This window comes from Eulemur rufifrons, chromosome 15 (genome assembly GCF_041146395.1).
Source record: "Eulemur rufifrons isolate Redbay chromosome 15, OSU_ERuf_1, whole genome shotgun sequence".
Classification (NCBI taxonomy): domain Eukaryota; kingdom Metazoa; phylum Chordata; class Mammalia; order Primates; family Lemuridae; genus Eulemur; species Eulemur rufifrons.
The window spans coordinates 84,812,752-84,956,234 of NC_090997.1; the positions used below are offsets into that span (position 1 = coordinate 84,812,752).

The following is a 143,483-nucleotide window of genomic DNA, read 5'->3' on the forward strand; positions in this document are numbered from 1 at the left end:
AATACCAAAATGGTAAAATGCCTTGTCCCAAAATACAGGGACTTTTGACACTCAGTCCCCTGCTTTCTCCATTTAAAAACAGCCTTAGTAATCACTACCTTATAAATTTGTCACAAAAAGGAGATAGTTAGTATGATAACTACAAAAAAGGGGTAAAATAAGAAAAGCAATTATAATTCTTACAAACTATAATAGGTGAATGCTGTTTTCAAATTCCAAAGTGAAGTTTCAGAGATGGGTTAGAATTTCTGGAAGTAGTCAACCGTGACGGAGAATATGAAAGCAGACAGAGAGTTCACTTGTGGGAGAGGAAGGCGAAGACTTTTCCTGCGTAGGGGGCAGCATCAAAGAATACCCAGAAAGGCAGTGGGTGTAGCTAACAAAAGAATCTTCCAGAAGAAATTTGTAGGCAATTCCATGTTCATGAGATGGGGGAAGGGAGATTTAATTTTATTTTTTTAGTTTCATGAGAGTTTTCTCTTTGAAGGGTTGTAGAGAATAATAGCTAATCTTAATATACTGAATTTGGTCACAGCATATATTTGCAAATTCTAAAACTTTTAAATTTAATTAAGAATATCAGTTGCCATTAAGGCTTGTTTTTAATGCACCAGACTTTTTAAAAAATGCTTTTAATTTTAAATAATTACAGACTTACAAAAAAGTTGCAAAAATAGTTCAAGAAAGTCACATATACTGTTCATGCAGATTCCCAAATGTTAACATTTTATCACACTTTATAGCTCTATCTACATATCTGTTTATTTATTTTGTTATAATTTTTTTTAGAGAGAGGGTCTCACTCTATTGCCCAGGCTGGAGTGCAGGAATGCAGTGGTGTGATCATAGCTCACTGCAACCTTGAACTCCTGGGCTCAAGTGATCCCCGACCACCTCACCCTCCCTAATAGCTACAGGTACACACCAATCTATCTATAACTTTTAAATGCTTGAGAGTAAATTGCAAATGTGCTCTATATTTCCTAAAATCAAGCATGCTGCCTTACGTAAACATAATGCAATGATCAAAATCAGGAAATTAACATAGATACAAAACTATTAACTAATCTACAGATCTTTTTCAACTTTTGCCAATTGTCCTCTAGTATCCTTTACAGCAAAAGAAATACATCTTTCTGGTCCAGGATCTAACTCAGAATCACATGTTGCGTTAGTTATAATGTCTCTAGTGGACTTTAATCAGCAACACTTCTTCAGTCCTAATTTGCCTTTCATTACCATGATATTTTTGAAGGGTACAGATCAGTTATTTTGTAGAATGTCCCTCAATTTGGGTTTTTCTGCTATTTCTTCATGATCTACATTGCTCAGGGCTATGTGGTTTTAGTGGAAACATTACAGAAGTTGTGTTTTTCCCTGTGCATCACACTGGCAGGCATAGTATGTTGATTTGTCCCTTTATTGGTGATGTTTAAGATCCTGGTGAAGGTGGTGTTTCCCAGGTTTCTTCATCATAAAGTTAGTGTTTATCCCTTTGTAACTGATAAGAATCTTGTGGGGAGACACTTAGAGACTACGTAAATTATAAATAGCCAGTTTCTCTTTATACCTCTTCCCACTAGTTTTCTTCTTTCTTCTCCTTCTCCTCCTCCTCCTCTCCCCTCCCCCCTTCCTCCTTCTTTTTTTTTTCTTTTTTTTTAATTTCAGCATATTATGGGGGTACAAAAGTTTAGGTTATGTATATTGCCCATGCCCCCACACTCCCCCGAGTCTGTGCTTCAAGCGTGTACATTCCCCAGACAGTGCGCATCACACTCATTATGTAGGTATACACCCATCCCCTCCCCCCCGACATCTGCCCGACACCCAATTGGTGTTATTCCCAAATGTGTCACCCAGGCTTGAGTGCAGTGTCATGATCATAGCTCACTGCAGCCTCCAACTCTTAGGCTCAAGTGACCCTCCTGCCTCAGCCTCCTGAGTAGCTGGAACTACAGACATGCGCCACCACAACTAATTTTTTTGTTTTTTGTAGAGATGGGGTTCTGCTATATTGCCCAGGCTGCTCTTGAACTCCTGGGTCAAGTGATCCTCCTGCCTCAGCCTCCTAAAGTACTGGTATCAGAGGCGTGAGCCACCGTGCTGGGCCCTTCCCACTAGTTTTAACAATCACTGATGATTTTTGCCTAACACAATTATTCCTATGGTGATTGCCAAATGATCCTCTTGTAATTTCATCATTTCTTCTGCCTTTATTAACATGAATTCTACTATAAGGAAAACTTTGCCTTCTCTCTCATTATTTATTCATTTCAGTAGGGTCTCAGAGTCTTATTTTACCTAGTAGGTTATACTCTGTAACTACCAATGCTTGCATTTTCCCAGGGAGAGCCCCCTCCAACAGGTTCCTGTTTCCTTTTGACAGTCTGACATTTTGTTGTGCACTTCCTTACTTTCTGGCACAGTCAGATATTCCAGGCTCTGCCATTATGTGTCAACATCTTTAAATGAAATGAGAACTTTTCTTAAGCTTATAAAATATTTATTTAATTCCAACATTGAAGATTTCATGATGATTAAAACATTAAAAAAATGGTCACACCTTAGAGAGGTGCATCCTCCCCAAGGCTTTTCCTGTGTAGTGGCTACTCCTAGAAGGACAGTTGGGGATCAGTTTATTAGTTTCCTTTTCATTTGCAGGCGTAGGCGCTTGTGGTGGGCCAGCTATTGGCCTCTGTGGTCTTGCTCTGATACTGTGAGTTCAAACAATGTGGGTGCTCCTGATCTGCCTTGATTTAGTCAGGATAATGTAATTTAAATTGTAATTTAACTGGCCTGTGTCTGCAAAACTGAGTGACTGCAGCCTTCCTGCTGACACTGATTCAGAAGCTCATAAGCCATCTTGTGTCATCTTTGAAAACACAACACATGGAGGATGTAAGTGAAGTGACATCAAGTGCAAAGGACCTGAAGGAAAACAAAAAAGCAAACAAGCAAGCATACATACAAATTGTCCCCTTTGAATAAAAACTCCTAGGATGGTTGAAGTAAGTCTTACCTTCTTAATATTTACAGGCTAATAAAAAAGGAGTATATAACTGAAATCCAGTTCTCAGCCTTACTCTACAGAGTTGATGGTAAGAATTAAACGTGAGCCTGGTTGCAGAGCCTGTACTCATGATCACATTGCCACATAATTCAGTTCTGGTAATCTCCTCGGGGTTCAGGAGGAAGACGTCATACAGTTCGTAGATCTTCATAGAAGGTGTCAATACTGCACAAATGATACGCCCCTTTGAACATGTTGAGAATCCCAGCTTGCTTGGCCTGGAGCATATTCTCCCTTTAGCTACCAGTGTTTGTTTTTGGCTTCCATTGCCCAGGTCCCTGTCAATGCTGAGTACTTCTCCCGAAGTGTTTTTCTCTCTCCGTGCTTTAGCCAGCACGTGAGAATCATCCAGAGGAACTTGTTAAAATGCAGATTTCTAGGCCCACCCTCGGGAATTTTGAATATGTCTACAGTGTGCCCTAAGAATCTGTATTATTAAAAAAATCACCCAATGATATTCTGAGGCAGGGATTGGAAATAGGAATGCTGCCTGGGTGATGAGACACATCTGTCCCATCTCAGGTTCACAGGGGAGGGTAACAATTTGGGGCTTGTGTGGTTTGGGAGTGAGGGGAGGCATATATACCAGTCTGTCTGCTTCTACACATTGATGTTGTTACTGCCAATTGTTATTAATGTTATTAATGATTGATGCCATTTATTTTTGATCATTCATTTATTAAGGTATTAATTTGTGTTTTGCTGTAGTTTTTTTTCTTTCCTCCATTCCAGTAAGATAGCCAGACCCTTTGTGATTCCTGGCCCTAGTGCACTTAAAGGACAGCATAGAAGCGATTCATAATCTTTGATGAAAGCCTAAACTCACTGAACAGAGTTTTGATGTATCCTTCAGGAGAGAGAAGCAAGAGCTGACTATGTGGTGGCAGTGAGGGAGCAGAGGTTGAGAGGGGACATTCCAAAGTATGGAGAAATGATAGTGATGTGGCCCTGTTCCCTGGCAGGAACGGTTTCATGGGGCCATCAGGAAAGTGGTCGCCCATCTCCGCAACGAAGCTTGGGCCACACCTGCGTTCAAGCACGGCATGGAAATGCACATTCATACACCCATTCAGACTTTCACAGGGAGCCATCTAAAGATCAGAGACTCTTCACCATTTGCCAGCACTGTTTCAGGTGCTGCAGATACATAGGTGAATAAACAATGATCCTGCCCTTATGGACTTTACATTCTAGTGTCAGATTCTACTGTGGCCCTAGAGAGTTCTAGAAAGCCCCAAATATGATGGTATTAAATTTTCTAAGAGCATGGGGAGATGGAGATTTAAGTAAGCTGAAGAAAATAAATGTTCCCTTTCCAGCATATGTGAGTTTGTGCTAGCAAATTCTTGCCTGCTACCATAGTAATGGTTGCTTTCCCCCTTCATGTTTACTGTGTGCAAAGCACTGTAACAGATACTCTTAAAGAACTGTGTTGAGTCATTTTTCTCATAGAGGATCCACCCACTAACCTATCCACCTAAGTATGCATCAGAAGGTAGTGTGCAAATCCTCCCAACTTGAGTTATATTCTTAAACAGATTAATTAATGAATTAATAGAATCCACTTTGTGGGTCTCTCCCTAGCTCCTCTTCCTCTGCCAAGCCTTACATCCTGATATTTACCCCAAAATTCTATCTTAGGCCTTCTTCTCTTTTCATAGCACTATCTTTCTGAGTGAAGGCCATCATTCCCAGGGCTTCAATATTATCTACATGTAAATAAGAACACTTGCCTGAGTCCCAACTGGTGTGTACAACAGCACATAAGAAATTCATATGCAACATGTCAAAACTGTAGCTCATTTTCTTTCCAAATTGCCTCCTCCTTCCATAGTCCCTATTTCAGTGAATAATCCCCACATCCATACAGGCACCCAAGTCAGAAACTTGGAAGTCATTTTGACTCCTCCCGCTTCTTTATGTACCAGATATTATGAGTTATTGCCTTAAAATTTTATCTGACCCTTATTCTCCACTCCCATTACCATAGTCTTGGTTCAAATTTTTATCTATCGCTTGAACTATTGCTAAAGTCTTTTTAACTAGTCTCCCCATCTCCAATCTCAATCTTCCAGATTAGTGTTGCCAGATCTTTTAAAATGAAAACTTGGTCATTTAATTTTTCACATTAGAAAACTTCTACCCTTCTCTATTGTTTAAACTACAGTAGGATTCCAGTTCCCTTGGTATAGTATCCAAGACTCTTCATGATCCAACCCCAGTACAACACTCTAGTCCCTCCACCCAATATTCTCTTCACCATATGCCTTCCATGTGGCCAGGCTGGAAGCCACAATCCCCTATGGATCATGCTAGTTTAGGCCTCCTGGGTTGCTCATGTTATTCCTCCTCCTGCAATGACCTCCATCTCTTTGTCTGCTTAAAGAAAACCTACTCATCTGTGAAGACTACCTCCTTTCTGAAGCTTTTCTTGCCATCTCCTCACCTCCAGCACTGACAATCTCCTTTTAAAAATAACCCACATATATTTCTCACAGCCCTACAGTAGTTTGATTACACTTGATTTTACATGTCTTCTCTTTACTAGACTCTAATCTCTTGAGGCTGTGGAGCATATCTTACTGCTTGAAATCCAAAGTGCCTAGCACTGTGCTTGGTGTATAGTTAAGGTGATCATATGACTAGGTTTGTGCCTGTTGACCTGGCTTAATTATTAACTACATCCTCTTTTACTTTCAAAAGCATCTTGGTTTGGCAAATAAATTATATATGCTCATCCTCCACACAATAAATACTTGGCAAATGTTTGAAAGAATAAGCCTTAGTTTTCCTTAATTAGCCCTGGTGGAGCACTTATTACTATACAATATGGATAGTGATTTTTTTAAAAAAGCCAGGGCGTGGTGGCTCACGCCTGTAATCCCAGTACTTTGGGAGGTTGAGGTGGGAGCATCACCTGAGGCCAGGAGTTCAAAACTAGCCTGGGCATCATAAGGAGATCTCATTAAAAAAAAAGAAAAAAAAATTAGCCAGGAGTCCCAGCTACTCAGGAGGCTGAGGCAGGAGGATCGTTTGAGCCCAGGAGTTGCAGTAAGCTATGATGGCGTCACTTCACTCCAACCTGGGTGACAGAGCAAGACTTCAACCCTAAAAAAAACAAAACAAACAAAAAAAACCCACGTTGCTTTACTTGCTTATGATGATATCTTTTTCCCCTTAGCTTCACTAGGATTAGCCAGCTCCCCTTTCCTCGTTTGGCAAGCGTGGCGAGTTGGTCTGGAAATGATGTCCCACCTTTTCCAGTTATAGTGTGGAAGTAGACTAATAGCCCACGCCCGTGCTCCTTAAGACCGCACTGACTCCACTGACTTAGGTTAACATTTCTTCAGGTTAACCTCGTGAAACACAGCACTCAGTAGCCTTTTCGACTCGCTGCATGGTTTCACAGTTTGCCATAACTTGTCTAATGTTGCAATCATCAGAAAAATTTCCTGATGCCAATCTTTCAAAAGCGAATAAAAACCAGATGGTCTCGAAGAGGAGGCTGAGATGCAACAACAAAAGTCGTCAGAATTACCGCTTAATCTAGATCGCTTCCCCGTTAAGAATTTAGTTTTGTTTGCCCAAAACAAAAATGGCCTCCTTCGGAGTCACTGCCCTTTCCTTCCTGGACCAATCAGAATCTACAGTTCGGGACACAGGCGTCTCACTTCCGCCTGGACTTCCTGGGTATCTCTAACTTCTCTCTCGGAGTCGTGATCACACGCTTCTGACTTGGAACTGCTTCCGCGGCCAGGGCGGCGAGGCCCGGCGGCGGCGGGCGGGATGAGCACGGTGCGCAGTGGAGCGGTGCGGACGCTGCGGGTGCCAGGCCGTCACGGCTACGCCGCCGAGTTCTCCCCGTACCTGCCGGGCCGCCTGGCCTGCGCCGCCTCGCAGCACTACGGCATCGCGGGTGAGGCGGGGCCGCGCCGCCGGGGCGGGGACGGGGGCCAGCGGAGCCTCAGCTTGTCAAGCTCGTGGGAAAGCACTTCCGAGAGCAGACGGTGCCACGAGTCAACGCCAGGGGGAAGCAGAGGCACTGGCCGGCTGCGCTTTCCTCCTTTGCCAAGCGTGGGGAGTTGGTCTGGAGATGGTGTCAATCATCTTTCCCAGTTACAGTGTGGGAGTAGCATATGGATGTAGCCTAGTAGCCCATGTCCTAGTTCCTTAAGGCCGTCCGGTCTCCACCGCCGCCTCTCTCAGACACACCCAGGTACACGCCCCCGGGCGGATAGCAGGGGTGAGCCTGTGTGGCCGGTCCGACCGGCCGAACAGCACTTGGAGGACGGTCTGCAGGGTCACTCCGTGCCCTGCTAACTGGTCCACGTGTATCCCACAGTCTGCATTCCAGCCCTGAGCCAAAACATGTGGACTGTCCCTCGTAAGAAGGATGCTCCTGAGCAGACGCTTGGAGTTTCACCACTATGGCCGTCATGAAATGTGTCAAGTTCTGCCCTCACCTTTTCTTGTCTCTTGGAGAATACGTATATTTGCAAGCACTTCTTAGAGGTTCAAGTTAATTGTCTCTGGCGGTGGACTAGATAGAAAGGCAGGGGTCCATTCTATATTTTGCTTTCTTTTAATGCATATCCTAAGTATTTACACACTGCAGCAATGTGCAACAAGTCGTTGCATAATGTCAGCAGAAAAAAAAAATAATGTGATTTCTAAAACTTGGAGAGAAATACTTGCTTTCTGTATTTTCACCATTAGCACTTAGCGATTCCACATTTAGATTTACAGCAGTTGCCCACCAGTTAGGTTGAAGACTCATGAGTCTGTAATGATACTTTGGTATTTAAATAAGTCAGTCATGTTTAGATAGAATTTTCCCCTTGGTCTCTATAAAAATAAATATGACTTTTAAAAAACATTGATCTTTTAGTAAAATAATTCATCTTTGGTAGATAACTGATGCCAATACTGTTTTCAGCATTTCACCATCAGGTATGTGGTAAATTCTACCAGATATTTCCACATTCATATTATGTTTTAAGATTCTGGGCCGGGCATGGTGGCTCATGCCTGTAATCCCAGCACTCTGGGAGGCCAAGGCGAGAGGATCGCTTGAGGTCGGGAGTTCAAGACCAGCCTGAGCAAGAGCAAGACCCCGTCTCTACTAAAAAATATAAAGAAATTAACCGGACAACTAAAAATATACAGAAAAAGTGAGATGGGCATGATGGCGCATGCCTGTAGTCCCAGCTACTCGGGAGGCTGACGCAGTAAGATTGCCTGAGCCCAAGAGTTTGAGGTTGCTGTGAGCTAGGCAGACGCCAGGGCACTGTAGCCCCAGCAACAGAGTGAGACTCTGTCTCAAAAATAAAATAAAATAAAATAATAAAATTCTGTGTTAGATGTATTTTAGATTCAATGGGGAGGCATGGTGTTTTAGAAGGAGCACAGTTCCTGGTGTCTGTGAGCTTGCAGTTTCTCATCTGTCAATAGGGATAACACCAACTTGGAAGGTTTGTGTCCCTGGTGACTAGCCCTGGCCACAGAATAGGCCTTTAAGCATCTCTACCCTCTGTTAGGTCTGTATGTGGATTTCAGTCATAGGTGAGATGGTAAGTAGAATGTTTAATGATTGAAGCACAATATGGAAAAACAAAAAAAGAGAACACAACCCTGATCATTTTGTATTCATGGTCCCAATAACTTTTGTGGTAGTAAAATCGGGTATTCAGTTCTTGATACCACCTTGACCTTAGATGTTACCCTGGTAGGTTCAACTGCATGATCTTGATTTTTTTTCTCTTTAGGCTGTGGAACCTTGCTAATAGTGGATCAAGTTGAATCTGGGCTTAGGCTTTTTAGAAGGTAAAGTGTCTCTGATTATTAAACTTCCATATATTCTCTGTTCCTACTAAAGCCTTAATAGAAGTAGGTTTTGACTTTTTGATCAATAAGATATTTTAATTTGCAATATAAAAAGAACTTCAGCATTTGCATAGTATAGAACTTACTTTTGCCATTAAGTTATGATTATGCTACTTTTCTTTTAAAGCATACCTCTTAGTGTCTTCCCTTAGTGTCTTTTCTAAAACATACCTCTTACTGTCCATTTATAAATTATAAAACTTAAAAAATGCAAACTGGTATACTGTGTGATGTTATCTCTCTTTGCTTTCTTCTTAATATAGTTTAGCTTTACTCAGGCAGGAGCTTATTATCCATTTTGTGAATTATCGAACACCTGCTATCCTTTCCATCCATTCCTGTCTTGCCTGTGGGACTGTTGGACTCATTAACACTCCCATCAGTGTTAGTCAAAGGTAGAGAAAATTCTGTCAGAAAATAACTACCTGTTCATTGGCTCAGGTGAAAGATGTATAAGACAGGTTGAAATTATCGTTCTAAACTGGCATTTTGAAGTGCTTGCTGGCCCATCGTATAAACCACAAAAAACAGTGAGCAGCCAGGCATGGCGGCATGCCCTCAGGTAAATAGTTCCATTTTTGTCGTTGGGAGGCCTAATTTTAATCCAGGTGGGCAGTTTTCTACCTGTATGATATGAGCTGTTCTTTTAACCTTTCTGAATTTGTTTCTCTATCTGGTAAGTACCTACTCTACTTAGCTCCCATAATTGTGAAGATTACGCCAGATAATGTGTGTTAAAATATGTGACAAACTGTAAGGAAAAGGCTCCATAACTGTAAAATTGTAATGGTTATTCTTTTTTGTTTAGCTGCCTATGTAAGTGTTTTTGTTTTTTGTTTTCCTTGTTTAGCTTTGACTGGAATGATGGTTTATTTGATGTGACCTGGAGTGAGAACAATGAACATGTTCTTGTCACTGGTAGTGGTGATGGGTCGCTGCAGCTCTGGGATACTGCCAAAGCTGCAGGGCCACTGCAGGTCTACAGAGAACACACTCAGGAGGTAGGAGGGGAGTCTTTCTGGGCTGACCATTTTTCTTTTTTAGAGTTTGGTTGAAATCCATGTGGGGATGGATATATGGAGAAATGTCTTCAGGGGACAAGTTTAAACTTTAGTGTTCCTTATACATATTAGATGTCACTTATTATTTGATTATTCAAACATAAAGAACCTCTTGGCCTAAGGAGCTGGGAAAGAAAAGAAAAGAAAAGGTCAAGCTTCTCATTAGTCAGAAAAAAATGCCTCCAGTAGTGTGTTGTGGCATCATTTCCTCCAGAGAGTCCCATCACTTTATGCTGTAAGAATATGCCTGCCATACAGCGCCTTAAGATAGAAGTAGGTGGACTTTTCACAAAAACTTCACAAGATTGCCTGTAGGGCTTCAGTAAGATTCTTGGGGATTTGCAAAATATAATATATTGGAGCAAGAGCATCAAATACTGATTATGAGGCAGAGCTTACTGAAGGAAGTTTATATCTAAATCTGGTTTATGTGTCTAGATTTTGTGTGTACTTGTAGTATAGAAAATAGTTCGGCCTTTAGTCATACTAAAATATGTATGTATTTTTTAATGAACATGATGGTAAAGACAGTCTCTTTTGGTGTTTTACCGTAAATGTTTTAAAATTTTCCTCAAGGTAGCAGTAGATTCTTCAAATGAAAACTTGCAAATTTACTTTTAAATTTGTCTCTACTACAGTGCCTGGCTCATAGAAGGCCCTCAATAAATGCTTATTAGATGCAAGAATATTAGTCTTTTATGATAAAAGGTTAGTTATATGAGGAGTCCAGACTTTTTATAGCTATAGCTATTAACAATCAAGATTTCTAAGATTGTTAGTGAGATAATGAAAAATTTTAATTCTCATTTTATTGTGATCCCTCTTTGAATAAATGGAGTTGTAAATTACCATGTTTTCAGAGAATCCCTGAATAGTAAGATAACTTTAGTAAAGGAGGAACTTTAGTTTCAGGTTGTTCAATGCAAGAATGTTCAAAATTCAGATAGTTTTATGGTACCTTCATGATTTTTGATGTTTTCTTATAATAATAATAATTAATAATAACTAACTTAATGGTTTTCTTTTCTTTCTTTTTTTAAAAATATTTTTCTTAGAAGTTTTTTTTTCCCTTAAATCTTTGGTGCCTTTTATTGCTTATCTATATAAATTCTAGGGCAGTAACTAACATAAAATAATAATATCTAGTTAAGTTAAATGGGGTATATTGATTTAATGTTTTTCTTTAAATCAACTTTAAATTGTTACTTCATTTATCCCCAAACAGTAAGATACATGAAACCATGAGATTAATGGCTACTTTAGAACGTACATTTTGAATTATTTTTAATGCATGTTAAAATAAATACATAATAAATAAAACAAGTGTATGTGCCAGTTGAAACTATCTCTTGTACAACCAGTAGTGTGTGTACTACTCTCTGGGAAATACTGCTCTTCAGTGTCTCTGGCAGAAGGTCACTTAGTCTTCATTTCAGTGAAAGTGAATTTCACTATCTTACAAGATAACTTATTTGAGTTTTAGATTGCTCTAATGATTAGAAAATTGCTCTTCTTAAGCTCAGATCTACCTTCTATAGCAACCAGCTGTTGTCCTAATGCTTTTCTCTGCAGTGGTGAGACTAAGTCCAGTCCTTTTCCTGGAGAATCCTTGAAAATAGCCATCATATCCTATTCAGTCTTCCCTCTTCCACACTGTGCATCTGTCATTTCTTCAGCCTGTCTTCAGATTACATGGTGTCCACATCTTTCACCCTCCTGGAAACCCTCCTTTGATACTTTGCTGTTTTTCAATGTCCCTTTTAATGTAGTATACCTAATTTATTCCAGAAATGTGATGATCAGTGCTGAACTTTGTAAAATTTTGCCATCATAATCTTGAGCATCTAATTCTAGTGAGGCTAAACCTAAAGGCAAAACCTAAAACGGCTTTGTGTTGTCCTCAGCCATGTTGTAGTGTTAGGTTACTTTGTGTCCACTAGTAAAACACTTAGATCTTTGCTGTTTGAACTGCTGTTAAGCCAGGTTTACTTCATTCTATAATTCTGCAGCTAGTTTTTAAAACTGAAGACACATTATTTTTTTTTTTTATGTTTTGTATTTGTTTGCAGACTATCATTCTAGGTTGTCCTTTCTCATTCTCTTTTCAAGTGCAACTGTTGGTAAGCATTTATATCAGTTAGGATGCTTTGGATGTTAGTGTAATAGAAAACCCAACTAAAAGTGGCTTCAGTAATGAGTTTATTATGTCACATATTTCACTTGGTTACGTGAAATAACAAATGAAGATAACCTTTTTTAGGTATTTGTTACATCATCACCCTCACTTCTGGGCACCAATTTCTATCTTGGTCTGTTTAGGCTGCTATAACGAAGTATCATAGACTGGGTGGCTTATAAACAACAGAAATTTATTTCTGACATTTCTGAAGGCTGAAAGTCCAAGATCCGGGTGCCAGGATGGTTGGGTTCTGATGAGGGCCCTCTTTCAGGTCAAAGACTACTGTCCTCTCATTGTGTCCTCATGTGGTGGAAAGAAGGTAAAAGAGCTTTTGGAAGTCCCGATATAAAGATACTAATCCCATTTATGAAGACTCTGCCTTCATGATCTAATTACCTCCCAAGGTGCCCCCCCCCATACCGTCACATTGGGGGTTTAGGATTTCAACATATGAATTTGAGGAGTCACGTTCAGTCCAATGCATGTATACTCTGAGGAACACTTAAAAAGATTTAAGGTCAAATGAGAGTTTTGAGGAGCTAATAAATATTTGTTGAATAAATTAATAAGTGAATGAACATGGCCAATTTCTATTTTTTTTTCACCAGTATGTTCAGAGGAGCTGTATCATGACATAGAATAGCAAATAATGGGTCGTTTTCTCCCACGAAGGAGAGTATACAGTTAGGATAAACTGCATGGTCCCAGTCAACCTTGGGTTTGAATTCAGCTTTGTAACTTACACCTGCCATGAGACCTTGGATAAATTATTTATTTTTCCTAAACCTTAGTTTTTTCATTTGCAAACTGAGTGTATGTTATAGAGTTGTTATAAGTGCTTGGACCAGAGCCAGTACTGAATAAATGTAAGCTATTTTTATTATTTGCTCCTTTTATAATAAGGTTAGAAAAACATAGGTTAGAATTCCTCTAGTTACCCATTTACCATGTGATAACTATGTGAGAAATGTCCAACAATCAATTTGCAGATTGTCAGAAGAAGCAAAAAAGAGAAATCCAACATTTAGATATATTTTAGGCCTTGAGGAGTGAAAGTCTTGGTGAAATGAAAAGACATAAAAACATGATTATTATCTCTGTGCATGGCTGCTAAACTTAGCTTTAAAGCTATGTTGTTTAACTGGTGTCTGCAGAGGTCATTATGTCTTTTGAGCCCCATAAAATGCTGTTGGCCTAGCCTATAGCTGAATATATAATAGAAATGGGAGAATATAAACATTTTTAAAAATTCAGCGAGGAGAAAAAAGGAGAGGGTAAATTGAGATTTTTGTTTCTCTACTTTGTAACTTTCAACACTGTACTACTAACAGTGAATTATAGTGACTTTAAAGATGACATAGAATCAATTTAATATTTTAATTTCTAATTTTCAGTTTATTCACAATTTTTAAAAATAGTTCAAATTTTTAAATGAAAATGTTCTCATTTTCAAATAGCAAGGCTTATCAATGCTGAATTTTTTATAAGATATTTGATCTGTTAAAGTTTTTGAGCATTGCTTATAAAAACTTATTTTTGAATTAAGTAGACAACTATTCGTATCCTATTGTGGAGAAAATGTATTTAATTACATGTTTTACAGTAAAGATTTTATAGTAAAGATAAGGTTAAAATCTTGTTTACTTTACAAAATGAATCAATTGTGTACTTTTTTTTTTTTTTTTTTGAGACAGAGTCTCACTCTGTTGCCCAGGCTAGAGTGAGTGCCGTGGCATCAGCCTAGCTCACAGCAACCTCAAACTCCTGGGCTCAAGCGATCCTCCTGCCTCAGCCTCCCGAGTAGCTGGGACTACAGGCATGCGCCACCATGCCCGGCTAATTTTTTTGTATATATATATTTTAGTTGTCCATATAATTTCTTTCTATTTTTAGTAGAGACGGGGTCTCACTCTTGCTCAGGCTGGTCTCGAACTCCTGACCTCGAGCGATCCACCCGCCTCGGCCTCCCAGAGTGCTAGGATTACAGGCGTGAGCCACCGCGCCCGGCCAATTGTGTACATTTTGATGATAGAAGCTGAGAAGTCTATAATGATGGGTACCAATAAAAAATATTAATGCAGAATGACAACCAGTCATGCATGTAACACCAGTGTGAGCCCTTCAGAAATGCATTTATTTTTAAAACTCCATGACAGATTTGTCAACTAAAGAAATATTTTTTGTCTCTTTTTTTTTTTTTTAAATTGAGGAAACAATTAGACTTTATATATTTCCTTTTGCATATCTAGTCATGCTTATTCATTTTTATTACAATTTAAAATAGCCGTTTAAAGCTTTCCCTCCTAAAAATTGTGATTATGGAAAAAAATAGTTTATAGTTAGGTGTCAGTTGAACTAATTCTTCCTTTTTGGATTTTACTGCCAATAGGATGTAATATCTATCATCACTTTTCAATCCTTATGTTTTAAAAGCATTGACTTTTGGTTAGTTGTGGTGGTTCACACCCTTAATCCTAGCACTTTGGGAGGCTGAGGTGGGAGGATCCATTGAGCTCAGGAGTTCAAGACCAGCCTGAGCAAGAGTGATACCCCATCTCTACAAAAAATAGAAAAATTAGCCGGGCATAGTGGTGTGTTCCTGTAGTCCCAGCTACTTGGGAGGCTGAGGCGGGAGGATCACTTAAGGCCGAGAGTTTGAGGTTGCTGTGAGCTAGACTAATGCCATGGCACTCTAGCAAGATTCTGTATCCAAAAAAAAAAAAAAAATTTAAAGAGTGTGCAAATGCTTGTCTTAACTTAGTGGTTCTTAAACTTTACAACACATTAGCATCACCTAGGGAGCTTTTAAAAATCTTCTTGCTCAGGTCATGATGTCTGGGGGCTGTAGTCAGGCATCAATAGTATTTAAAGATTCCCAGATGATTCCAATGTGCAACAGTATTTGGAAGCCACTCTCTTTTCTTAATAAGCATTGGATTCTAATAACCTTGATATGTGTGCTGTGTAATATTTTGGGTATTGTAGTATTCAAAATGTAGATTTAAAAAATCTTTATTATTAAAGGAGTGATTTGATTTACCTTGCAAAGTTGTTATTCACAGTCCATTTATCTACCTCAAAGATTTCAAAAATTTTTTTAAAAAGGGAAAATGATAGTTTTAAGTAGATGGAAACTATAATTGACTGTGTTCAGGCAGAGAAGAATTTTGAAGCATAACTACTGCTATTATATCTGTAGTCTCTCTCATACAGTCAGTGTAGGTGTCAACACTATGCCTATCTGCAAAGTGAGTTAGTGAGTGAATTGTAGCTAGAAATTGGAACCTCTTATCTCCTATTTTAGAATCTATTAGGAAACATCTGTAAGAGAATTCTGCAATTTTATTTGATAATTTTAAATTATATGAAACTAGAAATTATTTTTAGTTTTGCTGCAAGCTAATATGAAATGGAATTAGTGACAGAGCTGTTTAAGTACATGTAAAACTTATATTTTTATGTAAAGAGATGAATAGAAGCATATATATTTAAATATATTTGCATTGTATATTATATACCATGTGTTTTACATATATATAAATTTCACAAAGAAACAATGGAAAGATAATTTAAAAACTAATAAAAATGGTTACCTTTAAAGGTGGTGGGGAAAAAAAGCAAGGGAGAGAAAAACAAGGATGCAAATAAGATTTCTCCAAACATAACTTATAGTTTTGACCTTGGAACCATTGAAATCTATAATTAAAAATCATAGTTTAATTCATGAAGAAAAAGTAATTGCTAAAAATTAAAACAACAGAAACAAATGAATCTATTGGCCTAGCAAATTGATACCATAATGAGATACTGAAAATAATTATTTCAAGTGACTTTAAAAACATAGTATTAGCCAGGCATTCAGTGGCTCTGCCTGTAATCCCAGCACTTTGGGAGGCCAAAGCAGGAGGAATGCTTGAGGCAGAGTTCGAGACCAGCGTGGGCAATGTAGTGAGACCTCATCTCTACAAAAGATTAAAAAAAAATTAGCTGGGCATGTAGTCCTAGCTACTGGGGAGTGGGGCGGGCGGTGGGGCGGGGTTTGAGGCAGGAGTTTGAGGTTGCAGTGAGCTGTGATTACACCACTGCACTCTATAGCTAGGGTGACAGAGCAGTGAGACTCTGTCTCAAAACAAAGAAACAAATGAGAATAATGAATTGAAACAACACACACACACACACACACACACACGCACACACACACGCACACACACATATATTTTCACTCTGTACATGGAATTGTGATGATTAGAAAAAAATGGTAAAGAATCAAGACATTTATCCTGCCTTTCCTGTATGTATTTTATTATGGAGTAATCAAACAGTTGATAAGGAAAATTATTTATAACAGAATTACAGCTAATAAATGCAGAAGGAGTAACAGAATTAGAAAATCACCATTCTGTAACCCCTAATGAAATAATGACTCTTGGCAAGGATCATCTGCGGATGCTAAAATCATTAATTTAAAATTGAAACTTTTTCTTAACAATCTTAGGACTGTTAAAAGTGGGTCAACCAAAAATTATATGCCTCCTAATACAATAGGAAGCTAAAAAAAATTGAATAGAATCTCATTAAGTCTCCAGATCTAACTTCCAATTTAAAGGAAATAGGAAGAGTAGAGGAAAAAGTTAAATACCACCATGAGAAAACAATTAGCCTAATCCAGAATGTAGGACATTCTACAGGACCAATAGCTTAGTTTCTTTAGTAAGTGAATATTATGGGAAGGGGGGCAGGAAAAACAAGATTGGGAGGAAGAAGATTGTCCTGTATTAGAAGAGACTTAAGAGCCATAACAGCTAAATGTAATATGTGGATCTTGTTTGAATGCCAGTTCAAATAAACCAACTGTAAAAAGACATTTTTGTGACAATCAGGGAAATACGAATATGCACTGAATATTAGATGTTATTAAGTAGCTGTTGTTTATCTTGTTAGGGGTAAAAATGGCCTTGTGCTTCTGTGAAAAAGACTAACCTTTTTTATCTGCTGGAGTATTTATGAGTGCAGTGGTCTGATGTTAAAGTACTCCAGCAGTCCATCATTCAGTCAATAATGGGACAGATGAAACAAGATAGGCAAAATGCTGATAATTATGGAAGGTGTGTAATGGATCCCTGGGGGTTTATTATACTATTCTCTCTACTTTTATGCATGTTTCAAAATTTCCATAATGCAAAAATTTTGAAAATTTTAAGATTCACCTTAAAAGAAATATGTAGCCCTTTCTAATCGCTCAGTAATTAAAAGTCACTGTCCTTTTCCTTTATATTAATACAGATAAATAGAATTCTGGACATAGTTTTTATTTGACAATTTTTAATTAAATAGACCAACTTAAAAAGGGCAATACTTTACAGTAGATTAAAAATGAGCTCTTTGGGAATTGGTTTCGGTAATAAGAACTGTCCTCTCAAACTGTGGTTTTGATGAGGTTCAGATTTCATAAAGCAGCACAAAACATTGTTCAGTGGGTTTTTTTTTCTTTTTCCATTTCCCCAATTAATTTTCTTCACCACTGCCAGAAATAATTTCATAAGATAGGTCTTTAGAGGACCCTGCTTTTAAAGCATAAAGTTGGGTACTGCATATCTTTCTTCCTTTTTTTATTTAACTTGACAATTTGTCATGTCTACTGTTTGAGTGGGAGTGGAGGAGGAAATTGGGAATAGGAAGGGATAGAAGGGTACACTAATATGAGATGTGCTTTCCATTCAGATTTGTTTCTCTGCCCCTTCGTGCATTCCAAAAACTTATTAACTCTACTGTGTGCAAGGTACTAAACTAGACCTAGCTGGAAAAATGAACACATCAGGCATGTCCTTGCCCTTCTGGTGTCCTTGTACTCTCTCGGGAGAGAGATTTAGGCTGCTGGTTATCTAATTTATAATGTGAATGTACAGAGTGCTCCGAGAGGGGAGGGTCTTGTTTGGGGAAGGGGCAGGGAGGCCATCCTTGAGTCTACAGGGAGAGTCAGAATGAACTATTAGGTGGAGAGGCCAAAGTAGTAGTGTCAGAGGCAGAGGGAAGAACATACTTGAGGGGAAGGATAGAGCCTGTGGGCCTGGAGCAGTCAGCGTTTGGCTGTTGTGCTAAGATCAGTGGAAAGACATTGCAGATTTTTTAAAAAATCTATGAAATATTTCATACATATAAAATAGATATAAAAATGATATATTGAACACTTACATATTTACCATCTAGCTTAAGAAATGAAACATTACCTGGTACCATTGGAGTCCTCTGGTTACTCCTTTTCAATCCTAGCCTTCCTTTCCTTCCTTTTTTTCCTTCCTCCCTTCTTGCCAGGAGTAACTGCTATCCTGAATTTTCTATTCATGTATTTTTTAATTTTATTTCTATTTTTACTACATATGTATACATCCCTAAATCATGCATAGTTTTGCAGAGTTTTGACCTTTGGGTAAGAAGAATCAACATGGGTGCATCTCACATAGCATTGAGTAAAGATGGTTAAGTTGCAGGAGCCACACGGTATGAAACCAATGAAAGGCTTTGTGCAGCGGAGTGACATTTAATGTGTATTTTATACAGATTAGTTTTTATGCAGCGTGGATAATGGATTGGAGGTGAATAAGAGTGGAAGGGGAGAGCAGTTAGAAGGATGTTATAATCGAAGTGGCAGCTTATAGTTGGTGGTTGTAACCTCTTGAGGGAAATTATATACAGACTCTTCGCCATGGCCCTTCAGGGTCTTATCCCTGCTAACTCTTTGACCTTGCTGTTCCTCAGATATGGCCAGCTTGTTTACTGTTTCAGAGTCTTTCCCTGTTCTCTCTGATGTGCACCCTTCCTCTCAGACCTGCAGAGTTCACTCTTACTGCCCTCAAGTCTCTGCTCAGAAAGGTCTTCCCTGGCCATTCTATTGAGAAGTGACCTTCCCCTTGTCATTGTTTTCTAGTCTCCTTTCTCTGCTTTACTTTTCTTTGTATTTTTTTTTTTTAATCACAACCTGGAATTACACATTTATTTATGGCCTGTCTTCCCTGCTAAAATATAAGATCCATGGGGGCTTGTCTTGTCAAACATCGTAACCTCCCTCCTCTCAATGCCTTCTATATAGTAAGTGCTTAGTATTTGTTGAATAGCTGGGTGAATTGACTTGAGGTTGGCATAATGAAATCTAGTCTTCTCTCTTCAGCTGTCTCTAAAAGATCTCTCTGGTTGTGTCCTTTTTTTTAGAGCTTGAGGTTGATTCCCAGACCCTGTTCATAGGAGACATTTGCTCTTGGCCGTCTTACTGTCACCTCAGACTTAGTACATGTAAAATTATACATTATCTTCCTTCACCCAGTCTTCCACTTTTGTTAATGCCGCCATCACTGACAATCCTCAAGCACAAAACTTTGTGTTATTTTGCAGTGGTCACTAGCCCTGATCCCTGGGGTGCTTGCTGTATGGCCCCGTTTATGTCTTTGGGGGAGTTCTTGGTCACTGTTTCACCTCTGCTTTCTGCCTGCTGACATTTTAGCCAGCCCTAAAGGTCCCGCTTGGATCCTTCTTTTCTGGACATCAGAGCAGACCAGGTTTGGTCCTAGCCCACAAGTTAGAATTTGCCAACCCCTGCTCTAGGTTGTCCTGAAGAGTCAAATATAACAACAGCAAACCTTTATTGATGCTCTGTGTGCCAGATATGGTCATAACCACTTATGTATTTTATCTTAATTTCTATGAAGGAAATACTATGCCAAGGCCCAGAGAGGTTTCTGATCTGGCTATAAATTAATAATTAGCTTAGCATTGATTATTTTGGCTCCTTAGATACCATCTTGCTTTATAGAAAAATAGATCTTAAAAATCCTTATTTTATGTATGTATGTATGTGTGTGTGTGTATGTGTATATATATATATATATATATATGTATAGCCTGCTATTTGATTTGTAAACAAAGTTTTATTGGAACACATTCATGCCCATTCATTAAGTATTGACTATGACTCCTTTTGTGTGCTACAAGGGCTGAGTTTAGTAGCTGTGACAGTGGCTACATGACCTATATAGCCCTTTATAGAAGAAACTTTATTGAAGAAATTTATCATTTACTATGGTCCTTTGTAGGAAGAATTTAGAGGATAAAGTCAGAACTCTTTAGCTTTCAAGATCTTCAGTGATTACTTCCAAACCTATCTTTTTCCATCCATAACTAACAGATGGCTGCAGCAGCTCTTTGGTGTTTGCTGCCCCTTCCCCTGTACTTCTTTGCTGCTCTCTGTTGCTGCCTTGTGGTTCCTTTAGTGTTCCAGCTGCTCTTCTCTCTTTGTATGAATATGAGCAGCCCCAGGGCCAGGACTGGGGAGTGTGTGTGTGTGTGTGTGTGTGTGGCGCTCAACTTAAGGGGTCCCCCCAAAACTTGGTAATCAAGATAAATGCCCTGTTAATGCATTATTTTTCAAAATAAAAATTAATGCAAAAAAAATCCATGATGAACAAAATATCAGTATTTATTTTGCTTTCTTCTTTCCTTTTTTGGAAGCTTAATATAATGTTATTAATAAATAGCCCTGATTGACAAATAAAAAATTATATATAGTGTAGAACATAGTGTTTTTTTAAGCCGATAGAACTGTAGTGTTTTGATACAAGTTTACCTTGAGTAATGATTCCCACAATCAAAGAAATTAACATATCCATCATCATTTTTTATGTGAGAAATGAGAACATTTAGTGTCTACTCTCTTAGCAAATTTCAAGTATATGTTAGGTTATTATTAATTATAGTTACCATGCTGTATATTGGATTGCTAGAACTTATTCATATTATAACTGAAAGTTTGTACCCTTTGACCAAAATCTCCCCCAGCCCCTGGCAACCATACTTCTACTCTGTTTCTCTAAGTTTAACTTTTTTTAGATTCCACATATAAGTGACAAAGCATCAAAATTTTAAATAAAGACAAGACCAGTATTACTGATTTTTTCCCCCTAAGGCTCCAGCGTAGCTCAGTATAGTCCTGAGCAGCAGAGAACAAGTAACCTGTGCTTAAGCTACAGCAAACCCCAGACACTCAGGCTTCCTACATAGAGCAGGAGTTAGCCTCGTGAGATGGAGGATACCTGCTGCCTGATCACATTTGCTGGCATACACTAAGGTCCATGTCAGGACTACTCTCACAAGGGATAATTACGCACATATTTTGTTGCACTTAGCTTATAGTAGTGATCTGTGTATAATCTGTTGTATAAAATGACAGAATGAAAAATATTTCCGTAAAGTTTTCAGATGGTTCATTTGAAACGGTTCACTGAGAGCAGTGAAGCATACATTAGATTAGCGGCATTGGATAACTAAAGCTGTTTACCAAGAGATCTGAAAGGATCACCTGGTTCCTGTAAGCTTTCTCTAAGAAAGGCCAGATAGGAATATTAATTGAATTTTAATGCTTTCTGATAAACATTGACCCAGCAAGTTTTTTTTTTTAGATGACTAACTTTCTAATCTGCTTTGACATTTCTTCATGGTGGTGCAAACAGTGATTTGTTGGTAGGTTTAGAAATATGTATAATTTGTTTTAGTGAAGAAGGTTTGGAAATATTCTGTAGAATTCTATTAAAGCAGAATGAAGTATCTTATCCACAAAGAATAAGTCTGGAGGAATGGACAAAATCACCTCTCCATTTCTTAGATACATTGTTGAGATGAGTAGAACTTTATTTGATGTATTTCACACAGTAAATTAGTTTTTCTGACTGGCTATCACTGTTATAAAGAGATAAAATGTAATATTGAGCTTGATACTCATTTGCTTTCTAAACATTTTAAAATATTTTTAGGTGTATAGTGTTGATTGGAGCCAAACCAGAGGTGAACAGCTTGTGGTGTCTGGTTCATGGGATCAAACTGTCAAATTGGTATGTCAGCATTACTGTATTTAAAAACAAGACAAATACTCCCTTCTCTAGAGCTTCCACTGAATTTTTTTTTCTTTTCTGAAACATACTTCTGTAGCTTTACAAGTGAGCAGTTAATTTTCTTTTTGAAAAATACATTAGAACACTTGTTAGGATTTAAAAATTTCTGTTCTGGCTATAAAATAATAATTAGCTTAGCATTGATTATTTTGGCTCATTAGATACCATCTTGCTTTATAGAAAAATAGATCTTAAAAATCCTTATATATGTATATATAAATATATAGTTTATTGGTATATATAGAGTATATATAAAAACATATATTTGAATTTACTTTTGTTAAGTAATTGATCTATTCATTTATTTGTAGTGGGATCCAACTGTTGGAAAATCTCTGTGCACCTTTAGAGGCCATGAAAGTGTCATTTATAGCACAATCTGGTCTCCCCACATCCCTGGTTGTTTTGCTTCAGCCTCAGGTAAATAATTCTATAATATTTACCAAAACCCTTACTTGTAGTGAATGGTGGCCTTGTTTTCCCCATTAGGTGGCACTGTGTACCCTACATTCCAAGAGAAAATGGGAGTATGTTACTATTCTTTTGTGCTCTTAAGACAGTTTCATTCTTTGCCAACCTCTTGGCCAGAATTAGCTGGGGCCCAGATTGTTTTTCAATGATTTGAACTCCAAAAAAATAACTCCTGGGTTCCTGGCAAGGACAAATTTATGGATAGTAATGTTATAACTAAGGTACAAATTATGTTTGAAAGAGAAGATCTTGAGTTTTGTTTTAGAATACTGTTGAACCTATGAGACATACTTGTGGGCTTGCCAATGGGCAGATTGAGTTTGGAGCTGAGAAGTCTGGCCTTGTGAATAAAAATTGAATCATTGGCTCATAATTGGAAGCCATTGCAGTAAATCAGAGAACCCAAGAAAGATGAAGTAGAAGAAACCTTGGAATAGAGCATTGGTTTGCAGACTAATGCCCTCATATCAAAATGACCCACTGACAGTTTTTGTAAATAAAGTTTTATTGGAACACAACCACATGCATTCATTTAGATATTACCTATGGCTGCTTTCCTACCACAGTGGTAGGATTGAGTAGTTGTGACAGAGACTGTATGGCCCTTTACAGAAAATGTTTGCTGACTCCTCATATAGAGCCTTGAGGGGAGATAAAGAAATAGATCTTTTGCACAGTTGTTTAGGGGAGGAGAGAAGACAATGGCTAGAGAAGGTAGTATGCTTCTAGTATTGTCTCCTCGTTTAATTATCCAGCATCCAAAGATAGGCAATAGGTAGAATAATTGTTCCTTTCTTGCTAATAAACTATACCAATGCCCTGGGTTGTTGAATTATGTTTAGTGGCTTCCATAGGAAATATAATGTCACAGAAATCCTTTCCATTAGCTTATTTTCTTATTATATTTTAATTCTAAAAATTAAAAATGACCAAATCTCCCTGAATGCTGTAAGTATTATTAGGTTGAAAACACTCAGAAATGGAAACCTTCAGGTAAATTGTATATAGGCAAATATATCCATTTAGATAATGCAGTTTTTTGACATCCTAATAGTAAATAATAGTAACATCTATGTATAGAGGCATTGTTAATTTAAGAAAAGTAGTATTTTTCTCTGAGAAAAATGAATAGCATTTTCTGGGTTGAAGAGCAGTATACCCTATCAACTTATGAAATTATTACTCTTGGCTGGACATGATGGCTCACCCCTGCAATCCCAGCACTTTGGGAGGGCAAGGTGGGAGAATTGCTTGAGGCCAGGAGTTCAGGGCCAACCTGGGCAACATAGCGAGACCCCGTCTCTACGAAAAATAAAAGTATTAGCTGGGCGTAGTGGTGCACTCCTTTAGTCCCAGCTCCTCGGGAGGCTGAGGCAGGAGGATCACTTGAGCCCAGGAGTTCAAGGCGGCAGTGAGCTACGATCACACCACTGCATTCCAGCCTAGAGCTCCAGAGTGAGCCCCTATCTCTAAAAATAAATAAATAAATAGAAATTAAAAAAAAATTATTACTATTAGTTTTAAATTTCTAAGTTGTCTAAGCTTTCTCTGTCCATAGTCTAATTAAATCTTTTTCAATACGTCAAGTCTTTTGAGATGAGACCAGTAATATATTTTTCTTTGTCTCATTTCCTTTTCCAGGCCTGAATTTCTTCTTTGATCTTTTATCTTTATGTAACACAGCTAACCATAAAACTGGGTGTGTATTAAGTAAATTGTAGCAATATTAATACATATAATTTGAACTAATTAACCTTCTTTAATCTACGTGTATAACTTGAGTTAATTATCTTTTATGTTTTTAAGTTAGTGTAAATGCTAACAAGTTTCATGCTTACAGTAAATCAGATCCATAAGATGACCACAGTTCGTTCAGTTTAATGGTTATAATTTTACCATTTTGTAATTTTACCTTTGGTGAAAGGCCGTAACACAGAGAGTATTAGTCTATGTTGAATTAAAGTTCCTGTAAGGATGTGAATTAGGTTGAATTAGCATTATTTTCTTAGGGGAGGGATTCCTTTTGGCCTTATATCCTACAGTTTCAAAGGAGTCATTTCAAACTCTGGATTGAATTAGTGGTGTAGAGTAGATCCACCTCACAAATGAACTAAAACATACTTCTCTTCCAGTGAAACAGTGAAGATTTCAGTGGAGGGAGCTCTAATTGGCAACATTTACAGTAAACTAGAATTAATAATGAGTATCTAATTTTATATATTTGGAAAAGTGTTAGTAAGTAAAAGTCCTTGAACAACTGATAGGTTTTTAAAAATCCTTCACGCTGCTATTGTATGCAGTCTTATTAATCTATATTATTAAGATTCTAAAATTGCCTTCATTTGTTTTTAATCATTCTTCTTTTTGTGCCCATGACCAAATACAGATCTGTAGTGACAAAATCATGAACTAATACAGCTGCATTCATTTAGACAGAATTGTGTGTAATTAGCCCTTCATTTGGGCTGAGTCACACACGTCTTCCTTTCACACTGGTCTTTGTGTAGCATGGTATACGTATTATTGACTCTGGATATGGCATGTAGAATATTCAGTGTACGAGTCTGAATAGCAGAAGAAAATTATTTATAGTGAGTTAGCAGCATAATCACAACACTTTTTAAGCTATCTTTACAATGTAAATGGGTTGTACTGTATACAAAAACAGTCCTTTATCAACAGAATGACCATTTGCTTTCATAGAAGAGAAGACGTGTCTGTTTAATTACATTACTGTCATGAATTATGTTATAAATTAATATAAATAGTGGTCATATCAGCCAGGACTTCTTTGGTTGAAAGTGAAAAAAATTTCCAATCCAAACTGCCTTAAGGAAGAAGATAATTTATTTGCTCACATAGGTGAAAAGTCCAGAATTAGATCTGGTTTTGTGGGCATGGCTGGATGTAGTGCTCTGTCTTCTGTTGTGTTGGTTTCAGTATGAGGTACCACATGATGGCCAAGTGGCAGTAGCTCCAACCGCTACAGCCTTTCTGGTTTCTGTCTAGTAGGAAAAAGAAAAAAATTCCTACTCAGACATCCAGGAAGTTTCATTTTCTGTCATTGGCTCTGATGGGTCCATTCGAATGTGCCTGAACTAGTAACTGTGCCTGGGATAAGGGGATGTAATGTGTTGATTGGTTTAGCCCCTGAAGTTGGGAATGGAAAATGGGAGACGGTGGTACCAAAACGACATACAGTGAAGATGGAAAGAGTGAATCCAGATTAGGTGGATAGATTCTAAAGGACCAATATTCACTAAGTTTGCTACACATCTAAGGTTTAAGATAAATCAGAGGGGATTTGATGAAAATCAACTACTGGACCTATAAGCTATAAAATATGTTCCTTAAAACAAAATAACCTTTAAAAACTTCTCCTGGGAAATGGATATAGTAAAGTTGTTTTCTGCCAGCTTTTATGATCTTGGGAACTCACTAGAAGGCTGACTTATCAAAAATTTGCCATTTTCCTGAAATATTCCTTTGTGATGATTTACAAATATTAGCCTACTTAGTAAATTTAAAAATATTTAAAATTTCTCTTCCACTCTGCAAAAATATTGGAAGGTGTTATGGTATAGTAAAAAGTTAGGGTAAGCTCTAAAACTCTCATTGTGCCTTAGCCATTTCAGGGAAGACAAACAGGTTTGCCTACTGAGCTATGTACAATGCAGTAGTAGGCAAGTGAACTACTTAGCAGATTTTCCTTGCTTTGCTTTTTTCATACATTTCCTATGGCACTTGTTTATTCTTTGGCATAGCAGGATGCCTTACGCAGCCAAACACTATATAAGATATTAGAGTAACCATCTTATTAGAATTTTTAAGGTTCATTTTGGTTGTTGAAAGGGACCTTCCCAGTGAGTAAGGTATTGATTGAATATCCACCATTTGCTGGGCACTGGAGATTCAGTGAGGAAGCGGACAGACAGGGTTCCTGCCCCCCTAGAGCATTTAGTCAACTGGGAATGAGATGCTAAGATGAAAACTAGAAGCAGATAATGATAAAGACTGAAATTCTTTGAAGGAGAGGTGATATAGCACAGCAGTTAGGAACGTGGATTCTAGAGTGCTTGGGATTTTTGAATAGCAGACATGCCTGGGAGTTCTCCTTTCCTGCTGTTATGAGACTTTGGTTGTGCTATTTGTCCTCTGTCTCCTCATTTCTAAAATAAGGGTGATAGTAGTACCCACATCATGGAGTTTTGAGAAGGATTGAGTACACCAAAGGGCTTAGTTAGAACAGTGCCCGGTGAGAGTAAGAGCTCTATAAATGTTACCTCTTATTATTAACACGTGTGCCCAGAATTTTGTGAAAACATATAAATGGATTCCTGAGCTTGTCAGGGTTGGCTGGTCAGGGATGCTTCCCTGAGGTAACAGTGTCTAAGCTACTACCTTATGAACAAGTAAGAGTTGAGGAATGAGAAGTGGGAGGCAAAGGTATGGATGTGGGGAGAGCAGAACATATTTTAGGACCATCAGAATGGCCTTTGCAATGCATATGTGCTGTAAGATTGAACAGTCAGTACTTATCTGAGAACTAAGACTGAGAGCAGAACTCTAAAGTAACTTGCTCTAGGTAGAATCTGGAATGCATGGGTGTGTTGTAACATACTAGTCCAGTGATTCTGGCTAATCATCAGACTTATTGGGGGAGCTTTAAAAAACAGCAACAGAATTCTGGGCTCCATCTTAGTCCTACTGAATCAGAATAGCTCTGGGAGGTATATTTTTTAATCTCAGCTGAATCTAGTGATCAGCCCGATTTGGGAAGCACTGTACTAGACAATGGAATAGCTCTATTTGAAATGCCAAATTAATAGCTTATTTCTGTTGAGGTAATGGGAATTGCATGTTTGTTTTCAAAGGTACATACTCAACTCTTTTTAAAAAAAAAATCTATAGAATGTTTTAGTGCTGAATTCACAGAGCAAGTGGTTCTTTCAGTTTGAGAACTCCTTAATTTTTTCTCTCAGTGTTGTCAATGAGTTATATTATGGTCTTTAACAATTTTCTTGCTTTGTCTTCTTGCTTACAGATGAGCCCTAGCTATAAAACATACTATTATCTTTCCATAAAAATATCTCAACTGCAAAGTTTGTGGTATGAAACCAAAAGTTGTAAAATACTTGTTTTTAATGGTAGAAGCTTATGTGATAGGCAATCAAGATGTATTTTATATCTAATCCTGTCACACATATACAGTTAATTGTATCATTCAACTGCTTACAACAATTTATATTTTAAGATAATATATGAGAATATAGCATTTAGGCTACTCTAAGAATTTAGTCACCTTCAAGGTTGTATAGTATTTATAAATCTAGAATCAAATTTGTTGTCATTAGCTAAGGTAAGACAGGCCAAAAAAGGGAGAGCTTTTAAAGACCTAGATTTACCTTCCATAGCAGAATTCTCTAAGGACATTGCATTTTGTCTAGTTCTTGATAGTTGTCTTAGTACAGAATTCATATTTCTAAATTACATGAGATAGAAGGGAAGAGTATTTGAGCTCTGTACATGAAGAGGATTAATATGAAGTAAACTTTCTTTTGAATCATGAAAACTAAATTATTGTTACTACAGACTCCATATAATTGCATAAGTCATAACCATGCCTAAATGTGTGGGGTTCAGTCATTAAAACAAACCTCATTCTACTGTAAGAAAAAGTCAGATGACATCTGATAGGCATCTGGCATTTCAATTAAATTATTTGGGCCTGAAAGTACCCTTTTGCTATTCAGCTCACTTCATAGTTTTCGGCTCTATGTTTACACTCATTCTCTTTATCCAACTTCCTCTTACCTGCTACAGTTTGAAATTAGGCATAGTTGTAAAAAAAAAAAAAAAAAACTAGTCATAGTAACAGCCAGCACTTTCTATTCCATATTGTGCATTTAAACTCACTGGTTCTGCTGCCAGTGGCAGGTCTGCAACTGATAAGAGAAGCTGGTAATTCAGGTAGGTCTATGGCACCATCACAGGGACCTGACAAACGTCTGGCTGACAATAAAAGCCAGTTGTCTGGAAAATTCAATTAAAAAAACAACATAAATTCAAATGTCCTGGTGGCTAAAGAGTTGAGTGAGTCATTGTACCATTTGGCCAGAAGGTCTCTTTCCTACCTGGAAGGCAAAGTGACAAGGACAAAGTGCCAAATATGTACAGCAGGAGACTGTCAAGGAAGTGGGATTCTTAGCTCCTATACTGCAATCTTTACGTTTTTGTGTCCCTTTAGTTAACTGCAAGACAGGGCAGCCCAACCCATGGCTTTTTTTTAAAAAAGTTGCTTGAATGTCATAGTGCAGCGCCAAACTCTTGTGCCAGAGGAATATAGAATAACCATCCACCCAACCTTTGTTGTTGTGTTGTTTAATCTTTTATTGACATATAATACACATAAGAACAATACATAGTCTTAAGTGTACAATTTGATGCATTTTACAATGAACACGTCTGTGTAACCAGCACCCAGATCAAGAAGTAAATTGTTACTAGAGGGCCTCCTCCCATCCCACCCCCACCCCCTCATCCCCTGCCCAGGATGACCACTGTTTTAACTTCTGACACTGTAGATTAATGTTGCCTATTTTTATACCTTTGTGTCTAGTTTCTTTTGCTAAACATGTTTTGTGAGACTCAAACATATTATTGGTGAAATAGTAGTTACTTCTTAATCTCCTAGTCCACATTAATTATAGTGTTTTGGTACTTTAAATCAGTTCACATACTCATGTAATTATTAGGGTGAACACAAGCTCACTGAACTTTAGACAGTGTTTTACTTATGGCTATAGCAGAATTTATAGTTTCAGACCTAGTATTAAATATAAATTTTTGAAAACTAGTGTACATCATTTAGCCATTCCATGTTTTAGTGGAAGTCAAATGTTGTGCCAAGTCAAATGTTGTTGTTTGGGTCTAGGCTTTTTTTTAGGGGACTGTAGCTTCAGGAGAATACCATTTACTCCCTCCATGATGGTAAGTGATCTCCTTTGCCTGTAAGTGATAGAACTGGAACTATCTTAGGTCTTTGTGAAAATTATTGAAAAGCATACCCCAGAAAGAGAAGGGGTGCTTAAATGGCTCCAGGGTGCATTCTCTCTCATCTGGACTTTTCCCTGCCTGTTTACTCAACTCTGTAGGCTGGCTTTCAGAGACACATGACCACCAGCAGCTCCTGACTTTTATAACTTGTAAATTCTACCATGAGAGAAGACTGATTATTTTTGCAGTTATAGTTCAGAAAAATCCCAAGTACCCACCTTTTACCTGTCAGCTATAGTCAGAGCAGGGAATGAGGTACTATGGCTGGCCGTGCTTGGGCCTGCCCCTGGTTGGTCAACTGTGTTGAGCTGTAGGTCTTTTTAGAATCACTTGGTGAGAAGGCAATGTGCTAGTCCTAGAAAAAGGATGTTGTTGCTGGGCAGAGCAAACACTAGACCTCCACATCACCCTGCTTTATACATTGAAGGCTGGGAAAGTCATGAAAGATTGTTTCATCAAAGCTGTTTGGAATTCTGGAAACAAATTCTACTGACCAGTGGCTAGACCACAACTGGTGATTATAATTAGGATCCCTGAAGATATTTGAAGCTCTAACCTATACTAATTCTGAACAATTTCCATTTGGTACTTTCAAACTTATTCCCTTTCATCCTTACCCATCCTTAACTAGATCCAAAAAGGTTATTCTCATCCATCAGAGTGGTTTACAACCTTTTTTTAAAGTGGCAGGATAGTATTTTTAAATTAAAAAAGAAAAAATCACACACACAAAGCAATAGTTCATATTTATGGATCCATGAAAATGTAATAACAGTATTACCAAAACACAGACTAAAGGGCTGCCTACCAAATTCACATTTGTGGTGGTCTCTGAGCAGGAAAGGTGGGAAATGGGATTGGAAATAAATTGAGATTTCAACTTTATCTATAGTGTTTTTTTACTTTTATTTCTAAAATAAGTAGGGCAAAAATGACAAAATGTCCTCTGCATGTATGTGTGTGTGTGTGTGTGTGTGTGTGTGTGAGACAGAGAGAGAGTAAATATTTTTTCTCCAATTTATAGAAAAAGTAACAGAAATAAAAGAATAATTCCTCAAGAACCAGTCAACATTGGCTGTATGGCATTTGTCCTCCAGCACCGTTAGGAGGCAGCAGCATAGTGTAGTTGTGCAGTGTACATACCGGGGACCCAGGCTACTAGGGTTCTGGTTCCATCATTTACTATCCTGGGCAAGTTATTTATCTCCATTTGCTTGAGTTTCCTCATTTGCAAAGGACTACAAAAATTATTTTTTATATTATCAAAATTCCTACTTTATAGTGTTGTCGTGTTGTTTTTTTTTAAAGTTAATACATATAAAATGCTAAGATCAGCATCTGGCACATTGGAAACACTCAATATTAGTAATTGTTCATGTTGTTATTAATAGTAGGAATAGGAGTAACTTCTAATCATGGGTATTTTTTCTCATTTTATTTTTCTGAACATTTTGGGGGGGCTTACACCATATCTGGCCCATACTAAGCCTCACTACTTTTTCTCATTTCAACCTTAAAAGGCAGGTATTTTATTATAGGTAAGGAAACTGAGGATTAGTTACTTGATTAAATCTCTTATAGCTACCAAGTTATTGAGCTGGTTTAGAACCAAGCTCTGGAAATCCAGATTCCCTATTCTTAACCTTTACATTTTATTACTGCCAGCAAACTTAATTGTTATTTTTCTTAAGCAGCTTTTAAAGAAGGCAGGAAAAAAAAGTTGTCTAAAATAGCTAAACGTAGCTCAAGTGACATGTGATTTAGAATTGGGAATATAGGAAAATTTATGTAGGTTAGTGTCTTAGTCCATTTTTATGTTGCAGTAGAGAAATGGCTGAGGCTGGGTAATTTACAAAGAAAAGAGGTTTATTTAGTTCACAGTTCTGCAGGCTGTGCAAGAAGCATGGTGCCGGCACCTGCTTCAGGCTACTTCCACTAATGGTGGAAGGGGAAGGGGAGCCAGAGTGTGCAGATCACACGATGAGAGTAAGCAAGAGAGAGGGAGGGGAGGTGCCAGGCTGTTTTTAACAACCCGCTCTCATTACCATGAGGACAGTACCATTCATGAGGGATCTGCCCTCATGACCCAGACACCTCCCAGCAGGGCTGAACTCCACCATTGGGAATCAGATTTCAACATGAGATTTGGAGGGTCAAACCTCCAAACTATAGCAGTTAGTAAAGGATAATTTAAAAATTTAGCATTTTTAGATACCATTTGTGATAGTGTCTACTAGATGCTAGAGACACGCCAGGAGCTTTATAGAAACCTTGTTGTGTTAAAGTCTTGGACAGCCCTGCCTGGGAGGCATTCTGTTCTTTTTTAGAAATGAGATATCAATTTCAGATATATTACATACCCTTTAAAGGGTCATACAGTGACAAAATGGCATTTAAGACCCTGCCTGTTATCACACCAGAGACCACATGCTTTTCATCAGTGGGAACTAGCTTTCTCCCACCATCAGTTGTTTGTATTTTTTTTTTCACTTTTTAATTATTATGGGTACATAATAGTTGTATATCTTTATAGGGTACATGTGATGTTTTGATACAGACATACAATGTGAATTAATCAAATCAAGGTAATTGGGGTATCCATCACCTCAGGCTTTTAACATTTTTTGTGTTAGGAACATTCCAATTCTACTCTTTTAGTTATTTTATAGTATACCCTAACTTATTGTTGATTATAGTCACTTTGTTGTGCTGTCAAATATTGTTCATTCTATCTAACTATACTTCTGCAACCATTACCCATCCCCACTTTATCCCTCTCTACCCGATACCCTTTACAGCCTTCAATAATCATTACTTTCTGTCTCCATGAGATCTATTGTTTTAATATTTGGCTCCCACATGTGAGAGAGAACATGCGAGACTTGTCTTTCTGTGCTTGGCTTATTTCACTTAACATTATGTTCTCTATTTCCATCCATGTTGCTGTAAATGGCAGGATTTCATTCTTTTCATGGCTATATAGTATTCCATTGTGTATATGTACCACAATTTCTTTATGTATTCATCTGTTGATAGACACTTAGCTTGATGTGATCCCATTTGTCCAATTTTTCTTTGGTTGCTTGTGCTTTAGGGAATTACTCAAGAAACCCTTGCCCAGACCAATGTTCTGAAGCATTTCCCCAATGTTTTCTTTCAGTGATTTCATAGTTTCAGGTCTTAGATTTAAGTCTTTAATCCATTTTTATTTGATTTTTGTATATGGTGAGAGATAAGGGTCTAATTTCATTCTTTTGCATGTGGATATCCAGTTTTCCCAACATCATTTATGAAAGAGACTGCCCTTTCCCCACTGTATGTTCTTGGCACCTTTGTCGAAGATAAGTTCCCTCTAGATGTGTGGATTTATTTCTGGGTTCTTTCTTCTGTTCCATTATTCTACGTGTCTCTTTTTATGCCGGTACCATGCTGTTTTGGTTACTATACCTTGTATTTTACTTTTGAGGTAGATGTATATATTCTAGATTTTATTCAATGTATCATTTTTTAAATTTCCTCATAGTTTAGAAAAATTGGAAGCAAACAGCATATAAGCCATTTAATCAAGGATGACTTTGTGCACTTAAGCAATGCAGACCATTTTGTTAATAATGCAAAATATAATCCTTAAATTTTTTTAGCTTGTTTTTTCCAAGGAGAACAATTTACATCTAGCTGGCCCATAACAATGTAGTGTACATAAAAACTAAAAGTAAAAAATTCTCCATTTTGGCTTGGAGAGTAAAACTGCTACCATATTATTTCTTTCTTATAGGATATCCTGGTACAGAGTGCTAGCTTTATTTCCTAAACATGAAAATTTTCAGGTCCTTTTCCTACCCTAAATAAAAACATACTGGCTGTGTATTAGTCACTATTGTGCTTGTCTCAGTGTGAGATTGAAATTTTCCTCTTTAAGTAGATCTAAAAGCATTATTGTGGTATAGCATTACTTCTTGTATTTCTTCACTTTGAGTAGTCATTATGCATTATTATGGTTTAAAAAATATATAAAGATGGTAACAGTAAAAGGGAGCGTATTTTTATTTGATTTATCATTATGAGCACTTTGTCACTGAGCATGTAAGTGGTGTGATGGAAAGTGATCAAGTCTTCTTTTTTTACTAGGTGATCAGACTCTGAGAATTTGGGATGTGAAGGCAACAGGAGTCAGAATTGTGATTCCAGCACATGAGGCAGAGATTTTGAGTTGTGACTGGTGTAAATACAATGAGGTATAGTGTATTGCTCTACCCCGAGCTGTCGTCCTTCCTAATGTTAAAATGTTCTACATTTCATTTATCTTTGTTTATGTGGACTTTGGTGGTGTTCCTGGACCATTAAGAAAATTCAGTCCCTTTCATTTCTAATTAATAATTGTGACTGACCTGCATGAGCGTTAATTGGATTTAAGTGGTCATAAAACAGGCAGAATAAGAAACAGAAATTCTCAAAGTTCAACAGTGCAGCCTTACTTGTTTGTTTTGGGAAATTGCTTTGCAATTTATGTAGGTTTTTTTTCCTTTATTGCTCTTAACCCTGCCACTTTGTATCATCTTTTGCTTTCAGTTCTTTTTCACTTTGCTAGTCAGGCTGCTGAACTATTTGTAACTTCATTTTTAATTTGACAGTCCATCAGTTTTTAAAATTTTCTGCTTTATCCTCCTTTTTAAGCTTAACCAATTTTCATGCTTCTATAAGATAGCAGTGTGCATGTGTAGCTTTTTTTAAAGCTTCATCCAACCATATGAGCATATGAATTAGAGATAGAAATGGATTAAATATGTGTTAATATACTATAGTCATGCTCCACATAATGATGTTTTGGTCAGTGACAACCAAATATATGAGTGGGTCTCATAAGATTATAATGGAGCTAAAAAAAATCCTATTGCCCCTGAAGACTTTCCAGTGGGACAAGATGTGAAGGTGGAAGACAATGATATCAGTGATTCTGACCCTGTGTAAGCTTAGGCTAATGTGTGTGTCTGTGTCTTAGTTTTTAACCAAAAAGTTGAAAAAGTAAAAAAAAAAAAAAAAAATTACAAATAGAAAAAAGCTTATAAAGATAGAAAGAAAGAAGATATTTTTGTACAGCTGTACAATGTGTTTGTGTTTTAAGCTAAGTGTTATTACAAGAGTCAAAAAGTTAAAAAAATTAAAAAGTTAATAAAGCAAAAACGTTACAGTAACCTAAGGTTAATTTACTATTGAGGAAAGAAAATATTTTTTTATAAATTTAGTGTAGCCTAAGTGTGCAGTGTTTATAAAGTCTGCAGTAGTATACAGTAATGGCCTAGGCCTTCCGATTCATTCACCACTCACTCACTGACTCATCCAGAGCAACTTCCAGGACTGTAAGCTCCATGCATGTGTAAGTGCCCTATACAGGTGTACCATTTTTTATCTTTTATGCTGTATTTTTATGGCACCTTTTCTGTTTCTATATTTTTAGATACACTAAAACTTATTACCATTGTGTTAGAGTTGCCTATAGTATTTGGTCTACTAACATGCTGTACAGGTTTGTAGCCTAGGTGCAACATGCTATAGCCTAGGTGTAGACTAGGCTATACCATCTAGGTTTGTGTAAGTACACTCTATGATGTCTACACAACAATGAAATCACCTAACACTGCATTCCTCAGAACATATCCCCATTATTAAATGATGCATGACTATTTATGTACCTGAAGTGGTCTGTTGCCTGTGACAAATAGGTCAAATGTATGCCTTGTTTTTTTCTCAGCTTTAAATTAATTAGTGAAAATAAAGAGAACATTGTGTTGGCAGTTCTTTAAATAAAAAGAAATAAAAGAAAATATAGTACATATTCAGTAATAATTCTTAATCTAAATAAAAATTTCATTGCTAATGACTACAGTTTCAGTCTCTCTCACCATAAATGAATTATCCATATTGGAAAATTAAACTGTGGCCTATATGTTTTACATTTGGGAATTCTAAAAAGAGGTGCTGATATATACACTTGAGAGTGATTTAAAAAATTATCTAATCATTGAAACTTTTCTTCAGAGGAGCCTATACTGAAGCCTAACATGTTCAGACAATGAGTTATTGCTGTGGTTGGTATGAGGTGGACTGAGTGTGGACTCATCACTCAGGAACTGTGGCTTCACTTAGAGCTCTAGACAGCAGAATTTGTAAAGCCTGACTAGGTAGGAGACTCACCACTATTTGCACAAATTCTCAGATGTGGTTAAATATTATATTAAGACTTGGTCCAAGAGAGTTGGGAACAATGATTGATTTAGATTTAGAAAAACATAAAAATTTAATTTATACCCTTTGCTTTTTCAAATATTCCTGAATTAACAGGCCTCTTGCCTTTTAATGCTTGGTAAAAGCTCAGAGCATGTTAAAAACCTTTTGAAGAGAAAGCTGGGCTCATTTGTCATATATAATTTTTAATTGCTTATTACCACTTATTTGGACTATGCCTTTTTCTGTTGTGTGTAGTGTTCCATCATGTACATAAAGCATATTGAGTTCCTTTTTTCTCAAATCATATTAATTTTTGCTATTTAATGTCTATTTTGATTCCTGTCTGTAATTGTTATACAGCTTCTTAAGAATGACTCCTGGGTTGGTATTAAATGATTATCAGAAAGTAGATATTGTTTCTAGCAGGAAAGCCTGTGTACTGCTTAATTGCAAAGATGTCACAGTTTATTTTTCTCTGAATTGTTTCTAGAATTTGCTGGTAACAGGGGCAGTTGACTGTAGTTTGAGAGGCTGGGACTTAAGGAATGTACGACAACCAGTGTTTGAACTTCTTGGTCACACCTATGCTATTAGAAGGGTGAAAGTAAGTTTTTTTCTTTTCTTGTTATATGTAGCATAAAAATTTAAATATAATCAATGAAGTGTATATAAAAGAGTGTTTGGTGTTTAGGGATTGGAGTTATGGATCCTTTTTTATATGTGTTTTTATTTATCTAATTAAGGATAACATTGAAAGCTAAACTTAGGTAAAATATTTGAATAATTATTGAATGAATTGGGACAATGTAGACATTCAGTATGTAAAGTTAAGTAAAAATATTTTTCTCATTATTTCAACCCCAAACTACTATTTCTTTTAATGTTATTTTTTAACTACAGTAATTTACTTTTAGTATTACATTCATCATAATTTCCATTTAGTGAGAGTCTCTTTACTTTGTTGACACCAGTATAAAGAGGAGATTACTTCTTTCTTTTCCCTAATATAAAATAGATGAATGTTCACAAATGTTTGGGATATAGAAAATTTTCTTCTCTGTAAACAGCAGAAGATGAGGTAGCTTTTTTGTGTTGTTTCCAAGAAATTTGTCTGTGTTATAAGGTGACGTAAATTAGTTTCCCAGCTTTTGTTTAGGCAGGTTCTGCTAAATTACTGTGGAAAGCATCTTATTAAGTGCATCTCCCAGTTTCATTTTTTGGTTTTTACATTGAAAGAATACCTTATTAATTTTTAAGAAGATAATTACATGTTGTTTCTATTTTTAAAATTCTAAATTTTCAGTTAAATTAATATTTTAAATTTTACTGGCTGCAATGCAACATATAAGACACAATGCCTTATTTTATTTTTTATTAGTGATCTTATGTGAACAGGTTTTAGTAGTTGAAAAATATTCTGTATGTATATTTCAGAATGGTTCTGAGAATGGAATAAAGTATTGTAGTGAAAGTACTTTGCAAACTAAGAACTGTTCAAATGTAGTTATATATGTATGTATGGCTATGAAAGTGCTGGTAAGACAAACACTGAAGAAATATTGCAAAGGGCAGCCTATTAAACTATGTTTATTACTTATCTAGTAGGCATTACTTGTCTTAAATTTGCAGTTTTTACCCTTGGTATCATTTTTCATTAGCTTTAATATACAAATAACATAAAAATTATTTTAAAAGTATTTAACATTAAATGTTTATTTTGGTACCTGTGATTATAGAAATCATAATATATATTTGTAAAATTGGTAAATTATGTGATTATATATTTGTACTATCATGTACTTAAATCTCTTATGTTTTTAAGACTCATTTTTGGATAGCCAATATGAAATTGTATTTAATTTTTCCAGAATAGCAACAGGGATGACTTTGCTTGAGGGATGACTTTCTTTGAAGAATGTAAAAGTAAATATTTTTCCTATGATGGATATTTAGAGGCCAAATTTTTGCCTCAAATTAAAGCATGTAAGGTTCGAGAAAGCATAATTTTAAGTGACAGCTCTGGTTAACTTAAATTTATTATGATGTTTATGGAATGACTATCGGAAGTATGTTATAATTGTAGCTAACCTCAAAAAGGGTTTTCTTTTGTTTTGTTTTGTTTTTTGTAGTTTTCACCATTTCATGCTTCTGTGCTGGCCTCTTGCTCCTATGATTTTACTGTAAGGTACAGTGATTTTTAATGTTTCATTGTGAAATACCAGGTGGCATTTGCATCTTTACAATTTTTATGAAAGATAATGTGTTTCTCTTACTAATATGAAAATAATCTGAGGTAGGCATGTTTAAATATTTACCACTAGGATTAATGTCATATTTTATATTTTTCATCAAGTAACGTTTTCATGATCTAGCTATATATGAGTAAATTCTTTCTATTCAAAAATTAGCCTGGCTGTTCTGCTTAAAAGCCTTTTTTTCCTAATAGTTGTTCTTACTGGTAACACTCTTCTACTCTATAGATTGCATAGCCAGTATCTTTTAAATTTAGATTTAGAAATTGGGAAATTTTATTTCTTCAGGTCTAAATATATGACTCTTCCAGCTGAGATTGTTTAGATGGGAAAACACCCAGCATGAATATATGTATGTTTGTGAATGTACATATATAATTTGTGTGTGTGTGTGTGTATGTGCTTGTGTATCTAGGTATGAGAATGTGTGTGTTTGTGTGTATGTGTGTACACCCATTTACAATTGCACACCACACAGGGTTCATTCTCTCTTTCCTAATTGTAATTCCTGACTTTCATTATCCACAATATATTCACTTATGTGCTAAGCCCTAGAATGTTTAGAAAACAATTTGAGAATTTCAAAGCCATACCTTTGCTTGAAAGAATCTTACTAATTAGAGCTCAGCATTTGTTTAGAGTTAGTTTTTTTGTCTTTAGTCCAAATACTGTTTTCAAAAGATACTTAGGTTGATTTGCCTCTTCTCTGTTAGAGTGTGGTTATGTTATTTATTTGAAACATGGTTTGATTCATTTGTTTCTGTTTGTATTCAGTTTTAGGATTTTCCTCCCATCTTTGTTGGTTTTGTCTATTTTTCTAAGCAGACAAAACATTAACATGGTTCTAAAAGTCAAGATTTATGTATAAAGATATATTCAGAAGGTTATCATTTTCCCCCTTATATTTCTTCTGTCTTTCCATTGCATTCTGTCCCACACCTATAGGTAACCAGTCTTGTTCAAACACATGTATATTTTCTTAGTTCCCCCTTTTTTACACAAAACATTTTGCTTTTTTCACTTAAAATATATCCTGGAAATCTCTCTATATCTGAGAGCTCATTCTTATTATGTGGAGGTACCATAGTTTATTCAGCTACTCTCCTATGTATGAGCATTTAGCTTGTTTTCAATGTTTTGTAAATAGACAATGCCACAGTGAATAATAGCCTTGTATGTATGTATGTTCACATTATGAGGGAATTAATGTCAGGGTATATTCCTAGAATTGGGATTGCTGGGTTAAAGGGTAAACACGTGTACTGTTATTAGATATTACCAAGTTCCCATCCATAAGGAATATACCAATTTCCATACTAGCAGCAATATTTGAGAGTGCCTGTTTCTCTGTCTAAAGATTATTGATTCTTTAGGGTTTTCCAGGTGCATGATCACACCACCTGCAAATAAAGATAGTTCTACATCTTCATTTCCAATTCTTGTGCCTCTAATTGATTTCTCTTGTAAAATAGCCTTGGCAAATACCTCTAATACAATGTTAAATAGTTCATAGAGAATGTTTGATTTCTGATACCAGTAAAAATGCCTCTGCTGTTTCTTTGTTAATAAGATGATTCTGGCTCTAAGACAAAATATATATGTTTGTTTGTCATGCTAAGAGAGTAAGTATCAATTCCTATTTTCTTGAGGTTTTTAAAATCAGGAATGGGTCTTAAGTTTTGTTGAAGGCTTTTTCTCAGCATTTATGGAGATATTCATGTTTTTTCTTCTTAGAGCTGTCAGTGTAATGTATTATATTAATGGTTTGAACCAACCTTGCATTCCTGGACTAAATCCCATGTGTTCTTTGTGTTTCATTTTCTTACTATAGTGTTGGATTCCATCTGCTAATATTTTATTTAAAGTTTTGTGTCAGTATTCAAAGGTGATATTAGTCTGTCATCTTCTTTCTCTCTTTTTTTTTATGCTTTATGTGTAAATGTTTTACTTGCTTCATAAAAAAGAATTAAGAAAATTGTCCTTCATTTTCAAGGCTCTGGAACAATTTATACAGCATCAAGGCTATTTGGTCTTTCAAACCTTGGTAGAATTGCCCTATAAAACTATCTGGGCATAGTGCTTTTTGTGGAGTACTTTCTTGATAACTTTATTTCTTTTATGGAAATTGGATTGTTTAAACTTTCTATCTCTAATAGGATCAATTTTGGAAATTATCCCTTGGATGTAGGTTTTCAAATTTATTTGTGTACATATCTGTAAAATAATGTCTTAGGATTTCTTCCATTTCAATAGTTATTTCCCTCTTGTCATCTCTGATTTTGTATCTTTGTAAGTTCTCCCTTAAGTTATCTAGTGGTATGTTTATTTTGTTATTTTTCTTTAGCAAGTAGAATTTTGATTTATTAATTAGAACTACTGTTTTTCTCTCCTCTACCTTATTAATTGCTGCTTTTATCTTTATCATTTCCTTCTTGGTACTTTCTTTTGGTTTACTTTGTTATTGCGGGTTTTTTTCTTTTCCAGCTTTTTGGTTGTATTCCTTGTCTTTAATGCCCTTATGTTTTTGTGTGAATCCATTCTTCTTTGGGCACCACCTAATTTTGTCTTTATTTGTGATATGATTTTGCCTTTTTTCTTCTATTTCTTTCTTGAGTTCATTCAGTTCTATTTCACTTGTTTCTGTTTTTGTCTACTACTTTTCTTTGTTTTTGAATTGCTGGTTAGGGTGGGTTTTTTTTTCATGTCCCCAAATGCTTGCTTGAAGATACTTGATTCAATGTAGAATATGTTACAGGTTTCCACTTTGCTATCTGTTTTTTGAGGAAAATTTTTGTCAGATGATTTATTTTTGTGGTTGTTTTTTGTTTCTGTTTTTTTTTTTTTTTTTTTTTGAGACAGAGTCTCACTCTGTTGCCCAGGCTAGAGTGAGTGCCGTGGCGTCAGCCTAGCTCACAGCAACCTCAAACTCCTGGGCTCAAGCAATCCTCCTGTCTCAGCCTCCTGAGTAGCTGGGACTACAGGCATGCACCACCATGCCCGGCTAATTTTTTTTCTATATATATTTTTAGCTGTCCATATAATTTCTTTCTATTTTTAGTAGAGATGGGGTCTCGCTCTTGCTCAGGCTGGTCTCGAACTCCTGAGCTCAAACGATCCGCCCACCTCGGCCTCCCAGAGTGCTAGGATTACAGGCGTGAGCCACCGCGCCCGGCCATGTTTCTGTTTTTAATAAATGAGGACTTTGTGTGTCTCTGCATATCCATGGACAGGGTTGATGGTTTGAGGTTAGCACCTTTCCTTGCTTTTAATCCTCTTCCCTCCCTCCGCCATATCGACTTTATAAAACCCCCTCCTTGTATACTATGTACTTGAAAATCCATACTCTAATCTATATTATGCTTTTCCATTATTTACACTCATAGGATAGACTTTCTCTTTCTGGTGGTGGTTTTAGATCAGTGTTAGACATGATCTTAACTCTTGTCTTCTCTGTTCCATTCAGTGTTTCCTAAACTGTCCTTGAAGTTTGCAAAGGCTTACAGCTGGAACATGGGAGCTAGCTCATAGGGATTCTGTTTTGATTTTTCTTCTTGCAGTTAATTTCACGTTTGAATGTGTTGAAGACCTAAGTTTGTGTCATTTTATTTGTTCTCCCTGATGTTCTGTATTGGTTTCTGTGAGGATATACCAAGTGTTTTAGATTTGCATGGCCTCATCACCTGGACTACCCAAATCTCCTCTCTCTTTACTTCTGAGTCAGTATTTTATATGGCACAATCTATATAACTTTGTGTAAAATGTACTTCTAATAGAATAAATTACAACAATGCCTTGAAAGAAATTACGTGTCCTAACTTGGTTTTCTTGAGTGATTCAGTACAAACAGGCAGACAAACTGGGAAGCATAATCACACTGAGGCTCTGGGCTCTCAAAGAGATACTGTAACCAAGCTTTTTGTTTGTTTTTAATATTCTATATAAAACAGTAAGGGGTAATTATAGACTTTTTAGCATGGGAGCCAAAGAATGGCAACAGGACAGACAGGAAGAAACTTGCCAGTTGCTCACCATCCACTCCAGACGTTTCCAAACTGGAACTGTGGAGCCAGATCGTTGGCTGGAAGCTAGGGCTGTGCATGTAGATTTGAATGCCATTAACTTACGGATTCAGTCCATAAAGATGAATGAGCCAAAAGGAGATAGATAAGTGTAGAGAAAGAAGAACAAAAAGACAGTGTCTTCAGGAGGGAATTCATGTCAGAAGGAAGAAAGGAATAGCTCACCAGAAAAAGGAGGAAACCCTGGAGCAGGCAATATTTCACAGAAACTGTGAGAGGAGAGGCTTTCAACAAGATGGGGATGGCCAGTAACGTCAGAGCCTCCAGATTGGTTGAGCAGGATGAAGAGGGAACTTTGAATCTTCTGTCTCAGATAGGGTCATTTGTGGATTCAAAAGGGATTCCCAGATATAGAATCTAGTGCTTAGAATTCAAAGCCTTTTTTTGGTATTTGAAATAGGAAGGCTTAACCAACTGAAATGAGGCATTAATCTTTTGATGATCTCATATTTTGTATCCTTAACAGTTTTAATTGGGTATTTCTAACTTGTAGATCCTATCAGTCAAGGGCCATCTTAAATCAATTTTAGTGTTTTGTTTCTGACTAAAGGAGGAGACCTAATGACTACTGATACTTTCTTTTTAGAATTGTCATTATGATCTTAATCATACTAACCAATAACTCCCTGTTTTTTCTATATATTTAAGTACCCCTAAACACCCAGTTGGGAAATGCCTTACTTTTTTAGATGTAGATTTGTCTCAGGAATATTTGGTAAGTCTGGGTGTGAACAGTATTCCTCTGAAATCTTACAGATACCAAACATGTTCGGAAAATCATGACAGTTTTTGGCTCACCATCTTACTTTTCTCTCCACTTTTAAGACTTAGGCTTTGCTGAGCCCTTGAGCAAGACTAGATGAGGGATAGATGTGTAGTTCCTCTGAGGAGAAAGATGGCTTAGGTCATGGTTCTAAGACATGCTACAAAATCAAAGGTGTCATAGTTGTATTTGTAAGCACTTGGAAAATTGAGATTATAGTTAAATAATAGGAAATCCTTAACATATAGTTGAAAAAGATATTTGAATAAGTAATTATCCTATATAACTTAGAGTCCAGGTTTCTTTACATGTATGTAATATGGAAATTAGTATTATAATATCTGTTCTCACAATTATACGAGAGGACATACTTGAAAATACTGATAATTCTTAATCACTCTTCCCAACTTTTGCCTCTCTTCTCAAGCTACCTTCCTGATTCTACTCCCTGTACTTTCAGCAAAAGACCTTACCTGAAAAAAAGATTTAAAAAAATTGTAGGGCTCAAGCACGAATTATCTCAATTTCCAACCCAAGCCTGCAAATTTATCTAAATCCCTCCTCCTCATTCCTCCTTTTATTTGGAACCTGTAGACATGAGCACTTTTGATCTCTTTTACTTGTTTCCTTCAGGATTTTACCCCGTGAAATTACCTCTTCTCCCTCCTGTACCATCAGTCTCCAGCTCTACTGACTTTCTCTTCAGCCTGTAACTTCTTCCTGTATCCTGTATTTTCCTTGAACTCCTCTCTTACATTTCTCTTTCTTAGCCAAGCTTTTAGTGTCCCCTTAAGCTTCCACTCACCAGGGCCATTTTAAGGCCTTCACAGTCCCAGGGTACTTCGAGGGTCTTACCCCATGTCATTTGAACGTAGAAAAGGGATCCACGTCATTGATTAAACAGGGTTAATTATATTGAAAAGATTTTTGTGCTTTTGCTTTTGAAGTGATTTGGCAATGAGTGACCCACTTCTGATTGATTATGATTTCCTGGCAATTGTTATGCTTACTAAGGAACTCGTGTGAAATAAAAAATCTAACCTAGAAATTGCTTCCAAATGGAATGAAATGTCTTTGAATACCAGATTTATCAGTCAATAATGTCAATTTATTAATTTAAAGTTAATTAATTTAAAAGTTAATTTAAATTTTCAGCTCTCAGGCATTTTTGTATACTCTTGAAAGCCTGTAGGCAGAGGCATTTATGACTGTATGTTTTTTTCTTCCTATACCCACAACTGCCTTCAGCCTCTACTATTTACTGAAATTGCTCTGGGAAAAGCCGCTAGTGACCTCTGTAATACCCGCTCAGTGCACTTGTCAGCACTTGTCATGCTGAACTTGGCTGCTGTATTTTACACTGTTGATCAGACCTTCTGGAAACTCCTTTTCCCAGGGTTTCCATGATCTTTTTTGTTTATTTGTTTTTCTTATTCTCCTCTGTCGCTTCCTTCTTATGCTTCATCATCAACTCTCCTTCTCTCCCCCTTGAACTTGGTAGTCTACCTTCAGCTTAGTACTCTTTTTTCCGTATCCACTCCACTATTTTTAAAATTATTTTTTTCTTTTTTCTCAGATTCTGGTTTTGAAGAAACGTATCCACTCTAATAATTCTCAACCCCCTTATGCTAGGTCTGCCCTCTATTGAGAGCGTTAGGCCTGCATATTCAGCTGTTATCTGGACACGAGCACCTGAGTATCCACACAGGCATCTCACACTGAGCTCTTTATTTCTTCCTTTCCTTCCCTCTGCTGGTCTTGCTTATTTACATTATTTGTCTCAGTTAATAGGAACATTATCCCTAGTCAAACCTGAAGCCTGAAATTCTCCTTTTTCTTGAAAAATCAGTAAACGTTTTCCCATGGTAAATAACTTAGACCTGTGGTCCCCTACCCCCAGCCTGTGGACTGGTACCTGTCTGTGGCCTGTGAGGGACCAGGCCACAGAGCCCTCTCTGTAGCCCTCCACGCCCCATCCCCCACCCCCCAGCTGTGGAAACATTGTCTTCCATGAAACTTAGGAAATGGGGCGTGAGTCTCGTCTGTCATTATTTGTGTGTGGTGACCATTCATTGGAAAGGTCAGAAAAGGTGCATTTTTGGTAGATTTTTACCTCATGTGATAAGAGTTAAATTTATCCTCTGAAGAATTTTAAATCTTATTGGACTGATGATATTTTTAGTGCCAGAAAAATCATTTTAACAAGAAGAAAAAGATTTAAGACCAGCAGTAACCTGTTTAATCTTTAGCACTAACAATTATACAGATACCACCTCTAGATTAGGGATGGCTAGTCCTTGCAACACATACTCTTCAAATATACATTTTTATTTAAGTTGCTCATTGTTATATTTTGTTTAGTTTTTTAAACTTTTAAAATAATTCATATAGTAGGTGTTATATCAAACCTGATGATATGATGGATATCTTAGTATTATAAAATGTAAAGTTTCATATTTTGTTTTCTGTTGCTGTATGTCATATCTAATAGAAGTTAAAGTAGTTCATTATGTTTCACTGAATAACTAATATAGACCTAAAAAATAATATATAACATAACGTTTTACGTTATTTATTATGGTTTAGGTTAAATAAAAACTTCAACCTTTATGAAAAATATCAGAACTCCCTTCAGCTAACGGGCAATATTTTCTATAAAAATGCACATTGGTTCTTTCTAAACTTCATTCAAAATAACACTAAATTTAAAATGTTTCATAGTAAATTATTTCCATTCTGCTGTGAATGTTATCTTCATAGATTTTAGCATATTATCTTTCTCCTGATGTACTTTTCCTTAAGTTACTTTTTTTTCCTGCCAAGCCATGTTTGCTGTGCCAACAGTGCATAAGCATTATTTGAGTTCTGAATGCTTGCTTTTGGTTTCATACCAAGTAGATCATTTCACAGTCAGAAATCAGCAAACCAGGTATATGTAACAACAAAAGTTAAAAGCTGCTGTAATTATGGTTTTTCATGAAGAGCAGCATTTTCTCTCTTCTACATTATAGCAAATTCTTCTCAGATATATGAAGATGTAACTTTCATAAATTGATAAAGCTCAAATGATCAGTTTAGCCTCAGAAAACATTTTTTATCAGTGGTCTTTGATAATAATAAACCAAACCAAGCACTTAATTTTTTTGAATGTATGGAATTTTTGGCAAGAAATATATTCAGTGAATTTTAATTTCAATGTTATCAAACTGTATTCATGCACAATTTGCATGATGTGAGTCTCTCTCTGCCGATACCAGCAATATTAATGTTTCCAACTCAACTATTAAGCTACTTTTCAGTTACAAAATTGTACGGCTGTATTGTGATTTAAAATTCAGTCATATTTATAGAATGTTTGTTATCTGCTGGCCATTGTAATAGATACTTTGGAATATCTTGCTGAGGAAATCATAAAAATGAAGTTTAGAGAGAAGTAGAAGCACATGTAAGGGAACTCTAAGCTTGTCAGAGATATATAGTCACAAATAGGGAGTAATGGAAGATACATATTCAATGGAGTAATTATGAGTTGGCACATTCCCATAATATAGTAGTTAGGACCAGAGGCTGTCCAGCCAGACTGCCTTCTCCTAGCTATACATTTTAAAACTTTAGGCCAGGTGCGGTAGCTCACACCTGTAATCCTAGCACTCTGGGAGGCCGAGGCGGGAGGATCGTTTGAGCTCAGGAGTTCAAGACCAGCCTGAGCAAGAGCGAGACCCCGTCTCTACTAAAAATAGAAAGAAATTAGCTGGAAAACTAAAAAGTGTGTGTGTGTGTGTGTGTGTATATATATATATATATATATATATATATATAAATAAAAGAAATTAGATGGGCATGGTGGCGCATGCCTGTAGTCCCAGCTACTCAGGAGGCTGAGGCAGAAGGATTGCTTGAGCCCAGGAGTTTGAGGTTGCTGTGAGCTAGGCTGACGCCATGACACTCTAGCCTGGGCAACAGAGTGAGACTCTGTCTCAAAAACGAAAAAACTTTATGGCTCAATTTCCTCATCTGTAAAATGGAGATAATAATAGAACCTATCACAGAGGATTGTTGTGATGATTGGATGAGTTAATATACACAAATGTTGGGCACATGGTGTTTGCTACTTTTCTCATTAGTGCTGGAATGGATGGTGACAGAAGACTGTCTCATTGGGCCTGAGGCCTGTTTCAGCTCAAGTCTTCAATGGTGAGGTAATAATTTTTATTTTATAGCAGCAAAAGCAAGCAGCCTTAACCTGGCCTTTTGTTGTTTTCTGTTCCCTGGAGATGGAAGAGAAGTACACAGTGGGGATAGGCAGTTATCTGGAATCTGCTCTGTCTCTCCGCATCTGTTGTTCTTTGGAGACATTTAGGAAAGTTCTGTGGGTTAGACATGTTATTATGTGGCATGTGGACCTTTGAGTGAGTCAGATCTGAGGTGAAAAGCTGACTCTTTCATTTACTAGCTGTAAAATGTGGGAAATGATACTGTATCTACCTTGCTGGGATGTTCAGAGGATTAAATGAGGTTATATCTATAAATGCTATTGGCACATATAAGTGCTCAAAAACAAATAGCAGATGTTTTTAAATGAGAATACTAATAGTAATAATGTTTCTTATTTTAATATGTAAGTACCTTAGGGAGAGTTAAGGTATTTATCATTCATACCTTACCTACCATTACATTAACAAGATAATTATATTGCTTAAAGCCACAGAGGAGCTTTGTGAATAGGAATTTTTATTGCACTGTGAAAGTGAGGTAGAAGTGAACCTAGTGAATATGGTGTAGCATAAACCAAAACAATGGTTACACTGTACAAAGTTGAATATGTGTGGGACATTTGATTCAAATCCATAGCCAGGTGACCACTTCTATTTCATTTCAACCTATTGAGATATTTTCCCCGAAATTACTATATATTATCTACATATTTGTTTAAAAATTATTTCATAGGGAGGCAGCATGATAGAAAAAGATACAATTTAAAATCCTAGATTTGCCATTATTAGCTATATTATGTAATATATAATTTAGTTATATTTAATCTTTTATAAAATGACTTAACCTTCCTGAACTTTTGTTTCCTCAGTCATAAAATGTATTGTTATGAGATTTAAATATCAACACATGCAAGGCTGTTTGCATCCTGCCTGGCCCATATCTGGCACTCAATGAATTCTAGTTTCTTTCTCCTTTTCATTCCTATATATATTCTTCAAACTTTGTACTTAGTACCATATCACTATGAATATATGTTCTTATGTTTCTGATCAAAATTGCTAAAAACTAGCAAAATCAGAAAGACAGTTAAGTCATGATGTCTGCAATTTATTTTTAAATAGTTCATCAAAAATATTGTGTTGTATGTGTAGAGAGAGAAACATAAAAGAAATGCTGCAAAATTGTAACAGTTGATGAACCATGAGTGCTCATTATATTAATATTATTCTTTGACTTTTTCTGTGGGTTAGTAATTTTCAAAACAAAGACATTTGAGAAAAAAATCAAACTGTATTTACTCATGCAAAATAAGACACTGAAATGCCTTCTAATAAATGTGATTATTAATGATATTTGTTTCATTGTAAAACAAGATAAATAGCTCTGTTATATTGCATAAGCAGGAAAGTGATCTTTAATTTGGATTGTAGTAAACTTAGAATCTTGACAAAGCAGCAGATACAGAAATACCTTTTATCTTTGTCACATTTATTCTCAGGAGATTTGCCTTTATATAGTAAGTGTCTTAACTGTGGTATGGTTGATGGGCTTTTTTGATCCTTATGTTTATTAGCACAGAGATTTCCACAGGCAGATACTTCTCTTTCTTCCCCTTCCCCATAAAAAAAGGTCAGCTAAAGTAAACAGATAGTATAGCTGAATATGTACTCTGTCTCACAAACCTTTCGTTTCAACTTTACCTAGTCCCCCTTACCCACAAAAAAGGTCAGTCAGAGCAAACAGATAAGAAATGTGGCTGAATGTGAGCTGCCATGCAGCTTCAAATGATCATTTTACCTCATCTTTTAAGATAGTTGTTTTTAATTCCTTTACATTTGTTCGTCAAACCACAAGAAATCATGTGGCTAATGATATGATACTAATTGTTAACATTTGTAAGAACTACAGTTGAATTCTTAGGATGTTCAAAGATTTGTTTAATGTTCTATGCCTTTCAGATATTACTAAATATAAATGTCTTTGTAGCCCTATCACAGTTTTTGCTTTGTGGCAAAGGTTCACCAGACCTTACCACTGACGTTGGGAAAGCATCTCAATGTAGTTGTCTTTGGTTTCCTTTTTCAGAATGGGAATATTTACATTCTCATATATGTGTAATTCTTGGAAGGAAATTTTAGTGTTGAATATATTTTGTGTTAATAGAGCATTGCCTGATTACAAGGTAGGACTGATTTATTTTATTGTTATGTCCCTAGCACCTGGGATGTGGATATGCTAAATAAATGTTTACAGATGCCAGTTAATTTAAATCATGTGAAAAATTATTATAACTTTTGGTCATGCTTTGACTATAAAAGCTTGCAAACAATTGTATTTTAATATGGTTTTCAATTTAATTTTTTTTGAAGTAGTCATTAAAAAACTGAATTTAAGGTGGAAAGCCCTGTTTGGATGAGAAATATTTTCCAAGGAGAAACCTTCCTGTTCTATTGTGTTTAAGTCAGTACTGACTAGATTGAGACTGTTAACTATTTTTAACAAATTACAAACCATCATATTGGTATCCTGAAGTGACAAATAGGTCGGACATGGTGGCTTATTCTTGTAATCCCAGCATTTTGGAAGGCTGAGGCGGGAGAATCACTTGCAGCCAAGAGTTCAAGACCAGCCTGGGCAATGCAGTGAAACCTCGTCTCTACAGTCAATCAATCAATTAATAAATAGTGACATCTGAACATTTTTATTTTTTTCTACAATTGTAGTATGCAGTATATTGATAAATTTCTGAGCTTTCATATACCTCAGAGTTAAGATACATATTTATATGTATGAAGCAACAACTCCCAAGTTTGTTGATATATTAGTTTTCTTATATGTACCAAAGAGTTTTTCTATTTAATTTATTTAAATTAGAAAATTCTTATGTTGATTATTGTCATACTGGAAAGATCTTTTCATGAAGTATAATTTTGTAAGCTAAATGCCAGGTAAAAAATGAAAATAATTTCCTATAAAGTGAAACAACACACATTAATTAGAAAGGAACTTGTATGACTTTTGATTTTAAATAGCTTGATTTATAACTGCAGACCACTTTCAGAATTATTTATTTCTAACATTTTTCTTTAGGAATCAAACCAAATCCATGTCTAATTCACAACCTAATGCAAGCACATGAATAAATAGATAGATCTAAAAGGAGTGAGGAATGTTAAGCCTTAGCTTAATGCAGTGTAAGTCACTGCTTTGAACTTTGAATTGTGCTGATTAGTTCCGACAGAAAATTTATGGATTTTGTCAGTTAATTTGCATTATAATTTTTTAAAAATCCTTTTGGGCAGTTTCAGTAAGGCAGCTGAATAGATTTTGTTGCATATATTTGTATTTTTTTAATGTAGATGTTGCTTTGCCTGATTTTCCGTAGCAGAAAGTCAAAAGATATTATCTGAAAATGAAAAACCAATGAATTCTGTGAGTGTATTATTTGGAAATATAGAGTAAAATATGAGAAGAAACAACTAAAAGAATTTAGAGTGATTGCCTTTGAGGTGAAAGATTGACAGGGTGCAGCAGGAAGCTACTGTTTTTTGTTATAAACCTTGTAGAATTAGTTGACTCTAATCTGTGCAATTACAGCTTTTAAGAAAAAGATAATCGAGCAGAAAACCTCAGTCTTTCCCTCTTAGTTGTTTGCACACATGGTAAGCCTGTTTATTTAGATCAGTTGGGTACTACCTGTCAGCTGGTGGTAGATTTACTCTGTTCCCAAAGAACTCAGGGATAAATAATTCAACCTTGAGGTCTGTACTGAAACCCCAACCCAGGATGTGACACCACTTAATTTTCTAATATTGAATTCTTAGAGACTCGACCATACAGAGAATTAAAAACAATAATTATTAATCTGTTTCATCTTAAATAAAATTTAGCAGAGTCCCTTATCTTTCTCCACTGTATGATTTGGGAGAGGGGTGTGCTTGTGTTGCATGTGCACATGTATGTAAAGCAGAAACCATCCTCAGCTGGCTTAAATAGAAAGGGGGAAATGTTTCTCAGAATATGGGATCCCTCAGGACCCAAGGCAGAAGTGCAGCAGGGCCCAATGAAGGTACTGAAACTGCTGTCTGCTAAGTGCCTGCTTCATTATTTGTCCTCTTCCCGAAGACGGATTTTTTTTTTTTTTCCTTTTTCCCTCAAGTCTTCATGTCCAGTCACCAGAAAAGGAACAATTATCTGGTCAGCTCTATTTCTGTTTTTTTCTGTCCATCTTTGTCAGTGTCTGTCTCCTCCCTCACCCACCCCATAATCACTCTGTTCGTCCTTTGCTGAGGGAAGAGTTGTTAAATAAAGGAGGTCATTGTAGGCAGTGTAGACATTCCACAACCTGATAGCCTGAGTGGGTTTATTCATAAATGCTTAGCTGCAGATGAGGGCATTGTGTATTTCATGGTGATATAACTAATAAACGAACAAAGCACAGGCAGACACCTGCTATAAGTTTCATGATTTTCAACATTTAGGTGTGAAGTGACATTCTAATGCAACCTTACCTGATTGCAGTATGCATCTGTACTTCTGTGAAATGTTCCTTTGCCCTAGGTAGCCATATTTTGGTGCTACAGATTGCACTTCAAATGTACATACATAGACTGTTCTTATCCCTGAGATATTGATACTGTTTCATGAGTTCTTCCAATTTTATTTCTTTTTAAGTCAAATATTTATTTGAAACTATATTGCAAAAAACTATTTCATGATCCTTTGATTTGTACCAGTAAGCAATAAACAAATCCTATAGGAGTTTTTCTCTTTTTCCTTTATCTCCTTTTATTGAGATGTGGCATCTTTAGAAAGTCATCCTGCTTCCCTGTGGGTTTCAGCCGTAAATACTCTCAGAGCAAGCCTTCCATCAGCCTAATGGTTTTCTTTAATTTGTGAAAGTACTCTAGGCTTTATGGTATGTGGTTCCTGGGCTTAATGTTTATTGTGATAAAGTGGAGTCTGCCTCTCTAAAATACTGATCTGATTAAAGTTTTAATTGCAGTGTAATTAATGTATTTTTATAGAGAAGCTTAAGTCTAGAATTTTATAATTTTTAACCTGAGAGTTTATAAATATGTGGTTTCTAGATATTAGTGATGGAGTATTCTAAAAGTCATCTTGGAAAATTGTTCAGTAATTTTTTAAAATTAATCATATATTCCTCATTTAGCAATTAGTTTTTTTCTATTTTAAAATATTAGTTTTGTTATTACAAGTTCCAAAAATGAGAAAACCTTCATATATTTGTCTAGTCATACAAATATATGAAGGTTAGCACTCAGTATTTTTGAGTTGAATGAAAGTTTAGCTCTTTACAAAATTGTTTTGCTAGCCAACAACTTCTATTTTTTAATCTCCTTCAAAAGTGATACAGATCATAAAATAATAAGCCCATGATTCCATGTGTTCTATTCAGGGAAGATTCACTGCAAAAGGATGGGAATCATACAGAAGGAGCTGATCAGTTGAGTGATACCTAAGTTAGAAAGAGACAGCAAAGTAGTTTAGAGGATGAAGTAAGTGCATATAAAAATAGTAGAAGAGAGAAAACAAAATTTCTAAACTCCTTGCCTTGGTAGTTCAGATGTATACTGGCTTGCAATTCCCTTAGGGTCTTGATTTTGAATGTAGTTTGGCTGACTAATGTATACCTGGCATGGGCTTTGGCTTATGGAATTTTTTATGTAGTTTGAGGAGTTTGAGGGAAATCTGACATGGCCCAGGCCCATTTAAACTTTCAGGATGTTAATCAAAACTGCCTGAAGAATTCCTGCCCCCTCTGTATTCAGAATTCCCTGGCATGGCCCAGGCCTAGAGAAAAGGTGAATGGCAGTATTTTTTAGTAGAAAAAGTACTGGACATGGCATCAAGAGAATGCTGTGCTTTGGGGCTGCCATTTATTAGCTACATAACCATGGATTGCTTAATTTCTTTGAGCCTATTCTCATCTCTGAAATGAGAATAATTATACCCCTTATATATTTATTTGCTCATCCATTCATGAGTGTCTGTGAATTCTTTGAGTATCCATGTGTCGGACACTTTTATACACATAAGAGAAACAAAGAAGCATAAGACACCATCCCTGAACAGGAGCTTAGGGCCTGTTAAAGGAAGATAGATCTGTAAATAAATAAATGCATGGAAGTATTATAAGTACTGTAAAAGAAGCCAGAAACATAGGAATCATTTTTTATTTCTTCTGTTCCACTAATCACCAGGTCCTGTTAATTCTCCTACTTAAATACATCTCCAGTCCATCAACCTTTCTTCATCATCACTGTCACCACCTTAAGTCCAAGATGCTGTCATCTTGTTTTGGACCATTGATCTCCCCACACTCACTCTTGAGCCCTCCAGTCTGTTCTTCTCACAGTGGTCAGAGACACCTCCAAAGGCAAAGCTGACCATGATAAGATGTTAACAGTAGGGAAACTGGCTGTTTAGGTGTCCGGGTCCCCTCTGTACTAGCTTCACAATTTTTCTGTAAATCTAAAACTTTTCTAAAAGAAAAAGTTTGTTAAAAAAATTTTAAATAAGACAAACTGACCATATGAATTTAAATTGCTGCTTAAAACCCATCAGTGGTTTGTGTTTTTTAATGTGTAAGAGAAAATTTCAAATTCTCCAATGGCCTACAAGACCTGTGTGACCTGGCCCTGCTTACCTCCTGGAACATCATTCCCTTCCCAGCCTTGGTCTCGTGGGCTTCTCAGTCGCGCAGTCAGACTCCTTGCTGGCAAGGGCAGGCTGCTCCTCTGCTCTCCACCTGCCAATTCCCCATCCTTCAGATTGCAGCTCAGTGTCACTTCCTCAGGTTGCCCTCTTACATCATCCTGCATTGCCTTTTGGGCACTTGTCAATTGTAATTTCATTTGTGTTTTGGTGGTTTTTTAAAACATACGTATCGATCCCTCTGAACTATGAGCAGGAGGAGTGCTGAGGCCATCTCTCTCTTACTTACGGTGCTTAGCACCGTACTTGACACATAGCAGGGCTCGTAAGTTGTGGGATGAATGAGTAATTAAATGAAGAAAAAAGAAATGTGAAATTTTTGCTCATTGCTCTAGAGACTACTAGACCCAAGCAATGCAAATGGAGGAGATTATAATTGTGTAGTTTGCTTAAAATTAATGTACATGTAAAGCATCGTAAAAAAGCCAAAACATTGACCCTTTCTCATAATTAGGAAAGACTCAAAGAATTAATGACTAACTTGTAAGTTGAGAACAGGAAAGAAAAAGAAAGAACTTTTTAAAATATTTTAAACCTGCTGAATTCATTTATTGGCTAAATTTCAAAAGTATTAGTATAGACATTTCAAATTTCATTGTATTAAAGTAGAAAGTAGTTTCAGCTTAAATTTTGACATAGTTTTGATGTTTTATTTAATATAATATAGTACTGCATACTTGCTTTGTTAAAGAATTGCAGAGTCAGAGGGCAAAAAGTAACTCAACCAAGATGCATTATGATATACAATTTAAATGAAAAATGTTCCTACAGTTCTGTAATATTTTTAATCACTGGAGGCCTGTCCAGTATATTTACTTCCCATGAGAGAGCTTAAATAGTCAGTGATTTCATCAGCAAAGAGACAAAAAGGCACCAAGTAGTATATATGCTGGATCAAAACAAACATTTCACTTAAAAATAATGTGCCTTATTTGACCACTTAATGATCTATTATAATAATATAGCCTGACTTCTCCTAGTAAAAAGAAGGTTATTTTATTTGTGTGATAGGTACATGAAGACCCTCGGACATGTAGCATTTATGGGACCCTAGAATCCAGGAGAAGTTTGCAAGGAGAGACCTTGCTCATTTCCTTAATTGCAAACATGAGAAAACTTGAAGAAATATTCACTTTCCTCCTGTCAGCTCCTCCTTACAATTCACTCCTTCCTGGTGGGACTTAATAGAGTTACATAAAAAAATTCTGGAAGGGTGGGTACTCATTGAACTGTTACTGGTGGTTCTCATTAGAGAGTGGGAATGGAAAAGTTATTAAAAAGCCATTAGCAATTTAAAAATAAATTATAATATGTCAACATACTGCTTGCTTTTGGTCTTCTCAGCTTATTTAACTTACATAATTTAGTGTATTTAACAATATTTTTGGTAAGATATTTTAGTGAAAATAATTTTTAAATTATGCATATTAATATTGATTTTAAAAAATTTTTCCTGACTCCTGATATCCATGAGATTAAGAAATTTCAAGCTTAGGTTCTCTCCGTTTAGCAAATTCTCTCAAGGCAAAAGCTGTCTTCATTATTCCATTTTTTTTCCTCTGTGTTCTAGTCTTCACTTAGTTTTTACCTTAGTGTTACTTTATAAAGTTTTTGTGGTGGTTGTCCTTTGTTTGTTTTTATGTTTTGTCTATGATTTTTAGTTGTTTAAAAATGTTGATCTAAGTACCTAGTCAGCTATTCTGTTGGAAGTGAATGTCTCATAATTTTTGCACCAAAATGTATAAGCTTTGCATATTACATAATTTGTATCAGAGCTGTGAAATGGTACAATAGCCAGTAGAGCTTTTATGCCATTTGATAGACTAACCCTCCCTCCACCAGAGTATCCTTAGAGTTTTAACATGCATTTTGTTTGATGAATTTTTTGCAAAATGCAGATAAATACTTGATAGTTTTTCCCAGGTTAAAATTGTGATGTTTGTGACTGTGTGGTGTAGAACTCTATGAGGCCTTGCCTGCCTATTTAGCTGTGTATTAGAGAAAATTCAAATGGACTTTTTGGATAGAATCTCAATCTTCCCTAATGTGTAACTCCCCTCATCACACTTTCGGGCCAAGTTGGGTGGCTTTACACATGTGTCTTTGTTAGTCATTTCTTTCTTTTTTAAGAGAAGGTGGTCTAGCTGTGTTGCCTATACTGGACTCAAATTCCTGGACTCAAGGATCCTCTTGCCTCAGCCTCTGGAGTAGCTGAGACTATAGGCACATGCCACTGTGCCTGGCTTAGGCATCTTAATTTTCATAAGGCTCACCTGTCTTTATCTCAGTGCAGCTTTGTGTCCTTAACTGGCCCAAAACAACAATAATAACAACAGAAACTGCATTCCAGGAACTTGTCAGAAGGGTATAAATGAATTCTTGTTGCTGTTTATTATTCTTAAAAAGTCCTGAAAGAAACCAGTTTTTATGGTTTACCTAAAGAATATTTAGCCTGTCCATTCTACTGAGATAAAATTTAAATTTCAAATTAAGTCAGACAGATAAATACCTAGATTATATCAAATTGACCTTCTCATGGAACAATTCTATGAAACTGCCCTTTAGGGTGATACCATTGACTCATAAGTAGCAGCTGGTGAAATATCTCTGTGTTTACGTAAGAGGGGTTGAAGATGTTCTTCATTATATAAGCACAGGATTTCTTGTCTAAGGAAGAATTTGCTTCTAAACTTTCCAGGAGCAATTTGGTTGTGGATGCCTAGCGTTTGGTGTCTCCCTTTTTCCTTTGGCTGCTAGAAAGCTTAGTGTCTTGAGGTCCTTCCCTGTCAAGAACATACCACTTCATGGGAGGTATTTTTATTTACCAATCTCATTGCAGCTTCTAACTTACTTTCCTACCCTTAATTTTCCTTTAACTCGTTTTTTTGCCATATTAAATGCATATTTTTAAAACCATTTTGAATAGTTTTTGGAATATAGTGGGTATATGCAAAATCATTTGATTATTGTTTCAGATAATGCAAATCACTGAATAACCATGTTTTAGAAATGAAATTACACAATTATATGTTTACTTTTGCTTTTATAAATATTATCAAGAAAATTAGGTTTCAATACTGTTCACTGTCTGTAATCCCTAAGGAACAAATATGCAGACAGTGGAGACTATTAGGGTCTCTGAGAAGGTTGTTCCCTCGTTTGTTTGAACAGGCAAATTTTCAAAAGTTAAATCACTCTCCCTAAATATTTTGTAGATTGCAGTAACCTGATAAATGACTTGTTTATTCATTGTCTCTCTAGTACCCACACAGTGGATTATCCATAGCAACAATCCTTTTCAAAACTTATTAGGGCCAACTCTGTATTTATTGGGGAAATAAAACCACCAGGTTAAACAAACTGACGGTTGGTTCTGTGTATTTACTCTTTTTCAAAGGGATCTGTTAAACCTTCAGTGTTCCATGTTGTATAGATCATTAGAGAAGCTGAATTAGGGTATGACTCTATGATTCTGAATGTACCATTTTTATAGTATGTTTAAAGTCAAATAAAAAAGGATGATGAGCAAATAAAGCTTTAGAAATAAAGTACTATTTTGTGTATTGAAAATAGGGCCAAATTCTCTGCACAGTAGAAATCAGAGCTATATTCTGGTAAATATTACCACTCCTAGTCTATAGAGGTTAAATAGAATACATAACATTGGCCCAATAAAACACATTTCTGTTTTTCTTTCCTCTAGAAATTATATTGATGTAGAATCTATAAGAAAGGCTGTGCCTCAAAAAAATATGTAGTTTCAGAATTACAGAAATTTTCATAAGAGAACAGATTTTTTTCAAAGAATTTGAATTGCTATTGAAATGTAAATTAAACCTAAGATCTTTTCATGTCATTTGTTGAGAAATTAAGTAGTATTTAAAAATCACAAAATGTTAGAGTTCATCTAACCAAGATTCTTATTTTATAGCCATGAATGCTTTTAGAAATTGCACAGTGTCTCTCATCTCAAATGTCCTTGTACAATATAAAAAAAATTTTTTTAACTAAAACTTGTTACGCTTCCATCCTATAAAGTATACTAATGGGAATACAGTAATCTTTTACAAGGGTAGATTGGTGAATAATTCTGTTTTGTTTTTTGATATAGTAGGATGAAGTGTATTTTTTCCTTATTAGATTTTTTAATGTAGATCAGTAGTGGGGCTCTGCATTTATGAATTGGTTGAGCTGGTTTTGATAAAATCTTTGCTATGTCAAATATCTTATTTTTTCTTACTATAAGTTTTTTTGGTAGTTTTAGCACTTACTTCCTTTTGTTTATCTTCATAGATTCTGGAACTTTTCAAAGCCTGACCCTCTTCTTGAAACAGTGGAGCATCACACAGAGTTTACTTGTGGTTTGGATTTAAGTCTTCAGAGCCCTACTCAGGTAATGGGTGTGACCTCATGTTTTATTCTACGTGTACAGTTCACAGCTAACTGTGTGTGGCATGTGTTGCTTTTATGAATAAAATTGTTGCCTTTAGGCAGAGCTAAGTACATTTAATTAATTAACCTGATCACTTTTGCTATATAAACTTGAGTATTTGAGCATTGAAATACTAGGGAATAAGAGGTTATCTAGAAACTTAGCATACCTCTCTCCTCTTGAAAGACTGATTTCTCTGAGAGGAAAAGAAACCTTTCCAATAGATATTGTGCCTAACATGTTGAAGGCTTTGACTAGGCCTCTCCTGGTAGAAAGAGTGACAGGGGAAAGGTTGGAGTAGGGCAGGCTTGTTCCCAGAGGTTGGTGGAAATCAGAAGCATGTGGTCCTCAACTCAGCTGTCCCACTAAGCAGTTGAGACCATGGGCAGGTCATTTCCCACTCAGGACTGTCACTCTTGTCTCTACGCCTATTTTCCTTTTGTTCGCTTGAGGACTTGAGAATAAACATTTTGGACTTCACATATTCTTCAGGGTTTTTTTGAAAGCTGTTTCTGTTTCAGATATTGTAAAGTCAGGTTAGAAACACTATAGTCTGTCGAGTGATAAGGCACTTTATAACACAGCCTATGAAAGAACCAACGTATCAATGAAACACAAAATAATATGTAGAAATTCTAGAGTATGACTAAGGAATTATGCTTTTATGATAATTTTAGAAGTTAAACAAAATGAAAATTCTACTTTACATTACTGTGTTCTTAAATTTAAATAAATACACAGATTTCATTTTAAGAATTTAAGACATAATTCTGAGTTTGAAATATTCTCATTAAAATTATATTCTCATTAATATTAGAATAATTTTAAAATGACTTAATAGCATGTAAGAAGAGAAGAAACTGAAATCGTGATGAGTGAAATGGCATTATCTTTTATGTAAATACAGTGTGCTTCAAATGAACTAGTTCCTTTTCTGAGAAATATATTTATTATAGATGATTTTTTATAAAATAATTATACCTGTTTTCTTAGTTTAAAAATGTTGTAATGTGCATATTGAAACATTGCACTACCAAACAAAGGATCCTAAGTGAATATTCATTAAATATTCATTCTTACATATTTCTGTTAACTGTACTCTGTGAGACCCAGACTAGACCTGTGGCTCCTCCATTTCCTTGGTTATGGCCGTTCCTCACCCCGGTCTGACGAATACCAAATGTTTTCTAAGTCTTCCACACATAGGCCCACCTTATTAAAAGGAACTTTGTGATCAGAGGACTTATTAATCAGATGATATACATCCTTAAGTAATAAGAGATTTTATTGTAGGGCCATATATCTTGTTTGTAGCCTGGTTACTGCCACCTTTCTCTTCCTGTTAAATAATCAAATTCCATTTGTACTAAGGAAGTAGTTGCTGGTGAGAGCAAATAAGAGTGGAGAAGCAGTCGTCTTTAAGCTCTAAATAAGCAACAGTTTCAACGGCATAATGCACCCCTGAGTTAATTCATAGTGGGACAAAATTTTGGGATTGGGGAGGACCTTACAGTACTTGGCCAGATGTGGTGGCTCATGTCTGTTGTCCCAGCACTTTGGGAGGCAGAGGCAGGAGGATTGCTTGAGGCCAGGAGTTCAAGACCAGTCTGGGCAACATAGTGAGACCCCATCTCTACAAAAAATAAAAAAGTTAATTAGCTGAGCGTGGTGGCTTGCACCTATAGTCCCAGCTACTCAGGAGGTTAAGGCAGGAGGATTGCTTGAACCCAGGAGTTCGAGGCTGTAGTGAGCTATGATCACACCACCACACTCCAGCGTGGACGACAGAGTAAGACCTCATCTCTTGGAAAAAGAAATAAGAGTACTTCCTCTCATTCATTTATTCTTTCCACAAATACTTTCATATGCCAGGTCTTGTGCTAGGTATAGGGGATTCAGTGGGGAACAAAAATAAACATGGCCCCTGTCTTCATAAAGCATTTAGTCCAGTGTTACAGCACATCATCTCACAATGCAGATAAATGGACAGCTGTAAAAACTTCTATGAAGAAGTGCATTGTGTCCCAAGAGTTCATCATCTGATAGGTGTTTGACCTATTTAAGCGATCCGTAAGGAAGTGAGGCTCATCTGAGACCTGATGAATGAGCAGGTAGTACAGTGTGAAGTGAGAGAAGGAAGATCCTGAACAGGCAGAGGTAACAATGGTATGCCAAGACCCTGTGACAGGAGGGAGCATGGCCGGTGCTTGAGGGAAAGAATTTATTTCTTCCTTAGTTATGATTTATTGCTCAACATCAGAATTTTTTAAATATATGTTTATTTACTTGTTCTGTTTTTAAAAATTGAGTATTGAGATTATTAACTGAATTTTATGTTTCTCCCTGTATTAGTCTGCTCAGGCTAGCCATAAGAACATACCACAGAATGGAATGGATGGGCATAGGCAACAGAAATTTATTTTCTCATACTTCTGGAGGCTAGAAATCTCAGATCAAGGTCCAACAGGGTTGGTTTCTGGTGAGAGCTCTCTCCCTGGCTTGTAGATGAAGGCCTTCTTGCTGGGTCTTTACATGGCAGATAGAGAGAATTCTGGTGTCCCTTCTTATAAGGACACTAATCCTTTCGGATCTGGGCCCCACCCATATGACCTCATTTAACCTTAACCGTCTCCTTATACGCCCTGTTTCCAAATACAGTCACATTGGGGGTTAGGGATTCAACATAAGAATTTTTAGAGAGACACAATTAACTCTATAGCATTCCATATTTTTCAATGTTAGTTTTTCTTTATATAATTTTTGCTATGTGTTACAGGTCATTTAATAAATGAAGTATTGCAGAGTTTTTATTATTAAATGTATCTTTTATTACTTAATATATTTTTAATCTTTTAAAAGTATTATTACATAGTGACTATTTCTCTTAATGTTTTTTTGGTTTTTGTTTTTTTGCTTTTTAAGAGACCGGGTCTCACTCTGTCACCCATGCTGGCTGGAGTGCAGTGGTGCAATCATAGCTCACTATAACCTTGAACTCCTGGGCTCAAGCAATTCTCCTGCCTCAGTCTCCCATGCCCAGCTAATTTTTAAATTTTTTTTTTTTTTTTTTTTTTTAGAGTCAGGGTCTTTCTACATAGCCTAGGCTGGTCTCAAACTCCTGGGCTCAAGCAATCCTCCCGCCTCAGCCTCCCAAAGTGCTGGGATTACAGGCATGAGCTACCGTGCCAGGCTTTAATACTTTTTCAACATTCATTGATTCACTTTTTCATTCTGTCGTATTTATGGAGCATCTACTGCAACTGGGTAGGGCAGGTAATTACAGTATAGTATAATGAATTCTAAAATAGAGGGAAGCAAAGGATGCTTTGGGGAAATATTCATTCATTTAATAAATATTTGTCAAGTGCATACTAAGTGCTGAGCATTGTCTTAGACACTTAGGGAAAAACCAGCAAACAAAACAGACTAGATTCCTGCTCTCATGGAGCTTACATAGTGTGACAGAAATATAAAAACAAATAAATAAGATGATTTCATGTACAGGTAGTAGGAAGTGTTATTCAGAACTGGGGCAGTTTGTTAGAGAATGATAGGAGAGGGGATATTTTTGTTTGAATGATCTGTCAAAGGCTCTCTGAGAAAGTGAAATTTGAGCTGATAACTGACTAATGAAATGGAGCCAGCATCCAAAAATTTAAGGGAAGAATGTTTTTCACAGAGGTAACAGTAGATGTCAAGTCCTTGAGATGATAATAAGTTTGGTATGATTAAGGGACAGGAAGAAGTTCATTGTGGCTGAAGCCTAGAGAATGAGGGGGAGAGTGATAGAAACTAGGTCAGGGTCAGGGTCAGATTACGAAGGGCCTTGTAGACCATACTATGTTTGATTTTCACTGTAGTTGTAAAATTAATTACACAATTAATTAAAACCTGATTTTTCTCTTTAAAAGACCATTCTGGTAGCTGTGGAAGGATATAGGTAAGAGTAGAAGCTAGGAGGCCAGTTTGGAGCCTCTTGAAGTAATCGAGGCAAAGGAAGACGGTGACTTTATTAAAGTAGAGTCCTAGAGATGGAAAGACAGAATGATTCAGAATATATTAGGTCGAACTCTATGAAATTGCTGGAATTTTCATATGGTTCAATCTAGCATTTTGAAGATAGCAACACTAGAATTTAGTGATGGATTGAAAATGGGCTATGAAAGAAACAAAAGAGTCAAATTTTGCTTCTAGTATTTGGACCTAGGCGACAAGGTGGACGATGGTTTAATTTACCGAGGTGGGGGAAGAGGTGGTTTGAGACAGGAACAATCAAAAGTTATGTTTGCGATATCTCCTGTTAAACATGTAAATGGAGATGTCTAGTAGGCAGTTAGATACAGGCTTGTCCACTTTAGGGGACAGTTTATATGCAAAAGTAAAGTATGACAGCAATAGAATACGGAAAGTGAAGGAAAAATCGGAAATATTGTTGACTCATGAACAACACGGGGTAGAGGTGCTAGCCCCCCAAGCACAGTTGAAAAGCCACATATAACCTGTGATCCCCAAAGACTTAACTACTAATAGCCTACTGTTGACCAGTAGCCTTACTGATAACATAAACTGTCAATTAACACATATTTTTATATGTATTATATGCCATATTCTTGCAATAAAGTAAGCTAGAGAAAAGAAAATGTTATTAGGAAAATCATAAGGAAGAGAAAATATATTTACTGTTCATTAAGTAGAAGAGGATCATCATAAAAGTCTTTAGCCTCGTCATGTGCAGTCTCAGTCTGAATAGGCTGAGGAGGAGGAAGAGGAGGGGTTGGTCTTGTTTTCTCAGGTGGCAGAGGCAGAGGAGGTGGAAGGGGGAACAGGAGAGGCAAACACACTTGGCTTAACTTTTATTGAAAAAAATCCACATGTAAGTGGATGTGTGCAGCTCAAACACATGTTGTTCAAGGGTCAATTGTGTACTGTTAAAAAGTTCTTATTACCACATGTTAAGTAATATAGTATTATTTGAGGGTAGATTGTGGTAAATTCAATGTGTATATTATAAACTTTATGGTAACCTTTAAGAAGTTTTAGAAGAAGAGGTATAATGAATAAGCCAGTAGTGGAGATGAAATGGAATTACAAAAAGTAATCAATTACCTCAACATAATAAAGACCATATATGAAAACCCCCCAGCCAAACATCACACTCAGTGGGAAAAGACTGAAAGCTTTTCCTCTAAGATTAGGAACAAGACAAGAATGTACACCTTTGCCACTTCTATTTGACATAGTACTGGAAGTTTTAGCCAGAGCAATTAGGCCAGAAAAAGAAATAAGACATAGAAATTGGCAAAGAAGTAAAATTATCTCTGTTCACAGATGACATCATCTTATACGTAGAAACCCTTTAAACCTGAGTTCACTCATGTGGGTCCAGCCATCTGGTGGGTTAACTAGAACTAGAAGGTCTTAGATGGCCTCATTCACATGCCTGTTGGGTAGGGCTGGCTGGCTTCTGCTCTGTGTGTCTCAAAGTGAGCCCAAGCTTCTTCACGTAGCAGTCACATGTTTCCAAAATGGCACAAGCAAAAGCTTCAAGGTATCCTGAGGACAAGATTTGGAAGTCACACGACATTTCTTCTTTTGCAAAGCAAGTGACAAGGCCAGCCCATATTCAAAGAGTGAGAAAAAGACGTCACCTCTTGATGGAAGAACCTGTGAAGAATTTGTAGTTGTTGGCTGGGCGCAGTGGCTCACGCCTGTAATCCTAGCACTCTGGGAGGCCGAGGTGGGCGGATTGTTTGAGCTCAGGAGTTCGAGACCAGCCTGAGCAAGAGCGAGACCCCGTCTCTACTAAAAATAGAAAGAAATTATATGGACAGCTAAAATATATATATGGAAAAATTAGCCGGGCATGGTGGCGCATGCCGGTAGTCCCAGCTACTTGGGAGGCTGAGGCAGAAGGATTGCTTGAGCCCAGGAGTTTGAGGTTGCTGTGAGCTAGGCTGACCCCACGGCACTCTAGCCTGGGCAACAGAGTAAGACTCTGTTTCAAAAAAAAAAAAAAACAGAATTTGTAGCTGTTCAAAATCTTATCACACTAACCTTTGTTGTTTCAGTTGGTGGTTTAAGTTATTTTTAACATATTATATCTATTCTTGATTCTCACAATATGTTTGTAAAGTTTACTGACTACCAGTTAATTTAATGTTATCCTTTGTTCATATTTCATTCTCTTAGAAAGTATCTTTCTCTTGTCTTAGTATCTTTCCATCTGCTTTCAGAAACCTGTTGTCTCTTGTGATCTTAGCAGCTATAGGACCTTGCTGACGTTACTTTAGTGCTCTGTGTTTTGATATATTCTCTGTCATAAAAGAGATTTATCTGAGTTCTTATATGGATAATTCTTTTTCTTTTTAGCTTCTCCCTTCTTAGAGATCTGAAAAATGAGATCCAAAGGCATTCTTATATTATACCACCTTTCTTTTTGACAGAATGTAAGATCTTATCTTTAAAGGTTTAAAACTTGACAAATAAATGTCTGGGGTTATTCTTTAAGGATAATTGCTGAGACATACTCTACGCCCTCTATTGTTAACCAGGCTGACGTTATCTTTCACTTGAGAAAATTTTGTCTTTGATTTTTTTTTCTTTCTGATCATGATTTATACAGTTCTAGCATTTTCTCTTTTCTTTCTTATCCTTATTATTTCTAAATTGGATATTCTTTTTCTGTTTTTACATTTGTGATTCTAGACCTGTAACATGATTTATATCACTGGAATTTCTGAATCAAATTATCTTTAGAATTCCTGACTTTGTGCTCTCAGTATCAATTATACTCTTTTGAATGCTCAATGATATTCAGTTTAGTATTTATAAGCTGGGTATAGGTTTACATATCTTTACACATTCCTTTTAGAGCATAGTTATTTCTCTCTTTAATCTCTTTTTAATTAGACATTATCCATTTATTCTAAGATGTCACCTCTATATGCTTAATAAAGTTTAACTTTTTTCTCATGATGAAATGTGGGAAATTACATTTAGAAGAAAGAGGAAAGATTACCCATGGTCCCCTCACTCCTGAAAGAATCTCTGTTATACCATATTATTATGTTTCTTTGCAGTCCTTTTTTATTAAAAAAAAAAAAAAGCCTTTTAATTGAAGTGTAGCATTCATATTGAAAGATGCCCATATTTCAAATGCTTAATAACAAGAAATACTTATAATAAGTAATAACCTCAATAAGTAATCAAGAAGTGATGACACTTGTATAACCACCATCCAGTTTAAGATATGGAACATTGCTGGCATTCCATAAGCTTCCTCTCAAATCTTCCTCCCACCTTCTTAATGGTAACGACTCTTCCAGTCTCTTTCTTTATGTGTGCATATTTTTCAAAGTTGTGGTTATACTATGTATATCAGTTTGCCTTCTGGGACTCACAAGATGCTTGGCAAGCATTATCTTTAATGACTGAACATCCTGATCTATGCTAGAAACATGTAGTTCCTATAAAGACTTTTCCTTAAAATATGATAGAAGTTTTGTATATTTTTGTTTTGTTTCAGTAGAAGATGCTTAGATTTGGTTCTGATTTAAACTAGTTCTTGAGATGTGTTTTTAAACGCATCTTTGGCTTTGTTGGGTTTTTCATTTAAAAAAAATAGGTAACATTTAAAAACTCGACTCAAGTTTTGGTTCAAATCTCTGCTCCCACCGTCTTTAATATCAGGTTTAAAGGTTGACAGTAGATAAAAATATTTTTAAATTCTCAATATGAGTTTGGAAAATTGGATTTTAGAAGAGGGCCAGCATTACTGGTAGTTAGGATATCTGTGTCCTGTTCACCTTTTATCTCAGGTGATATTTTCTGCATGTGTCACAGGCTAGCTGTAGAGTTGAAAAGAACATGTGCCAGAAGCATTCATTGTCCTCAGGCATTAGTCTCTGCTGTTTCCTTGTTGATGCTTCATAATTGTGTAATTTTTTAGCTTGAAATGATGTAACAAGGGCTTGTTTTCTCCCCCAGTCATGAAACATTTCCCAGGCCCCGTTCTGTAGGGTCTCAGTGCGCTCGTAGGGTGGATGGTGTTAGGCTGTGTCTGCTGACCTCTGCACTCCATAGACAGCCCTTGCCATGACAGCTTCCAGATCGTTGACACCTTAGCCTCTTCTGCCTCTGCCTCTGGGTTCCCATTCCTGAATCATCCGCTTTCCGATTCATTTTCCTTTCTCTAGACTATAGAGGATTGCTTCTAAAAACCCAGCAAACACACTGACTGGTCACACTGTAAATTGCCTTTTTAAAGAACTTCATTTGGGCTCTTGGTCCTACTCAACTTACCTTTGAAGTCTTTTTGGTTTTTTTTTTAGCCCATTCTACACAGTATCTTTTCTCAACCTTTTTTAGCATCAGTATCTGGACATTTGACCTTGTGTTCTACTTTACTGTAAAAAGAGAGTTCCCGGGAATGAGCATCTTCTTCCATCTCTGTCACCTCAAAATATTTACATTCTGTCTCTGTCTTTTCCCCTTCCTTCCAGTGGGTTCCTAATTCTCTCACTGGCTCCCTTATCCAGGTCTTTGCTTCCTCAATTATCCACTGGTGTTAGATCTTCAGTCAGTTCTTTTCTCGATTTTCAAAGCTCTCTGGGGCTTACCATCACTTGACCCCACTGCTCTGCCTCACTACCAGTAAGTGCTAGTTCTCTTCTGTTATTAAACATCTAGAATCAGCAGATTTACCTGTCACTTTTACTTTCTCAAAATCTATGCTCTCCTTTAACCCCCTGTACCTGCCTTCTTTTCATCATTTAATTGAAGTGAAGCCCAAAACAGTCACCAGTAAACTCCTGAAAACCAAGTTAGCCTGTTCTCAGACCCAATTCTTTCTTGTTTAGCCATATAATTTTGAGATTTAAAAAAATCTTCTCTGCTATTGTTTTAATGCTATCATACTGACCTCTTCTTTACCTCCTTATTAAATGTCTTCATCTCCTTTGCCAGCAGTTTCTTCCTTACCATCCTTCCAAAAGTTAGATGTTCTCCAGTATTCAATCTTAGTCCTCCTTCCTTTGTCCAACTTCCCCTTGAAGCCGTCATTTAATTCTGTGCTAACGATCCTTGCCCCATTTATCCAATTGACTTTACTGGGTGATCTGAGTGGAGGTTTTGCTTTTCCTCCAGTATTCCTAACCTGGTCAATTGCTTGCATATGGGGCCAGACTAGAAACCTGGGGAGTCCTCCTAGTTTTATCCTTCTCCATCCTCTAAATTCAGCTGGGCATCAAGTTTATGAATTCTTTCTACCTTCATTGACATAAATAAGCACTTATTTGTATCTCTGCCATGGATTATTGCAATAATCTCATAACTCGTCTCTAAGCTTTTTCCATCATCCCATTGATTCTCCTTGCTGCTTTCAGGGAGAGGTTTCCCTGAAATGTGATTTTGTTAGTCCTTTACCCGAAATATATCAGGTCCTATTAAAGGCAGGAGCAAGATGAGAATTACCACTGTCACCACTGTTAATCAACATGGTTCTAAAAATTGTAGCCAGTTATTAATAGGAGAAAACAAAGTGGAATGTAAATATTTTTAAAGGTAGATTTTATCATTTGTACTTCATGTGATTGTCAAATTGAATGATCCAAGTATATCAACTTCAAGCCTATGAAAAATGAGAGTTCAATAAGAAGAGCAGTTAAAATAAATACACGAAGTTGAATACCTTATAGATCCCAGCAATCATCAGTTAGAAAATAAAATGGGAAACATTACTTTCACATTTCAACAATGTGTGTGTGTGTGTGTGTGTGTGAGAGAGAGAGAGAGAAAGAGAGAGAGAGAATAGGATACATAGAGGAATAAAAATAAAAAATGTGCAGGATACTAAATGAAGAAAATTACATAATTTTACGAAGGGATCTTTTTTAAAAAGACTGGAATAAATGAACAGACATATCAGAATACATTTTTCTTCTTATTGCTCCCACTTTTTTAGGCTTTTGTCATCTCATACAGATACTACTATATTTGCCTCCTAACAGGTCTTTCTCGTTTTGGAATTCACGGTCCAAGTCACTCCTATGATACTTTTAAACCACTCTGACCATTAACCTCCAGCCATACTAGTTACATACCAATTTTAATTTGCAAATCAACAGTTATATTTTCATTTTTATCATGTTATCTTTGCTCAGAAGCCTTCAAGAGGAAGTCCATTCCCTTCAGGCTAGAGTCTGAACTTTAAATTTTGCTTTCAAGATTCGGTATAACCTTACTCCTTTTCAATTTCAGTTCTCACCATCTTATTTACGTAATCCTCTCTTGCAGGCCAGTTACATTTTATTGTTTCTCCATGGTTTTGCCACTGTTTCCCTTGCTTTCCTCCACCCCTGCCTATACAGAGTATTTCTACCTTTCAAAGTCCAGGATAAGTTCTTCTCTTCCTTTTCTGTTCCTTCTCTTTTTTCCTTCTTTGCTTCAGTAAATATTTTGAGTGCCAGGAGATGCATAGTGGATTAATATAAGCTACCTGATATATATGTGTGAAATAAATATTGCATGAATGAATGAATGAAAAGGATTTTTTTTTTTTTTTTAGTGTATTGGTCAGCTCTTTCTTTACTTTTGCATAAACTCCATAATGATTAACACAATAAACCATATTCTCTTTGGTAGTCACTTCCTAATTTAAGCTAGTGTAGTAAGTAAAACATGTTTCTTTCTTTAGCCCAAATTTAATATATTGCAACATAATGGGTAGGCTGCTTTTTTAGAATTTAGAGTTGACTGTTAGTGATGTTTTTTATTCTCTCTGCATCTTTCTGCCTGTTTCTCTTGTTCATTTTTGCTAAAGAAGCCCTGTGTCATACAGATAATTACAGTAGATTGAACAAGTTTCCCAAGGGCAAAAGCAATTGTCCACAAAATTGAGAGAAAAGAGTATAACGATAAATAGAAAATAGAAAACTTGTCAATAACGTAAATCTCTTAATGGTTCAGTTGGAATTCTTGGTTATTATTAACAACCATGTTAAATCATTTGAGATAAGTTACCTTATCAGTGGCATGTGTAATAAACATTTTAATAAAGTAGAGGAATTGATAAAATTAAGGAATATAAATTTTCTAAATTTCACGTGTATTTAGTATTATATTTTCATTATATTTCTTTCTCTAAAGTCTGCATTTATAGGACAGTTATTAAAGATCTATAATGTATCTTATTTAATCCACCAATGATAAATTTTGATTATAAACTCCTTACTGAATGCATATTTCTTTACTATCTTGGGGTCTGTGTAGCATCTAGTCCAGTATTTTGCACATAGGAAATTCTGAAATAGTAGTTTAATATAGTTGCTCTCTGGCATTCCATCTATGCTGTTGCCATATGTATATACCACAGCTGTATTTAGAAATTAATAGGCTACACTGATAGAAAATAAATTTTTATTCTGTTTTCAAGGATTATGTTTTAAAGAAATTGACATATTAGGCTAGTAGCAAGTAATTCATATATCTGATTAGTGGGCTTATTCGTATAACTGAGAAATATCTATTTTGTTGTATTAAAGTGAAAATGAAATAATTAAAAATAGAACTTACATGGAATCTTACCCTGTTCGTTTAATTTTTTACTATGCTATAAGATAGCAGCTTTAAAAAATAATAATGAAGAAGATCAATTCACTCTTCCAATTTTTCATTAAGTAAAGAAATATAACATTTTGACAAACCATTTTTTTTCTGTAATGTTGATAATTTTAATTCTGAGTTTTGATGAAAAGATTTGCATTTTGTTCTCAGGGGAAAGGAAATTCAGAAGGGCATAGGGATGAAATGTACCACGGTGAGGGCCTGCAAGTTAAGGAATAAATTTTCCCCTTGTATATCCTTGGGCAGAAGCCGTAGAGCCTGGAGGCTCCCACCCTTCGGCGCCCACAGGCACACTCACGCCGGGAGGGAGGAGAGGGTCAAAGGAGATATGCCTTGGCAGCCAGCCATCAAGAACCCTAGACGGGACTCAGAAAAAAGCCTCCTCTCAAAAGATTAAGAGTTTCATTAGGGGAGTTGTAATACAATTTAGTTGCCTTAAAACTAGAACTTTTAGTTCTTCATTTATTCTTATGTATCCCACTGCCTAGAGCATTTTTCTGTTCTCCATCATGCCCCTGCCCTAGAAACAACAACAACAAATGTTCTCTGGCAGACTCCTCGTTGAAGCCTCAGCTGAGATAATACTTCTTCCAGAAAGCATCCACTTTCCTCCAATTTGGTTACAGTGGCCCCTCGCCTGCTTTTCCGGGACGCCTAATTCCCCCATCGTTGTGTGTATTACTCTGCATTATGGGTGTCCCTTTATGTCCCTCTTTCCACTGGACTCAAGGTCTGTGGGGACAGAGACCAGGACGCTTGTATTTGTTGTCATAGCCTCTGCATACTTTTGATACAGAGGAGGTTCTTAATAAGTCTTTGTTGAATCAATGGATGAATATACATATATATGAATTATATTTTAGAAAGCTTTGTAATGCCAAGGAATATTTGGCTAACAGTTCCTAGGACATAAAGGAAAGCTCCTTGTGAATCTTCTCTAAATAATATTCGTGACAATCAGAAATTCAGTATATCCCCCAAATCCCATAAAACTTGTTGCTTTTACCCAAGTCTCTGACCTCATATCTGATTATCAGGTGCTCTTGATCATGTGAGGTTCTCTCTACTCAGCAAAATTTTGCAGAAAACCACAGCTCAAGCAGGGATTCATTTATTCATTTATTCAACAAATATCTATCAAAGGTTTTCTGAATACAAAATCCAAGGAATACAGATGTACAAATTTGATCGAGATACAGTCCCTGACTGCAAAAAAAAAAAAATCTGTTGTGGTTTAGTTTACATTCATATGTGAATTTTGTTAGAAAACAGAAACTGTATAACCCAGCATGCTTTCATTTTCTCTTTAGCTGTCATAAAGCACAGAGCCTAAGTTATTGTGCCAGTATTGTGGTGTGCTCAGCTCTGACGCCTAAAAGCTTTTACTCCGCTTGTTCCCTTTAGAACAGATTTTGTTTTGGGGGGGTTTTAAAAATCTTTATTTGGACCTATGGATTAATCTGTAAACTACCTCAGCCCATTTAGAACTCAACAGGGTGCAAATCTCTAGTAAATAAAAATATTATTTGCCATAGCTTAAATGATTAATAAAATTTTCTTGTGTCTTTAAGTAGAAATTCTGGATACTGGCTTATGTAGAATAGGATCAGTAAGCTACATATGCTTTGGTTTTGGAATGTTTCAGGGAAGACTCTGGTTTTTGTTTAAACGTAGTTCAGTCATGTTTCCTGTTTCTTAGTCATCCTCCCAGTTCTCTCTACCTGCCACATATTAACCTACCAGATTTGAAACTTAGATTTTAAATAAGAATGTGAAAATGTGGCAACAAGGTGTTTTCCATTATATTAGTGGCATGATAATCTCTTTTTCTTTCTCCTCAGGAAGAGAATTCTTCTTTAAGAAGAATATTTTAACCCTGCCAAATTTTGAATTGTTTTTAGTCAACAACAAAACATTTCTGCACATAAAGTAATCCCAAAGAACTCCATCTTAATTCACATGACAAAAACCCAGTTAAGAAAATTGATAGGCATTATGCTCCAACCAGAGGTTCTCTATTCTAGCTGCATATTAGAAAGTTCCCTAGATAATTGTAATGCACAGCTAGAAAATGCTCTGGATTAGTGTTTGGGGGTCAGGATTTGAGAATCTGACAAAAATTATGGATTCTCTCTCCTCTCCCCACTAAATGTATATGTATGCAATGTTGCATTTATGGACTTCCTGAGGCCCATCTGTAGACCTTGGTTTAAAGACCCCAGGCTGTGTATCAGCCTCAAGTGATGCTATATTCCTGGATGAACTGGTAAATTGATCATGATATCTGTGTATCATATTGTTTGCCTTTAATTTCATGTCCAATATTAGCAAATATTCTCAGCCTTTTTGTTTGTTTGTGTGAGATGGAGTCTCTGTTTCCTGGGCTAGGGTTCAGTGACGTCATCATAGCTCACCTGCAACCTCAGACTCCTGGGTTCAAGCGATCCTCCCGCCTTAGCCTCCCAAGTAGCTGGGACTACAGGCACATGCTACGACAACGTGGCTAATTTTTTATTTTTTGTATAGATGGAGTCTCACTATGTTGCTCAGGCTGGTATTGAATTCCTGGGCTCAAGCCATCCTCCCACTTCGGCCTTCAGCCTCTTTTTTTAGTATAATTATCTACCCCATTTTCACCATTTCATAATGTTTTCTTTTAATGAAACAGTTTTTCCGTTACTCACTATTTATGTCCTATAAGAAAGCAAGGGTTGTGTTTCATAGAAATAATGTTTACCCCATTGAGGGAAATAAACTCATATCCTGTGTGTGGCCATGTTAAATGATAATTTTCAAAATAGTAATCACTAGTCTCACATACTATGAACATATATTGAAGATTTTATTTAACTCATTTATGTAACTCATGTAAGATTTTTCCAGCTACCTCAAAGGAACCAAAGAACACACACATACAGGCAATCACTGCATGTTGAAATGAATTTACTAATAGGTTCCAAACCGGTCACTATCCACAGAGCAATAAAATATAAGGTTTGGAATCATCTATTGAGGGGGAGTCATCAGTTGCATTGCCAGAGGACAACATTTACTTGCACAGTTATTGACAGCCAAGAAATTAATCAAAACTGGAGGTTCCCTTGTGTAAATATCAGCCTTTGTAACCACGAAAGTTTGTGAAATAGAGTGCAAATACCTTTAGTCAAAATATCTCTCTTGCTACTTCATCCTTCATATTACTGCTTACATTTTTCGTTTTCTTCTTTTTATTGTGGAAAAATTGCCTTGTAGGCAACCTCAATCAATTGGACACAATCCCCGAAGTATATATTAAAAAGATAAACTAGACCCTTTATCAAAACTTTATCCCTGTGTTTTTCCTATTTAAAAATATGTTTACTAGTGAATGACCAACTGTACTCTAAATGATTAGGATTTTGCTGCCAATTGTGAATTTTTTGTTCATCTAAATATGTTTCTTCTCATTTTTGTTTTATAGGTGGCTGATTGTTCTTGGGATGAAATGATAAAGATATATGATCCTGCTTGTCTTACTGTTCCTGCTTGAAATATACTGTTCTTGTCAGAAACAGAGGATGTTGGCTAAAGAACTACATAACAGCAAATAAATAAACTGTTGAAAACATAAACATTATGCATTTATATGCTATTCAGATTTCAAATTTTTGAAATTTACCCTGGAATCAGTTTTAAGGCAGCTGATAAAGACTTTGGCTCACTCTTTACGCCTGGTACATAAGCCATATTTCTTAAAATCTTAAGGAATAATTAATGTTATGGTATATCTAATATCTATTAAAATGTAGTCTCTATTGTAAAATATATTAAAATATGAGAAATCTGTAGATTATATTGAGAGTGATATGTTTCATTTTTAACTTATTTCATTTTGATGTAAAATATAATACTGCTGTTGATAAAAATCAAAATAAACTCCATTTCTTGACCATTTATCATTTATAACATTTCCAACAAGATTGCTTTTTCTACAACATTATATATGTGAAAATACTATATATAATGTAGGTATACCTGTGGTTCAGTAACAGGTATCAGATATATCTCTAATGTAGATTTATTCATTTATTTAGTGGTTATTTATTGAGGATCTACCATTTGCCTGACACATAGACTGAATGAGATTCTCTCAACGACTTGTGCCATGCTTTAAGAACATGGAATGCTATGAGTTAAGAGCTCACGTTTTTTTACATTTATTCAAATCTTAAATATTGTACCCATGACTCTATATTCTCTCTTCCCACTTCTCTACTATCAAAAAATTTTAAAACTGTCCATTGAACAAAAAGTCTTAGGTCCTACTACAGCTTCTAGCTCTTACCCTTGAAACTAGCCATAAGTAATGCTATAAACTCTCTTAGCTACCTCCCTAAGTCTCCTTGAAAAATTTCTAAGTGCTGATGAGCTGGGAAAAAAAAAAATAGGTTCACTGAATGTGGTAGCTCACATGGCAGGAGGATCGCTTGAGGCCAGAAGTTTGAGACCGGCCTGGGCAACATAGCGAGACCCCATCTCTACGAAAAATAGAAAAATTAGCCAGGCATGGTGGCTTACATCTGTAGTCCTGGGTACTTGGGAAGCTGAGGCAGGAGGATTGCTTGAACCCAGGAGTTCAGGGCTGCAGTGAGCTATGATGGCACCGCTGCACTCCAGCTTGGGCGACAGAGGGAGACCCTGTCACAAAAAAATTAGGTTAAAAGGGAAAAATTAATAAACTACATAAAATTTATATTTTATATGACACTAAAATGTGTTATAAATGGCAAAAGTTACAAATTCTTAGGTTTTCAAGAATGTTTAAAGACCAAAGTATGTTTGTAATAATCACAGTAAAAATAAACTAAAATATAGGCGTATTGTCTTACTTACATATGTCTTTGTTACTTGTTCCAAAAAAAATTAATACAGCTTAACATATAAAACAAGAGAGCATAAATTAAAAGGTAGAACAAAAGACAAAGTGGAGCCAGGAGTGGGGCTTGAAAGTACATACCTCACAGTCCTATAAAGTTGGTACTAAGTGGGCTGAAGATTTGCTGCTAAGGTTTCTAGCCTCCTAAATGGGAAATCTGGCGAGTCACACAATTCAGTGCCTATGGTCAGGAGGGCATAGGCTCTCTCCTAGTGCCTGGCTGGGCCCTAGCACATGTCTGGCACTCAGAAGGTGCTCAATAGACATTTGTTAAATGAATCTCAGGGAAAGTACAACTTTTTTGGTTCTTAGACCAGCAATACTGTTTTCAAGAGGCCCCCTGAAGAGGACACTGCTTAACATAAGTGTATTGTAATGAACAAGGTGTTCAGCTACATCTTTAGAACTGTCACAATGATTAGTTTCATAGAACTTTTTCTTGTTACTTTCTTCCATATGATCCAATGCATCACACCAAGGTGCAGTTCAATAAAAGCAGGTCCACAGTGGGTGTTCTCTGTATCAGCAGAAGTTATAATAGACCTTTAGAAATACCCAAGCCAGATCATACTTAAAATGAAATGAAATTATTTTTCCCTTTAGAATGGAGGAGATTTTGTTAACAGAATAATGTATCCTTGGAGCTAGAATTGGAAAACTGTAAGGAGCAGAGCTCTCCTGAAAGAGAATGTGCAAGATTTTTTAATTCTTGGTAGCTCACAAGCTAAGCAGCTTCTGGACTTTGGAGGATAATCAGTCATTCCTTCTAGGTTAGGAAATAAGCATTTGTCTCCTGGCTACTGAGCTCTTACCTTTCTCTTTGCTTTCGTCCTGCCTGCCACCCCAAGCTCCTGCACCTGCAGTGACTGAACAGCACTAAAGAGTAGATGAAGGAAGCTGGGCATTGTGGCTCACTCCTGTAATCCTAGCACTCTGGAAGGCCGAGGAAGGAGGATCCCTTGAGCTCAGGAGTTTGAGACCAGCCGGAGCAAGAGTGAGACCCCATCCCTACTAAAAATACAAAAATTAGCGAGGTGTGGTGGTGCACACTTGTAATCCCAGCTACTCGGGGGGCTGAGGCAGGAGAATCACTTGAGCCCAGAAGTTTGAGGTTGCTGTGAGTTTAGGCTGATGCCAAAGCACTCAGGTGACAGAGCAAGACTCCAAGAGATGAAGGAAGAGGGAACTCACAATCACTGATCTGAGATGGGGATACTATGTGAGATGCTTTACGTATATTACCCCTTTTAATCTTTATAACATCCCTGAAAGGTGGCTCTCCGTGTTTTCCAGACAAAGAAGCCAAAGTTCTCAGTAGTTATGATAGCCAGAAAATAATGAAACTGGAATGTGAAGTCTGGACTGACTGAATCCAAACCCATGGCCCTGCCCCATAGCCTCTTTTTCTTAGGAATAACAGAAATTGGCCCACTGAGAAATAGTCAAGATGTGGATCTCTGGTTACTAGATCCTGATCATTCCTGAGAGAACTGACAAAATTGAGTTTCCAAGTCTAAAGAGTTAGGAAGCTAACTCGGAGTCTGGGGTGACCCCACCAAGATCCATTATGCCCAGGGACATCCAGGCTGAGAGCCAGCTGTCCCTTCTGGCTTTGGCTGGCACTTCTTAACTGTATATCTTAGCAATAATTTGCCTCTTCCAAAAATGAACTCTCATTAATTTCCAACTTAACAAGCCTCTCCTTGGATGTGCTAATCCAGTTTTTCACTTTCATATATATACTGAATACTCCCATATCTGTACCTCCTGCCCTGCCTTCCCCACCTGGGTTTCCCACGAGCCTTGGCACTCACTTTGTTCCAGGAACCAGATCACTGGGGACTATCTTGAAGGCTGATTATCACACTATGCTTTTTAAAGTAGCGAATTATAGACAAATGTGTATGATATCCTAATTTTATGTTTTAAAAAGGGAGAGTTTATATGAGTGTACATATATATACAAAAAGGACTGAAAGGTTCTACACCAAACAGCAAGCTCTGTGTGGTGGGGTTAGGGATGATGAACATTGAAGATAGCTTATTCACTTATATATAAAGTTTATTTTCCTTTTATATACTACAATGATCATGTGTTACTTTTACAATAAAAAATAATGAAGTAAATAAAAATTTCAAAAAGACTGTATTTCCTTCTCCAGGAAGCCTTCTCTGCCATCCCTCCCAAGCTGATTTACTTGCCCTCCTGGGCACTCCCCTGTTTCCTGCAACAAGACCCCACTGTTGCATTGGCATTAACTTCATTGTGTTCCCTCACTTCCACCTGTGAATCCCTAACAACTAAGGTAAGTCTTTGAATCCTTTGTGTCCTCTGTGGCTAATGGACTGCCTAGCACAAAATACTTGCTCTGTATGTTTGTTGAATGAATGAACTAAAGGACTCAGTTAATGCCATTAATATTTATTGAGTAGCTCCCAAGATAATGAGCTTGAGTACCTTGGTACCTTGATACCAATAGGCCAAATAGCTCTTTGATGTTCAGATCTACATTCTTGTTCAATTTAACCTTGTTAAACATAGTATTCTTATTTTTTCCTAGTTTTCTTGAGGAGCTTATCTAGTAACTGGTTTTGTGGGAGATAGGGTTAAGATTTCTTTTAAAAAAAGAAAAGCCATAATAGATAAGAATTATATGCAATAAAGTGGAGAAAATGTGCTCTGTTTCATGCCACTGTAGGTTTCAAGTATTAAGCTAAATTGTCTTTCCTAAATGAGAAGGGTAAGATAGCTGAATCAGCCCCAAATCTTTTACCTAATGTTAATATCACAAATGGAAGCAATTATAATTGAGAGGCAGAAATGAATCATTCCAAAAGTAGGTCTGTGCAGCCACTTCTTTATAATATTCGCTTAGGATGGCTTAAAGCAGCCATCTTTTAATTGGAATGGTCCCTAGAAGCAGAAATCTGTAATTTGTTGATGTCTTTAAAAAGTTAATTTTCAAAGTTTTTAATCTGAATATATTTTGGGTATACACTTACACCACACACATACACACAATGTGAACTGCTGCTTCAGACTTCACTATTTCCTAAAGGAATAACATCAACTCTTGAAATACAGCCCCTTAAACACCCCATAGCCTGTAACCACAACTTTTAGCAACAAAAACCCAGAAGCTCCCCAGGGAACCGGAAGCACGTGTTTTCAGCGGAATGCTTTCCAGTGTTATTCCTGGAAAGTTGGCACCGTGGGCCATTCACAAACATTTTCTTGAGTGCCCCCCGTCGGGAACAGGGAGGTGGCCCTAACAGGCGCTCACACGTGAGCTGGTGGACTGGTTGAGACCCAGCTCTCTCCCATCAAAGTGAGCACTCACAACACAAAAAGCTGGCCCAAATGAAGGGCTGCAGTGATCCTGCCGATCCCTGATGTATTTTTTTTCCCAGCCGCGGTAATAATCACAATTTCACCACCTGAGCTGAAGTGTCGAGTTCAGCGCAGAGGTGGAAGTAAGAAGCAAAAACCAGAAGAATCGCGAGAGACGTGGATCCCATGTGTTACGGCGATGGGGTGCAGCGTTTAAAGGTGAGGAGGTTGCGATCCCGTGGCTAGGAGAAGTGAACGGCTGGGCTGGCAGGGAACGAAAGGGGTGGCGGAGCGCAGCAATCTCGAACTCTGTCCTCCCAACCCAACCCTGGCCAAGGCCACTGATTTAACTATGGGTCCGGTGTTACTTTCCAGGGAATTGAATTCTGATCAAAGACTCACCGAAGTCTCGTGCCCGGAAAAAAAAAAAAAAATTAAGAATTTCCTTTTTCTCTTAGCCATATGAGAAGCACACAATTCACCAGTCCTGCGGGGTGAAGGCACACCCTGACCCGGGGAGGTGGTTTCCCCGCCCCCGTTGTCCTGCTCCCCCAAGCAGCCCACGACGGTCCCACAGACTGACCAGTTTCCTGGGATCCAGAGAAAGCTACACGGAGTCTCTCCGCAGGGTGAAGGGCCCCGGGTTCCTGCCCCCGCCGCGCCCTCCCTCTCTTGGCCCTTCCCCTCGACCCCTCCTTCCCCTCCCCTTGGGGTAGCGTCGCCCCTGCTCTCCTCTGGAATTGGTAGTGGCTACTCTCACCAGTGACTTCGTTTCTGCTGTTTTGCTTTGTATCTTTGCTTAACTTCGAAAGTGTGCCCCCGCCCCCAGCCACTGCCGCCCCGCGAGACCACCGCGCCCCCCGAAATCTCCCCCAGAGCCGCGCGCGAACAGGGGTGCGCACCGCGCGGCGCCAGAAGCAGCAGCTTCCGGGACCCTGAGGTCCTTCGTGCCGGGCGTCGGCACTCGGATCCCAAGCATCAGGGGCCCCGCCACCGCCAGCCCCGACGGTTTTCGCTCCCCTGGTGGCAGCTGGACAAAGTCCTGCAGCTGCGCCGGGAGGCACCGTGGGTGGAAAAACCGCTGCAGCAGGGGGGAAAGCGTGTTGGGAGCGCCGTCACTTGTTGCGACTAATAAATGGTGCTCGATCCTGGAGCGCTGTTGTTTGTAAAATCTTCTTTAGCTGTGTGCAGGATCCCCCCACCCAAGCCCCTCGGCCCGGAGGAAGGAGCAAGCGAGAGCAGCGGCCCTGTGGGAGGAGACGGGGCCGCTCCCCGAGAGCCCGCCCGGGTGGGCGCCGCATGCCCAAGGGGTGCGGGCCCGGTCCTGCCCTGCGGCAGCCGCCCGGGCGCGCCCAGCCGCGCGGCTTCCCCCCGCAGAGCGTTTTCCCTGACGGTGAAACCGCGCGGGACATGAGCCGTCACGGATCGTCACCTACTTACAAATCGCTGTCGCTAGGATTCCCGCCACTCCTCTCAGACTGGCCCCCCCACCCTCGCCACTTTTCGGAGTCCCCCGCCCTCGTCACTGTCTCCCTGGAGCTGCGGGGCAGTCGGACGCGGAGTCGCCGAACAGCGAGGACGCCTGGCTGGAGCTGCCCCCTGCAGCCCAGCCGGCGTCCCCTGCCCTTCGCCGCGGCGCTGGGCCGGCGCCCCCGCCGCCCTCGCAGCGCTCCTTGCGCTCGCCTCCCGCAGGGCGCGGAGCTCCGCCACCGCTGGGTGCAGCGGGGCCGGCGCGATGCGGCAGCTGTGCCGGGGCCGCGTGCTGGGCATCTCGGTGGCCATCGCGCACGGGGTCTTCTCGGGCTCCCTCAACATCCTGCTCAAGTTCCTCATCAGCCGCTACCAGTTCTCCTTCCTGACCCTGGTGCAGTGCCTGACCAGCTCCACCGCGGCGCTGAGCCTGGAGCTGCTGCGGCGCCTCGGGCTCATCGCGGTGCCCCCCTTCGGCCTGAGCCTGGCGCGCTCCTTCGCGGGGGTCGCAGTGCTCTCCACGCTGCAATCCAGCCTCACACTCTGGTCCCTGCGCGGCCTCAGCCTGCCCATGTACGTGGTCTTCAAGCGCTGCCTGCCCCTGGTCACCATGCTCATCGGCGTCCTGGTGCTCAAGAACGGCGCGCCCTCGCCAGGGGTGCTCGCGGCCGTGCTCATCACCACCTGCGGCGCCGCCCTGGCAGGTGAGCGGGCCCCGCGCCGACCCCCAGCCCAGCCCAGCCCAGCCCGCCGGGCAGAGACCGCGAGGATCACTCAGTGCAACGCCCTCACTTCCAGATGGGGAGACTGAGGCAGAGAGAGGCGGAGAGCTTTGAGAGTGGTCGCTCCGCTCGCGAAAGAGACTTCCGAAACCCAACAAAGCCTTACCCATTGCTCCAGCCTCCTCCCTGAGACACCCCCCGCCCAGTGCCCCCCACCCCTGATTCACCTCGTATCGCTCTGCCCGCCGCCCCCGACCCCGGTCTTCCCCCTTCACCCCTTCCTCTGGGAGAGGTGGGAGGGCCGCCTGAGCCTGGCAGCTGGAGTCCTCCAACCCTGGGCCGAGCCGGAAGGAGGGGGGCCGTGAACTTCCTTGGGTCACCAGGGGCTGAAATGGTTGTGGGGGATGGGGGCGAAGCTCGGGCTCCCAGGGCTACCCTGGGGCGTCTGGCGCCGCGTGGGGGACTGCTGGCGCGAGGCAGACCCAGGATGGGGACCCAGGTGCGGGCCGGGCTGGGCAGAGTGAGAGAGACGAGAGCCTGGGGCAGCGGGAAACCTTCACTCGCGCGGCCACGCCTGGCCTGCTCCAGGTTAGAGGCCACCAGCTGGGGCTCCCTCTCTCTTCTGTTGCTCCACAGTAGGGGGACGGGGTAGAGGCACCACGCGACTGGGTGACCTCGGTGCCAACTCGGGGGAAGCCACAGCACCTACCCCGAGGGCATCTGCGCTTTCTGGAGCCTTTGTCGTAGACGGAGGAAGACGGGGTGACGCGGTGACATGGCAGAAAGGAGCCTCTCCTTGTGCATGGCACGGGTCATTGACTGAGCTTGGCTGTCGCATTTTACACTGGTAGCCAGCCTACGCATGGCGAGGCTCTGTTGGTCCCTCAGGAAGTCGGTGGGCAGAGCTGGGCGCGAACCCCGTCTACTCTCCAACCCGACGTGTCGCCCCAGTGGATACCCACCCGCGCCAACCTGCTGTCTTCTCTCTTTTTCCTTCCCGCCCTGGCTCGGCTGTCCTCGTGATGCGCTGCAGGAGCCGGCGACCTGACGGGCGACCCCATCGGGTACGTAACCGGCGTGCTGGCGGTGCTGGTGCACGCCGCCTACCTGGTGCTCATCCAGAAGGCGAGCGCAGACACCGAGCACGGGCCGCTCACCGCGCAGTACGTCATCGCCATCTCCGCCACTCCGCTGCTGGTCGTCTGCTCCTTCGCCAGCACCGACTCCATCCACGCCTGGACCTTCCCGGGCTGGAAGGACCCGGCCATGGTCTGCATCTTCGTGGCCTGCATCCTGATCGGCTGCGCCATGAACTTCACCACGCTGCACTGCACCTACATCAACTCGGCCGTGACCACCAGCTTCGTGGGCGTGGTGAAGAGCATCGCCACCATCACGGTGGGCATGGTGGCCTTCAGCGACGTGGAGCCCACCTCTCTGTTCATTGCTGGCGTCGTGGTGAACACCCTGGGCTCCATCATTTACTGCGTGGCCAAATTCATGGAGACCAGAAAGCAAAGCAACTACGAGGACCTGGAGTCACAGCCCGGGGGAGAGGAGGCGCTGCCAAGTGGAGACCAGATGCCGTTCGTTATGGAGGAGCTGCCCCGGGAGGGAGGAAATGGCCTGTCAGGAGGTGGCGAGGCAGCAGGTGGCCCCGCTCAGCAGAGTGGGCAAGAGGCAAGGGGCAACCCGAGCGGAGTCCCGCCGGTGGCTAGGAGCTCTGAGGAAGGGAGCAAGAGGTCATTAAAGGATGCTTACCTGGAAGTGTGGAGGTTGGTTAGGGGAACCAAGTATATGAAGAAGGATTATTTGATAGAAAATGAAGAGTTACCCAGTCCTTGAAAAGGAAATGCATGTATGTACATATGTACATACACTTATTTTGTATGTTAGAAATAACATGTTTTAATGAGGGGCCTTCCAGTTTTAGTATTTGAGGAGTGGGAGAGGGAAGCAAAGAAAGAAGCTGAAAGATACTGACAGAGAGCAACAGAATTAGCACCTGTGTGAATTTTTAAGCGTGACTGCCTGAGGCATCATAGACGAAAGAATGTGAAGGTGCTTCATAAAGTCAGGCAGCGGTTTCTGCTTCAGACTCCTGGCACATTTTTTTGTCATCATAACCACAACCAAATATCTGCATGTACCAAGAGTCCCTAAAACACCCCCTCCAAAGATGGAGTGTAGAAATGATGACAGCACTTAATAAGTTCAAAGATTCAGGGGCACATTTTTGATGATAGTTAGAACTACAGTTTTTATCGACAGTTGGCAAAGAGTACATTGTTGACATGACATATATATAAATATACTGAATTGATGTTTACTGTTTATAGTCATCTGAAATGTTTACTCTAATTTTTCTTGTTTTTTTAAAATAAGTGCTCTATTATTCTATTATATATTGGTAGAAAATGTTAAAGCTATTTTGAAAATATGAGTTTTAGCTTTATGTAGTCTAAAGTTTGCTTTTAGTAATTATAAAAATATTCTAAAAGTTGTTTTAGTTCATTGCTTTGTAATATTTATTATTGAATGCCATGATCTTTCTTAAAACCAGTTTTACTGTGTCCAATATCCTTTCAAGCAAATGCTATGGCTGAAATATAATTCAGGATTAATTAAAGCCCAGCCAGAGAGGGGCCATCCTGTTAAGCAACCCTTTCCAGTTGCACTGCACATCCCAAACCGTGTTCCCAAAAGAGCAACTGCTATAGTCACATTATGATATTTTTCTATCTTAAATTTGTCAAAATAAAGTATGTCTATCTATTAAAAGATACATTGTTAGAAATTTATTTTAGACACATTTATGTTCTATTGTCACTTCTATGGTTTGCTTTTACCTTCAATGTGTGATGTATAGTGTCGAGTACATAGGGACTATGCCATTGGGAATTTCCTAAACTAACAAGGCAATTTGGTTTTAAACAAAACCAAAAATAAATAAATAAAAACACATTCTCTAGTGGAGGAAACTATTCCAAGGTAAGATAAAATACCGCCTTACACTGGGGTATGATATGAAAGCCATCCACGACAGACTTCAGTTAACATGGAGTTTGAAAAGTAATAAACAGTAGAGTCCACCAAGGGGGAAGCCTCTTGTCAACTCCTCACAGGAGAGGTACTTTGAGAGTTAGAACATGTTTACCAGCATGTTTCTGAGGTTCTCAGGTGATATTAATAGCATCTTATATTTTTCTTTCCTTTCCAAAAATCAAAACAAAAGCAATAATGAAGTTTCAGCTCCATCCGTTTAGTTCCACAAGCCGGTGAGCAAGTGTGATTGTGATTTGTGATTGGTCCTGTTTTGCTGGTTTTCACGGGCAATTGATTGCTTGCATAGTTAGCTCCACAAGCCATTTAAGATGTAGGAGCCCTCGTATGCTGCAGTTAGAAATGGTTCGCCAGGGTTATAATGACTTCTTTAAAAATAACCATTAATTTTAATGTCAACATGCCAGAGGGCAACATCGTGTTGCAACTATGTGAAGCTGAGAATTAATGACAATGAGCAAAGATGAATGATGTATATACTTTCTGTTAATATCACTGCCAGATAAATTGATAGAATGATTGTTTTTCACTAAAAAAAAAATTCCCCTTTGGTTAAAAATGTCAGCTTGCATTTATAGTAAAAAGATGAATTCTTTCCTGTCAACAAACGTGTAGAGTCACTGTATTTGAATTCTCCAGATAAACAGAACTCATGAGAGAGAGATTTTAAGGAATTGTGCTCGTGAGGGCAGTCTGAAATGTGTAGGGCAGGCTGGCAGGTGGAAAACACAGGCAGGGTTTCTATATTGCAGCCCTGAGGCAGAATTGCATCTTCTTCTGGAAACCTCAGTCTTTGCTCTTCAGGCCTTCAACTGGTTGGGTGAGGCCTACTCACATTATTGAGGATAATCTACTTTACTCAAAGTCTACCGATTGTAAATATTATTCACATCACACAAATGTCTTCACAGCAACAACCAGACTGCTGTCTGACCAAATAGCTAGGTACCACGGCATAGCCAAGTTGACACATAAAAGTAACCATCACGGACACCTATGGTGGGAGGCCATGATTCAAGGGGAGGCGGATATGCTAGGATAAGAAAAACTTAGAAAGATTTAAAGTGGAAGTTCTGTCACTCACTTGCTTTTGGGCAAAACTTGGGAGTCTCTACATGGAGCAAGAAAGTAAGTCACAGGGCAGGGCAGGCTGTGACATGGTCCCTGGAGCTCAACCTCAGAAGGCATGAGCAGGTGGCAGCCCTTGTTTGGCTTCTAAATCCTTCCTCCACTGGCTGTAGCACTTGAACCCATCCACAGACTCAGGTCCACTCTGACCTTCAGCTCCGGTAAGGCCTTGCATCAGGCAGGAAGGAAGCTACTGAGAAGCTCCAGGACATCGCTGTGGGTGGGACTCTACTAGAAGTCACTCGCCACTATTGCTTGACTGACCCATTTCTTGTACCCCATTCTGATAACTTGGATTCTCCCCTCTTTCTGAGATGACACCCCCACCTTGTGCCCAAATGGGTTCCTGCCTCAACAATCTATCTGTTCCTACATCAGTCCTTCATGGCTGAAGCCCTGCCTCATACTCACCTGTCAGTTCTCAGCTAGAATCTGTCTCTGAAACACAGCATGATGTCAGACAGACTTTCTCAACACCAGCCCTGTTGCTGCCCCCTCCCCATAAATGCTGTCTAGCCTTTTATTATTAATTGAGGAATAGATGAATCAGAAATCCTGGGACAATGATTGCCTAGAGGGTGTGTGCATGTTTCTGGGGATGGCTGAGCTGAGCTGAGCAGTGACCTAAACTCCTGCAAGACCAGCAGTCCTACAAAAGCAGTCACTTCTTGTCAGAGGGTCTAATAGTCTAACTGATAGCAACACTTCAGGAAGACAAAACTGGGTGAAACTCCTAAGTCCTTAACTGACCAAAGATTTTTTTGCATTTTAGTTTGGGAATTTTCTATTGATCTATCTTCAAGCTCACTGATTCTTTCTCTGGCTGTGTCTAGTCTGCTGGTGAGCCCATCAAAGGCATTCTTCATTTCTGTCACAGTGGTTTTTTTCTTTCTTTTAACTTCTAGCATTTCTTTCATTCTTTCTTAGAGTTTCCACCTCTCCATTTACATTACCCATCTGCTCTTGCATGTTGTCTACCTTTCCCATTAGAACCCTTAAATATAGATCATAGTTATTTTAAATTCCCTGTCTGATAATTACAAAACCTGGGTCCTATCTGAGTCTAATTCTGACACTTGCTTTGTCTCTTCAGACATGTTCTTTTCCTTGCCTATATAGCATGCCTTATATATATATTTTTTGTTGAAAGCCAGACGATGTATTAGATAATAGAAACTAAGACAAACAGGTTAGTGTGAGGTTTCATGTTAATCTGGCTAGAAGTTGGGCTGTTTAATGTTTGCTGCAACTATAGGTGCCACAGGCTTCAGATTCCTCTAGTGTCCTTGTTGGTGTCTCCCTGTTCTTGGGCTTCCCTAAGAACTGCTCCTTACATAGAGTCGGGCACATTGCCACTCTTTCAGCTTTAGTCCACTGTTATTAAACTGGAGCCCTGTCAGTGTGGTGGTAAAGTGTGGGGGAGGGAAAATGTTTGCAATCTCATTAAATCTCAGCCTTTTAGCAGCCTGTGTCCCTGGGCTGTGTCCTTCATGGATGTTTCTTAGCTTTTTTTTTTTTTTTAACCCCCCTTAGATGAGGCAGGAAGGTTAGAGGGGCCTAGAGTGGGAGAAATGCCCTTCCCTCAGCTGGGATAAGGTTCAGTTGTTGCATCGGAGAGTGGGTCTTTGTTACAGAGAAGCTCTGGGAATATTTCACAATGATTATTCTTGCCCCTGTCATAGGGCAAAGGAATCTTTCTCAGCTCTTCAGCACTTGTGGGGTTCCTGGAGGTCAAACTCATGAAAATGTGGGTGCCCTCGTAAGACTTCTTCAGGAATTTCTTACTCTCTTGATAGCTCATATTTAGCCTCCAGACATTTATCAAAATTACCATTTGTTTCTACCAATTTATAGCTCTGGTGGCTTCTGCTCCAGGCAAGGAGATCTTAGCTGTAGGTTTCTGGATTCTCAGGGGTGGCAGTTTGCCCCATGATCTCAGTTCTCTGATGGAGCCAAGAAAAGTTATTGATTTTCAGTTCATCTTTTTTCTTGTTGTAAGGATGGGAGTAACAACTTCCATGCTCTTCACATGTTGGAGAGGAAACCAAAAGTCTTGGATGAAGACTTTTGAAAAGTCTGCTCAGTTTGTGTAATAATGGAAGTCGTGATGGAAAGCTAGACATTCCTAAGGAAGGTTCCAAGAGAAACAAAAGTGCCCACAGCTCCTGGCCCTTCCTGTCACCCCTGCTCTCCCATACCACCCATTAAGCATTAGTCACTCAGCTGTGGTGATATGTGCATGCAGGTGTGGGTACCATTCAAATCCAAGTGCAACGTGAGCAAGAGTGAGTGTGTATTGAGACTGGTGTGCCACGGCAGTTGGCACTATGTACAGTTGTACATAGTATCAATTCCCCCTTCTCCTTCTTGGGGTGCTTCACTTCTGCATGACATAAGTCCCACTTCTGGATTTTCTCTTACCGTGTTCCAACTACCTGCTATGACACCTGTAATTTTTTTCAATTAATTTTTTTTAAAGACAGGATCTTTAAAATGTTACTAGGTTGGACTTGAACTTTTGGGCTCAAGTGAGCCTCCCCCCGAGCCTCCCCAATAGTTGGGACTATAGGCACAGGACGCTGTGCCCAGCTAACACCTGTTATTTTCGTGTTAACCACCCCCCCCCCCCCCCATGATGACTGCCAGCCTGACTCCTCTGTTACCTTAGTCTCTAGACACCACGTTAGGTCTGCCGGATTGGACTTCATCCCAGCACCTACTGAAACTGTACCGTCTCCCTGGCCGCACCCTCTGCCTTACATGTATAACAAGTACTTCTAATTCTGGATATACTGCTTGTCCTGTCTGCTTTGTCCTGTTCCTGCGACAAAACAGCAGGGTTTGGAAGAGAGCCTGTGAGCCAAACAGAGTATAACAGAATAGTAGGACACACAACCAGCAAAATGGAATCCCACATTGCTCCTGGGAAACCATCCCCTTCCCACTCTGAGCTCACGTGGCTCAGATGGTGTTGACTCCACCCTTCCACCCTCAGGATGTGACTCTAGCCAATTTAATCAAAGGCTTGCCTCCACTGGGCTACCAAGGTTAGCTCAGTGATGGTCTTGGGGCCTGGTCAGAGCCAATGAGGTGCAAGGATAATTTTGGCAAGACTTAAGTTGCATATTTTTTTCTCACTGGGTTTGAACCTGGGAAGATGGAGTAGGGTGGGGCAGATGTGCTGTTGCCCTCTTGCCACCAGGAAAAGATGTATTAATAGTAGAAAGGAAACCAAACAGAGGAGTGGATGAGAGAAAGAGCAGGAGGAAGAGAGAGGGACAGGGGTCAGCGGGGAGGAGAGAGAGAGAGAGAGAGAGAGACTGAGTCTTGGTGATCTTACTTGGCCCTGGTATTAAGCTGAGTTTCATCTTGAGTTTGCACTACCCCTCAGATTGTCAGTTACATGAAACAAAGTCTTTTGTTATCGTCGTTATTTGCTTGAGCTGTTTTGAGTTGGGGTTTCTGCCACTTGCAACCCAAAGAGTCCCAAGTGACACAAACACAAATAAAGGGTTCTCATCCAGCAGAGTGGGGTGGAGGACCAAAAGAGGGTTATTGTTTGTTTACTTCTTTTTGGTTTTGATTTTCACCACACAAGCTAGCTCCCTGTTATCTCTTGCACCCACCTAAGGATTAGATATGCCTCCCTGGTCTCTTGCAAATTACCATCTAGCATGTATCACCCATAGTTTTACCTCTTTCTTTCTCATCTATTTATAAGTCAGTTGATTCCTACGTTCATGCTTCACAAATTCACTGGGGATTGGGGGATGTTGTGAATTGCATGCTACTATATATAGTAACACTTAAAGCTCATTATTATTGTGCTTGCTATTTGCTAGGTGCAATTCTAAGTGTTTTACATGTATTAATTCATTTCATTCTCACAACATTCTGATAGGTTGTCATTGATATTATTCCAATCATACTAGGGGTAAACTGAGGCATGAGGAGGCTGAGTAACTTGCCCTACGTCTCATAGCTAGTACCTTGTGGGCTTGGGATTTGGCATGATCCCAGGCAGTTTGGCTCCAGTGCCCGTATGTTTCCCCACAGTGCTATCCCACCTCTCAGTGAGAAGCACTGGGTCTGACATCACGAAGCTGGAGAGGATGTCAGTGGTGGAGGGCAGTTCCAGTGCTTGCTAGTTGCACAGCTCCATGAGGACCCAGGCTCTACCCCTCACTCCATCCAGCTGTCCGCAGAAGGGAAGAGGTTACACCGTTATTTATAGAAGCAACCCATGTGTGTGAGTGTGCACGTGTGTGTGGGGGTGTGTGTGTGTGGTTTTCTGTTTGTGAGAGCTAAGGTACTGAGAGAGGGGTTGAGGTGCCATGAAGAGCGGAGTAGAAAAGGGGCTCAGTTGCTATTATAGCCACATACCCCCAAGCTAGCCATACTTTTGGATCAATATCTCCCTTAATATTCAAATAATATAACTTACTTCTTCACCCTGTATAACCTTGGAAAGTGCAGACCTTTGCTAGTATTTCTAAGAATTCGTTGAGCAACACCCCCCCTCCCACCACCACCATTGTTTCACACTGCTGGTTACTTCCTGCTCCAGGCTGGAAAAAACCTAGCTTTACTGAAATATAATTTAGAAACCATAAAATCCTCCCATTTTAAATGTACAATTAATGGTCTTTATGCCTTCTTCTAGTCATCTATCTTTACAAACAAAATTAATGGTCTTTAAAATACTTACAGAGTTGTGCCACCATCACCACTGTCTAATTTTAGAACATTTTCATCACCCCCAAAAGAAATCCTAAACCTATTAGCAGTCATTACGCATTTCTCCCCAATCCCCCAGCCCCTGGCAATCATTAATTCACTTCATCTCCATGGATTTGCCTATTTGGACTGATCATTTCATGTTATCCTAAAATTGCTTTTTCAGACTGCTTCCTAACCTACTCCTGCACTCCCTTTTTTTTACCCAAGGCACTGCTGATCCAAAGCTAGCACTGGGATACAGTTGCCAAGATTTACTGAATACTTGAGCCATCTTTTATAAGGACATCTCAGTGTAGAAAGAGCATGAAAGCCAACATCATAAGTCCTGCTCTGGGAGTTTCTGAGTGGTCCTCTCTAAATCAGAACAGACCCCTTTCTCGTTATTACTTTTACCCTGCACTCAAGCCGCCTCCCTGACCCCATTCCTCCTTTTCTCAATATTTTTCTCAAGAAGGAACCAGAAAGGCCATAACAGTGTTCTCTAAAACAAAAGAGCGGACATTCTCCAATATAATTCTTCACCACTTCCCAGAATGTGAAAAAGTCATTGTTATTCAAAGATCACCCCTTTTCTATCCCACTGCACAAAATTCATAAGGAAAGTTATCCTGGAAAATTTTAGAACTAATACCAAGTTTGTTGTCTGCCCACAATTACCCCCTCCACCACCACCACCACCACCACCAAATTCTTCTTTGCACAAACTCTAAATTTGTTCCGACGCAAGCAGCAATGTGCTCAGGGAAGGTGGGCCATCTGCCCAGTGGATGAATGGTCATTTTCTAAACCAATCATGGTGGATGAATATCTTTTCACCGGGGATTGATTTAGAGTGGGCCCAGGGCCCAGCCATCCTGGCTGAGATGCACGGGTAAGTGTGCTGGGACCGGGTTCTGTGAAAGTTCTTTTCTACGGTAAGAAGAAACTCCCTGTATCCTGTCTGTGGATGCAGTTGGTGAGGCTGTGATGTCTGACGCTGCAGCAGTCATTTTGCTGCCATGAGGGGGCGATCCTGAGGAAACGCCAACAGTGGCAAGGAAAGAGCCTGGCTCCCCGGAGCCTTCATTGTGCTGCTGAATGAACCACCCTGGAACTGCCAACTTCCAGACTTCCTGTTAGATGAGAGAATATATTCGTGCTTTAAAGTCATTTTTAGTTCGGTGTTTTTTTCTTTCCATTGAAAGTTTCCCAACTGATATCATCTAAATTTGGTAATTTTGCTTCAAAAAGAAAATACAGCTGAAAAGCAACACCAGTACCCTTGCAACACCAGTTTTCATCCTTCCATCCATCCTACCGATTATTTATTCATTGATTCAACAAACATTTATTAAGTACATGTTATATACCAATTTCTGAACAGTTTGTTTCTGTGATTTCTTTTTAACATCTCTTTATAGTAAATGTAATTAGTGATTTTATATACATGAAAGATTACTTCCAAAAGGGCTGGTTTAATGGTAGAGGCTAGTCAAACACTCTTTGAAAGGGCAACACAAACTCTGAGGTTTATCTTCTATAGTTTATCTGAAAGACCAAGCTGAATAATGTTTCCCATATTCACCAAGTTTAAAAAAGGAACCAGAAATCCTAGAAAAAAAAATGTGCAAAAGATATGAATAGAAAGTTTTTATCAAAGGAATCAAATGGCTTTTATACACATGAAAAGATTCTTAACCTTATTTATTTATTTATTAAGTTTTAAATTTTTTTTGAAATAGAGTCTCACTCTGTCAGGCTAGAGTGCAGTGGCGTTAGCCTAGCTCACAGCAACTTCAAACTCCTGGGCTCAAGCGATCCTCCTGCCTCAGCTTCCCAAGTAGCTGGGACTACAAGCACGCACCACCGCACCACCACACCTGGCTACTTTTTCTATTTTTAGTAGACATGTGGTCTTGTTCTTGCTCAGGCTGGTCTTGAACTCCTGAGTTCAAGGGATCCTCCCACTTTGGCCTCTCAGAGTGCTAGGATTATAGGCGTGAGCCACCGAGACCAGCCTTAATCTCATTTAAAATAGGAAAAAAGCAAATTAAACTACAGTGAAAACTGCCATGTCAGAGAGGTTGCAGGAACTGGACACTCTCACAGGTTGCTCATGAGAGTGCATGTGGGTATGACCTCTGCAGGAAGAAGATAGGTAACAAACCTGGCTGGGTGCGTTGCTCATACCCATAGTCCCAGCTACTGGGGAGGCTAATGCAGGAAGACCCCTCGAGCCTAGGAGTTCAAGGTTACAGTGAGCTATGATCGGGCCACTGCACTCCAGCCTGGGTGACAAAGTCAGACCCTGTCTCTTTAAAAAAAAAAAAAAAATGAAAACAAACAATGTACCTATTATTTGGTCCAGTGATTGATTCTAGGAATTTATCTGAGAAATAATTGCTCACGAGTGGCTGGGCACAGTGGCTCACGCCTGTAATCCTAGCACTCTGGGAGGCCGAGGTGGGAGGATCGCTCAAGGTCAGGAGTTCAAGACCAGCCTCAGCAAGAGGAGGGCAACTAAAAATAGAAAGAATTAGCCGGGTGTGGTTGCATGCACCTGTAGTCCCAGCTACTGAGAAGGCTGAGGCAGGAGGATTGCTTGAGCCCAGGAGTTTGAGGTTGCTGTGAGCTAGGCTAATGCCACCGCACTCTAGCCCAGGCAACAGAGTGAGACTCTATCTCAAGAAAAGAAAAAAATATTGCACATGACCAAAGGAATAAATGTACAAAGACTAAGCCATTGTTTGCCATAGGAAAAATTACAAAAATCCTAAATTTCTATTTAAAAGGCACAGGTTAAATAATTTATGATGTAGCCAAACAATAGAATACCGGCAGCCTTTTACAGACAACATTCTGTCTGAGGATGATATTCAAGATATGTTAAGGAAAAGAGTGTGGTATAGAAAAGTGTGAATTGCATGCTACCTTGTGTCTACAAAAAGGGATGATATGCTTTTGTATGTATAAATTATCTCTGGAAGACTATACAAGAAATTGGCAATAATGGTTGTCACTGGGAAAGGCAAGCTGGTGGCTGTAATACAGGGGTCAGAGGGGGACATTGTGTACCCCCAGTGCCTTTTGGATTTTGTGCCCTATGAATTATCTACTCAAAATCAAAATAGTGATTTAAAAAGATGCGTACATTCTATTATGAGAAGAACAAAGCCTGCTTCTCTCCCCAATTTCCCTTCCATGGGTTCTTGGTAAAATACTGGTGCTTGTTTCCTGCTGTCAAATATAAATGACACCCTGGCTGGTGCCGTGGCTCATGCCTATAATCCCAGTGACTTGGGAGACCGAGGCAAGAGAATCACTTGAGCTCAGGAGTTCGAGGTTGCGTGTGCTCTGATTGTGACACTGCACTCCAGCGTGGGTGGCAGAGGGAGACCTTTTCAGTTCTGGGGTGTCCTGTGCTTTGGCTGGGTACCCACCTGGCTGCCAACCACAGACCGCTCTCCCAGGTCTTCGGGCGGCTGCAGCCACGTGGCTAATCTCACCAAGGGAAAGTGAATGGAAGGAATGTGGGCACCAGCCTGTCGCTTGTTTAAAAGAAACTTGCTTGTTGATGAAAACGTTGTGTAGATAGTAGTGGTGGTCACCCAGCATAGTGAATGTAATTAGTGCCACTGAATTGCGTGCTTCAAAATGGTTACAATGGCAAATTTTATGTTATCTATATTTACAACAATTTAAAATTTGATAATGTTATATGCCAAAATCCATTGACTTGTACGCTTTAAATGGGTGAATTGTTTGGTATGTGAATTATGTCTTAAAAAAGCCACTTAAAAAAAAAAAAAAAAAGACAGACAGACATCTGCTTGTCCTTCCTTTCTTTCTAGTCCACGGCTCAACTGTGGCTGTGGCACAGTGGGCTGACAAAGCCCTAGGGGACATCAGAGCACAGACAGAAGGAAACAGGGCCCTGAATAGTCCTGCAAAGGAGGCTTTCTGCTGTCCTACAGCCACCCCTCCTTTTAGGCTATTGTGAGAGAAAATGCACTTTTGTGTGTTGAGCTTTTGTATTTAGGGTTCTCTTTAGTTCAGCAGTGTAGCCAGTATTCTAACAAATCCACTGTCCCCTCACCTCTCACAATAAGAGAGACAACGACTTTGGAAAACAGGCATCAGTAATCAAGGGCTTCTCCTGCCCTCTTTATCTTCCCTCCCTTATCATGACCGCCCCTCAGCTCCTAACAAGGATCCCACACTCCCGCACCCTCTACATAATTTTACTTTTAATTTGCTGAGCAGCTGAAGGCACAGTACTGCATATAAGGGTAAGCTACAACTATTTAATTTTTTTCATTGATTTCATTAACAGCTGATAGTTTTGCAGAGTACCGTATGCTATAGGATAACTCAAATAAGAATTAGTTCATGGTTTATGCCAACATAGAGTCAATTTGATACATTAGGTATGTTCAAAAAAGCTATCAGAGTCTATTTGTCATTTATTCCCTTTATCTCATCATCCAAAAGATTTTAGAACATGAAAGCAAAAGGATAGAAACCATCATTGTTCTCAAATCCCTCCTTTGTTGCAAACTAATTTGTTCGATCTTTGAAGCTTGAAAGAACATAACAATGGATTAACCTCAGTGATATGTTTTGAAAATAATCCATAAAATGAACTCCGGATGCCACAGAAAGAACAATCATTTATTAGTGAAGAACACATCTTTGATTTTAGCCCTTCTCATGATATTATTCCAAATGTGTTCGATCCATTCTGCCTCTAGATCAAGCTTCTCCTTTGGTGTGTAGGAAGAGAGAAAGTTTGATTCTAATCATTTGCCAAATAATCGGGTTGAAAAAAATATAAAAATCCATTCATCTTCTATGTTTTTGGTACTTGCTGCAGAGCACCAAATTTAGGGATATTGGGAGAGTGGCCCACATCTGTTGCTTTATGTTTGGCTACTTGGCGTCATGTAGACTCTGTGTTTGTGCGTGTGTGTACGAGTGCATGCACGTGCTGTTGGTCTTGGGGCTGGCTTTCTAGACAATCATGGCGTGATTAGAATGCTAATCCATTGTATGATTTAATATGACACTGCCAGTTGTAAATCTCTGCTATGTACCACCCCTGCCTTGGCTTAGCGGGAGTTAACATAGATCATAACTGAAAAGCAAAAGCCCTGCCCGTATGTAGGCTGCTTCCACACTGATTGCCCAACTCTCCAGAGGGCTACTCTTCTTTCTCATCAATAACTGCTGTGCCCAGTTACCCTTAAAACAGTCCATAATAAGCAACCCAGTTCAAATGGCTAGTTCCTGTTTTTCCTTAAGGAATAATGCTCAATTTTCAGATGAATTGGGTAGGCAAAGAGGGAAAAGTTTTATATTTTGCAATTCGCCTAGTGGCTATCTTCCAAAATCTGCAATATATTTTATAAGCATTATTACTGACTTGGTAAGCGGCCATTTCTGTAGGCACTTACAGTCATTGCAATGGTATAAAGGGAAATTCACTTTGCTTAATATTACCTAAGCCTTCCAGAGCACTGCTGTAGTCATAGGATGGCACTGCCTTTTTCATTTGCCGAATGACTTTGGAAGCAAATATTGTCCTCTTTAATTCCACACCTATATGGAGAGATGATTATAGAAAGGGAGGCAGAGGCCAGACAGAATACCTCGCAAAGGTAGGCATTCCTGCTGTCTTATCTGCCCCGATACTTCCTGGTGCCCAATTCTGCACCTGGAACTGGGTTTAGCACCCAATAAATATTGGTTGACTGACTGACAAAAGAAATCAAAGCCAAGCAATCAAAGCACAACTTAAGTTTTCTTATTCAATTGGAAACTATAGTGGATTATAAGCTCTTTTTAAGATGGATTGATAGGTAAGCCTGAATTGCCTATAGTGCCATTCTTGGAAAATCAAATGTTATAAATTGAATCTGCTGGATAAGGACTAGGCTGGGTAGTGTCTGCATGAAACACAGAGGAGCAGGAAGGCTTGGAGCATGTGTTTGGAGGTCTGCTCAGCTGGAAGTGCCCTCACCCAGCACTCCTGGCTCCCTGGGGCTCCCTGCAGGCAAGTTTTAGGAGACTTGCCCTGGCTCAATCCAATAAAAATGTTCATAAAGAAAAAATTTTTTTGGCTAGGATGCTTGTCTTGAAAAATAATATAGAACATTTTTAACAATTCAGACAGGGAAGGTAGAAATAGGTCAGACAAAAAATGAAGGGTGAAGTTGTCCTGGCCTTTCTTTAATCTTTTGAACAGTGTTTGAAATAGCTCTTGGCAGATGAAATTTGTTCTGTATTTTGGAGTTAATATCTGTGCCAGGATTTCTGTCATTCCTCTGGGGGTGGTGATCGATACAACTAATAAATAGCAAATGACTCGACTGAGCCCATTGGAGGCCAGCAGTCTCCCTAACAGGGCCTTACAGCAGAAAATATACTGGGAAGCGGGTTGGTCACGTCCAAGTTCAGAGAAATGTGGGTCTTAACAGAGCAGTTAGCAGCTACTAAGTTTGTGCTTAGTTATCTTAGTGGAGCTAAGCAATGTCTAAGGAAGATGATAAGGAAAAAGAGATAACAAGAACATAAACCAAGTGAGTGAGGGAAGTAGAAGCCATAGAAGAAGATGAACTAGTAGAAAACAAAGGAGCCTTTTTTAAGGACAGCAGAAGGGTTTGCTGGTGTTGAGTGTGAACCAGTGACCCTGATGATGGTCTATGAGGCACCAGTGCTATGGGGTGTGCATCTCGGCACCAGCACAATCTAAATTACACTCAAGAGAACCACTGTCAGAACATGTGGAAAAAGGCAAAATAAAAAAATAAAAAGAAAGAAAGAAAGAAAGAAAAACAAGAGAACCACTGATTAAAAAACAATGATAAAGAAAAAAAAATGTAGTCACTAACTCAAATGCAAAGGAAAAAGGTGCATACAGTTAGAGATATTCTTGGACAATCCAATAGAAGTTCTGGGTCCAGGAGGATGTTTAAGTTTAATGGTTCCATAAGAAAAGTTAAGGAAGTCTTCTCCTTTAGAAGACTGCTGACTAATTGCTGCTATAGGAACAAAATACGATTATCAAGTCCTCAGTTATGTCGGCAGGAAGTCGCATGAAGAAGTGGAAGCCAGGAGTTTATGCAGCAGGTTCCCATTTCCACCCTGGGTGGCCTCAGTTTCCCTCTTTGAAAATTGGGAAGATTGAAGAGCTTTAGGAATATTTTTTAAAAAATGATGTGTACACCTCAGTTGTGTTTTTTAAGCTTAATATGTGAAAATCTAACAAGAGGACAAAAGATTTGCTTTACAGAAGTGTTCTAAACACAGTTCCTTTAAGTAGGGAGTTACTATGCCTAGCCAACCTCCTCAAGCTTATGGAGAAGGGTCTATTCAACACCTGTTATAGTACTTGCATCCTGTGTTGTATTTTTATTTATGTTTGTGCATTTTTGTCCCCATTAGCCTGAGCTGCCATGGAGCAGGGCTTGAGTTTGTTCATTTTTGCATTCCTTATGATTCTGATTTCTAGCACTTAGAAGGCATTTAGTAAGTGCTTACTCAAAGCATGAATTCCCTCTGGTGCCTGAAAACATGTTTTGATGTATTGAAACTATTTTTCTGAACTAAACTAAATTTCCAAAACACATTCATCATAAAAATGAATGAAATACTTGCAATTAGGGGATTCACAGACCCTTCAATGGCAGACCCTGAAAAAATGCGACTCACTGAACATCCTTTCTAAATTTCCTGCTGTTGGGTTATTGTCAAAATATTAAAACCAAATTATAGCACAGACATCTAGTTTCTTCTTCTCTTTTTATTAAGTTAGCTATTAATCTCTTACTGGCAAATTAGGTTATCCTCAAACCTGGGGAAGACATTGTTATATAAGCTGGACAGTTAGGGCCAAAAACCTTTTTTTTTTGGCTTTGTTTTGTTTTCAGATTCTGTAATGGAAAAATATCCTTGGGGAGACCAGCAAAGCTGGAGGAGCAGGCAGGAAGAGTCTAGCTATGGGAGGATAGCAAAGGTGACATTCTAGAAGTGGCCTATTCAATGGAGCTGCTTCTTTGTGGCTAAGGATGAATGTTGTTAGTTCCAGATGAAGAGTAAAAGCTGTAATTTTTATGGACTTAACTTTGAGGCTTCTCCCAAAGCTAGAGGGACTCCATTTAAATCTCCAAATCTTTTAATTAACAAAGACTTCTAAGCAGGCTAGAGTTTCTCTTGACTGAACACTCTTAATACACAACACAGAAGTGCAATATACTAGATAATTATTTAAATGAGATGCCAAATACTTGGTTGCACAGACATCTTAATTAGCTAAACAGCTATATTCATATTTTGCATCTGAAATACTTAATAATACCACTATTCAGGATTTGTAAAGACTGTCTTCCCTGAGAAGGTCAATGAAGTCCCTACATTGTTCATTTACATGTACCCTGAAGTATCTTTCTTATTTCCTTCTATTCATGTCACTCGCATGGATTGCTTAAGAGGGGTGTTGCACTTCACTGAGAGAATAATTTTCATTGTCAGATATGTAAAATGATATTTTCCTGAGATTGCACAAATTGGCAGAGCTGAGAATAGGAATATAATCTAAAATGTTTTGTAGGCAGGCATTTAGCTTGTTTGTGACGGTTTTGCTAGCTGCCTGTGGGCAAAAATCTTTCTTTTTCTAAGGTGGATCAAGCTGGTTATGGTCCTCATCTGGATCTATCATTAGAATTATGAAAGGACAGGTGTTGATCTCTCTAATACGCAACTTCATTGGATGGTTAATTTGTCTATTGTCTGCAATAGAGATTAAAGTTTGAAAACTTCAAAATTAGCATAGTCTTAAATTTTAAAAATATTACTATGGTCTGGTAGGCTTTTTTCCCCCTTGACCAACCATCCAATTAACAAATATGTATTAGCACTATCTTGTGCCAGCACTTTGGGCATACAAAGACTGATAAGGCTTAGTTCCTACACTCAATGAGTTAACATTCTCCTTGAGAAGATAAGACACATGGCAATGACCTAAGAATCCAAGGTATTACATAAGCCAGTACCAAAAGCAAAACCAAACCAAACAGTAACAACAGATCTTTAATTTGCAAACTGTAGATGCTTGCTTCAAGGCAGACAATAAAGTTAGCAACCACCAAAGCTGGCCTAAATTTCACTCCCTTGGTAAATGTCTGAGCTTGAAAGATTGGAGGTGCATGATTTGGGATTGAGAATTATCTGTCTATAGTGAAGATGAATCTAGTTCGTGAGCTAGATCTTTCAGACAGATAGCAAATGGAAGAGCAACTAATTTCCCAGAGATTATGTAAAATGACTAGATTTGTCAAAATAACTATCAGAAAGAGAACCCACCATTCTAGCAGTTTCCAGTCATGCTGGAATGATTGGACATAAACATTGTAACTAAATAGTAATAATATTAAGGAGACCCCTTTTTATATGCCACAAGAAGCATTATTTTTCTTTAAATCTCTAGGGACTGAGGGAAAGCTTCCGTTCTGCCCTCTAATGGTTTGCTGAAAATGAACTTATAAGAGGCAGATTAATTGGGAGAAAAAGACAACCAAAATTTACAAAAGTGCATATGGGCACAAAGTATGAAACGTGAAGAGGGGCCAGATGGTTGAGGCTTAAACACTCTCTTCATAGGAGAAAGTCGTACATGGGAGAACTTTGTTTTGTAAGTGATGCTCTTTGGAAGCTGGATGGGATGGACAAGTTCTAGAAAGCTGAGGAACAGAACTGCACAGGAAAAACAGTTGTCTTATTGTGCAGATAAAGTCCCCTATGTAATCTCTGGCAGCTACTCTCCGAAAAGTAGATGAAAAGTCTGTCAGAGAATGGTTGACAACTCCCAGTCTCTTCTCTTCTCTGGGGGTTAATATTTCCTGGTTATTTGATGACATTCCTGGGAAGGGGGTCTTAAGACAATTGCATTTCTTTTGGGAAGAATTGTTTTCTTAGATAAAGAAATTTCCAAAGAGAGTCCCTCCAGGTGCTCTGGAAAGAGTTTTAGATAGACAGCGTGGTGGGGGAAGGTCAGAGAGACACTTTGAGGCTGCTCCGTTAGTTTGGCATGGGAAAGCGCCATATTTTGGGGTATCATTTTTCTGAGCTTCAGCAGTTCACATCTTTATCCCACAATGGCTGATGTGCTATTGACTTTGGGGGATGAAAATCATGCAAAACTTAATGAACCTTTCTTCTGAATATTCACGATGGGACTCTCCAGATGTCACCATCAGAGTCATTGTGACAGCACTGTCCCCAGCACTGCCCAGTGAGGTTTTGGAAGCGGAGCCCTCAAAAGAGGTCAATTGCTTCCCTGCATCCTTCCTCCCACACCGAGATGAGTCTACTCAAGCTGTTTCAAACCTTGCTGCTCTAGATCGGAAATGACCTAGAGTAAGATCAGATTCTGAAAGGTTGCCCATGCCTGGAGGTGGTTAGAATCTGAATGTGGCTTTGTACAAAACACTATTAACAACACCTGAAAACCAAGAACTGAGGCTGGACACCAATGGTAGCCAACCATATGACCAACTCATAATACAGGGAGGTTTGGGGGACCACTATTACTTTCAAATGCAGAGTTTTCCAATGCCATAGAAAAGAGAATGTAGAGAAAGTTATGGGAGGGGAAGGAGGCTGACTCAGAGAACTTAAACAGGAATATTTCAGGCAACAAGCCGCCAATAGTTTAAAAAATTCACAAGTCTCCATTAAACTGAATTTCAAATACATTTCTTTCGTGATCCGCTAATGAGGACAGTTTGACATTCTCCCAGGTGAAATAATTTAAGTAGAAACCATGTGACATTATAATCAATTTAGCAGCTCTCTACCTACTTCAAGTTTGTCAAAGCGTTTTACATTTAAAGCTATAATTAGCTAGCCCTTCTAAATGCACTGTGAGGTAGAGAGTTGAATTACCAAGCAAGCTTTATAACTGTGGGAACAAAGAACAAATAATTTTCAAAAAGAGTCAACCATTTGGGTGCCGGGTATACCGGTGTTTTCATCTTGTGAAAATTCATCAAGCTAAATACTTAGGATGTGTTCATTATTATAAATGTATGTTACATATCAATGAAAAGTTAAAAAAAAAATATATATATATACCTGATATAAAGAGAAAGAGAAAGAGAAAGAGATTCCCTTACCAGCCAAGCTCTTCTGAAACTGCCTAGGAAATGCACTTGTGTTTAGCATAATGGGCCTTCAGCGTGCTGAGCTGGCCACTTTTGGTGCTAAAACCAACTCAATTCCTCCTATACCTAAATTGGAGTTTGAAAATAATAGAATTGTGTGCTCAGGTGTGTAGATAGAAGTTAGAGTGGCAAGAAGATAAACAGATGGATTTTCACATGGTGTGTTTACCAAATGGTTTGCTGCCTCAGTGGAACACTTGGTTCTTGACTACAGGGTGCACTAGAGAGAGTAAGCAAGTCCCCACTGTGACCTCCCAGGCCAGTGTTCTCATTTCGCACATAAGGAAACAGGCCACTAGGGGTGAAATTACCAATACTAGAGAGTGGCGGCCCTCGCTCGCATCTGATCAGTGCCTTGTGCAAACCAGTGAACCCTTCTGATTCAGCAGTTCAAAGGGAGATAGTATAAAAATGTCCATGTGGTAGAAAAAAGGGAAAAATACATAAAGCTTTTGATAGGCATTAAACATTTTATGTGTATTGATTCCTGTAGCACACACACCATTCTTTTTTTAACTTTTCCCGAGAATTGGCTGAGATTAGTGTCAAAGTTCTCACTGGGCAGGAAAGAGAAGGGGGTGGCATTTTCTTAAAGAAAAGCACAAGCCTTTCGGTCTTTCTCTCTCTCTCTTTCCCTCTCTCTCTCCTCCCGCCCAACCTCCAACACCACTTCTCTCTTGACCTGACTCTCCTGTTTCCTGTGCCTTCTACCCACTTGCCTTTGGTGTCAGGCGTCTGTGGTGCTGTTTCTGTTTTCCCATCCACATACAGCATTTAGTCTTCAGTCTTTGAGATCTGGGTTCCACCCCAATCACTTCACTACAACTGTGCTGCCAAGAGCCTTAAGAATGTCATGCTTATAAAAGCCAAGTCCCTTCGTTAGCTTGATCATAATTACCTTTCTGTGGCCTTTGGTCTTGTTGATCACTATTTCTAAAACGCTATTTTCTCCTTGGCTTTTCCACAGCTTTCTTGGTTTTTATTCTGCCCATCTGCCCACTCCTTCTCAGTCTCTTTCTCAGGGTCCCTGAAGTGCTGGTGGGCTTCACATCTCTCCTTGACCATCTTATCCCCCATGACTGCTCCCACCCCCTAGGTGGCCCCCAATGTGTCTTTCTACCCTGCCTTGTCTCCCGAGCCCCAGATCTCAGCACCCAATCGCCCATGGGACAGTCTCATTGATTAAGCTCGTCTGATCTAAACCGTGCCCCTACTGTGCCCCACCCCACGTCTTCCTCTTCTATGAAGCCCCTACTCCTGAGCCTTGAGCTGTGCAACCATCCACGCTGTCGCCTTAGCTCTCACTCACTGCCCACATCCAGCCGTCACACACTTGGCACGCCCCTTTTTTATGTCACTTGAGTCATACGTGTGTCCTTGTGCTCACACTCACTGTTCCAGCCCTGCCTTTCGTGCCAGTTGGTTTCCCTGATTCCCGTCATTTGGGGAGGAGATGACAGCCCATGCATAACCCTGATGCTGTTAATGCAAATCAAACGATTCCCTTCTTGCATATCTTAGTCCCGGCTTCCCATCTACTTCAGAATCAAGTCCAGGCTCTCAGTATGGCCGGCAAGACTCTGCAATGGTCCCTAATTTCTTTTCCAAACTTAACTTTTCCATGCACTGTCTTCCATCTGGGAATCACACAGCCGAGAGTGACAGAAACATCCTTCCCGTTCCTGAACAACTCCTCTGTCCATCTTTCGAAACCCAGTCAGCTGTCTCCTCCTCTGGGAAGTCTTCCCTCACCCTCCGCATGCCCATTCCCAGCCGGGGTAGGTGGCTGCTCCTATCCATAGACTTCCCGCTCTGTGTGTCAGTTTTTATCTGCTTGTCTGACTTTCTCATTAGAGGCAAAAAAATGTGTTCTGTCTTCCCCAGGCATAAACACGATGCCCACAATCCCCCCATAAGTGCAAGTTGAGTGATTTGGCGAAAGCAAGTCTGTGGACAATTTTGATGTGGCTGCGGGGGAGGAGGGAGGTGTGAGTGTGTGTGAACCGGGTGGTTTATCAACTCCTCCGCAGTCTAGAACTAGCTCAAAAGTCATTTAAATAAAAAATGAGGAGTTCATTTTTTTCTGAGCCACCCACACTATAATTTCACTGTTACCTAGAAGACTAAAAACCATATAACTTTCTGTTGCTTGCATGACCGTGTCAAAAGATCTGAAACATGTCATGTATGAGCAGTCTCTCTTGTGAGCCTGCCACCCACAGGAGCAGGTTCCCTGCAACCTTTGCTTCTTCCTCCTTAATGCTTCTGAAACACATTCTATATTCCCGGGAGCTTTTTCATCCTGAGCAATTCTCTGATGAAAACATCCCCTTCATCTTGTTCCAACCTCCCTCTCCCCCAATAAACCTCCACAGATAGAACAAAGTTGATGGCTTTCTAAAAATTTTGATAAGGTACCTAGAGGAATGGCATAGAGTGAGATTTTAATATTACACTTAAAAGAAAAAACACAATTTGTCTGAATTTTCCTTTGGAAATGCATCAAAGTAAAATACATGAAATTCAAATGTAAATTGTAAAACAGAAAACAGAGTGCCCATTAGAATAAAACTGATGCTAAACAAGGGTCCGACAATCCCACAGAAACAAAGATTTTTCTTCCTTTGAAGGGAAGTAAATGCTAGTTATAATATGCTTTTGACCTCATATGTTGCCCCTTAGAAATATTAATATAGAACAGAAGATAAAAATCCAAAGGCAAATGATTAAACTTAATCTTGTCTTTATTAATAAGTCTCCTCATTGTTATTTTACATCAAAGTTGGGATCCACTTAATTTATAAGGAAAAAAATTATTCCATGACCATGTGATGAAGGAAAATCACTGAATTAAGAAACAGTTATTGGGCAAGGAAAGTGTGCAATAGTGAGGAAATGTACCTCTTGTGGAAATCGACTTCTGTAAGCAGCTACCTTACAATTATAAAAATTCATTTTGCCTAGGTGAGAGACAGGCTCTTACAGCTACTTCCTCCATTTTGGGTGGGTGTTTCGCTAATAAATGGAAATAAAAATATGATTATTTGAGCAAACTCTATTTCACTGTTGATCATGAAAAGCCTAATTTTTTTCTACAGAGTTAAGATCTCTTCAAATTCTCTCTCTCTCTCTCTTTTTTTTTTTTTTTTTTCAGAAAACACAGTTATTAATACCTCAGCTGCTGTGACCAGGCCCCTAGCTACCTGCTGCTGTTGCCACTGTTATTGAGACAATTTAAAAGGAAAGAAATAATGAAGAGGGGAAAATTGAGAGTGGCAATTGTAGCAGGGTCTCTTAGTGATACAGATTTTCCCTGTCAGTTCCTAGCCCACATTTATTTAAATCACACCCTTTCAAAGAGACCTACCCTACCTCTTCTTCTTGCTCCTCTGACCGGTCTTTTTCTTGCCTGCTTTCCTGCCTGCCTGCCTTCCTGCCTTCCTTTCTCTCTTTCTCCCTTTCTCTCTCTCTCTCTCTCTCTTTCCTTCCTTCCTTCCTTCTCTCTCTCTCTCTCTCTCTTTCTTTCTCTTCCTTTCTTCCTTTCTTTCTGTCTTCCTCTGTTGCCCAGGCTGGAATGCAGTAGCGCAATCATAGCCCACTGCAACCTCAAACTCCTGGACTCCAGTGATCCTCACACCTCAGCTTCCCAAGTACGTAGAAGTATAGGTGTAAGCCACCAAGCCCAGCTAATTTAAATTTTTTTTTTTTTTTTTTAGAGATGGGGTCTGGCTACATTGTCCAGGCTGGGCTCAAACTCCTGGGTTAAAGTGATCCTCCTGCCTCAGCCTCCCAAAGTGCTGGGATTACAGGCATGAGCCACTGTGCCCTGCCTCTGACCATACTTTCGTTCTATAGCCCTCAACAACTACATTTATACCTATACTTATTTATGGGCTTTTCTCATATTGTTCTCAGATTATTATCCACCAATAGGTTTGGTTTCCTCAGCTAATTTATATATTCTCTAGGAGGTCGGGTTTCTGAAATTGGGAGGTGATAGAACAAATTCTCTGCTACTACATGAAGGTGCTCTTTTCATTGGGGTATTATATTTATCAAGGGTTTCTATTTATTGGTTTTGTAGTCTGGACAAGGTCCTTTTATGAAGGGTCAGGTCATCGACTGAGTCAGTCATTGGAGGCAAAACTGCAGCACTTGATGTTCATGGAAAGCTGAGAGAAAAAGTCCCAGAGGCTGGAAAGTTATTTTGTGGATATGAACAAATCAATTCTAAAGTTTATATGGAGAGGCAAAAGGCCCAGAATAGCCAACATGGTATTGAAGGAGAAGAACAAAGTTGGAGGACTGACATTACCCAACTTCAAAACTTACTGTAAAGCTACAGTAATCAACACAGTGTGGTACTAACTGAGCTTTGACAAAAGGGCAGAAGCAAAACAATGGAGCAAAGATAATCTTTCAGGAAATGGTGCTGGAACAACCAGACATCCACAGGCAAAGAAAAATGAATCTAGACACAGACCTTACACCCTTCACAAAAATGAACTCAAAATGGATCACAGACCTAAATGTAAAATGAAAAACTATAAAAAGAAGAAGATAACAGAGGAGAAAATCTAGGTGGCCTTGGGTTTGGCCATGACTTTTTAGATGGGACACCAAAGACACAATCTATGAAAAAAAGATTGGACTTCAATAAAATTAAAAATTTCTGCTCTGCAGAAGACAATGTCAAGAAACTGTAAAGGCAAGCCACTGACTACGTGAAAATATTTGCAAAAGAACATATCTAATAAAGGACTGTTATCCCAAATATACAGAGAACTCTGAACAATAAGAAACAACCTGACTAAAAAATGGGCCAACGACCTTAAAAGACATCTCATCAAAGAAGATATACAGATGGCAAGTAAGCACATGAAAGGATTCTCCACATCACATGTCACCAGGGAAATAAATGCAAACCAAAACAGCAATGAGATACCACTATATACTTATTAGAACGGCCAAAATCTGGAACACTGACAGTGCTAAGTGCTAGTAAAAATGGGAGCAACAGGAACTCTTATTCATTGCTGGTGGGAACGCAAAATGGTGCAGCCACTTTGAAAGAAAATTTGGAGATTTCTTACAAAACTAAGCCTACTCCTACCATACAATCCAGCAATCACACTCCTTGGTATTTACCCAAATGACTTGCATACTTACGTCTACACAACAACCTGCACACAGATGTTTATAGCAGCTTCATTTCTGATTTCCCAAACTTGGAAGCAACCAAGATATCCTTCAGTAGGTGAATGGATAAAGAAACTGTGGTACACCCAGATGATGAAATATTATTAAGCCCTAAAAAGAAATGAGGTACCAAGCCATGAAAAGACATGGAGTAAAGAAGCTTAAAGGCATTTTACAAAGGGAAAGAGCCAATCTGAAAAGGCTACCCACTTTTGGGTATGACTCTAATTATTGATACATGACATTCCGGAAAAGGCAACACTAATCACAGTAAAAAGATCAGTGGTTGCCAGGGGTTGGGGAGGGAGGGACAAATGGGCAGAGCACAGAGGGCAGTGACACTACTTTGTATGATACTATCATGGTGGATATATGTCATTTTACTTTTGTCCAAACTCGTAGAATGTAGAGCACCAAGAGTGAACCCTAATATAAACCATGAACCCTGGGTGGTAATGAAGTGTCAAAGTAGGTTCATCAATTGTAACAAATGTACCACTCTGGTGAGAGAGGCTGGTAACGGGGGAGGCTGTGGATGCACGTGTGGGGGTGGGGGGCTATGGGAAATCTCTGTACCTTTTCTCACTTTTGCTGTGAATTTAAAACTTCTCTTTTAAAAGAAAGAATCCCAGGAGGGCCGTGGAATGGAAGTCTATCAGGGTTTTGACCTGAGAGTCTCACGATGTCCAGGAGATAGTTCCCAAATGTTGCACTGTGAGACAGCTATTTCTGTATAGAACAGGCCGGCTTTGCCTTTGGGGCTGGATTAGAAGATAGGGACTAAAGACGCCAGGAGCGAGCTGAGCTGAGTCACCTGTGACAGGGTCAGGTATCAAAGCCCGGTGTCAGACTGTTTCTATGCCTATTCTACTCTCTGTATTCATTTCCATTTTGTTTTCTGTAAATATTTAGTGAGGTCTTTTTAAACGTTTGAGCCTTTTTCAGAGCTCTTTTCAGGAGCTCAGGGCAGATGCAGGCTTGGGTTAGGCCTCTAGATCAGGAGCGGGTGGTTTTCTTAAAGGATCGAATAGTAAATATTTTTGGGTTTGCAGGCCAGATGGTCTCTGTCACCACTTCTCAACTCTGCTATTGTAGTGGGACAAAAGCCACAGACAACACATAAATAAATGAGTGTGGCTGGATTCCAATAAAACTTTATTTATAAAAGCAGGCAGCAGGCTGGCCTTAGTCCACTGGCCTCAGTGTGCTGCAGACAATTAAGGGGATACGATCCTTCCCTGGGCTCCAGGGTACATGGTGGCAGAAGTAACCAAAGTGAAAGAAGCCTAAGGAGCAGGTGGCTCAGGAGAGAAACTGGGCTCTTCCTATCTGCCTAGGCCTTGAGTGCTTAGGTTTTAATTTATTAAGAGAAATACCTCCCTGACCCCATCTTAACAGTGGGAGGTGTGGGGGGGGGGGTGTTTGTTTTTTCTATTTTGTTTCTGTTGTGTCCTCAGCACTTACAACAGTTGCCTGACATAGACTAGGTACTCCAAAATATTTGTTGAGTGGATATTTGAATGAGTAAATTCTCTTACACAGCAGGGTTGAATGAACATTTAGTATCTCTGTGACTCTGGGCTCGTAAAACCAAGGAACAAACAAGCAAATGAAATACCAGTTTTGGCGTCATGAAGCTATTTTATTAGAAAAGAGAAAATAGGCAGCCTAGAGAAGAAATTAACTATCCTCTCAATTTTAAGGTAAATGCAAATGAGTGTTGTGTTTCCTCACCTGGACATCCTTGTATTATAAATGTTAATAGTTACTAAATCTAAAAATATAACTTTATTAGATCTGTACCTCTTAATGAGATAGGGGAGGCATTGAAAAAGTTATTTCATAGATTCATAGATTGATATTACTTATGGTTAGAAAACGATAGAGTTCAGCTCCAATTCTCATTATAAGATTTCTGACACAATAAAGAGAATTATTCTGTATCACAGGCCTTGAACAATTAGTGTGTGGTAGCTTTGAAATGTGCTTTCTTGGCAATATCTTGCCATCATTGGTACATTGTTAGTGTTGTCGCTAAAAAAAAAAACCCACCAGGTTTATACTTTGAAAAAACAAATGAGAGCTTTATTTCTCGTACGGGGTTTTCAAGGCGGGCTGAGAAACACTGCTCAGGCCACGAGCCAGGACATGTGTTTCAAGAGAAAGACAAAAGGGAGCAGGATTTTACACTGAGCCTACTGCACAGAGTGGCCAAATATACATATTTAACAAGCTGTAGGAGGAGTCATGAATATTTTTTAGGAGAGAATGCACATACGCAATTGTGCTTTATACCTCTCATCCCATCGTGGCTGGGAACTCAGTTCTAAGGGTTTTTCCTGGGGACTCCTTGGTTGAGAGGGGTCTGTTCAGTTAGCAGGGGGCTTGGGATTTTACTTTTAGTTCACAATGTATCAGTTAATTGACCGAAGGATAGTAAAATCAGAAAGAGAAAGGGTTCAACCCCAATTCTCACTATGTTTGTTATTTTTATAGGTGTAAGTGTTGAGAAACTGTTCACTAAAATAAGAATGAGCAGAGTTTTGTTACAGAAAAGCCACCATTCACTTCTCCAAGGTATAGCATAACAAAATCACATAGTGATCTATTATGAAAAAATTTTAATGATTTATCAGCTCTTCCTTCAAAAGACTTGGAAGCCAGTTGACTTGGAAAAGGACTTGTTATGCAGTCATTGGAGTCATTCACGATCTCAACACCAATGCCTTGATTTCAAATTGGTTTTATCTTGGGTGCCTCAGAGGGTTTTAAGCCCTGAGGCCATAAGCTGTGGTAAGTCCAGATAGGTGAGATGGGTGCCTTTCTTTTTTCCAGTGGGGGAAAGGATGCCTGCAAAATGGGAGACAGAAACAGAGAACCAGCAGGACACCTGGATCACAGGCTCTTCCTCAGGTAAAACAGTCTTAGTAAAAAGGCTGTGAAGATGCTGAGGATCTGGGAACTGATTTCCATAATGCTATTTGTGCTCATATTGAGGACCGCCAGGGTAGGGCATGGTGGGCATTAATGAAGGAGGAGATAAGAATTCTTTTGAAGGACAAGATGGGTAAAGATGGGAGTAGGTGTAGGGAGGGCCATGGGGAGGAGGAGGCAGCATCAGTCAAGTAGAGAAATAAGGGAGAATGAAAGAGCACAAAAGAGTGAATTCAGTTTTGCCTGTGGCTGGTCTGCTGTGTTATAAACTAGGCATTGACTCACCCCCACCAGCACAAGAGTTAGAACTCAGTTTTTGTCTTGTATGCAGACAAATAACTCCAAAGCAGGATAAATAATAATACATTTTTGGTTGTGAGATAGTGTGTTGGAGGGGCTGATTTTTATTCAGGGGTTCAGTTAAGAAAGTGATTAATATTAGAATGAGAGGTTTACGAAACAGGTCAAGGTTGGAAAATAGAAAAGGTACAATTTGGAACAAGGAGAGAGAACTTGGGAGAAAGACCGGGCCTGTTGATTCTGTGATCCTGATTTCTATCACTAGCACTGTGTTAGCTGCAAATGTTCCTTACTCTTCCCAAATTATACTAAAATGTCCTTACAGCTGGAATAGTGCAGTTGGGGTTCTCTTTCAACCAGAGTGTACTATCTCTTAGCATGTTCAGAACTGCTAAGGGTCTTTATTTTGTGTAATACACATGAACAGTTCATGTGTCATTCGGAAACAGGCCATTTCTCTGGTTAGTCTATTCATCTCCACACTGACAGGTCTATATTAATCTGTTACCAAAAGTTAGGAACTAGTCCCTGCAGCCAAACAAAGAACAAACAACGAGGACTAGCAGCTGGCAAATGAGGAGCATGGCAGACTTTCATCTTAAAGTACCATTGTCTTATCTATAAGCAGAAATACAGAGCCTTTAAAGGGGGGGTTTCAGCTTCAGGCTATTGCTGTTTAACTATGGTTGATGGTCCTGATCAAACCCCATGTGTCTTGCGATGACAATCTCGAGACCTCTGCAGGGACTATTCCTCTCTGTTGAGCCATCTCCTGTAGTACAAAAGAACAAAGATCACTCCCCAGCCCCTCTGATTACTAGCCTGGGACCCAGATGCAGGTTTTAATTTTCAAAAAGAGTCGCGGGTGGGGAGGTTTTAAAGAGACAACTGGTTTTCAGGCCATTTGCTGTAGGGGTTACATTGTTACTGCCATATTTCAAAATCTCTCTTGTTAAGATTAGGCTCTGTAGTTGGAAAATCAATTAAGTTAAATTTTAAAAACCATTTTTGAATGAGAACCAGGAAATACAATAACAAAATACATTTTAAAAATCTTTGCTTGAATTCAAAGTTCATGAAACTCTTTTAACTTATTCTGAACACATAATTTTAAAATTAAAAAAGTTTGAAAACTGGTTTATATTTTTAGATAGCTTTTAACTGTAATTGAGAAACTCACCTGCCTATTTGCAGAAATTCTGCTTTCTAAATAGGGCTCTTCAAAGCATATGTATGTATGTATCTCATCGTTAATACATATCTTTACGAAAGCAAAAGCAGATGTTACAGTCACACAATTATAAAATAACCTGGTGTATATGATTTCTATTTAAATATGAAGTCAAAAAAGTCCCCTGGGACAGAGCCTTCCCTTATTAAGAGCTATAACTTGCTTCCGGCTGATGTCAACCAGATCAAATTCCGAACTGATAATCCAATTGTTAATTCATAAAGTAGATGGGAGAAGGTTTCTACTTTGGCTTTGACTGTCATTATTTTAACAACCTTTTTCTTTCTCTCCCAAAATACAACTCATTAGCAAATGCCACCTAAACGGTATTTCCTTTGTGACTTCGCAGCTGTCACAGGCCCGAAGTGCTCTTCTGTGTATTTTTGGAAAGCTATTCATCTGTTTTAGCTAAACAAACGGAGCTATTTAAGCTGTTAAAATACAGTATGGTGCCAGGGTTATTTGTTTTTGTGTCTTCAAGTTGCATCTAAATGAAAGGTTCGGGCAAATCAGGTCTAGGAATAGGATCAAAAGCAGTCCTAGAGAATTTCTCCTGGTAATTAAGTGCCGTGCTCTCTGGGCAGCTGGCCGGCCTCACACCCAAGGGCATCTTGGCTTTCCTTGTGGTGGTTTGTGTTTATCTCAAGCAGCTCAGGGGTTGTGGGTAGTGGGCTGTGGGCTGGGGTGGCAAGGAGGGGAGGCGAGAAAAGTTAATTATGGCCCAGTGCAAGCACACCAGAGCTCAGGGAGGAGGTGCCTCGTGGGAGAAAGAGGAGCCAGGGCAGGACCGGCTGCTTGGGTGGGCGAACTGTGCTGGCACATAGCACCCGCCCGCCCGTGCCTAGCCAGCCCCATGCACCCCCAATTTCTGCAGTCGCCTTCTTGCAGTTCTCATTTACATTTGAATAAATGTCTTTTAAGTGAAGTTTGAATGCGACAAGAGAGCAGGGGCTGGGAGCTTGGAGCCTCCCCCACCTCGGACTCCCCTACCCCCTTCTCCTTTCCTCCTCCCTGCTTTGGGGCATCTGCAGTACCCCAGCAAGTATCTCTGTGCCCATGGGAGCGTGGCATTAAGTAGCAAATGAAAACTACCAGGAAGGGGCAAGAGAGAAACTGGGGCGGTGGGAAGAAAAGGACTTTTCCTTTTCCTTATTTTTTTAACAAGGGCCTCCGCATTTTCATTTTGCACTGGGCCCTGAAAGTCAGGTAGCTGGCTACAAACCAGGGCATTGATACCCCACTAAGTCCTACTGCTCAAAAAGCTCAAAGTAAAGCAACCTCACCGACACCCAGAACACTCACACTAACCTCCAGGTGGTTGACACTGTTGGGGCTCAGAAATTGATACCCCAAAATATGGTGCATTGACACCATTGACACACTGAGCTGAAGAAGCCTTAAGGTCTCTGTGCCCATCTTTCCCCCACCTTCCCCAAGGTGAAGTTCCTTTATCTGGCTAAGATCCAGACCCACCAAGGAGAACAACTGTTTTGTTCTTTCCCTCCCTGTAAGACCAAGGATGTAACCGCACCTGGACAGACCCTTTCCCTGTCAAAGAGAAGTATTTACAAATTCTCTCTGTTCCCAGAGCCGTTCATTTTCCTTAGTAATCCCTTATTGCCCCTCACCAGAATTCCTCTTCTCCCTCATCCCATAACCTGTTTTGTCAGGATGGTATATAAGCTTCTGAACCCCATTGAGAGGTAGGCAATATGAACTAAAAATAAAATCCTACCCCCCACCCAAGTGGGCAGACCCTTCTTGACCAAGGGGACCCCAGAAAGAACACTCAAAACTGAGTTCTCAGCCATGGGATGGGATGGGAGGGGTAAAACACAATTACACAAGAGGGTTTAAATATTCATGACTCCTCCTATAGCTTGTTAAATATGTATATTTAGCCACCCTGCTCAGTATCAAATCCTGTTCCCTTTCGTTACTCCCTTGAAACACGTGTTCCTGTCTTATGGCTGGAGCAGGGTTTCCCAGCCTGTCAGAATGGCCACTGCAGGTTGAGACCCCATCATGAGAAATAAAGCTCCCCCTTTTTAATATAAACCTCATGGTTTTTTTTTAATTAATGGCAATCACTCTGTGATTCTCTGCATGTATATTTTAAATAAATGTATATGTCTTTTCTCCAATTAATCAGCCATTGTCAGTTGATTTTTCAGCAAACCTTCAGAGGGCCAAGGGCTTGTGGCCCCTACGATGAATTCAAAGTTTCCACAGCCAGAGTAAGGGACAATGAGGAAATCATGGGTATTTCAGCCAGAAACAATAAACTGAGTGAGGACAAGAATTATGGGGGTGTAGGGGTGGAAGACGAGGACTTAGATTTTCAGAGAAGTTAAATGATGTCTACATGAGACTAAAGCCGGGGGGTTGTGATTCAAGTCTGTTTCATCAATTACACTGTGACCCTGGCCTAGACAGTCAATTACTCTGAGCCACCAACTCCTAATCTGTGGAATCATTTCTCTGTCAGTCAATTTTTCTTTTTCCCTATCTTTAAAATTATTATAAATTATGTAAAATTATTTAAAAAGTGAAAATACTTCAACTTAGTAATATTTCTATCTGGTTTAGTTATAATGCCCTTTTTTCCCCCCCTCTATTGATATCAGCCATGTCTTATCTCTTAGCCATATCTATGGTGGTTGCATGAAAATCTTTTTTTTGAGACAGGTGCCTTATCATTTGTCCAGGCTAGTCTTGAACTCCTGAGCTCAAGAGATACTCCCTGCTTCAGCCTCCCAAGGAGCTAGGACTAGAAGCATATGCTGCCCCACCTGGCTGTACGAAAAAAATCTAAATTTTTAAAAAGTGACTTCCTAAAAGGACTAGAGGAAACTATGAATGAATATTCTTATAATCTTGGGGTTGAGAAGGCCATCTATATGTACACACACATAATTTTTATAGGGCAAAAACCTCTCCATTACCAAGCTCATTCAAAATTGGGGAAAATGTTTCAACATACTGTATCAGAAAAAAGATTAATATTAATACATAAAGAAAAATTATACTCAATAAGAAAAATTTAAAAACACCATTAGAAAACGAATGGGAGAAGGCAATTCCCAAAAGAATTATAAGGGGTACTTACCTAATAAAGAAATGTTCAACTATTAATCAATAGAAATAGATATTTGAAAAAATTTTCACTTTTCAGTCCAACAAAAATGTTTTCCGTGTTGGCAAGGCTATGGGGGAAACAGATGTTCTCATATCCTGCTGGCTCCACGCTTCCTGGAAGGCTCTTGGACCTCAACCATTCAAAGTATGGAAAGTAGGCGGGGCTTGGTGGCTCACGTCTGTAACCCCAGCACTTTGGGAGGCAGAGGCTGGGGGATGGCTTGAGGCCAGGAGAAAATAAAAAAATTCAACCAGGTGTGGTGGCATACTTTGGAGGCTGAGGGAGGAGGATCGCTTGAGCCCAGGAGTTAACAGGTTAATGAGCTACGATGGCACCACTGCACTCCAGCTAGGGCGACAGAGGGAGACACTGTCTCCCCCTGCTGCCCGCCTGAAAGAAAAGTGAATAGTCTTTGATCTGGCATTTTACTTACAGGTATTTATCCTGAGGAAATAAATAGACATAGATATTCCTGTGTTTATGAGGATGATGGCAATTATTGTTTATAACAGTGAAATTTCTTAACAGCCTAAATTTTCAACAATAGGGAGTTGGTTAAATATATAAATATATTTTTATAAACATATAAATAATAAATATTATGATATAAATACAAACATTTGTATGTATACATATATATGTACACGTACATATATTTATATGTACGTGTACATATATATTTATATATGGAATATTTCTAGGATTATTAAATTATAAAAATAATTATATAGGCATATATATGCATATTAAAAGGCCGGGAAAAACTTTACAATGTATTTTTAGGTGAAAGATAACATGTGTAGTTTGGAAAAACAGTTACGGCATGGTGGTTTAGTGGAGTCAGAAATTAGACTGCTTGTGTTTGAATCATGGCTCCCCCACTTCCTTGCTCAACACGTGAGTGAGGACAAGAGCTCCATGGTGCAGGGATGGAAGGGGGAGCTGGGATTCAAATCCAGTCTGGGCCCAGAGGCTGTATTCTTAACCTTTGGGCTACCCTGAGCAAAAATAAACAAACAAAAGAAAAAAAGAGAGAGAGAAAGAGACAAATAAATATGGAGCAGAAAGGGGTATGGAACTGACTGCTTTAAGTACTTTCAAGGTAAGATTTTATCTAGTCTGTCTTTGTTCCCTACACTTAGCTCCACACCTGGGGCATGATAGACTCTCACAAATGAAGGATTGCAGGCCTGATGCAGAGCGGAAATTCTTAGGTTCTTAATAATGGGGCCATGCGTTGGACACTCAGATTTGTAATTTTAAAAAAGATAGAAAGAAAAGAAAAGAATAAAGAATCTTCTAAAATGAAAAAAAGGCAGTATCAGAACATGTGGAACCCAGCACATGAAGGGGTCAGCTTCTTTTAGACTGATAACCTCTTCTCTTTAAGGCCGTTTGAACTGTTTATTAGTGGTGGCTGGGTCTCTAATTAGAGTCCCAAGCATTTCCTTCTGTTTCCTAAAGGGTTGGAGAAATGCCCTGAGTGCTTGTCGCCAGAGGCCTTTCCCCCTTCTAATCAACCAGATGGCAGCTGCAGGAAGTGGCCGCTAAAGCTACAATCACAATGTGGTGGTGACAGTGTTGGTCTTCAACCGAGTGGGAACAGGAGGAAGCGTGTGCCGTGGGGTTTCTGAGCCTCGGATATTAGAATTAGTTTTTGTCAGTTGGGCTTTATATATGAGTCGGGGATAACTAAATATTTAAAACAGCTATTTAATTATATTAATCCATTAGGCCAAAATAGAAAACTGCTTTTTAAAAAGCCCTTCTAGATTACAATTTTCTCTCAGAAACATTTATCATTCATTGCTTCTCTTAATAGTCTCACAATTATACTGGCTTGGTCAGTGGCTTGTGTGTGGTGTTTGTGCTTGTGTATTTATTTCATTATTTCTTTTTTTTAAATTTCAGGATATTACGGGGTCATTATTTATTTTTATATATTTTTTATATGTATTTTTATTTGTATAAAAAGAAAATATACTCTGACTCAATAGTAGCAACCTATAAATCTCGTAGTCTTAAGAGAAAAGGGACCAGGGAATTGTATCTGCCACGGGAGATTTTCCTTGATACCACAGACATATATGGTGTCACTGGCCTCTGCTCAGATGTGTTAATAGAAAGAAAGCAGAGAGCCTAATGAAAATGCCAGTGTGTCCTTTGGGAAGTTGGCAAATACGCTATGCTGCTAATATGGACACAAGCTGCAGACCTATTCAGAGGCCTATTATTAGAATAGGGACAATGTCCAACCGTTCTTAATTGCTGAAAGACATACATCTGCCACTTGATTTCCTCGTTGTCACCTGTGAATTATACCTAATATTAGACAGGAAAAACATTTATTAATTCAGTTATCTGTCCATCCATCCACCTATCTAAATGATTATGTGTGCTCATTTAAAAGAATACAACAGGCTTCATCTGTTGGCATAAATATTTCTTCTTGGAAACCATGATATGACACGGTTTATAGTTAAATGGAGTATATTTTCCTATCAAAGCGACATTAAGATTGGGAGCTTACTTATGTTCAAAATATCAGAAAAAATTACAAATAGGACCTCAAATATTTAGCAAAAGCAGCAATATAAGTAAAACCTCACAAATCTCTATAATCTATAATATAGTAAAAATATGTTCCAAGATACAGAATCTTGGGGATGGCAGGGACTTTGATAATCTTTTCTTTATTTCACAAGTGAGAAAATCAGAGCTCAGAGAAAGGACTTTCCTAACATCACCCACATAACTCAGAAAAGCTAAGGTGACAACCCTGGTCCCTAGGTTCTCAGATCCACATTCCTTTTCTGACACCCTATTCATTTCCTCAGAAAAATCCTAGGACGTTATCTGTCAATCCCTCACATTGCTTAAATAAGAGACTGCAACATACTGTAAAATGTTCATAGAACATGAAAAATACAACTATAGTTAGTGTGTATAAATTAACAGCTAGCCAAAATAAATGTGATCAAAATAACTACTTTTAAAATTGTTTGCTCTGTCAAGATCTAGCACAATATGGAGGGAACAAGGAAGAAGTCTGTTTCTCTTAATAAAACTGTTCAGGAACATTGAGCCAGTAATTAAGTGGACGCCATTGTCTGCCTGAGCCACGTCCATCCATCCCTTCTTCCTTCCACACAAAACCCCCCTTTCCTTTGGGTTCCTGTCACTCCTCCGCCCCACGGCAGCGTCTGTGCCATAAGGGAAGCCAACCAAGCCCTTCCCAGCTCCAGGGCTACCCCCACGGGTCTCAGGGGTACTCCACCCCCTTGCTTGTGATTGGTTCTGGAAAAGGCACGTGACTCAAGTCAGGCAAATTGGGCAAGAGGGAAAGCCTATTGGAGACTCCGAGGGAGCTCCAGAAGATGCTGTCTCTTATTTTGTGAGGACTGAGGTTGGCTGCAACACCTAACTACCCACAACTGAACTTCCAGTGAAGCCAGCCCATACTGCTTATTGTTTAAGTCCGTTGAATGATTCCCTTGTTTGCAGCCCGAAACAGACGCACGGGTGCAGGTCCCGTCTTTCTCTTCTCTTTTGTCTTCTTTGCCACCATCTTCCTAAGCCTGCATTACCTGTGGTCTGGGCTCTAGTCTCTCAAACGTTTATTGGGGACCAACTGTATTTCAGGTGCTTTCTATTATAGTCTCAGTCAACACAACAACCCTGTGAGCTAGGTATTCACAACTCCATTTTACAGATGAGGAAACTGAGGCTCAAGAGTTTTAGCGACTTGCCCAAAGCTAGACACTAGTGAGACATACATAGAGCTGGCCCTGGGACGGATTGTGCAACGCATACCCATGCTCCATGTATAGGATTTTGCAATAATTTTAATGTATTTTTAAATTACACACATGATAGATAAATGAATACCTTCTCTTTGCAAAAATTAAAATGATAATACAGGTTAATGTTACCATTAATCACTTCTCTCTATTTTTATTTTCCCCACTGCTACCCCCTAAAGGTAACTACTATGACAGTTTGGCATAGATCTTTCCAGATCTTATTCTAGGTATTTCTTTTTTTTTTTTTAGGGACTTATTTTTATATTGTATTAATTAATTTATTTAGAGATAGGGTCCACCTCTATCCCTTAGGCTGTAGTGCGGTGATGCCATCATAGCTCACTGTAACCTCGACCTCCTAGGCTTAAGTGATCTTTCTGCCTCAGCCTCCAGGCCACCATGCCTAGCTACTTTTTACATTTTTTTGTAGAGATAGGATCTTGCTATTTTGCCCAGGCTGGTCTTGAACTCCTGGCCTCAAGTGATCCTCCCATATTGGCCTCCCAAAGTGCTAGGATTACAGGCCCAAGCCACTCTGACCAGCCTCTAGGTATTTCATATATATCTATTTGTGCCTCACTGCACTAGGGGACCGGTACAGTATGGTGACACAAGGTCTGGGCTCCCACTGCCTGGATGACTTCTCATGACACTCTCTAGTATGTGCCTGAGCAGCTCCACTTGGTAACTGGTTAGTTTTCAAATCCTTCTCCTGAGAAAGTAGAGGTTTATGACATGTAAGTGATTCTATCCTCTGCTCCTGATCACGCAGCAAATATTTAGCATGTTCCATTTTGTTTCCTCTCTGTCTCTTCTTTAGATTTCTCTTCATCTACTCTTAACCAGAACAGTGAGATCCTTTTCTCCCTTTAAGATAGCAACAGTTGTTTTTGTTGCTGCCCGGGAAAGATGCTTAGGTAAATATCAGTTTGTGCTGTACAGTAAGTTTTAATATAGCACTCTTCTACTGTTGATTAATATACTACCTCCTGTTTTGCACTTTTTTCTCTAGTTAGTAGAATATGTGAACTAGTGATGGGGAAAGTAAGTTGTTTTAAGGTTGATAAACTTCCTGAAATCAGCCCCAGGGGATTATCACTAGACCCGATTTACACAGTCACCCCTGCTCCTGTACATTGGTTCTCTAACCCTCCATGGCCCTGCACTAGGGCACTTGGAAGGCAAAGGGACACATTTGTGAGGGGAGAAGCTGGTGTTGCTGCCTGCAGTGACACAGGCACATAGAGTTTGGAATGCAGACAGACCAACCGTAGGAAGCCACATCGGGTGTACCCCCAGAGCCACCACCAGCACGGTGCAGAGAGGGAAGTCAGACCTCAGGGACTTCCTTGTAGCACTTAGCAGACTACAGACAAAGGCAATTTCTCTTCATTGGTGTTGAGGCACAGGACCAGGGGTTAAACTAGCTTGAAGGGATGTGGAGAATGATGGAGGAAACTGCCACACACCTTCCGGGTAGGAACAAAGAGACGAGAAGGTTCTGACGTGGGGTCTCTCCCAGAGAGGCACTTAGATGGTTAGGGTTGTGACAGAAGGTAAGGATTGAGAGAAAGGGAGAGAGGTAGAGATAGAGAGAGAGATAAGAGGGAGATAGGAGAGAGAGGCTGAGGTTCAGAAACCGCCCCACACTCTGGCGGGACTCGGAGTCCCTCGCTACCAGGGGGTGCACGTCATGCTGCGGGATCTTGGCCAAAGCACATTTGGTTCCTGACATCGAAGAGGGCTGGGAGGAAGGTGAGTGGTCTGAGGGAGGAGAGGGGGAACAAATCTGGTGACACTTTTGCCCAGTGTGCTATATCCGTTAATTTTCTCTGTCTCAGGACTCCTCATCTGAAAATCAGCCAATGCATATTTTCCTCCGCCATCCATCAAGTCCTTGTGTTGATGGACAGAGATGTGTGTGATACAACTGCCGCCACACGGTGGCAGCAGCATCTTCTTGGCTGCGTTACGTCCCCAGGGTGCCCTTTCTCTAAGGCAGGAGAAACGGTTTTCTCCCCACTCCTATCTTCAGAAACGAGTTGCTCTGGGAGGAGCTGAGGAGCTTCCCAATACTTATCACAAGGAGTTTTCTTAATGTTTCTCTTTTCTTAAATGAATGTCTTGGAAAATATGAGATTATGCATTGGCGGGCATCTTTTTTGTCTTTTCCTAACAGCCAATATTTTAAATCTAACTATGTATCTGAAGCCAGTGGTTTTGCCGTAGGATTGGCAGGGTGGGATGGGGTAAGGGAAGGTGACCAGATGTTCCAATTGAGTCAGTCTTGGTTCTGGCAGTGAGCAGGTGCTCTGGAAGAAGTCCCAGGCAAGCTCTGCTGTGCCCCTTATCTGAACCGAGCTGATGAACTGGCCCCCGGCCAGAGGAGGATGACCAGAGCAGAGAGGGAGACAGGGACGTGTGGAAGGGAACGGGAACATTTACAGAGGAAGGGATGACAGGCACGCTGCAGTTAAATATTGGAAGGGCTGTCGTGGAGAAGAGAGATTGTTAGAATCTGATTGGCTGAATGCTAGTTTTGGAAGGGTCTTTAGAAATCTCATCAAGCAAACTCCTCATTTTACAAAAGAGCAAAATAAGGCAGACAGAGTGACACTTGTCTGGTGTCTCACAATTAGTTGGTAACAGGCAGAGTTAGGACTAGAACACAGCCCTTTTGGCTATCCCTAGATGTGGTCACCAATCAGGTTGCAAGCTGCAGGGCAGCTGGGAGGGGAGTGAGGGTGGTGGCTTCTGCTGAATGTTGAAGCAGAAACTGGGTGTCCAGCGTGCAAGAGTTCTTGAGTCGCCCAGAGAGCTGGCCACAGCTCAGTCACTGGGAAATGAGGTTCTTTACCTCTGTGTGGTCGCTGTATGACTCTTTTAATAACCAGCAGGTAATTCATGGTGATGAAAGTTGTGTGCATGATGGGGTGGCATTGGGAAGGCAGGTCCTAGAAAAGGCCTGGATTTAGAAAAGGCTGCTTTCATGTGGTGGCAAATAGGAGGCCAGAAAGGTCTCTGGCCCAGGAGTCTCTATTGTCCTTGCCCTTGCAAAGAGTCCCCTTGCTCTGTCTTGGGTGAAATAGAGACAGGAAAAGGGGGCATTGTAGGCTTCCATAGGCAGCAGCCAGGCCCCTGGGGAGGGAATGGGGCTACAGGAAGATGAGTGAACTTGTGGTTTGAACATGGAGCTCCTATTGCCAACTTCACAGTGCTTCGCTCTTTCCTCCATTCCTGAAAAATCCTTCTTAAGTACTATATGATATAAATGTTTGATCACTTTTCCATGTGTTGGTTTGTTGTCTTTGTTGAGGTGCTTGCATGATCTGGGAGTGGTTTTATCACACCTTGTGTGGCTGCAATCATTATCTGGATGGCAAAGGAGTGGGTGCAGGCCTTTCCCTAGATACAAAACACTGCTGCACTTAAGTGGCTAATGACTGTTTTCTTAAGATGGATAGGAATGATAGCAGTACACACAGCGACATGAGGTCTTCCACTCCATTCAGCCCACGCGTGGCATGGTAACACTAGAAGGAATGATGGTAATTATGCTCCCCAAATGTGTCACATGTACTGTAGGTGTACCAAAGTGACTTCAGGAACACTTTCAAATGGAACTGTTGTGTACATATCTTCAAGTGTGTTAGACCATATAGTGGGTATATTACATTTATTTGCTCAGAATGAGGCTAAAGAAATTACTAAATTTAAAAAGTAAGTAGATTAGGTTGAGGTGTGGTTGCTCATACTTATAATCCTACCACTCTGTGAGGTCGAGGCAGGAGGATTGCTTGAGCTCAGGAGTTCGAGACCAGCCTACTCCTTCTCTACTAAAAATAGAAAAATAAGCCAGGTGTGGTGGTGCGTGCTTGTAGTCCCAGCTACTTGGGAGGCTGAGGCAGGAGGATCACTTGAGCCCAGGAGTTTGAGGTTGCAGTGAGCTACGATGCACTGCAATGCACTCTACCCAGGGCCACAGAGCAAGACTCTGTCTCAAAAAAAGTAAGTAGATTAGACAAATAACAGTTGTTATTTTGTGCCAAGTCTTGTACTAAAGTGCTTTGAATGAAGTTCTTCATTTCTTTACAACAACCTTAAGAGTTGAATTCCATTTTACAGGAAACTAAATTGAAGCAAAGAAAAGTTGCATAACTTGCCCAAATTCGAACAGTTATAAGGGGCAGACCTGTCTGAATACAGACAAACACAGATCTGTCTGAATTCAGAGCCTGGACTCCTCATTGGTGTGAGACATGGCTCTCCAGAATGTAACCACGATCACGACAGAGGGGCTCTGGGTCCCCGGCACAGAGTCAGTCCTCCATAGATCCCTGTTGAATGGATGAATGAATGAATAAATAGCACACGGTATATTCTGATTCTGGCAAAAAAAAACAAAACAAAACAAAAAAACAATCATAAGATGGCATGTGAACGCCTGAAGCGCAGGGAACCCTGACCTAGTTTAACGGTTTCAAAGTGCGTTCTCAGAAACTACCCTGGGGTTCAAGCCAAAGAGGAGGTTCCAGGGGTGCTGTGAGGGTGGATAAGGCCAAGGGGCAGGCCTCCAGCCCTTCTCCTAGCTCCCACCAGAGCAGCCCCCTTTTTTCCATTGCCCTTCCTCCACTTGAATTTTTTAAAAAGTCTCAACAGCTGCTGTAATTAAAATAAAGCAAAACAAAACCAAAACCAAAAAACCCCCCAAACCCCAGTGATCTGGTGCAATAACATCATTATACAGATGAAGAAACTGGGGCCCAGAGAAGTGAAAGATCAGAACGAAGCCAGAACTTGAATCCAGTCTTTCTGACCCTTCGCCTAGTGCTTGGTTGATCACACTGAGAAAGTTAGCTTTGAAGTGCATTGGCAAACATCGTGGTAGTACTGCTATCTGTATCTAGTATGCAGAGAAATAGCTACAGGGGACAACCCTGACCTACATGAAGATGTATTTTAAATGCCGGGCGTTCCTCTTTACAAAAATGTCTTAGGTGAGGCCAGTTCTCATAATTTACCTGTACATAAAGAATAGGTTATTTGGAAGCACACATGAAGGAGGAGTAGGTGGAATTAGCCAATCTGATTTTTAAAAAGTTTTAGGACACAATGTAACAAAAGATATTGCTCAAACTAGTATGACTTAATAAATCACAGTTCAAACCCTATAGATAAAAGATAATTAACATTACACAATAAATGATAACTGCAAGATGAAGTATAAATAAAACGTGACAACTTTAGCGGGGGGGGGGGGCGAGGGGTGAAGAAATTACTTCTAACTAGGGTGGCTTCAAGGCTTTAAGCATGCTATAAGCAACTCCTGAGGGGGCCTTGAAGAATTGGTGGGATCTAAGCATTCATGATATAGGGAAAGGGAAGGTTTGGGACAAGCAGGTAAGGGTTTTAGAAAAACATTCATGATTGGAGTTGGGGCATTGGCTGTTTTACTGTTTATTTGGAATATATAATGGGAAAGAATTAAAAAAAATTTAAATAAAGTGGAAATCAAAGTGACATGCATCATTATCAACAATAATAATAATTTAATTACTATTAAAAAATAATTCCCTTTAACTATAGGCAGTATGCTTTTTTTAGTATTCTTTAAGACTTATAAATTTCTTAAAAATACATATTGGTTCAATTTTCTGGAATAAATGTAAATTGTTAAATGTAAGTAATTTTAAAAATTTAAATCATATTTTCAATGAACTGGAGACTATTTAATGTAATTTAATGTAACCATATAGGGAATTTTTATTCCTGTTAAATAATGAATCACTGTATATATAGAAATTAATAGGCTTGTGTTTTGGGGAAACAAAACTTGACACATCTCTTCTAAAAATAAAGCTCATTTTGAAGAATAACGTGTGAGGTTAAGAAAATTCAGAAAAGATAAGTAATGAGGGAAAAGTACTAAATATTAAAATAAATTTAAAAATCTTAATAAAATAGTATTATACTGGTATAACATTAGACATAACTGAGGGGAATGAAGAGACAGGTCCAGTCAATGGGAGAATTTAGTACGTGATAGAGACAGTGTATTAGTTTCCTGCAGCTGCTATAATAAGTTCAAAGTGGGCAGCTTCAAACAACAGAAATTTACTCTTTCAAAGTTCTGGAGGCTGGAGGTCTGGAATCAAGATGTTGGCAGGGCCATGTTCCCGCTGAGGTTTCTAGGGAAGACTCCTTCCTTGCCTCTCCTAGCTTCTCGTAGCCCCAGGCATCCTTGGCTTGTGACAAATAACTCCAATTTCTGCTTTCATCTTCACATAGCCATCTTCTCCCTGTGTGTCTCTGTCTTCAAATGGTGTTCTCTCTCCATCTGTTTCTTTTCTTATAAGAACATCAGTCACACTGGATTAGGGGCCCACCCTACTCCAGTATGACCCCATCTTAACTAGTTACATCTGCAATGACCCCATTTCCAGTGAGGTCATTCTGAGGTTTTGGGGGTGAGAACTTCAACATATCTTTCTAGGGGACACGTTTCAACACATAACAGATGGTATCATAAAATAGTAGGGAAAGAAATGATGGCTCAATAAATGGAACCTAGGCAACTTGTTAACTCTTTGGAGAAAGAAAATAAAACCAGATTGATACCTTACAGCCTGGCCCAAAATAAATTTCCAATGGATTAATGTTAAACATAAAATATGAGAAAGTAAATAGGAAAAATAGATGGAAAATATAGGTACATATTAATGTTAATTGTTTCTTATGAAGTCAAAGACTTTTTTTTTTGTTTTAGACAGAGTCTTGCTCTGTTGCCCTGGGTAGAGTGCAGTGGCACCATCATAGCTCACAGCAGCCTCAAACTCCTGGGCTCAAACCATCCTCCTGCCTCAGCCTCCCGAGTAGCTGGAGCTACAGGTGTGTGCCACTATGACTGGCCTATTACATATTTTAATTAGCTTGACATTTGCTTTTTTAATGGTGTTTTAACAATTTTTTTAAATCTAAAAACTATGAATGGTTATTGCATTTTACCAAACATCTTATTGATACCTATTTTTCTTATTTTTAAATCTAAAGATAAGATACATTATAGCAATATAGATAAATGATGTATGTGCTGGACTAGTCTTATACTCCATAAACTCTACTTGACATGGTATAATTTGTTTGAATTTGACAGAACTTTTCAGGAGGACAAACCATCTTGTGTTAGTAGAGATGCCAAGAGTTTCCTGCCTCGGGGACACTTTCGCAGCTAAATAAGTGGCCCTGCCTCTCCAACCCTAAGCATGGGGTGACTCCATTACAATTGGACACCTGACCTCGGGGTTCCCTCAGTAGACTCTCCAGTGGCCAGGCTGGCCTGACAGTGAGTTGGACCAATTAGGTTTCCCTCTTGAGGACTTGAGACATTGAGTCCGTCCGTGGCAAGCCCTTGAACTGAGAGCTCAAGCCAGAGACATAGGGCTGCAGGTGGGTTGGGCCATGTGCAAGATGAAGGAGCAGATACGCAGGAAGCCCTGTGGTTTCTGAGGGGTGGAAGGCGCTCAGTGGCTTCCACAGGGCTTCGGGTTTCTCCAGTGAGTTTCAAATGCACAACCTTTTGTCCTTGGATTCTGTGAGAGCCCCGGGGTTCTTTCAATCACATGCCTTCCTCTTCTTTTCTCTCCCTTCTTTATTTAAGGTAGTTAGAGTAGGTTTCTGATTATGCAACCAAAAAGCCTTCATTGGACATTCACATACCTTCTTATCCACCCGCTTACTGAGTAGAGTGCACGGTTAAGTGCTACCAGCATGCCAGGAGATCACTGGCCTCCTACAAAAGAAAAACCGAAAGGGTTGAACTCAGCATTATATGATCCTGATTTCCTTTCAGCCTGTAGTTCTATGTGTCTTTGAAGTTAATGGAGCTTTTTATTGGGACATTTTCTAAACACAGCTTGGTAGGGACTGTAGAACGACAAAGATTCCATGAAAACTAGGAGCCAGAAGGGAATGTGCTATTGAGACAGATCCCTTAAGACAGGAAGAGATTTCCCAGTTTCAAAACACTGTGTTTTCTTCAAACCTGAAGGGGCATTTTGCTTGGCCATCACCGAACTGAACAAGTCCCTCTGCGCACAGACACGGCCTCACTGCCGCTGTCTGTGCTGCTCTCCACGTACCCCGACCAGGCGTCCGGCAGGGACAGGTAATCAAATCCCCTCCAGGCACGCTGAGCCATCTGCCCCTCATCTCAGCCCTCAGAAGTGAGCTGCTTGGAAAGGGTTTCGGCTTTTCATCTTTAGCCAGCAAGGTCCAATTTTCTCAATAAAAGTATTGATTTAGGTCTGTAAAAACAATTCCCAGCCTCACTGACATCAAGGGGCAATGCACAGCATCAAGATAAAAGAAAATCACACTGTGAATAAGGCTGTTTCTCTTCATAAGCAAAACAAAACTCTGAGATGCATTTCTTAAATCACTAAGAGAAAAGATCAACAAGATTATTAGGATTTTAGAATTAGGAAACTGCAGTCTCCAAAGTGACCAGGAGGCTGAGGTGACAAACTGTGGTCCCCTGGAGCCAGCCCCGTGCTGGGGTGCCCATCCCACTACAGTTCTCCTGAGGCGAAAGAGAGCCCCTGATCAACACTCTGACCAAAGTAGATTCATCTTGTTGGTATCAAGATAATGGCATTCTCTTCTTATGGTGATTATATTTGTGTTATATTTAAACTAATGAATACATGCTTATTTAAACTATCAAATTATATTTGAACTATCAAAAAACTCCCCGGCTGCTGTCAGTTGGGATATATGAAGAGGGATGAGGATTTCATACCTTTATTCCAAATGAAGCCTCAAATGTACAACAAACATCAAAACTGATTAGCTTTTAAATTACTCTAAAATCCCTGGTAATACCTGTGGATCTTTGGATTGTGTCTTAGGTTGGGTTTCGCAGAGGTGGCCCCTGAGATGAGGATCCATGTGAAAACACAATAGTGCCCCCTTATCCTTAGGGGATGTGTTCCAAGACCCCCAGTGGATGCCTTAAACCGTGGATAGTACTGAACCCTATATATGCTACGTTTTTTCGTTTACATTCATACCTATTATAGAGTTTAATTTATAAATTAGGCGCAATAAGAGATTAACAGCAATAACTAATAATAAAATAACAACATCCCAGCATCACTACTCTTGCACTTTGGGGCCATTATGAAGTCAAGTAAGGGTGACTTGAACATAAGCACTGCAACCCCGCAACAGTCAGTCTGATAACTGAGGGGGCTCCCAAGCATCTGACGGGCGGGCAGTGTCCACCATGTGGATGCCTTGGACAAAGGGATGATTCACATCCTGGGTAGGATGGAGCAAGATGGCTTGAGATTTCATCACAATACTCAGAATGGCACACAATTTAAAACCTATGAATTGGTTTTCAATTGTTTATTTCTGGAATTTTCCGTTTAATATTTTCAGATTGCATTTGACCATGGGTAACTGAAACTGTGGAAAGTGAAACCTCAGATAAGGGGATACTACTGTAGTCTATTAGAAAGTAACCCCAGGAAAAACTAGCCGGGGGTAGGACAGGGAACAAAAGAAGGCCAAGGGAAAAAAAAAAACGGCGTGATATCAAAGTCCCACAGACTGTAACTCTTACTCAATCCTGCAGCAAGACCATCCTGACTAGGGCAAGAATCGCTCCCAGGGAATAGCACTTCTGGCTCTAGGGCCAATAGGCTCGGCAGCTTGAGGGCAGCCCCCTAATAAAAGAGCTGCAAGTGTTAGCTGGTAGGAGTGAAAGCACATTGAGGGAGGGCATCCTGTGCAAAAGGGATCTCATAAGATATGGGTGGGACACAAACTGCAAGTTGCAAGAAACAACGTTTCATCCAAGCTAATTTAAGGGACATCTCAGTTAAGATTGCACTTGGCTGTATATAATAGAAACCTGACTCACTGCCTAACCCAAAGAGTTTATGCTTCTAATATATTGAGAAATTCAGAGATTGCCAGTCTAAGATTGATGTAGCAGCTTCCTGATGTTATCGGTGAACAACGTTCCAATTCTAGCCTCTTGCTTGTTGCTGCATGATTGCAGAAGAGCCGGCAGCCTCACACCTGCGCTGCTGGCAGGAAGAAGAAGAGGAATAGGGGGGAAAAGGCTGTATGTCTATCAGGAAAGCAAACATTTTTCCAGAAATCTTTAGCAGACTTCAAACTACTTTTGTTCTCTTGACCATAATTGAATCACATGATTACCTTTAGATGTAAGAAATTCTTAGAAGGTGGCACATGCCTCACAAGGTTAATTTTTTTTTTTTTTTAAGTAAGAGAATAGGCAATGACTGGGAATACAGCAGTGTCTATCCAAGAGGGGATTTTTCTTGGTAAAAATATAATTGGCCAACTTAGGAGCTTCCAAAGACAAGATACAAGTACATACAGCTCAGATATCTGAGGGATGGCACCAGAACTGGCCAGTGAGAAAGCACAATGTTGTCACAGCCTGTAAAATACTCCTAACTGCTCCAGTAACATTTGCATCAGCAGAAAGAGTTTCCTCAAAATTAAGAATTGCCAAAAGCTGTTTGCAATCTTGCATTCTCCAAGAGCAACTCCTGTTGCTATCAATTATATCAATTACAAATGAACTTGCCAAAAGTATAAATTTTGATGACCTAGTAAATACGTTTGCAGAAGTGAGCCCAAAGAATCTGGTATCACGCCACTAATGTACAGTCAGCCCTCCGTGTCTGTGGCATCTGTATCCACAGACTCAAGCAACCAAAGATTGAAAATATTAGGGAAAAAAATTTAAAAAACAATACTACAATAAAAAACAATACATCTTAAAATACAGCATGGCAATTACTTATATATCATTTACCTTTATATTAGTTATTTAAGTAATTTAGAGATCATTTAAAGTATACAGGAGGATATCAGTAGGTTATATGCAAATACTATGCCATTTTATATAAGGGACTTGAGCATCTGAGAATTTTGATATCTGAGGGGGGTTCTGGAACCAGTCTGCCTTGGATACCAAGGAATGACTGGACTGGTGGTGGTGGTAGCAGTAGTATTGTTACAAAAATGAGAGAAGAAATTTGCAGACAGAAGAAGAATAATAAATATATCATTTACTACATTATATAAGATTATGACACCAAAAATATTATTTTTGTTAATTTTGAAGTTTATGTTTTTATCCATGTCTCACTGTTACCCCTTGTTATGGACTGAATTGTGTCTCCCAAAACTCATATGTTGTATCCCCAACCCCCAAAGTGACTGCATTTGGAGACAGGGCTTTTAAAGAGGTAATTAAGGTTAAAGGAGGTCATAAGGGTGGGGCCCTAATCTGACGGGGACTGGTCCTTACAAGAAGAGGAGGCACCAGCAGAGAGTTCTCTCTCTCAGCTCGCACGGGCTGAAAGGCCGCGTGAAGACACAGTGAGAAGGGGGTCGGCTGCCTGCAAGCTGGGAAGAGAGGCCTCAGCAGAAACCAACTCTGATGGCAGCTTGATCGTGGACTTCCAGCCTCCAGAGCTGTGAGAAAATAAACATCTGTCATTTAAGCCACCCACTCTGCGGTATTTTGTTATGGCAATGCAAGCTAACTAATATGTATGCTCCCATGATATTTTATAAACAATAAAATATTTTTAAAGAAAACATCTTTATACTTGGTTACTTTTAATGACATTTTCCCCTTTCTTGCTCCACATTTCCATTTTGCACTGGGCCCCACAACTGATGTAGCCGATCGTGCTCTGAGCTGAGGTCACACTTTGTGCCTCCCCTCAGGCCTCCGAGTGGTTCATCTCCCTGCGCCTCTCAGCTAGAGGCTCTCTCTAGACCAGCTGCTGCCACTCTGACTCTACATGACTTTTCAGGTCAAGTAGTCAACATCAACCCACCAATTCTGTCTCAGAACCCTAACTCTCAATTTCTGGGAGAAAGAAACTAATTGGCTTAGACCGGCCTGGGGATTTGTTGGTCCAGCATCAGATGCCCTTCTGTTCCAGTGGGCCGGGTCCACACAGGTGTACCTACCTGTCCAGGCCCGCATTTGCTGGGGCTCAGGTGGAAGGCAATTTCAGAGGAGGTGGTGGAGGTGGTGAGGGCTGGGCTTGTACCCTGAACTGAGGCAATTACAACACTTCCACAGTGGATGGCTTGGCTTCAATGCTCAACTTCCTTTTACAAGGGTGTACAGCATGTTCACTCCAAGAAATAGATATAGCCAAGCACAATTTTAAAAGGAAAAGCATAAACCAGTGCCCTGTGCTGGTTTCAGGGCTGTCTTGCATAGCTTTCCATTGACATAGAGCCCATTAAGGACAGGATTATTAGGTGGAGATTTTCAATAGCATAATGCAAATGTCCATATGTTTTTAATTAAGGGTATTCTAAATTCATTTCAACATGGATTTTTGGCATCCTGTCTCACTTAACATTAAACTATGATTGAAAAACAGTGAAAAGCAAAGAAATAAATAAAAATAGAAATATTAATATTTTCCACCAAGACAAATTTTAAGAACATATTTTTAAGTAAGAATCATATTAATCATAAAATGTAGTGAAACCAAGACTCTTGCTATATATTTTCAGAAGCAAATTTGAAAGATTCCTGTGGAAATAAAGAAAAATAAATTAAAATCCCCAGTTACCAAAATATTTAATATAGTAACACCTTAGTTACCTAGAAGTCAGACTTAATCGCAATTTCTACAGCCTGGAACACAGCAGTGGAACAAAGTTCCCTGAAGCACTGAAACTCCAGTTTTCACAAAATCAATGCACTGAAGCTCATTTGCTTTAGTTATAGAAGAGGGACTAGTGAGAGTCTACTCACCCTTCCGATTCACTGTTTAAATAACTTTGATTATCTGGTTTGCCAGCCACAGTGGATTAAAACCAACAATTTATTAGGGTAGCAGCATGCTGCTGAAATATAAAGAGTGATTATTGACATCAGGGAGGAAACTGAAAGGAAAACACTAAAATCACAGGAGTTTCAGCACATACACGCATCCATTCGCCATTCTTGCATCCATTTAATTAGCATGGGCTGAATGCCTGCCGCTAGCCCATGGCTGTGCTAGGTGCCCAGGGTACAGAGATTAAAAATTCAGTGCCTGCCTTTAAGGGCTTCTAATCTAGCATAAAGGTGGACAGATGCAAAGGCAATTATAATATAGTGTGGAGAATGAGTGAGCCTCTGATAATGCTTAAGCCAGAACATGAGCTAAAATGCACTTCAAGTATTCCAGGTGAGAGGCTGGAAACGTTACACTAACATAGTGGCAGTGGAAATGGAGAAATGTGTAAAATTGCAAGATCAAGGAGGTAGAATTTGCACTGCAGGATGACAGATTGGACGTGAGGGTTGTGGGAGAAGGAAGAGTCCAGGGTGTTGCTCAGATTTCTGGCCGGTGTGAAGACAGAGGTAGAGGTCCCAGCCTCTCCAGAGGGCATTACCTTATTATGGCTGACATTTTCGACGAAGACTTGGGAATCACTGACAAAAAGGTCAGAGAAGTGCGAAATCCAATTACTAGTGACTTTCCCTGCTGGTGAAGAAAGCATCTCATTCTAAATGACTAGTATACAAGGAAGACCTGTAAGTTCCTTGAGGGCAAGGCACCCCTCGTTTATCCTTATGTCCCCAGTGTCTAAATACAGTGGATACTTAATAACACTGTCTTTATTTGATTTATAGAAATCAATTAAGATCACCTTGACCTTTTCTAGTCATCTCCCTTTAGGGAGTAAGATAAGACTGAGGAAATTTATAGATGTCTTTGGTTCCTGAGCAGATAGCGATGGGCTCCAGATGTATGTCTCTTTCAAATAATTTTTCTGAAGAGAATTGAAAAGTTGAATTCAAAAGAGAATTCCATGTTGTTGTCTTACTGAATCAAATCTTCTTAAGACCCTGACCAGCAGCCTTTCTGTCTCTTCAGATCTCCAGCAGCTTTTATGGTAGCAGACACCAGTTAGCTCCCTGCCTGGCTGTGGGGTGTGCAGAGAGGCAAGCAGTGGCAGCCCAGGGCCCCCGGGGCAGCCCTGTGTCCCCACGGGCACCCTGCCTGCTGACAGGTCCAGGGAAGGGCTGTCATTCCCTAAAGGAAAGGAGGCTTCATTTGGCCGCCCTCAGGGAGTAAACCTTCCTGACCCCTAGAAGGTTCCTCAGGGGCTTCTATTCCAAAAACCAGCTCATCTTTAAAAGGCAACTTGTAAACAATTAGTTAAGTCAAGATGCACTTAAAAGCTCAGAATTAGGTCAGAGTTGGACAAAGGGAAAAAACAGTCTAGATGCGTTATGAAGCTTCTCAGAAAATAACTGTTTCCATGATTTTAATCACCAATATCGATGGAGCAATGTTATTTTTCATTTGAATGTTTAATTTTCAAAGCTAAAGCCTGAGAAATAGAAGCATTTTATCCTTCATCAAATAGGCGTGAGTCATGGTTGATATGTCTGAGAAAAATCAGCTCTAAAATCTCAGTTGGCTGTGAAGCAGGAACAAAAACAAAATAAAACAAGAATCAAATCGCACAAGGAAAACCAGCTTCCAAAAACACTCCCAAGAATGTTCATCCTCGCCTATGAAATATGCTTTATTATATCAAACTGCCAAATATGTGAGCTTGAATAGCAGATCTTGTCATTACAAAATCTCTGATTAAATGAACACTATGCTGTAAGGGGCGGGGTGGGGTGGGGGTAGGGGTATGGGTGCTTGAACTAAAACTGGGCAGTGGGTGTTCTTGGTCGCAGTTTATGTCTCTTGGCTGGAGGATCCATGTTTTCCTTCCTTCCTCCCTCCCTCCCTTCCTTCCTTTTTTGTTTTGACTCCTCCTAAAGCTGTGATTTTCTGCAAACCTGAACCTGAGGTGAGCTGTTCCCACTCCAGCCACCTCTTTGTGGAGAGATCACACTGGAAGCATTTAAGTGGTGGTGATGGTGGGGGCGCCAAGACTCCTGGGGTGCAGGGAGGGCGACGCGGGAGGGAGGCCGGGTGGAGGGACCGGCTCTCATCACCTCTGCCTGGACTTGCTGCCCCCCACCAGGGGCCATGGGCCAAGGGACTGGGTCAGCGCAAAGCCACCCTGGGAAAGGTGTGGCCTTAAGCGAGGCAGGCCGAGGAGGTTGCGGGCGCAGCCCCCAGTGCAGTGACTAAACCCTCTTGCGTTTCAGAGTTCAAGGGGGCGCTGGTAATGTAATCTCCCTGTTAAGAACGGCTGCTAACCCTCGGCGGAGGGTGATGAAAAAATGACTGACTCCCCTGGGAAGACAGTGGGATGAGATCGAGCCATTTTGGGATATGAATGTGTGCGGCTTTGCCTGCGGCAGTTCAGGAACCGCGCGCCACTCCTCTCCCCTGCATTGAGCCGCCCACCTGCCCTGCAGGGGAGCGCAGGGAAGGGCAGAGCGGAACCGCGCGGGCCGGCCGGGGAGCCCGTCTGCCGCCCAAGCACGGAACGCGCTGACACCCGGAGCCTTCTCTGCCAAAGAGCTGCCAGAGTTTGTGCACTCTGAGCTCAGTCCTGGGCTTTTCTGAAATTTTGCTGAGGGTCCCAAAACTTAATTCTGAGGTGCGGCCTTTGGGCCTTTATCAAAGATCAGTTAACTATTGTGTGGGTTTACTTCTGAGCAGTAATTCATATCATTTTTAAGATCATTTATTTATACACTCCATCAACGAATATTTTCCGTGCTCATACAGACACAACACAGAGATATTTATGTTTACTAACTCTCCCCATCAGATATGTAAGGTCTTTATAAAATTTCTGTAAACGTTGACACTTTAATAATTTTTTTTCTATCATACCACCTGGCTTCAAATAGTATTTATTTATTTATTTATTTTTGAGACAGAGTGTCACTCCCACGGCCCGTTGGAGTGCAGTGGCATCATCCTAGCTCACTGCACCCTGAAACCTCTGGGCTCAATTGATCTTCCCGCCTCAGCCTCTCAAGTACCTGGGACTACAGGCACACCACCCCATCCAGCTAATTTTTTCCATTTTTAGTAGAGACAGGGTCTCTTGCATAGGCTAGTCTTGAACTCCTGACTTCAAGGGATCTTCTCTCCTCAGCCTCCCAGAGTGCTGGGATTACAGGCATGAGCCACTGAGCCTAGCCTCAAATGGTATTTAAAAGGTGGACTTGTTGAAGGTTGAAGCACTTGCTTATACAATTGCACATTTGTATTTCAAATTCTATAAGAACCAAAAATGGCTTCCATAAGTGAGCATCTGTTTTATATCTAGTAGTATTAAAATGTTTAAAAAAATTCACTCCACTTACAACTACGGAGTTTACTTCGGTTCTTTTAAACAATTAAAATTAAAGTATAAAGGTTCACAAGGTTGTATGGTCTCCTTTTTCTGTGATTGTGTTGAAGGGCTATCATTATTCTTACAGACACTAGACTCCAGTTTCCTAATGTCAGCTAGATAGAAATCTCATGGGATTATTATTACTCATCTTCAGCTGTCTTCATCTGGTTTGTACTTCTGTATTTCAAATGCATTGTGAATGTTCCCGTCTGAACTTATATGCTGTGCCTGTCCTTTATAGCACTGTTGGAAAAATACCGTTCACTTAGTTCTCACCATTCCATTCTAATTACTTTTTCTATGAGGTTTGATCCTTAAAATGCAATAGCGGAGAGGCCTCCCTGTCCCTGAGGGTGGTGCCAATAACACAGTAAATGTGCTCATAATAGAATTTCCACACTTTTCTTTTAAAAATACTTTTAAAATGTCACAAGTAATATATATCCATGACAAAAAATGAAAACAGGTAAGCAGAAAGAAAACCTATGCATGTATATTTATAAAAATGTGATACCTGCCATTGTCTTTTTCACATTTTCCTGCTTACTATAGTGTGAACACTTTCTTTTATTCTAATGCCTGCCTAATTTTGCCTCATATAGACTTAATAAAATTAATTTAATTAATTTTTATTATTGGAGATGCAAATTATTTTAAAATCTTTGCTATTACAAATGCAGTGATGAACATCATACAGTTATATTCTTGTGTATTTGTCCAATTACTATTGTAAGATAAATTTTCTGGGACCCAATTTCTTTGTGATCAGGTCTCTACGCATGTCCTCAACCTGGACCCCTTCAGTGGAAGTGTGTTTTGCTGATGCAGAAGATAGCATTGTCTCTGTTGGAGTCTGCATATTAATTCCTCTGACCTCAAGTCTTCATTTGGGTTGCAATATCTCTGGAAATTTCTCATTTCAGGTTTTAATTCCTTTGCTAGAGGCTATACTGGGCCTGGCTAAAGTTACCGGTATAATTTCTCCATTCTCTCCTCTCTCTAGACATCCTTCCTCTTCTCTCTCCGTAAATGCCTACATTTTCCATGATTCTGTCCTTGGCTTCCCTTCCTTGTAGTCTATACTCTCCCTTAGCTATTTCGTTCTGTGATTCTAATTAATGAGAATGATTCATTCTTGAGCTCTACCCTTTCTCCCACTTTTTTGATTTCTGTTCCCACCTATTCCTTGGCATCTCCACGTGACCATAGTGCAAGTATCTCAAGTTAGGCTTCTCCAGACTCATTTCATGCTTCATTCCAAACTCCCAGCAAAAACAAAAATAGATACAAAAATAAAAAACAAAAACAGCCTTCCCCCCCAAAACCCCCAAATCGAGTCATTTTCTTTTTCTGTGTTCTCTCTTTTACAGTTGAAGATGCCTACTGATCCACCATCACAGAGTCATTCAGATTCAGGTTGAGCTGACATTTATTTTTTTTTTTTTTTAATTTTTTTTTTAACTTTTTTTTTTATCATTAATAACAATTTAATTTTACAGAATCAAAGAGTCTAACAGTATATCTTGTTAGATACAGTATGTCCTCATAATGTATACATTATTTCTTGTACAATGATATGAAATAATATGGGAAATATTCATGATAAATTATTAAGTGAACAATGCAAGTTAAAAACAACAGTTTCATATTTTTTCCCCACCCCCCCTTTCCCGAGTCAGCACCTTCAAGTGTTACCACTCCCCAAACCGTGCGCAATGCACTCATTGTGTAGGCATACCCCCATCCCCTCCCCCACCCCCCACCTCAGTCTGATGTCCAATTGGTGGAGCTGACATTTATTGACTGTAAATATCATATCAGTCTCCTGCTTGAAACTCTCTAATGGCTTCCCATTGCCATTAAAGTGTAACTCAAACTCTTTACAAGGGCCACAAAGCTCCTGTGATCTGGCCTCTGTCCGCCCCTGCCCTCCTCTCCTCCCAGGCTCCTCTTGCCTCACTATGACTGGCTGCCTGTCTGTGTTCTGACCTTTCCTTCAAAGTACAAGTGCACATACATCTCAGAGACTGAGCACTCACCTCTCCCTTGGCCAAGAACCCTTTTCCGGATTGTGCTTTTGTTGTGGTAACTGAAACCTCATTGCCAACCCCAAGGAACCTTGATTTTCTGCTATATGCTTTCTTTTGGACATTTTATATTTTGCATTTAGTCTATGATACATTTTAAGTTAATTTTTGTGAAAGGTGGAAGGTCTTTGTCTAGATTCATTTTTTTTGTTTGTTTTGGCAATGGATGTCCAATTGTTCCAGTGCCATTTGTTGAAGACAAATTTCTCCATTGAATTGCCTTTGTGCCTTTATCAAAGATCAGTTAGCTATTGTGTGGGTCAATTTCTGAGCACTAATTCATATAATTTTTGAGATCATTTACTCATATTATACATTCCATCAATAAATATTTAATTGAACAATGACTATATTACTGTTTTAGATGGTAGGAACATATCTATGAGAAAAGAAATCCCTGCCTTCATGGAGTTTACATTCCAGAAGTCAGGTGATATGTTACATATGAGAATATTTGTAGAATTATTCACATTCCTGTCCCAGTTAAGTATAGTGAGCACTTCTAGGCCTCAGTGTCTTTGCTCATGCTTTCAGTGTACTCGTTTGCTTTCCACAAATTTGAGCTGGGTGCTGGGGATTTGATATCACTTTCATTTTTTCTATCTGTTGAAAAAGCACAATAATATGATTTTTATATTAAGGCATACCTGAGACATGGAGTGCAGTGAGAAATGAGATACTGGCTAAGTTATATTCAAGAACATAGTCTGATACTTTCAGCAAAGAAACTTTCATTCTAATGGTAACTGTCTTTGGGTTTTTCTGGATAATTAGGGCAAGACCACATAATATTTATTGAGACTGAAGGGTGATATAGACAGTGTTTTGAAAATGTAAACGTATCATCTATTAACACTTCTCTGATGCATAGCTATTCTAGTAATGTCTAGTCCTGGTCTAGGAGTCAGAGAGAGATTTATTGAAACAAGGTGTCTTCTGAGCCTTACTTGTGCAGGACGTCCTTTTCTGGCAACCCAAAAACTTCATTAAGGAAAAAATAAATAAATAAAAGAGACTTGCTTAAGCATGACAGCGACGAAAAAGGGATGGGGGAAGATGACATTTTTGAACTCAAACTCATTCCTTGCAAGGATGGAAACTCGGAGCTGTTGGTCTTGTGCCGAGACCTCAGGCAGGAACTTCTGGGCTCCTGTGTGTCATATTCAAGGAAAGGCACCACTTGACTCCTATGAGCTGTACACAAAGGGCAAGTCTATGGCAATTTATGAAAAACAGAGAATGAATTACAAGGTAGTGAATTGCCTGGAAGAAAAAGGAAAAACAAAAAAGGAAATGAAGATGATTTCAAATATTGTTTTTAAATACTTTATATTAGACATTTAGAGGTGGAGGAAAACTTAGAGACCATTTTTTCCAACTCCCAACCCTGTGGAGGAATCTGTCTGCAAAAGCTTTAGCAGAAACCGGCCTGTGCTTGAACCCTTCCAGTGACAGGAACCTCAGCACCTCATATGTCTAAGAATTATAGCTGCCATTTAATTATAGAAAGCCCTTCTTTACTCAGAACTGAGCTTTGCCTTCTAGCGACTCCCAAATATGTGTCCTACTTCCATTCTCTGAAGCAACAGATATATGTCTAATGTCCTCATTCACAGGAATGTCCTTTGCATATGGCTCTCAGGGCTTCACTAATCCTACATTCTCTCTCTCTGCACTTCTCGTTATGTCTTGGCTTCTAGAACCTCTTCAAGTTGTTTTCTGGTTGGCTAAAGCCGTTGTTAAAATGTGATGCTCAGAATGAACACAACACTCCTGGTATTTAGCCTAGGGTTTAGTTGATGTGAGTTGCTAACAAGAAACATTTTATTAACTAAATTATACTTACCTATACTTCAGTTTATGCAAAGGTTTTAATTATACTTCTGTTTATACTTTTATACATTTTTTTCCTCCGAAGGTTAAATGTTTAAAGTTCTTCATTATGTCTGGATTAAAAGTGTTTCTATGTAAAGGTGTTGTTTGAATCTGTAATTTCACAAATTTTTCATTTTGGAAGCTGGTGGCAACAAGCCGACAGGAAATTTGTGCCTTAGGAAAAGCAAACATACTCTATTTGCTAATGGTCACTAAGCATTTGTAACCAAGGAAAGCTCCGAAAGGAACAGTTAGCTGAAGTGTAAAAGAACATTCTAAACCCCTAACCTTTCTTCCCTGCATGCTGAAACCAGTTAACAGAGATCAACTATTAACTACTTCATCAAAAAGGGATTTGTTCATACTATGTAATTTTTGTCAGTGGGACTCCTGCTGGCCTGCTCCAGATCTTGTTACTTATTAACTCATTATTTCCGGGAGTAGGAAAAAGATGCTTGCATTTCAGAAGTTTGTGTGAATAATGTGTCCTCCACATTTCCTGTCAGGGCACAGGCATTTGTTTTCTGTTTTGCTTTTTTTTTTTTTATAATGACAGTTTTCAGCAAAGCCAAGATTTTAATCTCATGCCCTTCAGCATAGAAATTCAATTAACTCAATTTGTCAACAACTCTTTCCTGATCAGAATTTTAGACTTAGTCAAAACTTTGGAAACTTAAGAAGCTTTGTAAACAGAATATGACCACTAGTATACTAGTTTCTAACTTCCAGGGGAAAATGTACCATAGCCCTCATAATTCCAAATGCCTTGACCAATGTCACAAAGCTAATGCTGATTATGGAACCCAGGAGGATGACACTAAAATTCAGGGGCTTTGGCATTCCATTATTGTTCTGTTTAACTAAATGTACATATATTAGGGCATGTATAATATACATGCTCAGGATAAAGAAGAATAAGCAAAGGAATACCCCTGTTTCCACCACCGTTTCAGGAGACCATTCCCAGTTTCAGGAGACCATTCCCAATTCCAGTGAAGCCCCCTATGAGCTGTGTCAAGCTCTGTCCTTGGTTCCCAAGGAGGAAACATAATTCTGAACTTTGTGTTAGTTATTTCCCTCTTTCTTTATAGTTTTCCCATATGCATATATATCCCTAAACAATATAGTGCTGAATTATTCACGTTTGGGAAACTTAGATAAGTGGAATTATCCTCTACATATTCTTCTAGGAATCACTCCTTTTGCTCAATATTATGTTTGTGAGATTCATTCATGTTGCCAAGCTTTCTCCTGCTGATAAGCATTTGTGTTCTTTCTAGATTTTTAAAAAATGAATAATGCTTCTATGAACATTCTAATACATGCTTTCTGGTACTTTTTTTAAATTGCTGACATTTATTGAGTACTTATTTTGTGTCAGGTACTGTTTTAAGAACTTTAAATGTATTGAGTCATTTAAACCTCCCACAGCTCCATGAGATAGGTACAGTTATTATCCTCATTTCATTGACGAGGGGATTTGGTCCAAAGAGGTTGAGTAAATTGCCTGAGGTGACAAGCCTAAGAAGCTGCAGAGCCGGACTTTGAACTGAGCATCTTGGCTTCAAGAGTCTATCCTTGCAACCAGTACACCATGCTGATTCTTCCTCAGCTAATCAACCTCTTAATCAGTCAATTTGAAATGTTCTAAGGTTTGTTTTCATTTGTCCATATATCCTTTTTTCACTCAAGGGCTATCAAAGTCATTTAAAAGCAAAAAGTCAAAAAATTTAATAGAGATTCAATATCCTACACCTCCTTTGGGGGAGTTAGGATTAAAATCCCCATCATCTTTTTCCTTTTATGTCAAAAATCCTGATGTTTCTACATTTCAAATCAATATTATGCAAGAATGCACTTGCATAAAAAGAAAGAATAACATGTACATTATTTTAACTATTTGAGACCTTTAAGAGCAGTATCTAACTCCTATGTTCCACCTAAGTCAGTTCCAGGGACAGGCAAGTGGCTGATGGCATTTATTCCCATCGGTGTTCATCTGTCTCAGAGGCCTGTGCATGAAAACATAAACAGGTGGCATATGTCCTTCTGAGTTGGTGGGAAGCCTCCGAGTACCACCTGATCTAGAAACAGACAGATTGAGAAACCAAAGATATCTGCTGGGGAGGGTAAGGAAGAAAACACCTCATTTGCTTCCAGATGTAGCAAAGGGCCAGAGATCCAGTTCTCGGGGCACAAACACAACATACAGCACCACCGCACATCACACACTGGCCCTCCCCCTCCCTCGGGGAAGTCTTGCATGTAGCAAGGCTGAAAGAACCTTCACTCTGCATCTTTACTGGCATGAAGACCAGAAATGAAAACCAAATGGAAAATTTGTGAAAGATTAAAACTAGTAGCACTGAAATTTTGTAGCTTGCACAGACAAAGGAGGCTGGAGGAGCATCAATCCTACAGAGATGGTAAAAGTAATGGCCCGCACAGCCAGGGTGCCTTCACACCCTGTCACTGAGGGCCCAGTTCCAAGGAGTAGTGGCAGGAACTAAGCACAGGGTCCAACTTCAATACAGGAAGATATAATAAATGACCATCTAATGGTCATCCAGCCACTCTGGAGAGGCAGTGGTTTTCAGGAAATAACATTTTTTGAGAGGTTCAGTTATCTTTAAAGGACTCAGTATTTCTGGCCTTTGTTTGGCTAAAAAGATTTTAAAGCATTACATTTATAAAAAATTATTCCCAATGAGCCATTTCAAAAGTTCTAGTTTGAATAAGATTGGTGCATCATAAACTTAACCTATAGTTGAAATAAGATCGTTTGATATATATTTTTGAGTGAAAGGAGCAAGTTATAAAAGAATTCAATATGATCCCCCTTTTGGGAAAAATGTATGCATATACACAATGAAAATGTCTGGAAAGTTCTACACCAGGGTTTATAACCCAGGCACTACTGACATTGTGGGTCGGATAACTCCTTGTAGTGGAGGCTGCGCCATGCATGGTGGGCTGTCTAGCAGTGTTCCTGGTCTCTCCCCACAGGACGCCAGCAGCATCCTCCCTCTGAGTAGTGACAAACAAAAATGTCTCCAGACATAGCCAAATGTCCCCTTGGGGACAAAATTTCCCTTCGTTGAGAGTCATTTCTCTATTCTAATATGTTTACAGTGGTTAAATTCTGGGTGAGAGTATTATGGGTAATTTTTCTTCCCTCCCCACATTTATTTCTAGTTAGTCTACAATGACTATGTGTGTATATATCTTAATATATGTCTTTTATAATAAAAAAGATACTATTAAAATACTCACAATCATGGCATTATTTTAAAAATTACAGGCACATAATTTTGAGCAAAGTCTTTGGAAAAAAATGGTAGGTAGAAGATTTATGGAAGACATAATATGGGGAATTAAAAAGGAAATAGAGAAAAACAGTTCATCTTAGATAATTTAGCAAAAATTCATCTGCAAGATGTGAGGGTGGTAATGTGTGGGCCAGAAGGAATTTGATTTATGACCCAGGTGCTCCCATCCGTGATGATCAGGTCCTCTGTTTAATGTTCTCATCAGGTTTCCCACGCCCGGCAGACTGTGCTCTGGGCTGCACAGATAGTTTGTCTCTGCACTGATTTCCTTCCAGGTGAGCTCTGCCTGGGCGCACCAGATCTTTCCCATGTTATAGGCTGCAGGGACGAGTTCACATCCCTCACTTCCTTTCCATGGGCAAGATGTAGTACTAGGTTTCACCCACTTTACAGGGTGGTATTTTCGTCCACCAGTGGTTTAGGGTGTGGAAATGGAGCCACTAATGGATGTTTTCATGAGGAAAACTTATCTAATGTGGAAGTGGTACGTAAAATCCTGGGAATGACCAGCGATAGAATGAATGGTATAGTTGTCCTTTGGTACTCATGGGGGGGATTGGTTCCAGGACCCCAGAATACCAAAACCCATGGATGCTGAAGTCCCTCATATAAAATGGCTTAGTAATTGCAGATACCCTACACACATTCTACTTTATGATTTTATTTATTTATTTATTTGACTCAGGATCTTACTCTATTGCCCAGGCTAGAGTGCAGCGGTGTTATCGTAGCTCACTGCAACCTCAAACTGCCTCAAACTCCTGAGCTCAAGTGATCCTCCTGCCTCAGCCTCCCAAGTGGCTGGGACTACAGGCATATGACACCACACCAGGCTAATTTTTATTTTTTTTTGTAGAGATAGGATCTCGTTCTGTTGCCCCGGTTGGTCTCAAACAATCCTCCTGCTTTGGCCTCCCAAACTGCTGGGGTTACAGGTGTGAGCCACCCTGCCTGGCCTCCCATATACTTTAAATCATCTCTAGATTGCTTGTAATACCTAATACACTGCCTACACATCACTTCATTGGAGTGGATTCAACACAGTACTTGGTGCAAGGCAAATTCAGTTTCACTTTTTGGAACTTTGTGGAATTTTTTGTTTTTTCTGAATAGTTTTTTTTTTTTTTGGAGACAGAGTCTCACTCTGTTGCCCGGGCTAGAGTGCCGTGGTCTCAGCCTAGCTCACAGCAACCTCAAACTCCTGGGCTCAAGAGATCCTCCTGCCTCACCCTCCCAAGTAGCTGGGACTACAGGCATGTGCCACCATGCCCGGCTAATTTTTTTTCTATATATATTTTTAGTTGTCCAGCTAATTTCTATTTTTAGTAGAGACGGGGTGTCGCTCTTGTTCAGGCTGGTCTTGAACTCCTGACCTCAAGCGATCCTCCTGCCTCGGCCTCCCAGAGTGCTAGGATTACAGGCATGAGCCACTGCACCTGGCCTTCTGAATAGTTTCGATCCGTGGCTGGCTGAATCCATGGATGCAGCACCCATGGATATGGAGGGCCGACTGTACTTGTCAAAGACTCTAAAACTTCAACTTCTCAGCTCCACTTGAACCTCAGCCCTAGGGATGAAATCTGAAGAGGACCAGACAACTGCTTCTCGGAGCTGGTAAGGTCTGGCCACAGAAGGAACAGGATGCATGACAGCTGCTGCCCGCACAGATACACCACATCTAAGATGTCACCTCCCCCCACAAGCAATATCTATCATATGCTCATGTTTGAATGTGTATGTATGTGTGTATGTATACATGGGACAGAGTACTGAAGCAGCAAAATTAGAGAAATGCTTGACACTTCTGACGTGCTTGGAATGACAGGAGATGTAAAAGCAACTCAGAATTAGATTCCCGTTTACAAAGCCAGAAAATGTGGCTCAACCACTGAAGGATTTCAATCTTGAAGGCACAAAGTAGGAAGCAAATTACTATTGTACTTTCAGGAAAGAAAAATAAAGTCAGGCAAGCTCTGCCTTTGAATCAAAATAATCGTATGTCTAACTGGCTTCTGTTTCTTGGGCTAAGCATGTGATCTGGCAGTTAGTGATAATAGCAAACGCTTACGGAGCACTCACTAGGTACCAGGCACTGTTCTAAGTGTCTTCCACAGTCTAACTCTTTTAACCCTCAAAACAACCCTAAAGAAGCTGTTATTTCTATTTGATAAAGACACTGAAGGATGTAGTAGGTGTTCAATAAATATTTTGTGAATGAAATTAACAAGCCAAACCATCATCAACCATTTTACTTTCCTTTTGCTCTTAATAACAACTCATTCTTTCCCACTCCTGAACTTCTTTTACTGTTAGTGATATGAATTTGTTTCTCAAAACTGGCAGCACCATATCTATAAAGATTGAGAAGAACAGAACACTCTGATTAATATAATTATGCTCTAAATTAAACCAGTAGATCCAAAACAGTTCAGATTTGTGGACAATTGCAAAAGATCATGACCCCAGAATCCATCTCTCCTACCAGGGCTGTCTGCCTGTGCCAAAAATATAAATAAGGAAATAATGTGGGTATCTGTTTTCCTGAAAGAGCATCAGTGGATTATGAGTTCCTGATTAAAACAAACATATATTAAGGCAAAACCATACAAAGTTGCTGTTTCTGCAGATTAAAAACAGCCAACTATCAACAATTTTATATGATTCAATCATATTGATTCTATCCATTTTAATCCAGGGTGACTAGAGAAT

The 143,483-nt window shown here is 39.3% G+C and overlaps 2 protein-coding genes across 2 annotated transcripts; both read left to right on the forward strand.

Annotated features, from left to right (window-relative positions):
• Positions 1 to 6,776: 6,776 nt before the first annotated feature.
• Positions 6,777 to 73,922, forward strand: PEX7 (peroxisomal biogenesis factor 7). Its single transcript, XM_069487990.1, has 10 exons — positions 6,777 to 6,986; positions 8,836 to 8,893; positions 9,804 to 9,954; positions 21,991 to 22,068; positions 22,440 to 22,548; positions 33,784 to 33,890; positions 36,371 to 36,484; positions 38,010 to 38,065; positions 58,221 to 58,320; positions 73,442 to 73,922. Exons 1-10 carry the CDS (start codon positions 6,857 to 6,859, stop codon positions 73,508 to 73,510), a joined length of 972 nt encoding a protein of 323 aa, XP_069344091.1. The 5' UTR covers positions 6,777 to 6,856; the 3' UTR covers positions 73,511 to 73,922.
• A 5,913-nt stretch (positions 73,923 to 79,835) lies between these two features.
• SLC35D3 (solute carrier family 35 member D3) lies at positions 79,836 to 83,220 on the forward strand. Its single transcript, XM_069488809.1, has 2 exons — positions 79,836 to 80,401; positions 81,453 to 83,220. Exons 1-2 carry the CDS (start codon positions 79,963 to 79,965, stop codon positions 82,262 to 82,264), a joined length of 1,251 nt encoding a protein of 416 aa, XP_069344910.1. The 5' UTR covers positions 79,836 to 79,962; the 3' UTR covers positions 82,265 to 83,220.
• The last annotated feature ends 60,263 nt before the right edge of the window (positions 83,221 to 143,483 follow it).

Coding starts and splice junctions, on each gene's coding strand:
- PEX7 (XM_069487990.1), top strand. CDS start 6,857: ATGAGCACGGTGCGCAGTGGAGCGGTGCGGACGCTGCGGGTGCCAGGC. Junction 6,987..8,835: donor GCAGCACTACGGCATCGCGG/GTGAGGCGGGGC, acceptor TTTTCTCTTTAG/GCTGTGGAACCTTGCTAATA. Junction 38,066..58,220: donor TCCTATGATTTTACTGTAAG/GTACAGTGATTT, acceptor TTATCTTCATAG/ATTCTGGAACTTTTCAAAGC.
- SLC35D3 (XM_069488809.1), top strand. CDS start 79,963: ATGCGGCAGCTGTGCCGGGGCCGCGTGCTGGGCATCTCGGTGGCCATC. Junction 80,402..81,452: donor CTGCGGCGCCGCCCTGGCAG/GTGAGCGGGCCC, acceptor GATGCGCTGCAG/GAGCCGGCGACCTGACGGGC.